Below are 113320 nucleotides of genomic sequence, written 5' to 3' on the forward strand. Positions count from 1 at the left end.
GTGGGGAAAGGTAAGCAGGAAACTCCACCAGCCCCCATTGCCACCACAAATACCTAAAGTCCCTACTGCAGTAGAATCCTATTGTCCTCACAAGCCCTGAGCCCCGTTTGAAGAGATGGTAGGAATTCACACTGCTGCACTTCCCTGCATTAGAAGCATAAAGTGTGTACGCCCCACTCCTCACCCACCCACTGTGAGGCAGGCTGTGCAGCATGGCACCATCTTGAGACCAGAGCCACCTCTGGAGGCCAGTAGCCACTGCCCTTCTCCAGCACTAGGGTTCCATATTCATTCCACTAGCCCACACAGGTGGCTGAATGCCACAACTCCAGCTGCATGGAGCCTGGGCCCAGGATCAGCTGTCACTCTGGTCTTGTTTAGCAGGGAAACAAATTCCCACTGCCAGTTGGAGGAACAGTCTTCCAGTTGGAGGAATAGTCTAGGAGTCCTGCCCAGGGAAAACCTGCCCTTGAGCTAGCCAAACTGTTGCACACTCTCTCCCTGAGCAGGAAAGGCTCTCAAGCCTCCAAGCAACTGACATGCTCTTGGGCTGATGGAGTGGCTACATGCCTCTGCCCAGAGCCTGGGAAACGTTCCCACAGTGCCCAATCCCCTGCAGAGAAGCCCCTGGCCTGCCCATTGCCCCATGGCCACAATGGTAATCCAAGAAACAGCTCCATGGGCTGCCCCTGGAAGACACACCCCCAGGCCAACTAAGCAGCCCAGGACCCACATCCCAGGCCTTAGAAACAGCCCCATAAGCCACCTATGGTGGGCACACCTCCAGGCCAACCAAGCAGCTGTGTGCCTGTGTCTCAGACCTGAGAAGCAGCCCCACAAGCCACCACCATGAGACATGCCCTCAGGCCAATAAGCAGCCATGCACCTGCATCTTGAGCTTGGGAAGCAGCCGTGTGGGCCATCACCAGCAGACATGTCTCCAGGCTAGACAAGAAGCCATGCGAACACATCCTGCACCTAAGAAATAGCCACATGGTCCGTCCCTGGCAAACAAGTCCTTAAGCCACCTGAGCAGCTATGTGCCCATGCCCCAGGACTGAGAAATTTCCCTGTTGGCTGCTCCTGCCAGGCACACCTCTATGCTGGCTGAGCAATGGCGTGCACCTGCTCCTGGCTAAAGTAACAGCTCTATAACCCCTAACCCCAGCCCCAAGTTGGCTGACCCACTGTATGCATGCACACACCTCTGACATAAGAAATAGCCCAACAAGCCGCCCCCTCACCCCCGGCAAAGCCACACCACCCTCACCACAAACTGTCTCATCCTAGGCTACTGGGATACTTGAAAAACTTAACTAGTATGGATTACAGCTAAGAAAACTACATGGAGACTACACTAGTGCATCCAGCTAGAACTAAAGCCAATGCATCCAACCAAACCAACACCCTAAGGCCCATTTATATGCCTAAATCTTTCCCTACAAAATCAACTCCATAAAATTGGAAGAGGTGACTCTTTCACCAGATGCGTAGAAACCAACGTAGGGAAACATCAAACATGAAAAAGCAAGGAATCATGGCATCTCCAAAGGAACACAATAGTTCTCCAGTATTATTCAGGGTTATTATAGACAGGAGAGGACATACTCTCCTCACATACTCACTGAATTTCCTTAAGGTTATTAGTTTTGCATTATTTTTCTGGCTTTTCATATAACTCTTTATGATTAGGTAACAAGAACCACCATCATGAAAGCATGCAAAACTATAAAACTCATTGATTGAACCAAAGGAGAAAGAGTTAAGGAATCAAACCTTATCGCTACAGAAAACTACTCAACCACAAAAATAATCAGAAGGAAAGAGAGGAACAAAGGATATACAAAACAACCATAAAACAATCAGTAAAATGACAGGTGTATGTTCTCCCCTGACAACAATAACCCTAAATGAGCATGGATCAAATTCCCCCTTTAAAAGATATAGACTGGCTGAATGGACTCAAAAAAAAAAAAAAAAAAGCAAGGGCCAACTACATGCTGCTGGCAAGAAACTCACCTCACCTGTGGCTGAAAGTGAAGGGATGGAAAAAGGTATTCCATGCAAACAGAAACCAAAAGTAAGCATGAATAGCTATACTGATGTCAGATAAAACAGACTTCAGGTCAAAAACTGTAAATAGAAACAAGGAAGGAAATTATACAATAATAAGGGGATTAATTCAGCAAGAGAATATAACTATTCTCTTAATATATATGTACCCAACACTGGAGCATCCAGATATATAAAGCAAATAATTAGATCTAAAGGGAGAGATAGAGCCAATACAATAATAGTTGGGTACTTCAATACCTCACTCTCAACATTGGATAGATCATCTAGACCAAAAATCAACAAAGAAGTATTAGATTTAAGCTGCACCATAGACCAAATGGACCTAACAGACATTTACAGAACATTTCACCCAACAGTGGCAGAATATACATTCTTTTGGTTAGCAAATGTAACACTCTCCAGTATTGACCATATATTAGGACAGAGAACAAGTCTCAAACATTTTTAAAAATCAAAATCATACTGAGTATCTTAGCTGATTACAATGAAATAAAACTAGAAATCAATAACAAGATTAACCTTGAAACTATACACACACATGGAAATTAACGTTCTCCTGAATGACCAATATGTAAAGGAAGAAATTAAGAATGAAATTTAAAAAATTTTTGAAACAAATGAAAATAGAAACACAATATACATGTAGGACACAGCAAAAGCAATATTAAGAGACAAGTTCACAGCAACAAATGCCTGTGTCAAAAAACTAGAAAGACACAACCTAACAAACAGCCTAATGATGCACCTCAAGGAACTAGAAAATACAAGCCAAACCTAAAATTAGTAGAAGAAAAGAAATAATAAAGGTCAGAGTAGAAATAAATAAAATTGAGACTAAAAAAATTACAAAATATCAATGAAATTAAAAATTGTCCTTTGAAAAGAGAAAATTGACAACCCAATAGCTAGACTAATTAAGAAAAAAAGAGTGAATACCCAAATAAATAAAATCAGAAGTCAGAAGTGAGGTATCACAATAGATACCACAGAAATACAAAGGATTATTATTGATCACTATGAACAATTACACATCAATAAATTTGAAATTCTAGAAGAAAGGAACAAAATTCTGGACACATACAATTTACCAAGATTGAACTAAGAAGAAACAGACAGCCTGAACAGATCAATGACAAGTAATGAGACTGAATCAGTAATAAAAAAAAATCTCTAAACAGTGAAAAGTCCAGTACCCAGATTCACTGCTGAATTCTACCAAACCTTTAAAGAAGAATTAATAACAATTCTTCTCACTTATTTTAAAAACTGAAGTGGAGAAATTCTTCCTAACTCATTTTACAAGGTCTACATGACCTGATACCAAAACCAGACAAGGAAGGACACAACAAAAAACTACAGGTCAATATCTGTGATAAACATAGATGTAAAAATTCTCAACAAAATACTAGCAAATCAAATGCAACAACACATCAGAAAGATAATATGCAATGATCAAGTGAGATTTATCTCAGGAATGCAAGGACAGTTCAACATATGTAAATTAATAAATATCATACATCACATCAACTGTATGAAGTACAAAAACCATATGATAATCAATAGATTCAGAAAAAGCATTTGATAAAATGCAACATCCCTTCCTGATAAAAACTCTCAATAAATTAGGTATAGAAGGAAAGTAATTCAACACAATAAAAACTATATATGACAAACCCACAACTAACATCATACTAAATGAGGGGAAGCTAAAAGCTTTTCCTCTAAGAACTGAAATGGGACTAATATGCCCACTTTCACCCGTCTTATTCAACACAGTACTGGAAATCCTGGCCAGAGCAATCAAGCAAGAGAAAAAAAATAAAAGGCATTCAAACTGGTAAAGAAGAAAGTCAAATTTTCCCTGTTTGTAGATGATATGATCTCATACACAGAAAGAAATCTAAAGACTCACCAAAAAACACTTAGAACTAATCAACAAATCCAGCAAATTCGCAGGATTAAAAATCAATGTACAAAATTAGTGTTTCTACACACAAAGAACAAGCTGAAAAAGAAATTGAGAAGGCAATCTCACTTACAATAGCTACAAACAAACACACAAACAAAACCCTGGGAATAAATGTAACCAAGGAGGTGAAAGCCCTCTATAAGGAAAACTACAACACTGATGAAAGAAATTGAAGAGGATACAAACAAATAGAAAAAAATCCCATGCTCATGGATCAAAAAATTTATTATTGTTAAAATCATCATATGATCTAAAATAATCTACAGATTCAATGCAATGCTTATCAAAGTACCATACCAATGATATTATTCACAGAAATAGAAAAAAATCCTAAAATTCACAGGGAACCACAAGAGATCCTGAATAGCCAAAACAATGCTGAGCAAAAAGAATGAAGCTGAAGCATTACTCTACCAGACTTCAAAAAATATTACAAAGCTGTAGTAATCAAAACAGCATGACATTGGCATAAAAATCCACATAGACCAGTGGAACAGAATGAAGAACTCAGAAACTAATCCATATACCTACAGCCAATTGATTTTTTTTAAATAAAGATACCAGGAACTTGCACTGGGGAAAGGACAATCTCTTCAATAAATGGGTGCTGGGAAAACTTGATATCCATATGCAGAAGAATGAAACTATATCCCCACCTGTCACCCTATACAAAAATCAGTTCAAAATGAACCAAAGACCTAAATACAAGAAACAATAACTACTAGAAGAAAACATAGGGGAAAGGACATTGGCCTGGGAGAAGATATTCTGAAAAAGACCTCAAAAGCACAGGCAACAAAAGCCAAAATAAACAAATGCGATTATATAAAACTAAAAAGCTTCTGGGCAGCAAAGAAAAGAATCAACAGAGTGAAAAGAAAACCTACAGAATGGGAGAAAATATTTGCAAACTATTCTCCCACTGGGGATTAATATCAAAAATATTCAAGGAACTTGAACATCTCAATGGCAAAAAAATAAGCAATCTGATTTAAAACTGGGCAAATGATCTGAACAGACATTTCTCAAAAGAAGACATACAGATGTCCAACAAATAAATTTTTAAATGCTCAACATCACTAATCATAAGGGAAATGCAAATCAAAACTACAATGACTTCATCTCACCCCAATTAGAATAGCTATTATCAAAAAGACAAAAAAAATGCTGGTGAGGATATGGAGAAAAGGGAACTCTTATACACTGTTGATGGGAAAGTAAAATAGCACAGCCACTCTGGAGAACAGTATGGAGGCTCCTCAAAAACTACAAATAGAACTACCATGTGATCCAGCAATCCCTCTACTGGGCATTTATCCAAAGGAAAGGAAATCAGTATATTGAAGAGACATCTGCACATTCATGTTTATTACAGCACTATTCACAATAGACAAGATATAGAATCAACCTAAGTGTCCAACAACGGATGAATGGATAAAGGAAATGTGACATATATACACAGTGAAATACTATTCAGCCATAAAAAAGAATGAGATCCTGTCATTTGTGGCAACATGGATGTAAGTAGAGAACATTATGTTAAGTGAAATAATCCAGGAACAGAAAGTTAAACACCACATGTTTTCAGTCATATGTGGAAGCTAAAAAAAGGTTGATCTCATAGAAGTAAAAAGTAGAACACTGGATACAAGAGGATGGAAAGGGTTGGGGGAGGGAAGGGATAGGAAGAGATTTGTCACAGGACATGAAATTACAGCTACATAGGAGGAATAAGTTTTAATATTCTTTACTTATAAGTTCACTGTAGGATGACTGTAGTTAACAATAATACATAGTTTCAAATAGCTAGAAGGAGACTTTTATAATGTTCCCATCTCAAAGAAATGATTAATATTTGAGATGATGGATACGCTAATTACCCTGATCTGATCACTATAGATGATACGTATTGCAATAACAGTATGTACCCCATAAATACGTACAATTACTAGGTATCAGCTTTAAAAATTAAAAATATAAAACAACTTTATGTTTAAAAAAATTAACCATCGCAATTGCTAGATCCTAGAGCAGACCCAACACACCAACATTAACCCAAATGTTTTCAACTCCAGCACTCTTTCAAAATTCCCTGAGTCAAAATGGTATGTTGTAGCACATTTTAAAATTTTAGGGGTGGGCGCGGTGGCTCACGCCTTTAATCCCAGCATCTGGGGAGGCCAAGGCAGGCAGATCACCTGAGGTCAGGAGTTCAAGACCAGCCCGACCAACATGGCGAAACCCTGTCTCTACTGAAAATACAAAAAATTAGCTGGGCACAGTGGCATGGGCCTGTAATCCCAGCTGCTTGGGAGGCTGAGGCAGGAGAATCGCTTAAACCCAGAAGGCAGAGGTTGCAGTGAGCCAAGATTGTGCCACTGCCCTCCAGCCTGGGCTTGACAGAGGAACACTCCATCTCAAAAAAAAAAATACTTAAAAGATTTTAAAGATTGCTTATGGTTGTAATTCCTTCTTATTTGACACACAGAAGCATCATAATATATTGGGGTTGGGGGACAGGAAGTTTTCAAACAGTTGTTCTCAATTTTTTTTGGTTTCAGGACTCTTTTGCATTCTTTTTTTTTTTTTTTTTTTGAGATGGAGTCTGTTGCCCAGGCTGGAGTGCAGTGGCGCGATCTCAGCTCACTGCAAGCTCCACCTCCCAGGTTCACGCCATTCTCTTGCCTCAGCCTCCCGAGTAGCTGGGACTACAGGTGCATGCCACCACGCCTGGCTAATTTTGTGTATTTTTAGTAGAGAAGAGGTTTCTCCATGTTGGCCAGGATGGTCTCGATCTCCTGACCTCGTGATCTGCCTGCTTCGGCCTCCCAAAGTGCTGGGATTACAGGCGTGAGCCACTGTGCCTGGCCTCTTTTGCATTCTTAAAAATTAAAAATGCAAAAAAGTTTTTGTTTATATGGGTTATATCTCTAGATACTATGCTTTAGATAAATATATATAATATTAGAAATGAAAAATGAGATATTTTAAAAATATTTATTTAATAATTTATTTTATTTTATTTTACTTTATTTTAAGACAGTCTCACTCTGTCAACCAGGCTGGAGTGCAGTGGCGTGATTCTGGCTCACTGCAACCTCCGCCTCCTCGTGCCTCAGCCTCCTGGGTAGCTGGGATTACAGACCTGCACCACCAAGCTCAGCTAATTTTTGTATTTTTAGTAGAGAAGGGGTTTTGCCATGTTGGTTAGGCTGGTTTTGAACTCCTGACATCAAGTGATCCTCCCGCCCCGGTCTCCCAAAATGCTGGGATTACAAGCACAAGCCACCGCGCCCAGCCTAAGAATTTATTTTAAAATAAGAATGAGAACAAATGGTAGCACAAATAATATATGCAAAATAAACGTTTTCCAAAACAAAAATAATTGGTTATGTGTATCATTTTTCTGTAAATCTTTTTAATGCTACCTTAATAGAATATGGTAGGATTCTCATATCTGCTTCTGCATTTAATAGGTTATGCTCTGTTGTTTTGGTTAAAGTATATAAAGAAATCCAGTGTTACATATATCAAGTTGGAAAAGAGAAGATTTGTCCTGGACTCTTTGGACCACATTTTGAGAATCACTGGTTTCATAGAAATACCTCCTTCTGTGAGTCACGGCCCTAGGTTTTGGTCTCTGCTGTCAGTAACCATTTGTGCCACTTTGGGCAAGTCACTAAAGTATTCTGGATTGCAGATTCCTCATTGAAACAAACAAAATAATTAACATTGTTGGATACCTACTAAGTGCCAGGCACAAGTGCATAAATTATTTAATTGAATCTTCATAACAAGCAGTTGTGTAGTGGGTAAATATTAACCTGGGAGGAACTGGTTCAAGATGCTAACATGGATGCGACTGATATTGCAGAATGGGACATGGAGCCCCGGAATGACACTCACCAGTTTAATAGCCACACTCTGATTACTTCTTTCTTTTTCTTTTCTTTTTTTTTTTTTTTTTGAGATGAAGTCTCACTCTGTTGCCCAGGTTGGAGTGCAGTGGTGTGATCTCAGCTCACTGCAACCTCTGCCTCCCGGTTTCAAGTGATTCTTCTGCCTCAGCCTCTCGAGTAGCTGGGATTACTGGCACGCGCCACCATGCTGGGCTAATTTTTGTATTTTTAGTAGAGACGGGGTTTCACCATGTTGGCCAGGCAGGTCTCAAACTCCTGACCTCAGGTAATCTGCCCGCCTTGGCCTCTCAAAGTGCTGGGATTACAGGCGTGAGCCCCTGCCCCCGGCCTGATTACTTCTTTCTGATGAAGGGTAGCAGTTTGGTGTGGGATACAAACCCAGTGCCCACTTTCCACATAAGCCTTTCTACTGCATTAATAGAATTCTTTGCTAATGTGTGCTGTGAAATATATACAATAAAGTGTGATTGGCATTAAATCACTGGTTTCTATTTCCACCTCTCCTATTCCTCCACTCCAGGACACATGGGAGGGATGAGGGAAAGAGCTGGTATCTGGGAGATAAAGGTAGGTAAAGAGGGGAAGTGATGCACCAGAAGATGAGGAACCCAGGCTGAATTGGAATATTGGTGGATGGAAGTGATGTTGGATACATGGAAGTGAAATGGGACTGCACTGTGAAGGGCGGCACATCATGAGGAGCCTCCCAGCCGCCTGGAACCCACCTGACTATTAGGGCTGGTCATGCCCATGAAGATTAGGGTTTTGGGTTAGGGTTAGCTTGCTGGCCCAAGGAAACCTTGATTTGTAGCCTTTGCCAATTTCCAGGATACAAATACCTCCACCATGGCTATCTTTAAGTTACCAACATCTGAACAAGCTGGGAAGAGATGCACACGAGTGGCTTTCAAGAGCCAGTGCCAGAGTAAGCCTCTTCTTTACACAGCAGAAGGAAGAAATTAAGGCCTAAAGAGATGAAAAAACTTGTCTGAGAACATACATGCTTTCTAAAGGATGGAGTTCCCATTGTTTGGGAGGATTAAATGAAATAATCAGGTAAAAGGGCAATGCCTCTCACAAACCAGGTGCTCCATAAATGCTAGCTTTATTATCATTGTTATTATTGCCTTTTGCCACTATACCTAGGGTGCCTTTCAGCTCTAACTTTATACAAGGTGAATTTCTAGGAAGTGGCTTATTTAGAAGTGCATGGGTGTATAGTGTGCTATAAAAATATATAATCTGTTTCTAAAGCCGTTATTTTACATCAGTATCCCAGAGTTGGAGAGATTATGCCCTTCTGCATTTATGTCTTAATTGATCTAATCATTCCCGTGAGACTTTCTGAATGAAGCTGACTAAAAAATAATGTAATTGTTCAAAGAAACTTAGGAGGCCTTTGACTAGCAATTCTTCTTCTAGGAATCTATTCCATTAAGATATTCTGTTTAGTCAGTAATACCAGTGATAGCAAAAATTTGGAAACACCCAAAAGTACACCAATTAAAAATTGTTATATAGATTTTGTACATCTATAAAATAGAATATTATGTAGCTATTTAAAAGAACAAGGCACTTGTCTATACATACTGACATTGAACTATCAAAGTAAATCTGATTATTTTTAGGATAAACTCAGTCACATTAAAAAAAAAAAACAAGAAAAAATCCATGTATAAATTCACTGTATATAAACAATAGAAAAAGGTCCAGACAGCTTATGACTGTGTACAAACTATGAATGGTAGTTTATCTGGAGGGAAGAAATAAAATGGGAATGAAGGTGATAAGCAATTTTTATTTTTAACTGTATATCTATTTTATTTTTTTACAGTGAGCCTGTAATTGTGCATTCCTTGTCTAATTTTAAATAAAACACTTTTTAAAGAGATTCCAGGATGTGATTAGATATATAGTTATATAGCCTTAACATACATGATTCAAGGTTTTCAATAGCAGACTTTGGAAGGGGTTAGAAAGTCTCAGAAAAAGAAAGAGATTGAAAGAAGAAAAGACCATATATTGACGTAGTGTCTCCTCTGCCAGGTCTCTTAGCAGTTCTCTTTTCAAATAATTTTTCTCCAATGGCTAAACTTGAGTTATTGAGCAGAAATTGTCCTTTATTCTATGGCTAATTGGAAGGACCAGTAGCTCTTTGAGTGGACTATATTAAAATTAACCTTGAATCCCATATATAAGCCAAGGCTCAGGTCTTAGTTTGTCAATACTTACTGAGCCACTTAGCTCAACTGGTGAAATCTGGGGTCAGCACGAAGCAAATTTCAAATTGTTAACCTCTTATTTTTCAGGGTTGTATTTGTATGTGTATGCATGTGTGTGTATACGTATGAGCTTGTGCATTATATGTATGAGCTTGTGCATATGTTGGAATAAGGGAGCTTCTGGTGACTTGGGCCAAGTAAGAAAGAACAAAAAAGGCACCGCTCTAAGATTGTTTTTTCACATCTTCTACAAAGTAATGATTAACTTGAGCTGACAAATTATTATTTTAAGGCTAAGAGTCATCAATACCTTAGCATAGATTAATTTAGTTAGGCAATTGTTTTTCTTTTTTCCTGACAACTAAGATGTAGGGGATAAGAAAACTAATCAGGGAGAAAGGGGAATAATTTGTAGTATGGGGCACCAAATTTTATGTGGGGAGGGATCTCTAGAGAAGCATGTGAGAAAAAGGCAAGCCTTTGAATCTGGGCTTGTCATTTGCCAAATTTTGCTTCCTAGGACAAATTTTTTAACCTCTCAGATGCTAAATTTTCTCAACCATAAAATAGGGATTGCATAAATTGCAGGACTGTTGTAAAGACATATATGTAAAGGCACCCAGCATAGAGACTAGTACATAGTGACTGTGCAATAGATTGTGGTTATAATTTGGATAGCAAGAAAGGGTAGCCAAGAAGACTTGAAAGAAACTCTGTGAATTGAAATCCATTTAAATAAGTGTCAATAAATACATAACCTTTACTTTAAACACTTACGGTTTGGATGATCTCCTGGGTGTCAAAAGTTTGAGCCAGCCACTTTCTGGAAATGGGTTGCTTACTAATAGGCATATCAGGAGCTGAGGGATACAGGAAAGGATGTAGAAAGAAACCAAAGGGAAACATTATTCCACAGTGACAGAGGGGAGCTATGATACCTGTTTCTCAAATGTATTCCTGTGGGCAAGACGACAGAAGAGAATATGTGTGATGGCTCATCCCCATTCTCTTTAAACTCAGCAGACAACCCCGGTGGGCATGTTAGGAGAGTCAGTCCCCCATGCCATCTTTCTCGAGCAAGAACCTGGTATGTTAATGCCAACTGTGCCTCACCCATAAATAGCAATGATGCTACAAATAATGAATTAGATGAGGGAGGCCAGTCCTCTGATGGAACTCTCAATTTAAATAGAGGGCATTTGCACTGAGAATGGAACTTGTGAAAGGCAGAGCCAACTGAAAGCAGGCAGGGAGATTAGTTTCTGTCATCAGTCATCGCTGACACTGGGCATTTCTGAGATTGTTGTGATGGTCAAGGAAAAAGCCTTAGAGGAGAAAATGAATCTTTTAGAAAGATGTGAGGTTGCTTAATCTGGAAGACAGAGGAGGGGTTTGAAGAAGGAGGAGAATAAGACTGGAGTGAAGGGAGAGAAAGGTTACTCGAAGAGGATTTTGAACTGACTGAAGCAAGGTGAGGAAGAAAAATGAGTTTGCAAAAGTTGAGATACAGCTTGACACTGGTAAGTGTGGTGGTGGTGATGCTGAGGACAATAATTACAAAGATTATAAAGATTATAACATTAAGCTACCCTTACAGTTTATATATTACTTCCACATTTATTCTTTCACATAATTCTCCCTGTGATACCTTGGGAGGACAAAAGATGGTAAACAAATCATCAGAATTCACTTGAAAAGCTGTCAATATCGTAAATGCAGAGTCAGATGCTATGTTTCTAAATTATTTCAGACTCATCACAACTTCAAATATGTTCTTAAGTGTCTGGCAAATCAAAGATTTTGCTATTAAACAAATTAACTATACTGCTTTTCTAGGACTATGGATTAACCATCACAAAAAGTGTCTTATCATCAGTCAGGTAGAACCTTCACATTCCACAGAGCAATGGTGAAAAATCCAACCCACTCAAAAATGGTCATTCAACGTCGGTAAACTTTCTGTACACACTGAAAAATGTCCCCCTCTACTAAACATTATTGTAAAATACTTGAAAATCTAAATTGAAATAGTTTCTATAAGAGCAGATATAAAGGATTAAAATAAAAATGGCAAGGACAACTGCAAGCAAAAGCATTGCAGAGTCAGCAAATATTACATTTAACTCCACATTAATTCTCAGAAGGAATTTAACGCAATTTCCTTCATTCTAACTCAAAAATTAATTTCTGTATACTGTCCTTGAGATTTGGATTGGGAATGAAAAAGAGAAAACTATTGAAAGTATGAAAATTTGACATGAATTAATCAGCCAAGAGTTCAGACACTGGGGACTGAAGATTAAACTTTATAGTTTAGAAACCCAAGGGCAGTACTTTTTCTTATAAGTGTACCTCACATAAAAAAAAAAAAAAAAAACCTCTACTAATATGTATATTTCATTTACAACATTCAAGTGAGGAGGTAATTTTTATGGCATTCCAAAAAGAAGGTACAAAGAGATTAAACAATTTATAGAAAAGTCAAGGAGGAGTCAACGCTAGAACAAGATGGCCCTAATCCCAGCATTATCAGTATTTTAGACACAAAGATAATCTCATTCCTCTACCCATTCATGTTAAAGCCTATGGAGGATGAGACATTTGAGCCTTAAAGACTCAGAGAAAGAAAGTTGTCATTGTCCATGGGGTTTTGGCACTCAGAAAGAAACCTTGAAGGTCTTAGTCGTTGCTGTGTTATTCCAGGAGTGATGGTGGTTGCACAGCCCTATGATCATCTCCGTCCACTGCTGACAGCCTGTTGAAGCTATCAGTCACTGCCTGAAAGAATTCAGTCCAGAAGATTAAAGTGTGAGGTTTGCATATAGGGTCATCTGCCCTGGTCTTCCCCAGGGAAGATGAACACAAGTACTCTATGGGGCTAACATTCAGTTTAGCCTACATGCCTCTGTGCAGTAAAGAGCTTAGTTTGTAAAAGTTGCCTAATCCAGATATATAGAGTATCTGTTCCTTTTCCAGAGAATAATCTAAAAAAAAGGGTGAGCAAATGAACCTATAGAATCTGCCAGCCTTCATCACGTTCAAGCCTAGTCAACTTATGAAACAGCCTAAAACACCACATGCTATGTTTAGGGACTGGATTCCATATCTCATAGAGTGAGTGAACTTTTCATTTTTGTCATACAAAATCAAGTTGGTGCACTTGATGTAAAGGGGAAGCCAGGGATAATTCACTCTGTGCTAGACTTTAAGGCCCTTGAGGACATAGTGATTTTGTTTCCCTCCACATCCCTCTAAGACTCTCATATTGCTTGATCTGTGGAAGATAGTCTTTTTACGTGTTCAATCAACAATTATTAGCCACCTCCTGTGTGGGTAACCAGACTGGAAAATAAAGTATAAGATACAGTCTTTGCCAAAGAATTGGAAAAACTGAACTTACAGAAAACAGCTGAAAGCATGGGCAATGTATAACATGATACCAGGAAACTAAGTATGCACCTAAATTTTAAGGGAGGGTCAGCATTACTCTGAGACTGGAAACCTAAGACACAAATTGCTTGCTCTGCTCTTTGGAGCTTTCCAAATATTCCATTCCCTCATTCTTCCTATTAGTGGAAAACCCCAAATAAAACAGAATTCGTTCACACTTAAAGATGTGATTTCCCACTTCCAGGAAGATAGAGTAGTGTACTTTCCCTATTCCTTTCACTAAGTACAACCAAAAACTCCAGACATTATGTATATAACAAACCTAAGAAACCTCTGAAAAGTGGCGAGAAGACTTTGGATTAAGTAGGGACCTCATGACCCAAGGAACAATACGGTGGTGAGTGCCCTGATTTTCTTTTTATTCATTTTTCCCAGACTTGGAACTAAAGAAACCAGCAACCCAGAAACACCAATGGGCACAGACAAAAAATGTTCCAACGAAAGCCTGCTCTCTAGCCAAAGGACCAAGAAAAGGGCAATCAAGCACAGAGAACTTTTAGACAATAACTGCTCTACTCCAGCCAAACACCAAAGAAAACACTGTGGCTCTGTCCACACCCACCAGCAAAGGCCAATAGGGACCCTACATTTCCAGCCTGATGAAGCTGTAATGAGGCACCCCCATACTTTTGTTGAGGTGGTGTCAGAAAAGGCAATGTGGGGAGCCAGGACTTTGATCCCCACTAACTGGTAACAAAACCTCGTGATAGAGCCCTGTCTTGTAAGATGTAACCTCATGTACCCTAGGTAAAAAGTACACGGGGCCAGGCACGGTGGCTCACACCAGTAATCCCAGCACTCTGGGAGGCTGAGGTGGGAGGATCACTTGAGGTCAGGAGTTCGAGACCAGCCTGGACAACATGGTGAAACCCTGTCTCTATTAAAAATACAAAAATTAGCTGGGCATGGTGGCAGGTGCCTGTAATCACAGCTACATGGGAGGTGGAGGCAGGAGAATCATTGAACCTGGGAGGTGAAGGCTGTAGTGAGCCAAGATCACGCCACTGCACTCCAGCCTGGGCAACAAGAGTAAAACTCCGTCTCAAAAAACAAAGTACATGGGATCTCTCTGCATTATTTGTTACCATTGTGTATGAATCTATAACTATCTTAAAATCAAAAGTTTAATTTAAAAAAGTAAAGGAATTGAGGCATTTGTGACCATTGAAGTGCCTCTACTGAGAGAGAACATTTCATCCTAGGGTAATCCACAATAGTAACCTAAAAGTTAGGAGTGCATATTCATTTCCTGTGGCTGCTCTAACAAACGACCACAAATTTGGTAACTTGAAACAACAAATTTTTTTTTCTAGAACAGTTCTGGAGGCCGGAAGTCTGAAAGCAGTATCAGTAGGTGGAAATCAGGGTGCCCAGCTTCTGGTGGCTGTGACATTCCTTGGCTTAAGGTAACATCACTCCAATTGTCAAACCTCTTTCTGCTTCATCTGTCTATTACCTTCTCGTCTGCACGTATGTGAATTCTCCCTCGGCCCCTCTCTTATAAAAATACTGATAGCATTTAGGACCCACATGGTAATCCAGAATAGTTTTCCTTTCTCAAATTCCTTAATTGAATCACAGCTGTAACAGCTGTATTTCCAAATAGGGTAACATTTACAGGTTCTAGAAATTAGAACCTGACATCTTTGGGCAGTCATTATTCTGCTTACCACAGTGTGCTAAGCAGTCCACTGTGCAAATGTGGTGTAATTTATTTAATAAATCTACACTTGGGGTGTTTTGTTTTCTTTACTATAAACATGAACAAGGATACTTTTGCATTAACAAATAGTTTTGGAATATCTATGCTGTGTCAGCTTCTCTTTTAGGCACTAGGGATAAAGCAGTGAAGAAAACAGACAAAAATCCCTCCCTTATGGAGATCATCTTCTAGTAGGAGAAGGCAGATATCGACAATAAATGAATGAGTAAAATATACAGAATATTAGTTAGTGATCATTGTCATGCAGGAAAATGAAGCAAGGAAGGGGGATATGAAATACAAGGGAGTTGCATGTTGCAATTTTATTTTTTGAAATGGGGTGGCACTCTGTTGTCCAGGCTCAAGTGCAGTGGTATGATCATGGCTCACTGCAGCCTCTAACTCCTGGGCTCAAGGGTCCTCCCACATCAGCTTCCCAAGTAGCTGGCACTACAGGTTCATGCCACCACACCCAGCTAATTTGTTTGTTTGTTTTTGTAGAGACAGGGTCTCCCTATGTTGCCTAGTCTGGTCTCAAACTCTTAGGCTCAAGAAATCCTCCCACCTTGGCCTCCCAAAGTGTTGGGATTACAGGTGTCAGCCACCCAGCCTGTGCTGCAGTTTTAAATGCGGGATCAGGAAGACCACAGTGAAAGGGTGAAAAATGAGCAAAGGCCTCAGTGGGATGGGAGATCAAGCCCTCTTTATTTACCTGGAGGCAGAGCAGTGTGGACAGAGCAGTTTCAAGTGCCAAGCTCAGAAGAACAGCACAGAGTCTGGGCGCCTGGAACAGAGTGAGAGGAAGAGTAGTAGGGACTGAGATATATCTCTTAGAACCCTTCTCTACTTATTTTTAGATAGGATTAATACAACGATTACTAATTTGTGAGTGTTTCCTTTCTGTACCTCCGCAATAGTTTTGGTCTCTCCTCCACCTCCTCTACCTTTTAGGAAGATGCATTCTTGGTCCAAGGCGGGAGAGCCTGGGTCGGAAAGGAGGAATACTTTGACAAAGAATGTTTGAGGATCACAGCTACCACGTATAGGGATAGTGACTTGTGGGAGAGGGTGAAAAGGGGCCTAACATGGTATGTAATTCTGTGAGCCCATCAGATAGGGTTTGGACTTGCGTCCCCACCCAAATCTCCTGTTGAGTTGGAGGAGGGGCCAAGTAGGAGGTGATTGGATCATGGGGGCAGGCTTCTGCCTGGCTGTTCTTGTGATAGTGAGTTTTCACAAGATCTGATGGTTTAAAAGTGTGTGACACTCCCCTCCTTGTCTCTTTCTCTCTCTCCTGCCACCATGTGAAGAAGGTGCTTGCGTCCCCCACGCCTTCTGCCATAAGTTTCCTGAGGCCTTCAGTCATACTTCCTGTTAAGCCTGCAGTACTGTTAAACCTCTTTCCTTCATAAATTACCCAGTCTCAGGTAGTTCTTTATAGCAGTGTGAGAACAAACGAATACACCATCCTTTCCATGGGAAAGTGCTTGAGTTATTCTGAAATTATTTTGAACTATGAATTTGCTTCAAGTTACATGAACTGTATATTCCAAGACACCATTTGGGGACTGAGCTTCATGAGTCATGGTGTTTGTTCAGGATAAATTCTGACAAGCAAAATTGCTGAGCCAAAAGGAATACTTTCCATTTTGATACACAGTATCAGATTTCCCAGAAAGGTGATATCATATTACATGCCCAGCAACAACTTGCTCCCCACAAGCTCACCCCACTGAGCATTAACTCTCTTTTTGTCTTTGTATGTTATGGGAAAAATGATTTCTCAACAATATATGATAAATCTGCATCTTGGCAACATGAGGGCAAAGGTCTTTTTCTATGCTTGTTTGCTATTTGTATTTCCTCTTTGGTGAACTGTTTGTTCATATCCTTTGCCTTTTTTCTATTGGACTATGCATCTTTCCTTATTGGATTTGCTAGAGACTTTTATATTTTCAGGATATTTCACTTTTGTCTGTAAAATACTGCAAGTAGACTTCCCAGTATAACAGGGGTTCTTGAATGTATGCAACAGAAAATAACTGGCTCCTTCCAGCAGAAAATGAATGTATTGAAATGATATTTGGTAGATCACAGAATCACTGGAAAAGCTAGAATTCTAGACTTTGAAAATAGAGCAGCACCAAAGGAAGCAGGGCCAACCACAAGCCCAAACAACACTGTAGGAACTGTCTGATGAGGACCCCACCAATACTGACACTGGATGCTGAAAGCCACTCCTGGCACCTCTGCCCACCTGGTCTTGGAGATTCGATGCTGATGCCACAAAAGTGGACTCTCTTCTGTCTTGATTCAAAGTCCTGGGCCAGAGTGTCTGATTGGTTGAGCCTCCATCACAGCCTGCATCCCCATTGCAAAGAGCGGGAACAGAGAGAGTGACTTTCAGAACTGTTCATCTCCAGTGTTGGAGAGTGGACCTTGCTCTTCATCCAGAGTCACACAGTGGAGAACTCCCCATATGTAAAAGGGGAAGCAGAGGCGAGGCAGAAACTGACAGAGACTGAGAGCCCTATACTCAGCTTGTTTAAATTTAAATTTTGTTTACAGTGCTTTTAGCTTCACAGAGAATTAAATTTTCTGGGTGAGTATATGAAAATATTTCCTTTATGATCTCAGATCTTAACAGCTCTGCTGTCTGCATACCCTCTCCCACCTTCCTGAATTCTCCCAGCTGAACCAAGTAGGCCTGCATTTTTTCTTTTTAAGGATAGTCTGAGCTTGTATCAAGGGCTTTGCAGACTATCCTTTGAGTTTTAAGGCAGCTCTGGTACCCCAGACCTTCCTCTCATGTCAGAAATGTCCTTGACCCTCAGACATGGGCTCTGGAGGCTAATTATCTCAGGTGGTGGCCTGTCACCTTCTAGGCTGGAAATCTACCACCTCTGAAAATGTTTAATTTTCAGTCTTTTAGACAGGGGACTTTTTCTGACCTGTTCATCAAAGTGTGTTTTCATGACTAAGGAGTCCCCTAACTCTCCTACTGCTATAGGTATATTTTATTACTCAGTTAATTTCGACTGGCCTCGTATCATGGGATACTTGACATTTCAATACCTTAGGCATTAAATTGAAAAACACCTAATTGATCATTTTCATACAGTAAGTTTAAGTTTCCCTTTCCTACTCAAAAGAATGCAGCGTAGTCTTAGGGACACTTGAATATTTTCTACTGGTCTTTGAGGGGCTCAGTCACCTTTGCTCTCTTTGTCTACATGGTTAGAAACCTGTCTGTACATGTTGAGCAGACTGGTATGCTTATCACATGCTAGAGAAGTTTCTGGAGGGTTCTCTGCCTGTTCTGTATATTTCAAGAAAGCCCCAATGCTGGTTCCCCATCCATGGCCCTCCTCCAGACTCAGTTGTGGAAGGGGGATGGGGAATGAAGCAGGTATGAAAACAATGGGGCCACACTCTTCTACAGCCAGGATACTCCTTGCAGAGAGAAGGCCCAGCATGGCATCATCAGGAATGGAGCCTAGGCCCTGGCACTCACAGGTGTCCTGGAGGAGTTGGAGCCCAGATATGGGACATCCAGTGTAGGCAAGCAAGAAGCTTGGAGACCAAAGTCCCTGTGGGTGATGGAGGGAAACTTACCAGAGAGATAGCATCTGGAATGTTTGGAGACTGGCATTAGGTGGCAGCCCAAGGAGGAGTCCAGGGCAGAGAGGCTGAAAATTGGAGGAAGGGGGAAGGCTCCTGGTCTAGGGCTCAGGGGCAGGGCTCCTGCCCCTGGGAGGTCTGCAGTGAGGACCTGTGGCCCCAAGCATCACCATAAGCAATCAGGCAGACAAAATGAGTCAAAGATGTGATCTTTAGAATGGGAGAACAAGCTGGGGCTGAGACAGAATTGCCTACGTTCAAATCCCCATTCTATCACTTATCACCTATGTAACTTTGGTCAAGTAACAGACTTTCTGTGCTGCAGTTTCCTCATCTGTAAAATGAGAATAAATTCCTGTAATCCCAGCACTTTGGAAGGCTGAGGCAGGCAGATCACTTGACTCCAGGAGTTCGAGACCAGCCTGGGCAACATGGCAAAATCCCGTCTCTACAAAAAATACAAAAACTAGCCAGGCATGGTGGCACGTGCCTGTAATCCCAGCCACTGTGTCCGGAATTGGTGGGTTCTTGGTCTCACTGACTTCAAGAATGAAGCCGCGGACCCTCGCAGTGAGTGTTACAGCTCTTAAGGTGGCGCGTCTGGAGTTTGGTCCTTCTGATGTTCGAATGTGTTCGGAGTTTCTCCCTTCTGGTGGGTTCGTGGTCTCGCTGGCTCAGGAGTGAAGCTACAGACCTTCCCGGTGAGTGTTACAGCTCTTAAGGTGGCGCGTCTGGAGTTGTTCCTTCCTCCTGGTGGGCTCGTGGTCTCACTGGCTTCAGGAGTGAAGCTGCAGACCTTCGCGGTGAGTGTTACAGCTCATAAAAGCAGCGTGGACCCAAAGAGTGAGCAGTAGCAAGATTTATCGCAAAGAGCGAAAGAACAAAGCCTCCACAGTGTGGAAGCCCACGCCCACCCGGAACTCCAGCTGGCCCGCAAGCAACGCGCGCAGCCCCGGTTCCCGCTCGCGCCTCTCCCTCCACACCTCCCTGCAAGCTGAGGCAGCCGGCTATGGCCTTGGCCAGCCCAGAAAGGGGCTCCCACAGTGCAGCAGTGGGCTGAAGGGCTCCCACTTTGGCGGCGCTACTCGGGAGGCTGAGGTGGGAGGATTGCTTGAGCCTGAGAGGTCAAGGCTGCAGTGAACCATGATTATGCCATTGCACTCTAGCCTGGGTGACAGAGTGAGACTCTGTCTCAAAAAAAAAAAAAAAAAGAGAGAGAGAGAATAATAACAAAGCCTACCTCATAGGAATTTTTTTTTTTCTTTGTGACAGAGTCTTGCCTTGTTGCCAGGCTGGAGTGTAGTGGCGCAATCTCGGCTCACTGCAACTTCCACCTCCTGGTGAGAGGGGACAGCGTACTGGCAGTCCTCACAGCCCTCGCTTGCTCTCGGTGCCTCCTCTGCCTGGGCTCCCACTTTGGTGGCACTTGAGGAGCCCTTCAGCCCACCGCTGCACTGTGGGAGCCCCTTTCTGGGCTGGCCAAGGCCGGAGCCCACTCCCTCAGCTTGCAGGGAGGTGTGGAGGGAGAGGCGCGAGCGGGAACCGGGGCTGCCTACGGCGCTTGTGGGCCAGCTGGAGTTCCGGGTGGGCGTGGGCTTGGCGGGCCCTGCACTCGGAGCAGCGGGGCGGCTCTGCCTGCCCCGGGCAGTGAGAGACTTAGCACCCGGGCCAGCGGCTGCGGAGGGTGTACTGGGTCCCCCAGCAGTGCCAGCCCACCGACGCTGCGCTCGATTTCTCACCGGGCCTTAGCTGCCTTCCTGCTGGGCAGGGCTGGGGACCTGCAGCCTGCCATGCCTGAGCCTCCCACCCCCTCCATGGGCTCCTGTGCGGCCGGAGCCTCCCCAACGAGTGCCACCCCACGGTGCCCAGTCCCATCGACCACCCAAGGGCTGAGGAGTGCAAGCCTGGCATGGGACTGGCAGGCAGCTCCACCTGCAGCCCTGGTGCGGGATCCACTGGGTGAAGCCAGCTGGGCTCCTGAGTCTGGTGGGGAGGTGGAGAACCTTTATGTCTAGCTCAGGGATTGTAAATACACCAATTGGCACTCTGTATCTAGCTCAAGGTTTGTAAACACACCAATCAGCACCCTGTGTCTAGCTCAGGGTTTGTGAATGCACCAATGGACACTCTGTATGTAGCTGCTCTGATGGGGACGTGGAGAACCTTTATGTCTAGCTCAGGGATTGTAAATGCACCAATCAGTGCCCTGTCAAAACAGACCACTGGGCTCTACCAATCAGCAGGAAGTGGGTGGGGCCAGATAAGAGAATAAAAGCAGGCTGCCCGAGCCAGCAGTGGCAACCTGCTGGGGTTCCCTTCCATAGTGTGGTAGCTTTGTTCTTTCATTCTTTGCAATAAATCTTGCTGCTGCTCACTCTTTGGGTCCACACTGCTTTTATGAGCTGTAACACTCACCGGGAAGGTCTGCAGCTTCACTCCTGAGCCAGCAAGACCACGAACCCACCATAATGAAGAAACTCCCAACACATTCAAACATCAGAAGGACCAAACTCCAGACGCGCCACCTTAAGAGCTGTAACACTCACTGCGAGGGTCCGCGGCTTCATTCTTGAAGTCGGTGAGACCAAGAACCCACCAATTCCGGACACACTGGGTTCAAGCGATTCTCATGCCTCAGCCTCCCGAGTAGCTGAGATTACAGGCATGAGTCACAACCCCCAGCTGTTTTTTTTTTTTTTTTTTTTTTTTTTTGGTAGAGACTGGGTTTCACCATGTTGGCCAGAATGGTCTTGATCTCCTGACCTCGTGATCGGCTTGCCTCAGCCTCCCAAAGTGCTGGGATTACAGGCGTGAGCCACCACTCCCGGCCAGGATTGTTATGAGAAGCAAATTAAATAATATATGTAAAGCGCTTAGAAAAGAGTAGGTGTTAAAAAAGTTATTATTAGTCAATATTATTATTAGCACAACTGAGATAATCAAAGCAGAAGAAGCCTTAAGGCGGTCTTGATGTGGAATCACCAAAGTGGTTTAGTTATTCTTCAGTTCCCTCTAAATAAGGACAAGATTGGTCACAGATCTGGGGTAAGGATAAACTACAGACAGGGCTCAAGTGGTAGAAGAGAGCTGCAGAGGCAAGGAGCCAGGAAAATTCTTGCAAATGTAGTTGGGAGAATCACATTTTATTTTCTGGCAACTCTGACACATAGTCATTGTGCCCTATGGCCTATCCAGAATCTTTGGGCTCCCTGGGGCTAGTGCTAGAGATGTGAGTCATGAGAGAGAAGAGTCTGGAAGGCCCTCTGCCACCCTGGGGCCTCTGCCGTAGGCTGGCTCCTCTAAATCTCCAGGGTGAGCAGTGGCCACGAGAGAGAGCACGCACCTCTGGCCTCATGCCAGCCCTCTTCATGGACCTGCTGATCACAAGTGCAGCTGGAGTGTGAGGCATCAAAATACATACCCTATTTCACAAGTCATGCCCTCATCAATCCCTCTTGCACACATTAAGACAAAAACATGGCATTAAAAATAGTTATTTACTGATAAGAACTTATGAACATAAAGAAGGAAACAGCAGACACTCAGATCTACCTGAGGGTGGAGGCTGGGAGGAGAGAGAGGAGCAGAAAAGATAGCTATTAGGTACTAAGCTGAATACCTAGGTGATGAAATAATCTGTACAACAAACTCCCGTGACATGAGATTATCTATGTAACAAACCTTCACGTGTACCCTCGAGCCTAAAATAAAAGTTAAAAAAAAAATTTACCATCATAATAATGGCTACCATCATTGGCAGTTTAATCATGTGCCAAGGTACCATGTACTATGTACGTAGCTAAGCGCTAAATATCGATTGCTTTTATTGCTCAGTTAATTTCAATTACTTCAGTTGGTCTTCACAACCTTAAGAGGTAAGTTACTGTTTCAGCTTTGCAGATGAGGACACAGGCTCAGGAGGGTTGAATAACTTGACCACGGTCAAATGGCCAGTAAATGGTAGAGCCAGAATCCAACTCAGGTAGTTCAGTATGGAGCCTGAGCTTTTAAGAGGAGGGGAGGAAAATGCTTTGGAGTAACGTTTCTAAATGAAATACTGCATTTTTGACAGCAGACAGTACTGTCTGCTGCCTTCCTTGGTGAGCTAACACCAACTTGAAACAATTGCTCCCTCCCCAGGCAGCATCTGCTTTGGTTCTCCAAGGAAATTGATTCACTCTGTGGAGACTCTCTTTGGGAGAGGCCAAAGTTCCTTACAGCTTCTGGGATCACAAAACCCTTTTCAACAAGATCCCTTAGGCCCAGGCTCCTAAAAACTGTGTAATAAATTTACCATCAAAACAATCTCACTTGATCCCTCTGAGACCATCATGCTACAAACAAAGGTAAGATGATATTCCTATAAATATTTCTCCTGTGAAATCATTAGAGTTTTTTCCCCTCCTATGCTAAACTGTATTCTTCAAATTTAATATAATTTCATAGTTCCCCTAAATCATTCATGGGTATATATACAACATTCAACTGTTCTACATCCTGTCATTTGAATAAGAATGATTATTAAAGTTTAGGCTGATTCTAAAATGCAAAAGCATTTTACTGTTTTTCATATTAAAAATGCCATAATGAAATATTTTTAAATGTTATAGCAATTATCTTTTCACCGCACAAACCTGCATTGTCAACTATGCCACATTAAAATGTTAAATCACTACTTTAATATCAATTTATAGAAGGAGAGAGAGAAAAACCGCTAAAATTCATCTTCTGTGTGGTGGGTTTCTCCACATCTTAGTACATGTGGTCTGTCATGGTTGAGACGTGCTGTCTTACACAGGAAACACCACAGATTTTAGAGGTCTTAGACTTGAAATAACAGGGAAGTCCAGGGATTGTGTATTTCTTCCTCATGTAAAAAAAAAAAAAAAAAAAAAATTAGGGGCCGGGCGCAGTGGCTCACACCTGTAATCCTAGCACTTTGGGAGGTTGAGGCGGGCGGATTGCCTGAGCTCAGGAGTTCGAGACCAGCCTGGGCAACATGGTGAAACCCCATCTCTGCTAAAATACAAAAGAAAAAGCGTGCGCCTGTAGTCCCAGGTACTTGGGAGGCTGAGGCAGGAGAAGTGCTTGAACTCAGGAGGCGGAGGTTGCAGTGAGGGGAGATCGTGCCACTGCACTCCAGCACTCCAGCCTGGGCAACAGAGCGAGACTCTGTCTCTCTAAAAAAAAAAAAAAAAATTAGGTTAATCAGCTATTTTTCTGGGTTCCCAGACCCAAACCTGCAGGACATTAATGGGATGCAAGCAAACCTGAGCAGCTGGGCTTGCAAAAATAAAATTACTTTCAGAAGCCATAATGCAGGTTGTATGCTTTGGGCATCAGTAGTGTGGTCTCCTCTATTCCTGCTAGGCCAGCTGCATTGAGCTCTCAGTGACGGAGGTAATGGTAGAACATTAGGGCAGTTCTTGTTGCCCTGGACAAGTGTTAATGAGGAAGAGGCATGGATATGAGAGATACCACATTCAGGCTCTTATCTCTCAATGAATCATGCACAGTTCTCACAATATTATCTATTAAACTCAGCTGAATGTCTTAGTCACACTGAATATAATCATTACACAGAGGACTTTGACCTGTCCCATTAGGTGATTAAAAAACAAAAAGTACATTTTTAATAGATTTCATAAAGACCCAATTGTATATGACTCTCTGGCTGCTTAAGAGAAGCTATTAAATGAAGTCCACATTGGGTCAGTACCTCACTTTTAAGCCCTTGAAATCACATGGTCTTATTATCTATGAAGTTTTCAAAAATGAGCTTGTTAACATCAAAACTGAAAATCCGCTAAATAGTACTCCTATAGTTTGGATATTTGTCTCCCCAAACCTCATGTCAAAATTTGATCCCCAGTGTTGGAGGTGGAGCTGCATGGGAGGTGCGTTTGGGTCATGGGGTGGATCCTGCTTGAATGGCTTGGTGCCATCTTCACAGCAATGAGTTCTCATTCAATTCATTCCCACAAGAGCTGGTTGTTAAAAAGAGCCTGGCACCTCCCCTCCCCTGCTTCCTCTCTCACCGCTTGATCTCTGCACATACCAGCTCTGCTGTGCCTTCTGCCATGAGTGGAAGCAGCCTGAGGCCCTCACCAGATGCCCAGTCTTCCAGCCAGCAGAACCGTAACCAAATAAACCTCTTTTCTTTATAAATTACACAGTCTCAGACATTCCTTTATAGTAATACAAATGGACTAAGACCAGTACCAACAGGTTATGTTATAAACAAATTGCATTGCTTCTCAGCCTTTTGGCTAAGATCAAGTGTGTAAACAAATTTCACTATTCATGAGGATTTTCAGTCAGAAACGAGTTACCGAATGGGTGCTTAGTAAATATTTGACTAACTGATTTTTGCTGGTGTTATCTCTATTAATACATCAAATCAGCCTTAAGGGATGCTACAGATTGAAGACCTGTAACCTACGATAAATTTACTTTGTGTTAAGGTGGACTTAAAGTAAAAAAGTAATGCTGTGAAATTGGAACCCTTGCACACTGTTGGTGGGAATGCAAAATGGTGCAACCACTATGGAGTATAGTATGGAAGCTCCTCAAAAAATTCAAAATAGGACTACCATATAATATAATTCAATAGTCCCACTTCTGGGTGTATACTCAAAAGAATTGGAATCAGGATCTTGAGGAGATATTAGCAGTTCCATGTTCACTGCAGCACTATTCACAATAGCTAAGAAACAACTTAAATGTCCATCGACAGATTAATGCATAAAGAAAATGTGGTATATGTATATATACAGTTGAATCCTATTCAGCCTTTAAAAAGAAGGAAATTCTGCAATATATGACAACATGGATAGACCTTGTGATGGTTAATATTAAGTGTCAGCTTGATTGGATTGAAGGATGCAAAGTATTGTTCCTGGGTGTGCCTGTGAGGGTGTTGCCAGAGGAGATTAACATTCAAGTAAGTGGACTGGGAAAGGAAGACCCACACTCAATGTAGGTGGGCACCATCCAATTGGCTGCCCATGCGGCTAGAAAAAGCAGGTGGATGAAGGTGGAATAAGCTGGCTTGCTGAGTCTTCTGGCCTTCATCTTTCTCTCGTGCTGGATGCTTCCTTGAATATCAGATTCCAGGACCTTTGGCTTTTGGACTCTTGGACTTACACCAGTGGTTTGGCAGGGGCTCTCGGGCCTTCCGCCACAGACTGCAGGCTGCCCTGTCGGCTTCCCTGCTTTTGAGGCTTCGGGGCTTGGACTGAGCCACTACTGGCTTCTTCCTGTCTTCTCAGCTTGCAGATGGTCTATTGTGGGACTTCATCTTGTGGTCATGTGAGTCAGTTCTCCTTAACAAACTCCCCTTCATATATACATACATACTACTAGCTCTGTCCCTCTGAAAAACCCTGACTAATATAGACCTTGAGGACACTATGCTAAGTGAAATAAGGCACTCTGAGAAAGACAAGTACTACATGATTCCATTTATCTGAGGTATCTCAAATAGTCAAATTCATGAAGTTAAAGACTAGAATGATGGTTACCTGGGACTAGGCGGAGAGGGAAATTAAGAGTTGGTAACCAATAGGCATAAAGTTTTAGTTAAATAAATTTAGTTAAATAAAACAAATACATTTTAGAAATCTGCTGTTCAACATTGTATCTATGATCAACAATAACATATTTTATACTTAAAATTTATTAGGAGGGTAGATGTCATACTAAGTGTTCTTACCACAATAAAATAAAAACTAAAATAGAAAAAGAAGTAACTCCTTTTACCTCTTCACCTCCCTCATCATATTAACATCTTTGTTTAGTTTGGGATATCCTAGGTTTAACTCCTCCGGAAACAGATTGAGATAAAGGTATGCATGCAGGGATTTTATTAGGATGTGCTTGGGAAAACAACACTTGTTAGTGGGTGAAGAAAGCAGGATTGGGCAGAGGGAGATGTTGAGCTGTGATGCAGTTGCAACAAGGCCTCAGCCAATCCCAATGGGAGTCTGAAAGGTAGATAGCCCCTCAGAAAATCCCTGAATTTGAGGCAAGGGAGCTAGGACTTGGTATCCCTCATCAACCAGTCATTGGTTGTGACCTACCCCTAGGGAAAGAGAAATAACACTGGGCAAGACACTTCCTTTTGTCTAAGGGCAATTCCTGGAGAGGGACTCAGCTATGAGCCTCAACAGGTAACACCCTAATAGTTGGGGGAATAAGTGCCTTGGTCCTGAATATGGAATTTGGATGGCATATGACAGAGCCCACTACACTGGATCACACCACAAATTCACCATGCGGGAACTAAAACTCAGCCTCCCCTCTGCAAGTTAAATTTTCCTTCTTACTTTCCTTTCTTTGTTATCAGCATCACCATTTTTCCTTACCCAAGGTAGTAGATGAGAAATCTAAAGATTTCTAAAAATTGCTTTGGGCGATTTTTAACAGTCTGTCACATTTAATTTCCAGCATATTTATCCTTTTAAACAATTTTAAATAATTCACTACAAAGTGAAATCTGGCATAAGTCCTATCTGTCTTTTACTCCCTGAATTACTGAAGAAGCCAAGACAACAGATTTCTAGGCAGTTTTTAGGGCCTGGGATGGGGACTAGTGATATAACCAAGAAATGAGGAAGTGGCTGGTCTCTGCTGTTTTTTCTTTCTATTTTAGAGAAGAAAGCTTGAATCATTGGTCGGGCAAATAAATACTCAACTATTCTCTGGAAAGTCCTCCTCTGTTTATAAGAATGCAAATGAATAACCTTGAAAAAAAAGTCTTGTTATTTTATATACAAAAAAATTTAACATGAGCTAAATGTTTTCGGAGATTGAGATTTAAAAAAAAAACCTATCCAGTACTTGTGGGTGCAACCTCGTCTTCCACTAGTGTAAGTATTCTGTCAAAGACCTAGTTGCCACTCTCAAACACTGTACTCAAAGCACTCGCAGGGAAACACAGGAGATATTAAATTATAGTGTAATTAAATTAAATTATCACTTTGCTATCCCACCAATAAGGCTGAGACGGCACTTCTGTTATGAATCTTTGCTTGCAAATCCTTTTACTTTGGGATAAGAACTCCTTCCTGGCAGAAGCACTTTGGGCTTAAAGGTGAAGTTGTGGATTAGAGGATTGTACAAGGGTTCTTGCACCCAGAAGATTCTAAGGACAAAAATTAAAACTCACTTGTTTTGAAGATTTTTGATCTTGGGCTTTTGAATAATTTTACTTATCTGAAACATGAATCTATATAGTGCATATTGGATGATTTTTGCATTCTAAATATAAAGCTTCTTGAAATCTAAAAACAGCCTTTTTTTGTTGAGTAGTAAAAGGAATATTTTAATGTTAGGAAATTTTGGATATGCAGAGAAAATCACTACTTCTGAATGAATGGGCCAGAAACCAGTACTGAGGATCTGAAGCAAGAGCTGTAGGGTCCACCAGAGTTTATCTTCTCTACACCTACTATATACACAGCACTTATGAGATACCATAATGATGTTCACAGTGTGAAGAAAACAAAATCTCAGATTTTTAACAATATAAAAAAGAAAACAAGGCAGGAAGGCACTTGGGACTCAATGTTCCTCTTTTTAAGCCTTTAAGCTTCTTAAGCAAGTCCCATTGGATACATGGGGAAGATGAGTTTCCCCTAAGTACCACTCCTAAAACCTCTGAGGCCACAAGGAGCCTGTGAAGCTGACACAAAGAAGTGCCCCTGGTGTACTTTAGATGCATGTGTTTCTACCTGCACATGAAAGTGCACATTCTGATTGTATTAGGGTCCTTCAGAAAAACAGAACTTGTAGGAGAGATAGTTAGATAGATACATAGATAGATAGAGATATAGGTGTATAAGTATAGATAGAGAGAGAGATCTATTATGAGGAACTGCTGCACACAATTATGGAGGCTAAGTCCCACAATCTGCCATCTGCAAGCTGGAAACCCAGGAAAGCTGGTAGAATAAATCCCGGTCCAAGGGCAAGAGAAGACTGATGTCTCAACTCAAGGAGGCTGGTAGGAAGCAAAAGGCATGGTATCAATTCCTCCTTGCTCCATCTTTTTGTTCTATTCAGGCCCTCAGCAGATTGCATGATGTCCATACACACTGGGGAAGGCACCCTGCTTTACTGAGTCACTGATTCAAATGCTAGCTTCATCTGAAACACCCTCATAGACATAGTCAGAAATAATGTTTAATCTGGGTATCCTGTGCTGCAGTCAAGTTGACGCTATCACACTCATTGCAGGAGTACATTGACATGAATGAACCATATGTGAAGGCCCTACGGAATGGTTTCATCCACCCTCCCCTTACCCTTCAAACTCTCTCTGGAGTCTACCTGGGGAACCCACATGGCATCCAAGTGGCAGTGGATGAATGGATAGTGGCAACCACAGGAAGCCTGTTGAGACACATGTGACGATAGGCCAGCATCCTTGGCCAAGAGTCTTTATGCAGACCTGTTTTGTAGAAAACATGTAAGCAAGGGACTATTGAAGGAATGGCTTAAAGCAGAAATTCTCAAACTTCACCCTGCATCAGAATTCCCTGAAGAGTTTATTAAAACATGGATCCTTGGGTCCCATCCCATAGTTTCTGATTCAGCACATCATGGGGAAGGCCCTCAAATTTGAATTTCTAACAAGGTAATGCTGATGCAGCGGGTCCAGGGATTCTGCACTGAGAACCCGTAGTATAAAGAAAAGAGAACTTCTACTGTCTTCTTTTGAGGTTTTCAAATTCATTCAAATTGTTGGGCTCAGTGGTGAGGATGACTGTCAGGTGGAGGTGAGTGACTGTCCTCAGGTAAATGATTCTAATATCCTGAGATGAGCCAATGATCTGATGTTGGGAGCAGGGACTGTGGAATAGCTCTCCACCAGGGCCCTTGGAAATGAAACACAGAGAATTGATTTGCTCCCCTGCTTCTTTGTAAACAATACAACAAAGTTATATAGCTACACCTCTGGTCATACATGCGCCTGTTGTCGTCTGCTTGTTCCTGTTCCCTTGGGGAACTGCTCTTCCCCCACTCCAATCATATACTTCTGGTGAGCTTAGAATCATAGCATTACGCTCCTGGGCTACAGTGGTAAGTATTGACCTTAGTCTCTTGGCAAATATTCCTTTGGCATTTGACTAAAGCCTAGCCAATCAAAGTTTTTCCCCAGGAAATTTCTAAGTTTTATTGGTAGGGAAAGTTCTCATTCATTTCTGATCACAAAGCTTTAAGAATGTGTTCAACAGCTGCTGTCAGTCATGCCCTTTACCAGGTAGGTTGTGTGAGAGAATGAAAAAGACAGAAGGCAAAACAACAAGTGGAATCAAATCTTTTCAGCAATAAGTCTTTTCTTCTAGTCACTGAGAGCTTGGAGCTACTTGGGTTCTGCAATGATTTCTTCAGTTCTGTTTTTTGTTTTTTTGTCAGTATCTTTCAACTTCTATTCCTCTCCCATTTCCCCATCCTGTTCCTCACCCTCCCTTTTTACTTTTTGCTTAAAATATTTTAGTTGGATTTCTGTCACTTGCAAAGGAAAGAATCCTGACTAGTATGGATTAGTCCTCTAGTAATCAAACCCATCAAGGACAAGGCAGGTGGGAGGGTGGGGTGAAGCAAAGCCATGAAAGTACGTATGTGATGGGATTTCATACGTACCCATATGGCAGGCTTTTACAGCTGCAAGGAACAGAGCTTCCCTCAGGTTTCCTGAAAGAAAATGGTGGGACTAAAAGTGGAAACCACCAAAAAACAGATGGGCCTTAGGGCCAGCTCCTGTCTGGGTCATGCTCACCGCCTCTCCTCCATGTCATCTCTGCTTCTCAAGAGTGTATCTGTTCCATTCTCCCTTTACTCCTGTGCGGCCGATACTGTCCCCGTTTTCTAGTCCAAATCCCAGGAGGTCAGCTAATTACACTGCTGTCCCCATTGTGCAGAGTTCTTTGTTCTTGACCATTGTGGGTTGCCAGATAACCTCTTTGGATGACGCACCATCTTGGCCTATCAGGGCTTCCCCCAAAGAACAATGGCAAAGGCTGGGGAATGTAGGACGAGGTAGACACTCCATTGTGTCATGGAACATGTGTGTCCCAGAATACCAGAAAGAAGAGTCAGAGTATGACATGTCAAACAAATACTAAATAAAAACATTCACCAGAAAGTCTAAAATGCATCAGAAAGGGGTGGGTGCAGAGAAGTTATAGGACTTTCTGAAGTGGTCTGGGCTAGAGCCAAGTACTTCAGGTCCTGGAGAAAACAGTGTTACACAGATGGGTGCTTTGCAGCTCGCTCAGAAGCGCGAGGCCCCTCAGCCACAGCAAGCCTACCGGCCTTTGTTTGGCTTGACTTCTACGACCTGACTACGGGAAATTTGGGAGAGTCCTCCCATGTTCTACACTTTCCACCATGATTCCAGAAGGACTGATGGAATCAGTAAATGACTAGGGTGGAATCCCAGTCAGACCTATGGTGGAATCCCAGTAAATGACTTTGAGCAAGTTTCTTTGCCTTTGAAGCCTCAGTTTCCTCACATCAAGATGAAATTACCTGCTTTCACAGAATTGTTATGAAGAGCAAATAAGACAAGACCTGTGGGTCACTTAGCCTAGCTCCAGGCACAGATAAAGTGCTCTTTAAATGCTAGTTATCATTGCTCTGTCATCACCATCATCATCATCATTCTCATCATTTTCATTAGGATATTTTCAAGGTGAGTGAGTGCAATATGCCTCCAGGGATACATTTGTGAACAAAGCTTATCTCCCTACCTGTTCGCTGATACTAGTCATTTTTCTAACAAACATCCCCACTTACAAATGAAATTAAAATCTAAATGTATTTAAACTGTAAAGCTATATGTCCAAAGTGAGCACTGTGTTATACAACTTAGAAGGTTTTTATTTTAAAAATAAAGAGATGAAGGAAGGAAGGACGAATGGACGGAAGGAAGGGAGGGAAGGAAAAAAGGAGGGAAGGAGAGAAAGAAAATCCTCTTGTAAAAGTTCTCTTCACATATAAGATTTTATACTTTATTTTAAAGGAGATTCTTTTTGTTAATTAAGGTATCAGTACAACAATAAAACCAACAGAAAAAGATATCTAAAAATCTTTTCATTTTGTACAGCAAATATCCGGGTATATTTACCTTATGTAAAATCATTCATTTGGTCTAACATGCCAGTAGAATTATCAAAAGTTTACTTTAACAAGATATGAAAAGGTTGGGAGGGTGTGGCTTAAATATAATCTACAATTTTAAAATTTAATTTCACATATTGCCATGCTGTTCTATTACATATGCAGGAACGGGAAAGGCAATGTTCTTCAGACTTGAAAAAAATTAATCCACAGTTCTTGGCATGGACAACCAATGTTATATTTAAAATATACATATCTAATGTGAGACCCATTATCTAATAAAAGTCATGAAATCTAGCTTATTCACTTTGTAACTTATAATAACTGAAAGTTGATCAAAGAAAAGTAATTCCATTTTTATTACATTGTTACTATTTTTATGGGCAAAATTTAAAATGTATGATAAAAATTCAATATACAATAATTGAAACATACAGTCTGACCTCACATTGCTCTGATAAATCTGTTCATTTCTGGCCATTTTCAGTGTTGCTATAGTGAACAGTGTTGACAAGTGGATGAAAAAAGCTTATAAATGGAATTCAGATCATAGATAAAACTGAACATAAACTATCTCCCAACATTTCTGCATGTTGGGAGGCCCGGTTTGTGCCACAGATGGCCATCTCCCAATAATACATAAAACATTTCTTGCTGGAGCTCAGCACACATTGTTGAATGCACAGGTCATTTGAACAGAACAATAATTCAATTCACTTAATAATGACCTCACTGGGAACAAACACAGACACAGGATGATGCTGTTAGGAGAACAAAATTGTACTAGAGTTTTAAAAATGAAATTCTTAAATAGCCGCCATGCTCTCTTGTCAAAATAGCACTTAAATGTATTCAGTGTTTAGCGACCAGGCAGGCTCACTGAGTTTATTTTAGTCTCTTGAATTTTACTGCTGTGTGTCTGTGCCATGTTCCTTCAGTTTTCACGCTGGTAGCTTTCCTGGGAAGGTCAGTGGTGCTCACTGAACCTTTTATTATCTTACAGGCTGAGCTCATTGATGAAGAAGTCTTGAGTTCATCATTTTTTCTTCTCTAATAGCTGAGATGGCAGTCAATGAGAGTGACTGCAGAAAGTTTCAGAAGGACACATGGGAATCATTTAACCAGGCCAATAAAATCAGCTATTTATGTAAGTAACAGTTATTATAACCTCAACCATCAAGACTGTATTTCTCTAGAATAATTTTTATTTGGGGGCTAATTTTATTCCTAGCTTATAAGGCTTAAAATCCAGGATTTCCTACTTTGGCAGTAATGAATGAACTGAGCCAGGAGAAATCAGGATCTAGATGCTCTCTTTTCAGCATTTAGATGCTTACACCACTGATACACATGGGTTCAGGTACCACCTACCTAGAATTTTTAGTCAGAGGTTCATTTCTATATTCTAAAACTAAACCCAAGTGCTATTGAAATTAGGCACCTTACTGCCATAGGCTTAACTATTAATATCACGTTCTCTTTTGTCACTCACATTTACTGTAAAAGCACACTTAATCAACAGCAGGGACTTTAAATATGTTTTGCTTAATATATTTTATTAAAAAGACCTTTAACTTTTAGGATCAAATCATAAACCTAAAGAACAGAGGGGATTAAAAAAACCCAAAAAACAGAAAATTGAGATATAACCTATTCAAATCAAGATTAATTTAATAATGGAGAGCAAAAAATCATATAGGAGTCTTATCAACAATTGTTTCATAGTTTAATTATTTTATTCTTTATTCTTTTGTCCCCTTCCATCTGTCTTAGTAGGCTTGAAAAAACTCAGTCTACTTTCCCACAAAATCGTGCTTTTATGCTTGGGAAACACATTTCTCTATAGGAGCTAACCCATTAGCTTATTTCTGTACCTGCTTCATCAATATCAGCTGGAATACCCTGTAATAGTGGCAATTTATTAACCTCTGCTGTAAAAGGCAACAGAAAGAACACTCATGCTATTTTTCCACAAAAATGGTGGTCAGGAGAAAGGGTGTTTTAGAGAGGTAGTGATACAGGGAGGGGAGAGGGGAAGCCATTAATAAGAAGCAGAGTACATTTTCCACTGACATATATACAATTCTCAAGACTAAAGAGGCGTCTATAATCTAAACAGGACACCCCCTGTTCCTTCTTCATCTTCCCCTCCCTTCTTTTACAGACACTTCCCCCGGAAGACATAGCCCTTGCTTCACTGTCTGAAGGAGAGAAAATGCAAAAGGTAAATAGATAAATACAAAAGACAGCACGTAACTTAAGGACCATACTGATATTATAAGAGTTCAGAGAAATTGAGATTGGGAAAGGTCCTTGAAGAAATTGCAAGGCGTGAGTGCAGCCCCCTGCTCCTGTGAGGCTGAGGGGGAATTTTCCTTCCTCTCATTGCCCCCTGGGGTGCTATGTTTTTGTCCATCTCCCAGTATGAAGGAGATCCTTCTGCAGCGAAGCCCACCATTAGCTGAGCCCAGCAGCTCAGCTTCTCAGTTTTCCTGGCACTTGCCTGAGGGCTTGCAGACTGAGCTTGCAGACTGAGCAGGATGCTGGGCATCCACTGTGCCTTCTCAAGGGAAAGGGAGGGAGCTGGGGCACAGAAAGCCAAACTCCTCTCCAGGCAGAGGCACTAGGGAAGCGGGAGCAGGAGGGAGGAAAAGTCCATTGTATGCTGCTAATAATCACAATAATAACATTGAAACAGCACTTACTACGCCCAGGACAGTTCCCAGCAATTTACATGGGGTATTAACCCAGGTAATCCTCACAACAACCCTATGAGGAAGTACTATTCATATGCCCATTGTACAGATGAGGCACAGAAAAACTAATGAACTTGCCTAAGAACACACAGCTACTTAATTGGCATAACAGAGACTTGAGCCCAGACACAGCCCGACTCTAGCACCTCTGTTGTTACATGGTTCACAACTCAGGCAGCACATTAGAATCACTTGGAGAGCTGTTAATCAATACTGATACCTGTCCTCAACCCCAGAACTACAGATTTAATTGATCTGCAGTGGGGCCCAGGGCATGAGGACTTTTTAAGTGTCCCCAGGTGATTCAAATGTACAGCCAGGAGAGAGCCACACTATTTAGGCTCTCTCTACACGGTTATCTCAGGACCTCAGCACCTCTGCTTTCCTCCCTGTTACTCAGACTATTACATTACACCCTGATCTTACACTCTGCCACTCTCCATTTTTCTTCCCTTGCAGTGGTTTTAAAATATGTCCACAAATTCTTGAACACTCATCTCTTCGAAAGGTAGAGATGACTCCCCTCCCCTTGAGTAGTGACTCTCTTCTAATAAATGTAATTTAGCAGCAGTGAGGGTCTGTGACTTCCAAGACCAGGTCATTAAAGACCTTTGCAGCTTCTTCCTTCCTGGTAAGTTGTGGATTGCTCCCTCTGGGGGAAGCCAGCTGCTATGTCATAAGATCACTCAGCCCTATGAAGAGGACCTCCTGGTGAGGAACTGTGGACTCCTGCCCACAGCCAAGGAAGAATGGAGGTCTTCCAGCAAGTAATCACTGAATGAGCCAAATTGGGAGTAAATCTTCCAGCCCCAGGCAATCCCTAAAATGACTAGAACCCTGGTGGACATCTTGAATGCTACCTCATGAAAGACCTGAGCTGGAACCATCCTGCTAAGCTGCTCCCAGATTCCTGACCGTCAGACACTGTGCAAGATCATAAATGTCCATTACTTTACACTGATAAACTGTGGGTTCATTTGTTATGTAGCAATAGATAACGAATACAGCCATCTTCAACCCCCACCTCCAACTCGCAAGTCCTCCCATATTGACTTGGAGCTGGGAAGTTGCCAGTGCTACAATAGAAAAGTGTCTGACATCCTAAGGTGGAATTCTGAATGCATTTACCATAGAAACATAGCTGCATGAATATTTATATATGTACATAAATGTATGTAGATGCATAGAAGAAGTCTGGAAGAAACAAGTCACACTGTTAATAGTTGTAGAGCCTGAGATAGGAAGGGGAGTGGGAGCAGGGGTTGGGGAGAAAGCCAAAGGGAATTTTTCTTGCTGCTCTGCAGGCTACTGTGTCATTTGGACGTTTCACACCAAGAATATATCCATGCACCACTTAGGTAATGAAACATATTTTTCCTGCATAAAAGTGAGGGAGGTTTAAAAAAATAAAAGTGGCATAATCATACCCAAGGCTGGGTTCTGTTGGAAGTAGAATACTAGAAAGTTCTGCAAGTACATTGTGGATACAGTAGTAATTTTGTAGCCTGTCCTGAGGGCCTTAATACCAGGTAGAACACTGTGAGAACAACAGGCCTTGAATCCTGATCTCCACATGTGCTTAATTCTTGACTCTAACACTTAACCAGCTCGGCAAGTTATGAAACTGTTCTGAGCCTGTTTCCTCATCTGTAAATTTGGGATAATGATTTGAGAATTATAGAAGCTAAATATATACATCACCTCATACAGTGAATGGTCTGGAGTTTGCAGTCACCAAGTGATAGCTGTCATACTGTGGGAAATATGATGCTAGTTCCAAACACGTACATTTTGGGATCATTACCTGTAAATAAGTTAAGGGTTCCATGAATTATATATTTTTGTCAATTCCTCTTTTTTTGGGGATGCAAACAAATTCATGAAACAAAGTAGACTTTCAAGACTCATTTACCGCATGAATTTTGCAAACATTCCAGAGGTCAAATATTTGTTTTCTATTTAAAGTGATAAAGGCATGAAAAAGTCATATTCCTGAGCTACAAGAGAGAAACTGAGGACAGTGGAGATGAGAATAAAATCCCTAAAGCTTAAAGGATGCTGGATCTGGATTCTACTGGATGTTGGTGCTGAAGAGTGGGACTGTCCTATCCTTTTCACATATGTTAGAGGTCACACACAGGGAGCCCACAGACCCCAGCATGCCAATAAACGTGTTTCTTGTGACCCATACAATGTTTCTGAAAAGCATTTGAATTAGTTACCCACATTTAAATTGGGAAGATTTCACATAGAAATAAAGGTTTCATATTGCTCTTAAAAAAACTGACATAACTGGCTATCACGGGCCAACTGGCTAGAACTGAATCGTGGATTCCTCCTTAGTTAGGGTGAGGGTTCTTCAAGAGGCCATAAACCCTACTTGGACTGGCCCGAATCCCTCATTAGGGTTATCTACTTGTCCTTTAGGCATTCAGTTTGCTCCACTGAAACTTTGGATGTTTATTCCAATCTAGTAAGAGTGTTGCTGGGATGGGATGACCACATGCTTCTATAGTTATAAAAACTGCCCAACCATGCCTGCAATGAAGAGATCCCAGAAATAGAGGCCATCTTTCTCTGTTTACTTTTTATTGAACCAAAGAAGAGGAATGTGGAGCTCTCCAAAATGTTTCCGTGAGGAAATGAAGAGCTGTTATTTATAATCTACTATACTTCTACAGTGAGCTAATATTTATCAGGAAGACCTCCAGTCTCTCAAATGGTCTAAAGTTGCGTGTCATTTCAGCCAACCTATCTGCATCATCTTTTCCATTTGAGTAGTCTGGGATTCTTTGCCTCTGCACATGCTCAAATCCTACAACTGGAAGAAAAAGCTGAACTATGACCCTTGCCTTTGATATATATAGAGAGATACTTATCGAGTTTGGTGATATTGAGTTCATTTTTAATATCACGGAGTCACTTGTGAATCAATACCTGTCCAATATTTGTCTAATAAATGTTCCTCTCTGACAGTTATTAAAAACAAACAAAAATAGGTTCTATTTCCTTAACTCTGCTTGAGGATCTTTCAATAGCAAAATTATCCCCCATAATTAACAAAAGCAAATATGAGTTTGCTTTTAAAAGACTCATTTGCTAGTCGTTTTTTTAGTCTAGGTCATTTCTGGCCTAGGTTATTTTTTGATATTTTATTTAAAAAATTTTCAAACATACAGAAAAGTTGAAAGAATGGCACAGTGAACACCCACGTATTCACCTCAAGATTCAATAATGAACATTTGCTATATTAACTTTACCACATATTCATTTATTCTTCTTTTAACCTATAAATTTTGATACATTTCAAAGTAAGTTGCAGACATCAGTGCATTTTACTCCTAAACACTTCAGCATTCATAGCACCAGAGTTCAATATTTATGTTTTTAAAAGTTTTAACTGTGGTAAAATATACACAACATAAAATTTACCTTTTTAACAATTTTTAAGTGTACACTTCTGTGGCATTAAGTACAGTCACATTGTAGTAAAACCATCACCACCACCTATCTTCAAAATTTTTCCTTTTCCCCAACTGAAATTCTTCACCCATTAGACACTAACTATCCATTCTTCCCTCCTCTCTGCCTTTGAAAACTACCATACTACTCCCTGTCTCTATGAATTTGACTACTCTAGATACTTCATATAAGTGGAATCATACAAGATTTGTCCTTTTGTGACTTTCTTATTCCACTTAGCATAATGTCTTCAAGGGTCATCCATGTTGTCACATGTTAGAATTTCCTTCCTTTTTAAGACTGAATAATATTCCATTGTATATACATATCACATTTTGTTTAACCATTCATCTATCAGACACCTGGGCTGCCTCCACCTTTTCTTTCCAAGACTGTTTTTTTCAGAGCAGATTTAGATTTCTTCCACTTTTTGGCTATTGGGAATAACGCTGCTGTGAATATGGGTGTACAAATATCTGTCTGAGTACCTACTGTCACTTATTTGGAGTATGTACCCAGAAGTGGAATTGCTGGAGCATATGCTAATTCTATGTTTAATTTTTTTGAGGAATCCACGGTTTCTTTTTCATATAACATTTATACCTAGTGAAATGCACATATCTGAAGTGTATAGATTTTGTTACATTGTAACAAATGTATACTCTAGTGGATTATTTTTCTTTTCTTTTTTAGGTCCATCGATATATACATATAAGAATTTTTCCATTAGAATGCTACACAGTCAGTGGCCAAAAGCCTGTTGGAAAGAGTGTGGGCTTAGATGACATCAAGACATACAGTTTTAGAACCTACTGGCCTTATCTCTTCACATATTTTGAAGTCTAAAAAAGGATCTCACTGTCCTGAAATCAGAAATTTGCAAAAATCATCATCTCCATCTTCTACTACTGACTATAAACATTTTACCTTGTGTAAGCAATGACCACAATAGTTCCAAAGAAGGAGTTTTAAACAAAAGAATGCATGTGGGGCTCAATTTTTAGCTCCCACCCATTACCAGAAAGAGATGATCTCTCCCTACATCCATCATGCAGATTTTTCCAGAGTCTAAAAATTCTAAGCAGGTAGTAGCAAATTTATCATACAGATCAGTAGTTTATAATATTGAAAGTGAAAACAACAATGAATATAGCATATTTTTTGCTATCAGATTGACAAAAAGTGACAGTTTCACTGGGAAAAGTGTGGAGAAACAGGCATTGGCAGATGCTGTAGGTGACATAAAATAGTAGGGCAATTTGCTAATAATCTGTTAACATTTTTAATATACATTATTCCTAACCCAGAAGTTTCACCTCTAGGAATTTTTCTTACAGAAATACTCATACGAGCGCACCAAGGTATATTTGTACATGGTTGCTCATTGCCACGTGGCTTGTAGGAGCAAAAAATTGGAAACGACCCAAATATCAGTCAGAAGGTAGCTGCTAAAAATAAATCCTGATATACACACATTTAACTGGTATAACTTGCTTTACCAGCTTGGACACAAATGAGGTTACATCTTTTTTATTTTTTCAAATTACATTAGGCCCAAACATCTATGTGCCAGATTAGTGCCAGAGGAAGTCCACTGCCTGTCTCCTCTCTTAAGGCCTCTTCTCTCTCCCTGAATTGTCCAAACACCCTGGGGCTTTTACTCCTTGCAAAGCAGCGAGTCTTGCTTCTAAATGCCTCCTGGAGAGAAAACTAGAGAATCTGATTAGTCTATTAGGAGCCTTATTTTCAACGTCTGTTGCTTCTGTTTGCCATACTGTGACTGTTGAAAGCTGCAAAAGTAATAAATAGGGAGTAGTGTTGTAAAATAAAGATGGGGGAAAAAAAAAGGCTTGATTGAGTCTGTTTTGAAAAATAAAAGTAAAGATCTTACTTGTATTTAAACATGAGCTATCTTTGACTATATATGTGTGTGTGTGTGTATATATATATAAATTTAGCATATACTGTAGTTGCAACAATGATTTAATTTTTCGAGTAAACAAAGAATGAATCAAGTGTTGATTTGGTGCTTGGGGGGATACATTTTCTAACAAAATTATTTGAAAGCAAATTTTGACACCCTTCACTTCACACTGACTTTTATATATAGCAGAATGACAAGGGTCACCTTGAGGAAAAGTGTGAGGGCTTAATCAATTTTGCTGAGACCCTCTCTTAATTCTTTGATATTCAAGTAATTCTTCTTTTGAAAAATGTATCCTGTTATCATTCTTGTTTTTCTCATCTTTAATTGTTAACTGGTCTAACACTGTTAGATATTCATTTGCTTATGGAACAGTTCTCCAAAATCATTTTCAATGGCTTTATAAAATCATGCATCTTTTGCAAGAGTAGCAGTTTTACATTGCAACTGAAATGCATTTTATTTACATTATATTGTGGGATGTTTATAACATCTGCAATCAGGAAAATTGACTGGCTGAGTGGGGATAGAGGCTGATATTAAGTTGGGAGGGCTATTTAAGTGAGGACTAATTTAGTAAGTGGTCAGTTCATTAGTGGATATTTTCCTGTTATGACCAATTTCTGCTTTCCTACACAACTTAGCAACTACTTGGATTGAGATAATAATGAATAGCTGGATAATAAGAAACTTCCGTACTACGCAGTACTAGAGAGGAATTAGGTGTGTATTGACATGGAAAAACATTCACAATGCATTGCTAACTATAAAAAACAAGTTCCACATGAATAGTATAACCATGTTTCTATGAAATAATAACAAATGTTAGTATATGCATAAGAAATATAAACAAATAAAACAACCTGGAAGATACTCCAAACTATTAGCAGTCATTTCTGATGAATGTGTGGGGAGTGGGGAAAATGACTTCATCATTTTTGAATATGATAAAATCTAATTTAAAATATTTTTAACTAGTGGACCAGGTATAGTGGCTCACACCTATAAACCCAATGCTTTGGGAAGCTGAGGCAGGAGGAACGCTTGAAGCAACATAGCGAGACATTGTCTCTACAAAAGAATTTTTAAAGAAATTAGCTGGATGTGGTGGCACATGCTGGTAGACTGAGCTACTCTGGAGGCTGAGGTGAGAGAATTACTTGAGCCCACAAGTTCAAGATTACAGTGAGCTGCTATGATCATACCACTGTACTACAGTCTGGGTGACAGAGTGAGACCAATATATATAACATACATATATTTAAACTAGTGTAGCTGAAATAGAACCAAAGTTGAAGAAGAAGAAGAAGGAAGAGGAGGTTGAGGAAGGGAAGGAGAGGAAGGAAGAAAAGGAGGGAGGGAGGGAGACAGACAGGAAGGAAAAAGGAAGATGGGCTGTCATTTGATTAGTGTCCAAACAGGGTATTCCTAGAGTTTTTATTAGCCCATTTTGAAGGGATGTGAAAGGTTTTTTCAATTGCAACCTATTGTGTTATAAATACCCCAGAGCTCATTTTCAAAATAACCAAATCACAAACATTTGTTGAGAATCTGTTATTTTCAAGGTACTATGCTGCACTTAGTGCTCAGAGGAATACAAGAATCTATAAGACTTCTAGCTTCTCTCAAAAAGCTAACAATTTAGTTAAGAATTCAGGAAAATCTTCACTTGAGATAGGGAAACTGCATCCAGCCTTCAGTGACCAAGATGGCACAGCTGTGTGATGGTGGAGAAACTGACTAGCTGACGCTTAGTCTTTGCTGCTGCCTAGTATTCTATGGGTTTAAGCATTAGATGAGAGTCAGGACTGAGTGCAAGATATTTACCTTCAGAGAAAAATGTAATTCTTTATTTTTCATAGGAAGGGAAACCCACAGATTGGTTCAAAGGCCAGTTAGAGCTCCATTCAGATTTGATGAGAGTATCAGGGGGCTTTTGACATGGATACTCATGAAGTGTGATGGTGAATAGTAGGGTATGTATTATTATTATCGCTGCCTCATTTTATAAACAAAGAACTAAGATTAACTCAGGTACACTCTGCTGCTAAGAGCAGAATCAGGATTTAAACCCAGTACCTCTGATTCCAGAGCCTGCATTCTTAATTTTTCAGATCCACTCCTTTATCCAAATGTACTGTCTAACTGCTAGGGTCTGAGATCAAAGGATGACCAGATCGCTCTTGTGCAAGGAAGAGATGTTCAGCATGGTACTAATCAATGTGTATATTTACTGTGTAGTTTACCCCAGAAGAAAAGAGGAAACCGGCTGCGTAAATGGAATTTGGAGGAAGGTAATACCTCCTGCCAAACAACATCGCTATCCGTGAAATCTCTACAGTCTTTCTGGATAAGAGGTTGCCAAGATTTCTGTAGACATGGTCTTCCTTTCCACTCCTGGAAATAATCCCTTTAGGGCAGAATTGAAACACATTAGCAGGTAACACTTTCTGCCTTTGTTCTTGTAGAGTGAAAAGAAACTGGGCCTTATATCCACTGTTGGGATGGTACGTGAAATGCAAACTACTCCTCTTTCATAGAAAATTTCTGGAAGTCATTGCCTTGAAAAGTTTTTAAAAAGTATTCTCAGCATCCTAAAATAATGGAAAATAACTTGTGAATAATCAGTGCTACGGTTTAAATGTGTCCCCCAAAAAGCACGTGTTGGAAACTTAACCCCCAATGCAGTAGTGTTGGGAGATGGGCCTAATGGGAAGTATTTAGGTCATGAGGGTGAACCCTCATAAATGGATTAATGCTGATTATAAAAGGGCTTGAGGCAGTGAGTTTGATCTCTTACTCTCTCTTGCCAATGTGATGCCTTCTACCATGAATGATGCAACAAGAAGGCCTTCACCAGATGCAGCTCCTCGAGCCAAATAAACTTCTATTGTTTATAAAAATTACCCAGTCTGTGGTATTCTGTTATAGCAGCACAAAAGGAACTAAGACAATGAGCTATAAATTATTTTTCCCTTCTTTGCTCTCTTTATCTCTGAGAATGTGAGGACTTAGCATTGAACATTGCAATGATTTATGGACAATGTCAAAGGTCTCTGAAAAATAATAATTTGCCATTTTGCTGAGGCAAGCATCAGAATCCTAAACATTATTGTCTGAGAACAAATCACTTGATTAGTGAGTGGGCCCAGCCATCCACCTGGTATTCACATCACAAGCAAGATCTTACAGCTTTCTTTAATTGTCATGTCTGCAATAAATCCTGTGAAGAGATAATAACTTTGTTTCTTTGTGAAAAATGGCCCTGTAAAGAAAGTCAACTGTTAGTGCTTGTGTTGAAAAGTGATGGCATTTATTAATTTGCATGATTATATTTAGATAATTACATGATTAGATTAATATTTAGAGTACAATTAGGTGCACAATGTTGACGGCTGCTTGATATACTTAGAAATTTGGAGGGTCTCTGTGTACAGAGACATTTCTCTATAGCCTGGCACATGTCTTCTTGGAAAATGGATGGCAAGAAAACTTCCGGCTTTACCTGTTGGTTACGGAAAAAAAGAATATTTTATATTACTGTGATCTTTTGGGAGGCAGGCATCTTTAGTAAACCAAATGTTCTGTGTCACTGCTAGGGTCTGAAATTGCTGTTTGGCAACAAAAGCTCTCTCGGGTCAGGGAAGCAGTTGCTTTCCCCTAAATTTTTCTTTTAAAAAATCCTCTGCAGTTGACCTCATTGTTCACCATTCTGCAGATGAGAAAGGACTCAATTGTTTTCAGCTGAGAGTTCCACATAGCAATCACAATAATGCCAGAATCATACAAACCACTGAATTAAGGTGGCTCCCCAACCCGCTATCACCAGGCTGTTGACAGGCGAAGAGCTGAAGCCATCTTTGATATATATTTCCCATCCTCTCTTCCCTGGAATGTTATTAGGCACATTAGGTTCTAACTGGAGCACTAATCATTGAATCATTTATTATTCTGCACATGCCCCTTACTGGTAGTCAGTGAAACTCAGATGAGAATACCCCACCCAGGATTTGATTGTGATGACACATGGCAAGATGTCAAGCATCTCCAGAGGCCTTAGATGTTTGGCCTATTGCCATTTGAGAAATGGCCTCTGATTTTCATTTAGACTTCATGAGGATGTTGCAAAAAATTGTTCTTATAACTGGTGCTATCTGTAATTCTTAATGGTAGTCTTGGAAATGTGGTAGCATTGTACAGTTGGGCTTATAGTCTCTGAAGAATCTTTGCTGTCTCAGAAGAACTCAAGGAAACTGAATTTCCAGACCTGGCAAAGATCCATTTTTTAAAACTGCTTGTTTAGCCTTGTTGCCTTGAGTCAAATAAAGCAAGTTACTTTATGAAGCATGAACAATGGCAGAAACATATCATTAAAATGTTAATTTAATTTGACTTGTTGAGGTAAGAATTCAGACAGTTTGGTTTACCGAAAAGAGACTGGGATTAGTGGTACTGTTGTTGATCTGGAATGAATCTGGTCATGTGAATGAGAGTTCTAAGGCAAAGAGAATGGGTGTAGTTATGAAGACTTTCTACCTTTGCTGTAGGTTCAGGACTAAAGTATAAAATGTGCTTTCTTCAGTTGTTCATTTTGTACTTTTGACACACATTAAATCCACTTTTAAGAGGTAGGTAAATTTAATATGTATTTGGCTGATAAGTTTAAATTTGTGATCATATGTTTTTCATTTATTCCTCCCTTTTCCTCACTTCTCTGAACCAAAATGGGATGAAGGTCTCATTCTCAAATGCTGTGATCTTGTTTTGCAAATCACCAACGGGTCCATCGTATAAGTTAAAACTTTGCAGGCCCAGGTGTCACAAGAGTATTCTTTTCTATTTGCCAAGATAAAATCCCGACTTATGGCTTGGGACCATATTGTAAAATGTAAATAACATTTTAATGAGTACTATAGAGGAAGACTTTGCTGGGCCAGTTGCCCACCACTGAAGGGCTGGATTTAAGTGTACCTTGGGTTATAATGAAACTAGTTTGGTGGTCTTAGCCTCCCTAGTAGACATTTTCCCACATTAGAAAACCAGCACAGGATTTCATGCAATTCCGTACAAAGGACAATTGCAGTTCTGCTCAAAACCAGAACTGGAGTGTGGATGGGGTAACTAGAGGAGAAGCTAGAGGAGGAAGAACAACAGGGAGCCTTTCAATCCAAAGTTAAACTCCTGCCTAGATTTAGGAGGAAAAGGGAAGGGGAAAAATAATTGCATATGTATTTTTATTTCTGTCCACATTCTGTAATCTCAAATACCATCTGAAGATATCTTCTCCTTTCCATTTCCTGCACTGTCCATGTTCTTGACTCTGTGAGAATATGTATTTCAAAAACTTTGACTAAAAGCATTGTGTTAACCTCTCTATACTAGTAACTCCAGCTCCTGGAGCTGTAGGACTCAACACCCACATCTCAACTAGATTCCATAGAAATTGTATTCATGTGTTTCTTACCTCTCCTGATTCCAAATTCATCTTTTCTAACTAGCTGCATCTCACTTGTCCCTTAACCAAGGTGCCGTCCCAGTTCCCATAGGGGGCCCTTTGTAATGACAGGTACACACCTTCATCTCTTAGTTTTTGCACTAGTCTATATGGAAGTTAATGCCTAATCATATACATTTGATACTCTATTACTGTTCTAATTGACTGACTGAAAGTATAAGCCAACCTTTTAAAGCTAGAGGAAGAAAACCCCAAGCGTAAGATGCTACACTCCTGACCTCACTATACTTCAACGAAAGAGAATTATTCAGTCCTTTTTCTCTTTGGAAAAAGACTCTGGCTCTAAATCCCTTAATGATTCTACCTGATTTAAATCTGACTATAATCCTGCATGGTAAATTAAGATTCTGCACCTTTTCACCCTTGCTTTTGGAATAATGTGTCTAACCCAACACCTGCCTAAAGAGATCAGATCCTCTAAATGATCCAAAGCCATTCTGCTTGGGAATGGAAACCGTAGCATCAGCTCCAAGAGAAGCAAATGGTGCTAACTCCCTCTGACTCGGACAGTGCTTCCACTCATGGGGGCTTCATAAGTGGTTGCATTTAGAGACCCGCTCCCTGAAAAAAAGGATATCTGTTTCTTCCAATTGCATGTGGAGTTCCCTGAACAGTCATTACAGGTCTCTTCCAGCATCCCCTTCCCTTCAATGTCCCCCACCCCCATTCCCACTCCCAGTAAAATTAGACAAGCCTATATTCTACTTAGAGGAAGAAGGTATTGTCCCTGGGAGGTTCCCAGGTCCCCAGCCATTAGAAGAAATCTCCAGGTCTGTCTCAGCACAGTACTTCCCTGTAGCAGGATAATGTGCCCTTCCTGGAGCTGGGCCGACTTTGCCCTAAGGTTACATTTCTACACAAAGAAGCCTTTAAGGGTGCTGTTGCAGGCCTCCACACTGGAGGTTTATATCTGTCAATCTTAGAAAAAAAGGAGGCTGTAATAAAACTGCAGGAGCCAGCAGTGGGGGATTACAACTCCAGGATCAGAGGAGGTCTGCCTCACAGCCCCGCTAGATGCTGAGATTGGCCTCTCTGAGGATGGAGAACAATAAAGCGGAAGGAATTTAAGTCAATTGGCTGCTGGATTGCATTAGCAGGACTCAGAGAAGGGGCACTTGCTGAGGGTGGTGCCTGGATTCTTGGCCGCTGCCCTTGTGCCAACCAAGCTGGGAGATCCAGAGTCTGAGGGAATGAGAAAAGTTCACCCAAGTCCAACAAGTTGGGGAGGCCTGTGGCATGCAGACACCCAAATTGGAGACTGTGTGTGCTGCAGCCATTGCAGCTCCAAGTGTAATTTAGTTGATTTACAGTTAATATGAGCAAATATTAATTAAGGTTTCAGTGAGTGACCATGATAGGCAGAAAAACAGGAAATACATCAGAAGGTGTGCTGGAACACTTTGCAAAGAAAACAGGAGGAAAAGCAAAAGTAGTGGCCTCTGGGAGCTGGGCAAAGAGAGTATTGGGGGAGTCTGAAAGTGGACCTGCCTGGTGGAAGGCATGCAGGTGGGGGAGGTGGAGTAGAGAATAGAGAAGAGAATAGCTGAGACTAGAGAGGACATCACTGACACCTGCCCAGCAGCTCTGCAGCCTTGAATTTGGCAGTGTGGTCCTGATGCCTGCATGGAAGGCTTGTTGGACCCAGCTTGAGAGCTTCCTAAAATATCCTTGGGCCTGATGCAATATCACTTTGTGATGGCACTGCATTGCGATGTGGTGACAGGATAACCTGGTGGTGGAGAGGGAAGGCCTTTTATGTCTTCATATGATTTCATCTGAGAGAGGCCAAATGAGCCCGGCACTCCCAAAGGAGAATGGGTGGGTTGGAAGAGTGGTTAAGCTCTCTGATGTGGAAGGAATAGAGTTCCCGTCCACCCACCCCCACGACAGAGGGCTAGATGCCTGGGAGATGCTCAGTTAGGAGAGGGAAACTCTGGAGGACAATCCCAAGGGGCCTCTCAGCAGTTCACAGGGGCTCTAAAACGCTAAGGGGAGGAAGAGCAGTGTTAACATCAGCCTTCACCTGGAGAAGGCAGCACAAAGAACAGGGCAGCTTCCCCCTAGAATATGCCCTCTGAGTAAGGGAAAAGGAGTTGGATTGGGAAAGGAGAGACGACACAGGCCTAGTGTGGAGAAAGCCACCAGGAGCTCCAGCACTCTCCAAGGTTTGGCCTAGGTCATCTCCAAATAAAAACAGTTTGCCTAGCTCTAGGCAAGCCCTTGTTCTGCATAATGATTTGAATTTTGAAATGTGACTTAAACCTTGCAAAGGAATGCAACTCTTTTCTCCCTCCCCCAGGCCATTCTATCTTTCTTAGAGGGCCAGAGGTGGATCAGAGGGAGGAAGGTTTAAAATTTTAGCCCCTTTACCAAAACATGGAAAGTGTCAACCACTAAGTCTCCCGCCATCCCCGCCCCCAATGCTCAAAGTGTTCAAAACTAAAAGCTACAGCATCTTTTCAGCAAGTAATCAGCACAAGTTGAAAGGCACATGCTGTTGCATTTCTGATCAGATTGTATGTTAAGCAGGAAAATATACCCCCACCCCAACCCTTTTTGGCTAAATGCATGTCTGTTTAAAGAAGCCACCAGGCAGTGCCTCTCACTTTGTCTTGGCAGGGCACAACCATCAGACGAAGTGGGAGGAAGAAACATTAACTTCAACAGCTGTTTCTTGACCCCGGCTGTCAGTCTTCCCAAGAATAAATTTTGGAGAGTCCTATTTGAAACAAAGAGGGAGTTTTGGGGGAGAGAAAAGTTGGTTGGTTCCAGGGCGACCGCCCAAAGAAGCAGGGAACAAGATGTTTGCAGTTACCACGCAGCCTGCAAGCCTCTGCCGGGTGCAGGGATGGAGCAAAGTAACTTGAAAGCTCCCCTCTCGGCGCCCTGTGCCTGCAGCTTCCCCCCCTAACGCGCGCCCAGATCCAGCGCCGGTGGTAGGAGCCGTAGCTCGACTACAGTAATTCCCCAGCTCGGGCGGCTTGAAACTGCTCGGGCTGAATAGCATTTGCTGTTCCGTCCTGCGGCCGCCTCCCGCCGCGGCTGCCGCGCTCCCTGCAAAGCAGCTCTCATTATCCCGGAAGTTGTGCTGACACAGTCTCGCTGCCACCAGAAGTTTGTCAACATCAAACTTCTCCTGTGTGGGGTACGTTCACCTTCCACGAGTATTTAATCGAGCCAACAAGCAAACAAACAAACCCAAATAAACCTGCCCGTGATGTTGTGGTCTTTTTTTTTTTTTTTTTTTTTTTTTTTTTTGCTTTCCTGGAAAGCTGGAGCTGTTAGGAATGTGCTGGTGGGGTCTGAGAGTGCCTGTGGGGTGGGCGGGGGGGTGGGCGGATGGAGATAAGGGAGACGGCCCCCCGGGTGGGGAGTGAGGAAGGGGCAGCGGAGGCGGCAGGCGGGCAGCTAGAGCTGGGGGCGGGAAGGCGGCTGGGGCTGGGGGCCGGCGAGTGGGTCCTGCAGCCTCTTGGCTGCTGCTTGTTTGGAGGATGTACGGACAGGGGCGAAGGTGGCTTTGGGTCCCCCGACCCCGCAACAAAGGTTATATGGAAGTGATGGCGAGGCAAAGCTGGGAGGGCCGGGACGCCCACTGTGCTCTCCACACTCCTGCAGGACATTTCTGCAGACATCTCACGGCATCTTTCGGAATAAAGGGCATTGGGGTCATAAAATGTATTCTGAGACTTAAATTGCAACATTAAAAAAAATTCCATAGGATTGGAGGGCAGGGATGCACCATCATTTCTGTCTTTGAGAGGTCTCTTCTGGTATCCTTGATTAAGACCATTTGGTCTAAACTTAACTGACTTCCTCAGCCAGGTCTCGGCGTTTAGTTCAAGTTGCAGCAACACAGTTTGATGTTTGTGGTTTCCAGTTGCTCCCCTGCTGAGACGCTCCAGGTGCTCCACCAGCGCCTGGGGACTCTGATTAACACTTTCCATTCCATAGTTTTACCCGGACAGGGTCAATCCTGCTCAGATGATGGAGAGGACAAGGTCGGCCTTGCAGAGTTGAGACACAGGCATTCATGAAGGGGTGCTACTTGGGGGCCACAGGCTTTTGTGGAGGGGCTGGAACTTCAGACACTGATAATAACTTTGTATCTGCTTCGGAAAGCCACTAGTACTGCACTCAAACAGGGGAGAACAGAAAGGGGGTTGCGGTAATACCCCACGTGGTGTCCAGGCAGATGGGGCGGCTGAGAGAGTTCAGTATCTGTCCACCTGTGGGTGCAGCCACATTCTTCTCTACTCTTCAAAAATAAGTCGGAGTGAGTAAATATCTCTGAAGAGATTAATATTACTCATTATCCCACTATGATATTGTGGGAGTGGGGAGGCAGGTTTCATCCATTTAGGAAGCGAAGAGCTGAATTTTCTCTTCTTGTTGGTCATCTGTTAGTGAGTATGTTTTTAGGAAAATTAGGTCTACAGTCATGTATCTTCAATAGCAAGAAGCAAGATGCTTTCTCCTCTTTTTCAAACTGCCCTAAACTGGAAAATTGTATCAGTCTTAAGGGGCCAGCTTACCTTAAACAAAAAAACAAAATCTGAAGAAAATATAACCGGGGCGTTTCTTGAAACTGGAAGGTACTTTGGACAAACAGAAATCAAATGCATTAAAATACAGTTATAGAGCAGGCAGTCCTTAAATGCGCGCGCGCCCACACATACACACACACACACACACACACACACACACACACACACGGTGGGGGGATGGTGGCAGGGCAGAGAGAAATGTGTTTTTTGAAAAGTTTGGCTATTCACTACGGTAAAATTTTCCCCTTGGCCATGCCTCAAAAATTTCCCTTAATTATTTATTCAGACTCCTGTTCTTCGGGTGGTATTTCTATTTACTTATTTTCTTATAGTCCACAAAGTACTACTCAACATATTGGACCTCAGTGTGGACAGGTGAATGAAGGACATGTGGAGAATTCCATTTCCAACTCCATGTGCATGAATTATTTGCCCTGGTTGTTCATCTGTCATAGTGTAAAAAGCCTGATTTACAAAGACTGGAGGCCTTTCGCAGAACAAGGTATTGTATGCTTCCTATGGTTGGGCTTATTTACAAATAAAACTATTTTGCATTTCTGTCTGAAATTCCCTACTTGCACAAGGATAATTTTCAGAGTTTTCAGTTTCTAGTTCCGGAATGGGAGTGGGAAGCACGAGGAAACAATTTCTTTTTACAGTGATGTGAGCTCTATGCTCATCTGGATTTAGTTACTTCATAAGGTAAATATCACTAAATGTGCATTGGGGTCTTTAGAGATCTAAGGCGCTGGATGGGTGAAAATAGTCTACTGTGAAATGCTGAAGAATGTCAAACAACTGAATTCATTTGCAGAACTAATTGGGTCAACTATGGTGTTCTTTAAAGTGGAGATTGATTTGAAAAATTTGTAAAGTATTTTCAGTTTAATTTCAGTTACATTTAGGTTATATTAGTCAGCATGACTTTTAGAATTTTATCCTAGAAATTCAATTAAAACAGATCTTTCTGAAAAATATATACTTTCCAGTGAATAGTGTCCACTAATGAAAACATAGGTTTTGAATTTCATGCTAATTACATTTTTAAATAATGAAGTTCTTGTCATTATTTTTATTTAAAGGCAAAATATCTGCATAGATAATAGCCAAAGCTAACCAAACTGCTTTAAAAATTAATGAATATTAATGAAGTTCAGGAATAGCACAATACTGCCCCTGCCTGCCTCAGGGAAACAAATGTATTGACTTCATTCTCCTAAAATAACAACCCTTAGTTATTGATGGTTAAAATAATTTTATTGCTAAAAAGATGGTAGATAATGCATTTTTTGCAATTCTTAAAGACTTGGCCCTGTTGAATACACTAAGATCTTTTATCATTTTACATATCTGAATGCTATTTCTTTTCATTAATTTGCTGTCTTAACATATATCTTTCTCATTTTTCTAAGTTCTCCTCCCCCCTCGTTTTAGTAGTTCACATGAGCAACTCAGAGTTTTCAGGCCTTCTTCTATATTTGGTATATAGATAATAGCATCATTAGTCAGCGCTTTCATTCATCTAAATTTGTCTAAGCATATTGGAAGCTGCCCATGAAATTTTCCAATGAAAGTGACAAATGGACGTCAATCAAGTGGCCCCACCCATTTCAACCTTGTTTTGTATGATGTGTGAATGTTTGTGTATATTTCTTCCATAAAGATAGGCTAGGCTATTTTTTGATCTGGACATCTGCCTGCTAAGGCAAGTTTCCCAGGCAGATCACTGGTTGGCATTAGACTAAATTTGCAAAATTTAACACCAAAAAATGACAAAAGAAAAGAAATAGTATATGAAATTAAATAATGGCAGAATTCATTCCCTTAAGATAAATAATTTTTGATGCTCTAAATTTCAAGATTCTACAGTTTTACTTTAAATGAATTTGTAATGAGAAAGGTAAAATCATTTCAAGTAAGCCAGCAAATTTGGGTCAAAATGAAAGCAGTTCTGTGAGAGAGAGATACCTGCTTCCTATAGGGCTGTTTGGGATTTTCTGTCTGCTAAAATATATATGTATTTTAATACCTATGCATACTATATTCTCTCTCTCTGTCTCGCTGTGTTTGTGTGTGTGTGTGTGTATTTGTATTATGCTACATTCATGTCCTATTTCTATTTTCCTTCTTTGTTTTTAATAACCAGTCCAATCTCTAATGCTATTTTTTGGGTGAATGTGCTTATTAGGACTTGCTGCCAGTTTTAATCTGAGATTACTTTGACTGCACTTGAAATCTGTTGCTGTTTTATAACCTGTAACATGTTTTTACATGTTTGGGAGTGCTACTGCTGCTGCTGTAAAAAATTCTGTGTTGAAATTATAATGAGTTTATGTATTTAGCCAAAAAGTACCGTATGCTGAAATGAGACAGGAAAGATTCTAAAATCCTAAATGGGTTAGTAAACCCTTGATAATAATTGTAGTTTTATAGATAAAAATATCTTTAACGTTTTCACACAACATAGAATAGGTTTTTTTCCTCAAGTTGTTATAGAATCTCTTTGTCCATAAGGAATATTAAAGAAAAGTTTAGCATTTGAAGTTATTCTATTTGGGAATGCTTTGGAGTGAAGCTAATCTTTACACCCAGGACCACAGATTGCAATTTCACTTACCATTATCCATGGCAGGATGTTTAATTTTACTCCTGCGACCCAAAGAATTTTTAGTGAATTTTTAAAAGTGGAATGTGGAAAGTATCTCCAGCTCATTGCAAATGTGGGAATTAGATAAATAATGCTCTAAATGACCATTTATTCTATGACTTGTTATTATAATGAGGAGACATGAAAAAAAGTTAACTAAACTGTGGGTTTAAAAGTTTAGAATATCTTTTGACTGTGGCTGTAATCAGAGTCATCACGGCAATTACATTTTAGCATGTCATGATTTCTTTGGTCCACAATTGTTTTTCTTTCCAAATGTGCTGTATATAAAGGTAAAATTGAGATTTTTTCTAATGGCTTATTCTGCAAGCTAAACTTGTTTTCTAAAAACCTAATCAGACATTTCTTTCTGTTTATATGGAAATAAAGAATCTTGAATTAGGAAAAGAACCTGGTTCTCTTGCTTATGATTTTGGAAACATAGCAAAAATTTTTAATATATAGATTTATGTTATAGGGATAACTGCCTTTTTATGGTGGGCGGTGGGGGGTGCGGGAAGAAGCCTCGGTTTTGTTAATAAGCAATACCAACCTGGCTTGGAACTACTACTAAGAATTAGATATGAAAAGGATCAAGCTGCTCTAACTTAAATTTCCAGATATGTAACATGTGCGATGGCCACTTACCTAGTGGAAAAATAATATGTTTACTTTCCTACAATTTTCTGAATGCATCCTACTTTGGAGATTTACATATGATGGAAATCTCTGTGTTTAGGAGCCTGGTGTGGGAAATCTGACCTGCCAGGATTCTCCAGCCTTGCCATCCTTCCTCCTAGCTGGTGGTTCCTTCTTTATGCCACACGCCTGATTCTTCTCCTCTAGTCTGTATCCTGTAGTGTGCCCCCATCAGGCCTCCTCTGGCAGAGCACAGATTAACAGGTTCAGCCTCACTTAAAAGCTCTTTAAAGATAAAATTAGCCAGGTTTATTTCCGCCCCCACCCCCAAAAAACTATTTTTAGTCAAAGGATCTTAAGGATGAAGAAGTTCTAGAAGAGGCCTGTAAGCAGAGGCTGCTTTCAGGTTGTGGTTCCTGGAGAACCCACAGCCCAGGGCCCAGAAGCCCTTTAAAGTATTTTATGACCACTGGAGGGCTCAGAAGGAATCCCTAAATGCCTTTAAAAGTCCCAGAACCCTCCCCATTTAGCCCATGCTTGTAACCATACTGCGCCATTCCCATAACAAGGGCATGAAGAAGCTTTTGGGTAGGCTTGGAAAAATGACAGGGATGGATGTGTCCCATCTCACTGTTCCAAGGAGAAGATTGGAGGACAGGCAGCTGAAGGGACAGATACCCTGTCCAGACACTTGACAACTCCTGGGCAGTGAGCCAAGCAGTGGGCCAAGCACTGGGCACAGCTCCAGAGGCCGGGCCTATGCCCAGGGCACTCAGTGATTTAAAGCTGGCAAAAGAGAACGCTCCTGTCGGCAGGAAACTGAATTGAACAGATTGGGAAAAAGCAAAAACAGGCTGCCCAGGACGCTGTCTCCCTGGACTCAGTTTTCAGTTGTCAGCGGCAACCTGGGGTAGAGCAGATTCTGCATTTCCTCCTGCCTAGGAGGCTGGTGGAGGTGGGACCGAGTCCAGGGAGTATGCAGCACGCGAGGACCCAGCACAGGGAGGCACAGAGGAGACGCCTGGCACATACCCCACCGGGGAGAAACCTTGGCGTGGCAAAGTCATCAATTCAGTATTTTCCAGGCTAGCTTTGCCTGGGCTCTGGAGTGCCCTCTCAAAGTGAGTGCTGGGATAAGAACAGGGTTTTTCCTGTGAGTCTTGATGCTTCATAATTTCTGTAAAATGTTAGCACTTCCTTGCCCAGGGATTTATCTCAAAAAGTATCTTAAGAGAGTAAGAGAAAGAACAAGATTTTCTCAGCCTTTTATTTCATTTCTACTTTTTAGTGCTTACCCTGATTTTATAAGAAAAAGAAAAATTGAAGGCTAGGAGAAATCCCCCCTCCTGTTGCTATAGCATACTCATGCTTTTGATGTGCTGAACCACTGCAGCTATTTCTCAAGGGTTAAACGTTGGAAAGTCAGTCCTACTTCCCTACTCCTAGAGGAAGGCAAAATAGTTAGTTTCAGAGAATTCTGGACCTGGGGGAACCTAGGCATTGGGTTAGAGCCAAGAGAACATGAAAGAGAATGAAGCTTTGGATTTGCAGAAATCCAAATGGGCTTCAGGTTAATAGTGGGGGATTTGAGCTGATGGCTCACATAATTAACAGGGGGAAAAAACCTCCAGATTTTTTTTCCCTTTCTCTTTAAGTAAGAAATGACAATGAAACTCAGTAGTCATCTCAGACCTCCTGAACCAGCATCTTGGGTGGGGTGGGAGTGTGCTCAAGAATCTGCAGTTTCAACGGTTTCCTAAGTGATTTTTATATATGCTGAATTTTGAGAGCTACAGCCACACAGCTTAAGAATAATGTCATCCTTCTATGGTCCCAAATCATGAAGGGAAATAAAGACTTCATCTGAAGTCATTTCTGTATTATTTTTGGAAGCTGTAATCATTTTATAGGACATTTACCTTTCTAGTTGCCTTCATGTAGGGCAGATTTTATATTGGTAATGCTTGGCAGCAAAGGGTTACTGAGTAATTTAGTCTGGCTCTTAATAATTATAACAGCAAAAAAAAAATTGTGCTCCTCAATTTTCTGAGTGCTCACATAGAGTATCCCCATTGTACAGATGCGGACATTTGGGCATAGAGAAGTCAGGCAACTTTTCCGAAGTCAAGGTGAATGGTACAGCCAGGTTTCCAACTAAAGCATGTGGGGGTTAGAGATTGTTACATAGGTAAAGCTCCTGACACATAATAGTCGCTCAGTGAATAGTTGGTCTTACTATTACTAGGCAATGGAGTACAGCAAATGGTGGCTCATCCACACAGAAATAACCAGGAATTGACTGGACTTTCCAATCAGCAGCATGGTTGCTTTTTTTTTTTTTTTTTTTGAGACAGAGTCTTGCTCTGTTGCCCAGGCTGGAGTGCAGTGGTGTAATCTCAGCTCACTGCAACCTCCACCTCCTGGGTTCAAGTGATTCTCCTGTCTTAGTGTCTCGAGTAGCTGGGACTACAGGCAGGTGCCACCACGCCCGGCTAATTTTTGTATTTTTAGTAGGGATGGAGTTTCGCCATGTTGGCCAGGCTGGTCTCAAACTCCTGACCTCAAGTGATCCACCCGCCTTGGCCTCCCAAAGTGCTGGGATTACAGGCGTGAGCCACCACGTCTGGCCTCCATGGTTGCATTTTGTTGGACTTGCCCACCTAATTCATCCTTACTTTGTATTCAGATGTCATTTTGTGGTCTCTATACAGTGCTCTGATTTGGGACCACAATGATTAGGTGCTGAGTAAACCACAAGGCTAGAAACCTATTACTGGGTTTATCTAGTGCCTATCTGGATGAAATTTTAAAATTGTGTCTAAATACCCAAGACAACTGGCTGAATTTTTCTTGACTAACGTACACAACATCTAAGGAAAATTTCTTTAAAAGGGTAAGTAGCGATGATGCTGCATGGCATCTCCAGAGCTTTGAAGTCAGTTTTAAGAAATTGATTTGGTTACATCATTGCTTTATGAAGGCCGTAAAGTCTGTCAGCGCCTCCTGGTTCATCTCTCTAGACAGACATTCCAACATGCCTCTCACATGTTGTTCCCTGTGCTCGGAATAGACCTTCTTTTCTCTCTTCCTGGAATGCTCCAATTCATTCTTCAAGGCCACATCTCAAATGTTACGTTCTGTGTGAGGTCCCCTCATCCCAATTCCCCAGAGAAAATTACTCTCCTCTGTGCTCCCACAAAACACAGTCACACTGGGTTACAGCACTGTTACAAAGCACTGAATTGAAATGATCTGTCTTTTGAGTTCTTTCTGGCCAAGAACTTTGATTTACTCATCTTCCTGTGTGTCACGAACTAGCACAGTCTATGGCACAATTTTCAGTGCTATATAAATGCTAGTTAAATGAATGAAAAGTTTTAAGTCGTGTAGGTTTTTAATTTATTAATATTAGCCCACTTATGCCTAGTGTTCCATTATTGGAACACTAAGCATGTGGGAGTTATTTATATCCTGCTGCTCAAGGTCATTGCCAAGGTCTGATTGGAAAAATTCAAAAAATTGCAGCCTCAGGCATAAATGGGTTAATAGGAGTTTGATTATACAAAGTCATCTCACTGGTTTTCAGTGGGCTGACCTAGAAGTTCTTGGTCATTCACTGTGATAGAAGAAATGAACTCAAAGAAACGAGCCTGCCTTCATGCACTTACATACTTTGTGCTGTCATCTGTAGTGGTGGAAGTCATACTTAACAATACGATCTGGGTTAGGTTAAAGACAACAAACATCAGAAGGAACAATGCTGCAACTGTGTTGCTAGGGATAGAAACCCAGTGTAGATGGCCTTGGTTTAGCATCCTAAGTTTGGAGTTAAAGATGGACTGGGAACATTTTAAAACCAATAATGTCTGAAAACTGAAAAATTTTCAGTTCTTCCTTGTTCCAAACTATGCTATATTTTCCCCTCCATTATTCTCTACCTTTATGTAAAAATTCTGCTCTTCATGGCAGTCTTGAGCTAGTGGTATATAGGGAATTAAGAGGAAAGTAAAGTGAAGTAAGGTCTTTCCATCATTTCTCTTTGGCTAAGACCAACACCTAGTCAAGAAAGCTGGTATCTTATAGTTCCAGTGGTGACCAGTGGTAGAATGCCTGAAGATTCTGGGCCCCGTATGCTGTGGCCACCACCTTTCTTTCTGGCATTATCTAACAAAACAGGGTTTCTGTATCTTTCTCTTCCAACCACACATGTCTGATGCTTGATGTGCTTCTTCTTAGAGACAATTTGCATATACTGTTCCCTTTGTCTAGGGAGCTCTTCCATTCCCTTTATGTCAAATTAATTTTTTCTTATCCTCAGCTTAATCATCATTTATACAGGGAAACCTCCCCTACCCTCCCTGACTAGGTAATCTCCTTTCGGTAGCCTCTCCTTAATGGCAAGCATCACAGTTACAGCTTAGCATTTATTTGTAAGATTATCTCATAAATGTCTGCTTCCCCTATAGTTTTTGTTCTGTTTTGGATATGGAGTCTCACTCTATCGCCAGGCTGGAGTGCAGTGGTGCAATCTCGGCTCACTGCAACCTCCGCCTCCTGGGTTCAAGCGATTCCCCTGCCTCAGCCTCCCGAGTAGCTGGGACTACAGGCATGCACCACCACGACTGGCTAATTTTTTGTATTTTAGTAGAGACGGGTTTCACCATCTTGGCCAGGATGATCTCGATCTCCTGACCTTGTGATCTACCTGCCTTGGCCTCCCAAAGTGCTGGGATTACAGGTGTGAGCCACTGCGTCCCAGCCACCCCTATAGTTTTAATGAGGACAAAGACCTCATCCACTTCTGCACCGTTATATCCTGCTTCATAGCAAAGTGCCTGATGCAAAGTGGGCCTCAAATAATATTAGTTGAGTGAAGTCAGACAAAGAAGCAGGCTTTGGTGTGAACTGAACCAGAAGCAGATACGAGAAAAAAAAAAGGTTTCCCCAGATACACTAGAGGTGGGAGACTCGTGAAACGGAAAGCAGCAAAGGCTTGGGTTGCATATCCATTCATTAAGTACCTCTGATGTGCCAGGCTCTGAGCTAAGTCATAAGGATACATAATGAATGAGACACTGAGCCTTGCCCTCATACTGTCTTTAAAGTGTCTCTCAACCATGTACAGGCTAATGATAATGATGTTGATGTAATAATAATGTAAGAGTGACAATGTGTATTGTATATTGAGCTTCTACTATATACTATATACAGCATAATGTAGGTGCCTTATATTTATCAATTCATTTGATTTTCACACAACAACCTGAGGTAGGCATTTTACAATCACTAGATTATAGTGGAAGAAATAGAAGCCTCAGAGGATTTCTTCCTCAATATTACTCATCTAGAGCTGAAACTTAATGAGAGACTCTGGTCTGGATGACTTAGAAGCTGTATTTTTGAATATTAGAGAGGGGAATAAAAGTTGGGCAGAAGTGAATCTGAAATCCCCCTAAATTCTCAAACTCTAATGTCTTATCCTCTGACAACAGCCTCCTGTCCTTCTAGGTCTGACTTTCTCTCACCCCAACCTCAATCAACCCAGCAGAGATCCTTAGAGCCTCAATGTTTTCCTTCTCCTGTCCACTGGCCTCCTTCCAGCCCCACTTCTGTCCTTACTTTCACCAAGTCTTGATCCCATCACAGCCCTCTACTTCCACTGCATCCATCAGTGAAACCTCAATGCTTTGATCAACTTTCTTTGCTCCTGCACAATTTGATCTTCTCATCACCCTCATGGAGTTGTTAGGAGGATTCAGTGAGTCAGTACATGCACTCTCTAAGAACAAGGCCTAGCATTATTACATGGTATACATGGCAGTATTGTTATTTACCCATGAGTAGCTAATCACAGTTGGATGGAATCTTGGCTGTGCTCTTAGTAGACCTCAGCTGGATCCTAAATGGTTCTGCCTGTCGATATTGTTACTTGGCAAAGTTAAGCTCCCAGATATTTTTGAGGATGATTCCAAATCTCTACTGTTCACATAGTTTCTACTCAGCTCCCAATACCCTTGGTGTCAGCAAATGATCTTGGCGTCAGACATCTCTTGTGGCTTGTTCTGCATCCATTCTCCTTTTATTCTGTTAATAAAACCGCTCATGCACCATTCTCATGCCTGTGGTTTGGGTGAACGATCATATCCTCTTGTCCATAGTGACTGGTTCAGAGATAGGCATTTGACCCAATGTGAGCCAATGAAAATTTTTCCTAGGACCTTGAAAGTATGACTGCAAAAGAGACACTCTTGGCCGGGCGCGGTGGCTCATGCCTGTAATCCCAGCACTTTGGGAGGCCTAGGCAGGCGGATCACCTGAGGTCAGGAGTTCGAGAGCAGCCTGGCTAATATGACGAAACCCTGTCTCTACTAAAAATACAAAAATTAGCTGGGTGTGGTGGCGGGTGCCTGTAATCCCAGCTACTCAGGAGGCTGAGGAAGGAGAATCTCTTGAATCTGGGAGGCGGAGGTTGCAGTGAGCAGAGATCATGTCACTGCACTCCAGCCTGGGCAACAAGAGTGAAACTCCATCTCAAAAAAATAAAAATAAATAAAAAGAGAGAGAGAGACAGTCTTTCCTGTTGAGATCATTGCTGCTAAGTAGTATAAAAGAATGGAGATGTAGTCATGGGGATAGAGCAGGCCTGGAAATAAAATAAAATAAAAGCAGAAGAAAACAGCCGAGAAAACGACAGATTCTTTTATGCCATCACTTGAATCTCTGGCTCTAGCTACACCTCATGACAATACACCCCTTTTCAGTTTTGTGAACTAATACACTTCCTTTTTTGACTAATATACTTGCCTCATAGTCACTGATAAAATGGGGGTATTGCCATTGCTATTCTTGATGCCTGCTTCATCAGTACGTTTCTCTTCCTGGCTCACAGAATGAGTGCTGCCCCCCTTATTCAAGGCTCACCCCTGTTCCTTTGTACACATTTCACATTCATTGGTGCCTTCCAGATTTTATCTCATAATTCATATCTCTCTTCTATCTTCAACTGTTCCCTTTCTACTGGTCCTTTACTTTTAGTCTAAAATGTGCTCATTTTCCTTTTTACCCAAACTACTCAGCATTAGCTTACATCATTCTCTTCACTTCCTTACCTTCTATTCTTCTCTGTGTTTACTGCTTTCACCTTCCCCCGCTTGTGGGTCACCAGTGATTTCATACTGGCAGATGTGATGGCATTTTTAGACTGGAGCTAATGGGACCTCTCTTTTACATTGGACAATGTCAGTCACTTTACTTCTTAGAGCTCTCTATCTTGTTCCTAGGTTCCAAGACACTGCTCTCTCCTAGCCCCCTGAAAACCTTCCTAGTCTCTCTCTCTGTCTCCCTTAAAGGTTTCCCTGCTGTCCACTGCTCTTCTCATGCTACATATTCTCTTTGGGCGATCTAACTACTCCACAGTTTTATTTTTTCCCTTATACTGATGACAGTCAGATCTATATGTATCCACTCCCATGCTCTACTTGGAATTTCAAATATTTTCTGTATGTTTACACCTTGATGTTCCAAAGGTATCTCAAATTCAACATAATAAAAACATGACTTATTATCTTAATAAAAACATAACTCCCAAGTCTGCTTTCTCTGCTATATTCTCTATCTCAGTTTACAGTATCACAATTTCAGCCATGCAAGCCAAGTTCCTAAGTGTCATTTTTGTCTTCTGATCTTCACTCTCAAAGCATTGTTGACCTTCCAAAATATTTAGTGAGTTGATTTCTCTTCTTGTAGCAGATGCTGATGGCCATCTACCCAACTAACATTCTCCTTGCCTTCTCGCTCTAATATCCGCATGACTAGTAAAGCTATGTGCTTGAGGGAAAGCTGGCATTAGTCTCAGTCCCAGCTCCAAAGAACGAGTCTTGATTTGTCTACTGTAAGTCAATTGTGACCATTCTTGTCAAATTTTTAGTTACTTAGTTATCTATAAAAAATATTTGACTCAGATATGAGGAAAAGAGTCATCAGATTTTAATTAACAAAGGCAAAAGAACAGGAATTATAAGGTTGGGAGGAAGAAGGAAAAAAATTCACATTCTGGGAACAGTAAATCTTACTTTATATTTTGGGTAAACTGATTAGCCAGCAGCTGCTTTTGTTCATTCTGCTGCCACATTTTGCAAAGTCTTTTACCCTCTCCACCTTCTGCTAACTCAGGTATTACATTCTTTAGGAAAACTTCCTAGCAAACTCCCAACCCCTGCTACACACCCCAGATGAATTAGAAACCCTTTCTTTGTTTAGGACACACACACACACACACACACACACACACACACACACACACACAAAGAGTTTGCATGCTAGATACTAGATTACTCTTTTTCTAGTTGGGGGCTTAGGGGCTAACGTTTAGGGAAGCCAAGAAATGTGCTACCACTAAATGCAGACCTAGTTGGGTATGGTGAGATTTTTTAAAAAGGGAAGAAAAGGCCATATTAGTTGCCTCTGATTAGTTCTGACTAGGAACTTTGGTATTCTGTCATTCTAGAAGTTAGATTATCTCATATACCTCATTTGTGAGATGTGTGATTACTAAAGTTGAACTCCTAAATAACTGGAAAGAAACTCTCCTAGGAAACATATACAACTGGATCTGTCATTTATTTAGCATTTTATTCAAATGTTATAAGTGCTTCATAATAGCCTTGTTAATTAGTATTTGCCCAAAGGCAACTAATAATTTACTGGACAAAGTGTAAAAGTTCCCATTTTATTTATTTCCTCTACGTATTTTGTATGGAGGACAACAACCCACAGACCTTCCATTTTTTTTTCCTTTTCCTTTTGCAAGTTTTCAAGTATAATGAACGCTCATCATACCTTTCACCTAGAGTCACCAATTATTAACATTTTGCCATATATGCTTTGTCTCTCTCTTCTTCCCTCTCCCTTTCCCCACATGAACACATACCCCCTGCTTGCTTTTTTTGGCTGAACAAGCTGAAAATAAGTTGCAGACATCATCACTTCACCCCTTCATCCTTAAGCATGTGTCTTCTAAGAATAAGGACTTTCTCCTACACAGCTGCAATATCATTGTCACACTCAAAAAATTTAGCATTAATACAATAAAATGATCTAATATACAGCCTATATTCAAATGTCCCCCACTGTCCCAATTCTGATCTTTTAGCTGGTTTTTCCCTCCTGGATGTTATCAAATATTGCATTTAGCTGTTATGCTTCTTTAGCCTCCTTTTGTCTAAAACAATCCCTCCCCTTTAAAGAAAAAAAATTTCATGACATTGACGTTTTTAAAGAATCCAGATCTGTCATTTTGTAGAATGTTCAACAATATATATCTGAGTGGTGCTTTATGGTTGGATTCAGGTTAGGCATTTTTGCCAATACTGCAAAAGTTGTATTATTTTCTTCTCGGTGCGTAGCATGAGAAGGTTGTTTCATTGTTGGTGATATTGAGTTTGAACATTTTTCTTTTTTGTACATTTACCAACTGAATTATTTATTATGGGAACCTCATAGAGATGAGACCAATATCTTCATTTACTGATCACTTAGTAAAGCAAAATGGAGAATAAGATAACTATATTTTTAAAAAACCTAAAATAAAATGGTCGGGTTTCAATTGTTGGGGTATTTTCATTAAAACATTTTTAGAATCTTACGAAACAGAATTATCTTCACAGTTGTCTCAAATCTGCAGTTCTCTTTGTTCACACAGATCTAGCCAGCTAATGGCATCTATTATCTCTAATTCACAGATCAGCACAAAAATCAAATGGCTTAAAGGCAACACAGTATAATGGTAAGAAGAGATTAATCCAGAGTCCAGAATCATCAAACTTTTCTCATGACCTTAAGCAAATCATGTGCTTTTCCTGGGCCTCAGTTATCTCTTCTGTGTAATGGAGAGACAGGGCTTCAGGATCTTAAAAATTTTTTATCATTTTAAAGGTTCATTCATATGTGTAGTTAACTGCTGTATATTCTGAATTGTATTGACTCCTAATTATAAGTGCTTATGCCTTGTGCAAGATCAAATTAATTATTTTTACCTGGAGAAAATAGTAGAATTTTGGAAATAACTAGGAGGTATAGAAATTATGCCACCAGCCTCCCACTTGATGTAGGAATCCATCTGATTGGTGGCCATTTAGTCTGTGCTTGAACACTTTAGGTGATACGTTGTATGTGCCTGAAGCAAAGTGTGCAAGTGTGGATTCTGAAGTTCTGCCTTAGACATATTAGGTCCTCCCTGATGCTCTGTGAAGTCCCTGGTCTCACCTTCTCTTGACCCCCCAAATCCCTTCCTTCATTCTTCTTCAACAATACACCTGCATATCTATCCCTGGAATTCACAGCTCAGTTCTTCTCTGCCTCTGTTATCTGGGCTCTTGGTCTCCCCTTTGACACCCCTTCTATCCTTCTTATTGTTCTTGAATAACACGAGGAGATAACATCCCTGGACAATTCCCTTACCTCCTGTCTAGTCCACCAGTTTCTTCTGACTGTATTTATCTCTTGCCCAGCATGGGCAATCACTTCAGCGTTGCCCTTACAATTTCCTCAACGCCCACAGCATTTCTAATTATACCAGGTATACTTGAACATTTATTTATACGCCAAATACTGCATAACATAGTTGCATAATATAGAACAGCTGTGCAGGGACACAAAAAAATCAACTTGTGAAAAATTCTGTAAGGTAAGTGTACACTTTTGAGAATGAAAATGTGTATTTTACTATATTGTAACCTGACCAAGTACATACCACTGACCAAATCATATACCTTACTCATACAGAATAATACTAGCAACTTTTCCAGGTGAAAATGAGATAGTTTGCCAATTTGCTAATGTGAGATCGAAGATACTACATACATAATCTTAAATGCCTTAAAATATCAAGGGCTGCAGACATATGAGGTAACAAATATTCCCTCTGATGTGTAGAGATGTGTTATGATTTAAGGTGAAGATGGAATATAATGATTATAGATCATGAAATGTGACCCTGAGGTATTGGAATTTTGCAAGAATAAATAAATATATCATATTTCAAATCAACATACGTTTAATGCTAATGTAAATCATGGGCATCTTTCTTCATGTTTTACTGTTTACATGTTTTACAAAGACTTTTTTCCAGCTGGGCGTGGTGGCTCATGCCTGTAATCCCAGCACTTTGGGAGGCCGAGGTGGGCAGATCACGAGATCAAGAGATTGAGACCATCCTGGCCTACATGGTGAAACCCTGTATCTACTAAAAATACAAAAATTAGCTGGGTGTGGTGGTGTGTGCCTGTAGTCCCAGCTACTTGGGAGGCTGAGGCAGGAGAATCGCTTGAACCCGGGAAGTGGAGGTTGCAGTGAGCCAAGATCGCACCACTGCACTCCAGCCTGGCGACAGAGCCAGACTCAAGTCTCAAAAAAAAAAAAAAAATTAATTAAAAAAAAAAAAGACTTCTTTGCAAGGTCTTAATGTGAGTGGTTATATCTGGAAATCAGAGTAAAATATTAGTTCTAAGAGGTGAATGATCTCTGTTAGAGATCATTCATTCCATAAGTGAGGAAATTGAGACCCGAAGGGGCAAAAATCACTTTTCCAAAGTGACACAGCTCTGGTGGAGCCATGTCAAGAGCCTGATTTCAAGGTCAAGGTACTTTTCCCAGTGATTTTCGAACTGTCTTTCTGGGAGCCTTAGAGGTCTCTGGAGGTGCCTTCAGGCCACTTTAGGGAAGATAGTTGATTGTTTCTCACTTTCTTCAACTAGAACCACACTACTTTTGAGTGTTTTATATATTGTGATTTCATTTAAAGATTTGAATTACAGAAAAGCATCCTAGTGTTAAAATATATACATTTAAAAAAATTGGTAACCATGCCTAACTCATCCAAATGTTGATTAGAAGTTTTTTCCCTGTAGTCATTACTCAATATTAGTATGAAGTTCTAAATTATTTGCACTTCTTATATTTTTGTTTAAATTGGTTCTTTAAGTAAATGCATCATAAGTGGTTTTCACAGATTAAGATGCAGCAAAGAAAATTGAATAAAACTCTCTCTTTGCTATCTTCATAATCAGCCAGCAGGCTACTTATTGATTTCACAATAAAAAGAAATAAAATATGGTAGAGGCCATGAGATGAAATAAAAACCAAGCAGGTTTAGGTTTCTATAAACTCACCCAGCACTCACTTGGTGGGAGCATGATGTATTGTGTATAAATGGCTAGAAGACTATCAGATTCATACTCCTGTGTAGCAGGAACATTGATTTCCACAGCTCTATTCCTTCTCAAGAATTTTTTCCCCCAGGAACACAAATGTTGATGGATATCAGGTTAATAACAGCATACATTTCCCTAAGTTTTCTTGCATGTTACTATAAATAGCAAGACTCCCCTTTCAAACATTATGATGATAGTAGCTATCCATGTCTTCCTTGGGTCATTTTAGTCCCCATGAGCTTTCTGATTTTCTAGTTAGCTGATGTTTGTGAAGTTAGACTATTTAGTGACTAAAATTTTTTATTGATGATGTGTTTTCCTTAAATTCTAAAAAGGATTTGATCACCAAATAAATTTGAATAGACTGCTAAAATAACATCCAAGCATGCACATTTTTCGAAGAGGTTGTTTTCTCCTTTGGGATAAACCTAGTTTGCACAATGCTAATTCACAAACATTTTGGATTTCAGTTACGGACCTCTTTCCTGTGTAAGAGAAGTTAAGTTTAATGAAAATGCAAGCATATCTCAAAAATACCAGAAACATGGATTTCTCTTAAAAAAAAAAAAAACCATACCTTTTTCAAACTTTCACAGAAAGTTAAGATTATCTGAGCTATAATTTCACTCTTTTGGCACTTTAATAGGCATATAGCTTTCCTTAATCCAGTTGTTTCCCTTCACTACCTGTGGTGATGTGGTTGCACTATTACATGCCAAAGATGTGCACTAAACTGGCAATAATGTCTCTAAACTAATCCAGCAAGAGGAGAAAAGTGATTAGAAAGGAGACAGTTCCCAATGGAAGATGGATAAGCTATTTCTAGAAACTACTATTACTACTGAAAAAACTAATTGCTTTCGTCTCGTTTGGGAATATTTCCTCCAGTTCAAGAAGGAGAAAGTGTGAAGAAACCTCACCTTGCTTCCGCTAATAATGCTTCTTCCTTGAAATTGCAGAGAGCCTTGGTCTCCAAAGCAACTTTTTGAGACAATAGACTATCTGTGCTTAAGAGAAGAAAGATTAGAGTGTTTCTGTGTTTTTGAGTGATTAGATCAGTAACTCATTTGTTCATTTAATAAGTATTTATACTGTGCCTGCTATGTGGCAGGCACTGTGCTATACAAAAATAGCTAAGATAAAGTCTCTTTACTGGATGAGTTTACATATTAATTCTACTATGACTCCAGTAATAATAGATAATAAGAAAAATGACTATGGAAGTCCCAGGAGAAGGAGCACCTTTATATATCACTCTGGTGTCTTTTAGGGCTTTGCAAAATTTGTTTTCAGCCAGGTCTACCATAACTTACATTGTTTTTGCTTTTTAGGCTAATAATTTATTATGGATATGGCAAATACATTATATATTTTAAGTTCTCTAAAGTTCAATGTAATATACTAAAAATGCATCATGAGATCTGGGGATTTTGGGCCTGAAGATGGAAAACAAGAGCCTCACAGTTCTCTAAGTTACTGTTCTTCTTGGCATGGTATTATGGAAAGAACATAGGATTTGATCTAAATCCAAGTTCTTCCAGTCATTAATTGAATTAGTAAGAGCAATCACTTAGTTTTCCCCAGTGTTGGTGTCCTTATCTGTAAAGCAGAGCTAAAAATAATATCTGCCTTGTGAGGTTGTGAGAAGCAATCGAACTAATATGTGTGAAAGCACTCTGCAGAATTTAAGGTTCAATAAAAAATTGCTTTCTTAGAGCAAACATACAACGATGTCCATTCATCAACATGGCAACAATATCGTTGTATTCATAGTATCAACCTTTCCAATAGAGCACTTGTCAGAATCCCTAATTGCAAATGACTGCAGTGCTGTGAGTATTCTTGGTAATGGCCACAGGGCTAGTTAACACTTTTAAGTAATAATTATTAGATTTCACAGAAAGAAATTTCTATTTCTTTTCATGAGGAGGTTACCAACTATTTAAAATGTACATAAAACTGGATTAATATACTACAAATGCAAGCTGAAGGAGAATCATCTCCAGGATGACGTGACACGGTAATAAAAACTTTTGTCCTGAAAGGAAAGGAATTGTACTGGTTGAGATGTTTTGGGTTGCAAATATCCAAAGACGCAATCAACATTGGTTTAATTCTAAAATATATTTATTTTTTATTTAGCAGGAGTCTAGGGCTTGTTAAGTAGCTTAACAATATCAGGGCTCTAGGTCGGCATCTTTGTCATTATCTTCATCTTCTGTCATGCTTGTCACCTCATGGGTAACAATACAATATACGCATTTCAGCTCCAGGCCCTGACATCAATGTCTCAGACAGAAGAGGAATGAAAGGGGCACCCTACAAAAAAACCTCCTTAAATATGTACCTATTCCTTTTGTCAGAAACCAAAATATTACCCAGAAAGACCCTTGAGAGTTGCTGTAAACTGGTTGGTCAAAACTGAGTCATGTGGCCACCACTAACTGCATGGGAAGCTGGGAAAACAAATATCCAGCAAGAGGGATTATGGCTATACCGTTAGGGTCTTAAACATCATGATTTATTTCCAGGGCCTAGGCACATTGTAACCAAACAAAATCAAGGTTTTAATAATTAGGATAAAGAAGGGTGAAGGAAAACTATTGGATAACTGCCTAATGGTGTCCTTCTGAGATATTTTGTATGTGTGTAAATATAGATAATAAGCCAGACCGTATAAAAAAGAAATATTGTCCTTGCTCTTTAGAAGAGAGATTCTAAAAGCTATAGCCTTAATTGTAAGGTTCTCATAAAGAAAGCCTAGTAGGGCAGCAAATACAGTATTATATATGATAGCTAAATGTACCTGAGTAAAAGCCAGTTGCCTCATATCTCCTCTGAAGCACAATTACCCTATGACACGGTGGTTGCTTTCTTTCTGGAGAAGTACTGATCCTTTGAAATGGTTATTTTCATGTTTTGGCCAACAAGTTCTTATCCATCCAAGTATGAGTTCTGTGATTAATTACAGAGTATATAGCTCTTGTCAACCCATCAGCCTTTTCTCTGAAGCCACTTAAAAATTTGGTTTTTAACCTAGACTGAGCTTTTATAATACAAGCAGAAACAGTTAAGAACCAACTCATACCTGCTAACTCCAGTGAGGGCTGTTGTAATTTGTCCCCATTCATGTTATATTTCATTGATAGCTGACATTATACTGCCCTCTCTTCCATTAAAATTAGATGTAAGTTGTGATAAACTGCATTTTTATAAATGCCATCTCTTCAGCCCCTGCCGGATCTAGCTAGAGACACAGCATCTCATGATTCCACCGAATAGCTTCTGAGATGGAATGTTAGTTTCAGACAGAACACTAGCTGAGGAACAGTCTAGGAAGATGACGATGTGTGTTAGTTCAGACTTTGGATTCCTAATAAATGTTAGAGAGTCATCAGTCCTAAGGATGACCTCTCTCAGCGGTTAAAATAAAAAACTTTGCATTTTACTCCCTCACAATTTTAATAAATTACAGTAATATTTTTGTTACACAAAATGGATGAAATGAGCCCATTGACAAAACAAACAAGACATATATTCAAAAGAATAAGTTCATACAATTACAACTTTTCCCCTGTCCTCCTCCTATTTAGCTTATGCCATCTCTCAGTCTGGTTTCAGATATTAGTAAGTAACGAGATAATACACAGGAAACGAATAGCCCCTCCTCTGTCCTGTAAATCATAAAAGTCATTTACAGGAGCTGAGTGAATGGAGAGAGAGGTCTATGGCAAAAGAATTGAGCCTTAATGGCCCCTCAAGAGCTATAACTGTCTAGTCTCTCTACTAGTCTCTCTCTCTCCCCCCAATCTCTTCTTTCTCAGTATCTTCCCACCCTCCTTCTCTTTCCCTCTCTCTATCTTTCTCTTTAGCTCCTTGTCTCAGCTTACAAATCTCTCAAGCCGGGGAGCCTGCTGCCATACTAAGAAGTGGTTGGTCAGTGTGTTTTAAACATTGAATGAAAATTCTCCAAAGTATTTAGTCACTGCTTAGGGTAAACTTTACTTTTTATGCAATGGGGCACTTGGTGACTGATCCTTCTTGGTGGCCCCTGTGTTTTTTTTGTTTTTTGGGTTTTTCTTTTTTTGTTGTTGTTTGTTTTTTTGAGACAGAGTCTCACTCTGTCACCCAGGCTGGAGTTCAGTGGCGTGATCTCAGCTCACTGCAGACTTGACCTTCTGGTCTCAAGCGATCCTCCCACATCAATCTCTTCAGTTGCTGGGACCGCAGGTGCCACCACCACGCCCAGCTAACTTTTTGTATTTTTTTGTAGAGACAGGGTGTCACTATGTTGTCCAGGCTGGTCTTGAACTCCTGGGCTCAAGTGATCCGCCCACCTTGGCCTTCCACGCTGTTGGGATTACAGGTACGAGCCACCATGCCTGTCTTCTGTTTTTCACCTGTGCAGCGTTCTGGAAGATGTTAATTGTGTGGTTCAACTCCATATTACCCATGAAAGAGGTCAGAGTCATGGAAAAACATGATAAGTAAGTTAAAAGGTCATCAAAACATTACTTTAAAGTGCATTTTCTACTTATATTTAAATAAGACCACTGGGGTAAACTGGGATTTTTCAAAACTTCAAGATGGGTAATGGATCGCTCTATCAGCTTCTAAAGCAAGAGACACCAGGAGTTATTCTTCTTGATTAACTTTACTACTTTCTACTACCTGCTTTTCTTCTTTCAACTTTAGGCTAGGAATGAACTCTATCACTTTTGAAAGACACCAGCAGATCATCGCCATCTAAACCTTGTTTAGACATTAGAATCACCTGGGGAACCTCAAAAAAAATTGATGTTTGAGTCTCTCACAGAAATTATGATGTTATTGGTCTGAAGTAAGCTCTGGGCATCCAGATTTTAAAAAACATCCCAGGTGATTATAATATGCAACAAAAATTGAGAACCATTGATCTAGTCTTAACATTTTACAGTCTCTATTAGCCTGAAGCCATGAAATATGTAACTTATTGGTGCCATTTATTCCAGGGACAGAGAACTAATTTTTGTCTTTAACACCTCCTTTTAGAGCTTCTGCTGTCCCAGAACAAACAAGGCCTATAGTAACCAACCATGTCAGTCAGGGTTCTCCACAGAAATAGAACCAATAGGAGATATGTTATATATTTAATATTTGTATAATACTTATATATTTATATATATGTAATTTATTTATTATAAGAAATGGGTTCATTGATTATGGAGGCTAAGAAGACCCAAGATTGCCGGGCACAGTGGCTCACACCTGTAATCTCAGCACTTTGGGAGGCCGAGGTGGATGGATCACGAGGTCAGGAGATTGAGACCATCCTGGTCAACATGGTGAAACCCTGTCTCTACTAAAAATACAAAAATTAGCCTGGCATGGTGGCACGTGCCTGTAATCCTGTAATCCCAACTACTCGGGAGGCTGAGGCAGGAGAATCACTTGAACCAGGGAGTTGGAGGTTGCAGTGAGCCAAGATGGCACCACTGCACTCCAGCCTCGTGACAGAGCGAGATTCTGTCTCAAAAGAAAAAAAAAGAAGTCCCAAGATCTGCAGTCGACAAGCTAGAGACTCATAAGAGCTGATGGTGTGCTTCCAGTTCAAGTATGAATGCCTGAGAACCAGGAAAGCTGAAGGCATAAGTCTTAGTCTGAAGGCCTTCAGGCTTGAGAGCTAAGAAAAGCCCATTTTTCAGTTCAAGTCCCAAAGCAGGAAAGGATTAATGCCCCACCTCAGCAGGCAGGCAGGTGGAGTTCCCTCTTATTCACAGGAGGGTGAGCCTTTTTGTTTGGTTCAGGCCTTCGACTGATTGAATGAGAGCTACTCATATTAGGAAAAACAATCTGCTTTACTGAGTTTACGGAGTCGAATATCAACCTCATCCAAAAATACCCTCACAGACACACCTAGAATAATATTTGACCAAATATCTGGGCACCTGATGGCTCAGTCAAGTTGACATATAAAATTAACCATCACACCAACATAGTACTTAAATAAAGAGGGTGGATGGCAACTTTAATGGGAAATTAAAAGCAAGTTAAGCCAGAGATAACTCTTATGTGTTTATAATCTGCAGCAGATAACAGAGATAATTGTCAAATTTTCAGCTTGTTCTAGTTCCAATTGTGCACATTCTGTTGAAGAATTCTACTGAGGCACAGGAAGACAGCATATTCCTCTTCCCAATCAGTTAACTAATTGTCTGCTATTGGTGCCTTCAGCTGCCCCTTAGAAGAAGCTGGAAGGAAAGAATGGAGAAAATAGAAGAGCTTAGATTGTAATTATAAGTCTTATGAAATTTCCATCCAAGGGCTTGAATTATCAGTGTGTAAAAGTACTCAATAAATATTTTGGAATGAATGAATAAATAAAATTTAAAAATGGGACTCAACTGTGACTTTTTCAGATAACTTCCAATTTAAGGAGATATAGGACAAGGCAAGAAGGGTGGAAGAAGGCATAAGAGATCCTCACGTGGCATTATCAGGATAAAATTTGTTAATGTGTAAGTGTTCTCTTCTTCCTCACTGTAAGGTGAATACTTTGCTACCTTGGTTTCTGGATCTTTTGAGCTGCAGAATTGGGAGAGTGCATATGAAGAAAGAAGACTCAGTAGATAGGAAGGAATAAAGGAGAAGGCTATAGCCAAGGAAGTTAGGTTGATCTTAATAGAATGAAAATGGGCAGGCCATTTTGTGGGCTCTCATAGAGTGGTGTTTTAGGATTTGGTGACTAGAAGATTTTAGAATAGCTGTGGGATGGGAGAGAATTGGAAACGAAAGGGAAGCTGATCTGGAGACATGGTTCCATAAACTGAGAATTAATTCTCCTTTGGAAGATTGAGATTAATAACAGATTTAAACAAATTCATTTTGGCATCAGGATTATGCTTCTTTAAATACAGCTCAGTTCAAAGGTAAACCGCATGCAGCTCTAGGATTTATTCAGTTTTCATGTTGAAGTCTAGAATCCTCTCTATAGCACTTTTCTCCCTTTAAATTATGTAATCTCTTAACGACTCCACACAATCCAAGTTTATTTCCCTTCTTAGAGAATGGGTTATTCTTAGGGTTTATTTTTAATTTAGAGATGGGGGTTAAGAATCACCATAAGATAAATGAAGCATCTTTTCTCATTGGTGGTTCACATAGTATGAATATGAGAATGCAAATTAAGCAAGAATCATTTATTCTTATAAATAAAGGTGGAAGGTAGGAGGCTAAACTTAGGTGTGCACTGGGGTTCCAGGCCCTTTATATCAATTATTTTTATTTTATTCTCATAGCAGTCATGGAAGACAGGTATTGTTTCTCTTATTTTACTTAAGGTTACATAACTATGAAGTAGTGGAATTTGAATCCACACTGTAAAATTTGCTGTTCTACTATACCCTGCATAATGGGATCTTTATTATCTGGCCAGGTATTTATTTATTTATTTATTTATTTATTTATTTGAGACGAGTCTCACTCTGTTGCCCAGGCTGGAGTGCAGTGGTGCCATCTCGGCTCACTGCAACCTCTGCCTCCCAGGTTCAAGCGATTCTCCTGCCTCAGGCTCCCGAGTAGCTGGGATTACAGGTGCCCACCATGATGACCAGCTAATTTTTGTATTTTTAGTAGAGATGGGGTTTCACCATGTTGGCCAGGCTGGTCTTGATCTCCTGACCTGAAATGATCCACCCACCTCGGCTTCCCAAAGTGCTGGGATTACAGGCGTGAGCCACCACACCCGGCCCTCTGGCCAGGTTTTTAAAATTCCATATAAGAAGTCATTGGTCTTGCAGGGCATGGTGGCTCACGCCTATAATCCCAGCACTTTAGGAGGCCAAGGTGGGCCGATCACCTGAGTCAGGAGTTCAAGACCAGCCTGGCCAACATGGCGAAACCCCATCTCTACTAAAAATACAAAAATTAGCTGGACGTGGTAGCGCATGCCTGTAATCCCAGCTACTAGGGAGGCTGGAGCAGGAGAATTGCTTGAACCCAGGGGGTGGAGGTTGCGGTGAGCCGAGATTGCACCACTGCACTCCAGCCTGGGTGACAGAGCAAGACTCCATCTGAAAAAAAAAAAAAAAGTCATTGTAGATTTACTGAGAGTTACATCCTTAGGTGTCCCCTGCTTTCTCTAATAAAACTATAAGTGAATGAAAGTAATATTTGTGAAAGCCTTATGAGGAATATAGCTACTTTTCCCTCCAACAAAACATCAAGTAAACAACTATTTTTTTTTTTTCAACAAACCATTTTCCAACTCTTTCATTCTGACCATTTTGGAGGCAATGCCAGTTACTTGGTAGATCCAGAGATGATGCAAGCCATTCAGATTGTAGAGGAAGAGACTATCTCTATTAGCAGATGACATGATCTTGAATATAAAAAATTCTAAGGAATACACATACACAGACACACACACGGATGAGAACTAATACGTGTTCAGCAAAGTTGCAGGATATAAGATTGATATAAAAAATCAGTCATTTCTACGAACTAGCAATGAACAATTCTAAAATTAAATTAAGAAAACAATCCATTCAAAATAGTATCAAAGCAATGGAACAAAAGTACTGAAAGTGTTGATTCATACGTTAATGTCAGCCAGAAGAGAGTCTTCAGTGGTACTCCACAGATCTCAGTTCCTGACTCTTGGCTAAATATTTTTGGTCAAAAATTTAAATGAAGATATAGCTAACTAGAAGATATTAATATAAGATATCAGATAAGCAAATGAAACAAGCTGGAAGAAATAAATGGAGTGAATATTTGGAGTGAAATTTAGCTTATACATGAGTGCGTAAGTAAGAAAAGAGAAAGGCTGGGTGTGGTGGTTCACGTGTGTAATTCCAGCACTTTGGGAAGCCAAGGTGGGCAGATCACTTGAGCTCAGGAGTTTGAGACCAGCCTGGGCAACATGGCAAAACACTGTCTCTACAGAAGTTACAAAAAATTAGCCATGTGTAGTGCCACATCCCTGTAGTTCCAGCTACTCGGGAGGCTGAGGTGGGAGGATTATCTGAGCCTGGGAGGTTGAGGCTTCAGTGAGCTGTGATTGTGCCCCTGCACTCCAGCCTGGGCAATGGCTGAATGAGACCCTGTCTCAAAAAAATAAAATAAAAAGGAAAAGAGGAAAAGAAAAGAGAAAAGAATTTTACATTCATTTGAAATTAAGGTGAGAGTTTCAATTCACAATGTAGATTTATGTAAATTAAACTGTATGCCAAAAGTCAACAGTCCTCTTCTTTGGGACATTATGTAAGAATCTTGAATGGACAGAAATAGTTTTTACTCTACAAAGAGTTATTACGCAAAAACTATGAGCTAGGTGCTGAACTTGACAGTGGGATGGAAAACATCTTAGTCCTGGTCTTTAACCTCAAGTTTGTCATAGTCTAGTGACAGTCTAATGAGGCATAGTATGGGTCAGGGTCCCAGAAGGAAATAGATGGCACACTCAAAAAGGTAATTTGAAGAGTACTTAATTGTGGAAACATTTATAAATGAATGGCTAAGATTAAGAAAACCACAGATGTGATGAAACACCCAGAGACCAGCAATATCAAGAAGTTGGTACTGGGCCAGCCTGGTGAGACCTACAGCCATGGGCCAGGGCTGCTGGAGAGGAGCTGTGGCCTTATCCAGGTTCCAGAAATCCAGAACCTACCAAACTGTGGCCTGGCTGAGAGGAAGGTGGGAAAATAAATACCTTAACATCTTTTTCTCCCCACCTCCCCATCTCCCAACTTCCATTGGCCAAATCCACCTGGAAGCCAGAGGGCAAGGGACTGTGGTTTGGGCTGTAAGGTCCGTAGACATCAGCCCCACAGGGCACACAGCGGGATGGAGAAGGGGAGAGAGTGAACTTAGAGGGTCAAGGAGAGAATACACTACATAGACAGGTAAAACAAATAATTACAATTATCTGTAATTGTAAAAAGACCAACAGTCCTATATTTAAGATGGGCCTTGGAAGTTGAATGAGGGCTTGACACATTGAGATATTGATCCAGAAGGAATAGCATGTACAGACAGGGGCATAAAAGAGAGTGCCTTGCTTGGGAAAAGGTAAGAAGTTCCATGTGCACAGAGAGTTGAGTATGAAGGGTGGAGACTGCGGAAGAAGTTGTAAAACAAGGATGGAAAAAGATGTTTGGTGGGCAGGTCACCTTGTGAAGGACTGTCTAAGTTAGGCTATAGGTTTAGCTGCTGTGCCAGAGATCCAAAATAACAGTGGCTTAAACACAATCAAAGTCCTCTGTCTCTCATATTTCAGGCTGAGCTCGTGGGCATCTGTGCTCTGAGAAGTCAGCAGCAGCCCAAGCTCCTTTTATCTTGCTGCTTTGCTCTCATCCCCATGGTTCAGGACAATGTCACTATGCCCACATTCTGGTCAGCAAAATGGCATACTCTTTCCTTTTATAGAAACAACCTAGAAATTGTATATGCCATTTCTGCTCCCATCTTACTGGTCAGAACTTCGTCACAAAGCCACATCTTACTGCAAGGGAAGCAAGAAAATGTAGCCTTTGATCTGAGCAAGTTACGTGCCCCGATAAAACTTGGGCTTTCTATTATTATGAGGAAGAAGACAAGGTAGTGAAGAAAACTGGCATTCTTTGCCATAAATATCTTATTGTTTTTTCAAGGTGAGATCCAGCAAGTCATAAAGAGGATGGGTTCAGCGGGAGCTCGGGAATGGTAGATGAGAAGGGAGTAGTTTCTGTGTTCCAAGTGTTGGATTAGGAGTCTGCTTGAGTAAGTCGAGTGGTAGGAGATGAGATACTTAGAGAGAAGGACCTTCAAGGGCCACAGACTCCATGTCTCATATGTGGAAACCACTGGAACATCCAGAAGGCTGCTGTCACTTGATCCTGCACTGTGGCTGCTGTTGCTTTTCCCATCCCATGTATGTAATAACCAGAATAAAATGGGGACTATTCACTATGGTCATATTCTGATCCCTGCATGGGCTTAGAAAGGAACTTTTTTACTGCATAGGATTGCAAAACTTGGTGCTGGATGAGGGATTTACACCTTCCTTTCAAACACGGGCCACTGCTGGTAGGCATAGAACACTGGATGTGTTGATTGCTAACATGATTTATGGCAGTCTCTGTATATTCAGCTACATTCAATGACCTTTCTTCCACAGTGTCCTCTACCTTGATAAAATCACTTCATTCTATGTCAAGTCCTTTTAATCCTTTTTCAGAATCAAGTACGAAACAATTTCCAGTGCATTCAACTCTAACTTTCTTTGCTCATTGTTTATTCCCTGAAGACCGAATAATACATTTAGAAGTTAAAAAATTGCAGGCTGCTGCTTTGTACACAGTATCTTTAACTTTTTTGTCCAGGTTTTCAGTCTGGCCTCAAATGAACCTTTCTTTTTTTCATTTTTTATACGTAACATTTAGCTCTCCAGAGTTAATCACTTGTGTCTTCAATTAATCATTTACGTCCCCCAAATCATGTGGAATCGTCTAATTGGGCACATGAGGGTACGACTGTACATGCAAGAAAGAATGGTAATGAAGCAGTTATGCATAAAAGTAGTATTTCCAAAAAGGGAGGTAACATAAGAAAGTACCTAGAACTTTGGCCTCTGGTGGATGCATCCATGCATCCATCCATCCATCCATTATTCATTCAAAATTGTGTTCAAAAACCTTGCAGTCAATCTCTAGAGAACCTACCAGGGTTCAAAGATTATTATCAGATGTTTCCAGTTCTTGAAGAGTTTCTATGTCATAACTGGAGCAGACTCAGTTTTGAGGCATGGCTGAGAATAAATGAAGGAAGGGGGATTACGCACCAACTGTGTCTTAACTACTATGCAAAATATCACAGATTTGTAGTAGAAGAAAGATGCATAGATAACTGTATCCCTGTGTCATCCATGCTATTAGATTGGTGTAAAAGGCATTGTGGTTTAATACTACATAATAAATATAATAAAACTAGGAGCCCAGAGAGGGGACAAGTTGACTCTGCCTGGGATGGAGGAGGAAAGCTTTTCAGAGGAGCCCAAGTTTCACCTGGGTGCTGATGGCTAATCATGAGTTGCTCAGATAGAATGGTAGAGAAGACACTGTAGGTGAAAAGAGCAGTGTGCACAGAAGCATAGAGATGGAAGATGCAGGGCAGTTTTGGTCAATGTCAAGGGTTCCGTGTGTCTGGCTTGTAGGTCGCGGGAGATGAATGCTAAGAGGAAAGAGTAGAGAGGTGGGTTGGGATTTTGTATGCCAACCTGAGGCATTTTAATTGTATTCTGTAGGTAAGGGGGAGCTATTGAATGTTCATAAGCATGAGAGTAACATGATCAGATTTATGTTTTGGAAAGATGGCTGGAGAAAATAAAGGGGGAAAGAAACTGAATTCATTATTTTTGTCTAGCAAATACTTATTGAGTACCTACTATGAGCCAGGAATCTTCTAGGGGCTAGGCATACAGCATTGAATAAAACTGGCAAAAACTTTTGCCTTCACGCAGCTTCAAGTGGTGGAGGGAGACAGTTTATAAACAAAAATATATAATCATTCAGGTGGTCATAAGTGCTATGGAGAAAATGAAGCAGGGAGGGAAGATAGAAATAGGCTTTGCCCCTATGTAACCTCCCACTGAGAAGGAAGGGAACATTTGGGCAAAGACCTGAAGGAGATGAAAGGGCAAGCCACGTACACATCTGTGGGAAGAACATTTTAGGCAGAAGGAATTGCAAACATAAAGTCCTCAGTGTATTATGAGAGCTCTGCAAACCCCAAGGTGACAAAAGAGACGGATTAAAGACTTGAATTCCTATGTTTATACAAAGGGGCATTGAGCCAAAGAAATACTGATCACCTTTTATATATCATTCAGAACTTCCAGTCATTTGTTTAAAAGTATTTGAGTATGACAGGCTAGAACAAGATTTTCTTTCATAGGTCATTGTTGGGCCAGAATTTTGGAGAGAGGTAACTGTGTTTTCTCCTATCACCATAGACCAGCAGTTTTTCATTTAAGCAGTAAAGTCCAGTTATTATTCTGAAGCCAACAAAATGTATTTCTTTGTCTCATTGTAGTTTTAAGCCATTTGTTTCATTTTTAGATGCTCAAAATCTTACTTGATGGCCACATTTAAGGGAAATTGCCTCCAAACATAAGAAATACACTGGCTTGGATGGCACACGTGGAAATTAGCAAGATGAGTGGAATTGGGAATGTGTCTGCTGATCATGATCTAGCTGAGTGTACTGCACACACAAGAGATAAAAATGAAGCCAGAATCTGGAATGAGATCATTAGTGTATACCATCCTGGCACTGTAGTCAGACCACACACATATTTAATGCACTGAACCCACCTTGAAATGCCCTCAGCCTTAAGGGAACAAAGTACTAGAAAAAATAAGGGGGAGGGAAGGATGCTGAGTGATCCATAATGCTGTCAGTGTCACAATCCATCCTGAACAGCAGAATAAAGTTAATAGGGAAAGTTCTTTAGTGCTTGTTCAGCTGCCTGCCACCCAACTCTGTGGCAGAAAAGCAAGGAGGAAATATATACATCATTATAGAATGTATCAATAATAAATTATAGAAAAGCCTTTCATATAAGGAGTAGTTCCCTGTATTTATTTGAAGTCTCAAGCATTAGGATTGTGTATTTGACCACTAACTGCCAAAAATGTAGACACAATCTTAAATAATTTTAAAAGACTATTGATATTTTAGTAATAAATTAGATTAACAATGTGAGTCAAAACTGTTGAAGACAGAAATTGTAAAATGTCAAGAGAAAGAAATAATATTTTTCCTTGTGTCCAATAAATAAAAATTGCCTTGGAATAAACACTAACCCTATTTATAGCATACATAAGAAGCATCTCTGGAAGTCAAATAGTCTATCTGAATTATGTTTCGGCTCAGAGAATTTCATGGTTAGAGTAGAACATTTTCATTCCAAATCTATGTATCTTTTAGTTCCTAAAAATATTTCCTAAACTCTTCCAGCATTACACTACTTGGTTCTAGAGTCAAAAACTCGTATAATTCAACTAACAGCTATCAAACATTTATTTAAAGGTCAAACACCTTCTATGTGCAAGGTGCTGACTAGGCAAGGTACTGGAGGAAATTCAAATTGAGTAAAACTTAGTACCTGCCCCCAAGGAGGGTAAGGAGGTCGGCAAAAAGTCAGCACAAAGGGTCAGAATATGCTCAGCGGGGTTCAAAGGAGGGAGATGACCATGGGTTAAAGAAGTCAAAGAAGGCTTCAAGGAAAAGTGATGTCAGATTTTAATAGGCAAAAATGGGGTTGTTTTGAGTGGGATTGGGCAGGCAATTCGGGTAAAAACAAGGGCGTATCTGAGAAGAGCGGTTCCCATTTTGCTGGAGTATGATGTATCCGTATGAGAGTCGTAAGACAGAGCTAGGAAGGTGGACTGCAGGCATGGAGTCTCTGGGCTCAGATGTCAGCCTGAGGAGTCAGGACTAGATTCAGCCAACAGTGGGACTCCACCAAAGTCGATGTGACATGATGTGACATGACGCTGCTCTATTTATGCTCTGATGCCCATGCTTTTGTACTCAGTTGCATTTGCCAGCTGAAAGGGTGAGGCTGGTTGTCCAGCCCTTGCGGGGAGAGACTGATTCTGTACCACAGATTTACTTGGAGGACAGAGCACAGTAGGGGTCATTTGGGTCTACCTCCCCCTTCCCTCTTGGGCCCCCCTTGCACACACAGGGGCAGTCTAGCTGCTGAGTGTGGTCTTTGTGTCCTGGATATTAGATGTCATCTGAGCTCCTTAATATTTTTCCGAAGTGAAGAAAAAAAAGGTCACCCACAAATATTTATTTAGTGCCTACGAGATGAACAGCGGCAGTTTGCCCTGCTCTAGATCGGTGGTAAAGTAGCAGTTCCAGCCAGAAGCCAAATAAAAGCTGGAGCTCATGTCAGAAGAGGAAAGGGCTACAGATGTACACCGCTAGACAGGCTGTGGACTCTCTGCCTCTGCAGTACTGAACTATTATATATTGTCTTCTCAGCTAATTTTTTTAAGGTCTAATTTAGGAAAAGCAGGGAACAGTATTAGGTATTTAGAGAGATTCAAAAGAAATGGTAGCCATTCCTGAAATACAGAAATTCAATAGAAACTTTAACCTATAAATAATATGCACCATATAACATATGATATAAAAGTTGCATATAAAGTCCCAGAATGTTTTCTGCCATTCCTAAGGGATGTTCAGCACATATAAACCTTGTTTAGGTGTCATCTTACTGGTAGGGGGCTGTTGTGCTCCATTTGTCTGTTCGGAGAACCAGAAGCTTGGCTGCAGTGGTCAGTTGGGTCTACAGATTTTTTGTCTGTTTGTTTGTTTTTTACAGAATCTAAAATGGTTGTTTAACTTGAGACTTTTTAAAGATACAGAAACCTTAATTAGGAATGATTGTAGAATGAGATCTTTACAGTAGAAGCTCATATTTGATAAGACCAAAACCAGTAATGAGCCAATTAATAAAAATATTTGGTTAAAGTCCCAAATTCTAAAAACTATAATAACATGGCACATGCAAATTCATTTGACAATATTTAAATGTAGAGTCAAGACCTCCCCTCTATTCTAGTATAAATCTGTATTTTGAAGTCTTTTTTGCATAAATCACATCCATAACACATCTCTCTCCAGTTTCAATTTATCTAAAGTGAATCAGACATTTCTCAGACATTCTTAATCTAGACCATGTTGGGGTTTTTATGATTCCTGTTCCAGTCTTTTAAACTTTTCTTACTAACACCTATTGTAATAGTCATTTTTTTTTAAATCGAGACTTTCCAGAGCATTCAACTCTGTTTCAGAACAACAACTATACTCTTTTCTGCTCATCTAGTTTGACAATTTTCATAATATTTAATTAAAATATGCTTAATTTAATTAATTAAAATACTACAATCACAAGTCTAATTAACCCAAACAGGCCTGGGAACAAACACAACAGACTCTTGGTTAGTAAATAACAGCAGAAGTGGGAGCAGAAGTCCTTGGATACATTGGAGAGTAGTTACTGCCCTCAAGTGCCCAGCATGCTGTGCATATCAGAAAATTCGGTTCACAGAGGGAACGGAGAGCGTCTGTGAATCTGGCAAGTTGGTTAAGTTGAAGTCAGCTGAGAACTTTGGTATAAAGTTATCTAAGCAGTTAATGTGTATTTAACTACCTAATATATGCTGTGTGCTTCTGGATTAACATCATTAAAGGACTGGTTAAATTCACACGGACATACACATACCTAAAAGCAGAAATATTTTTATCAGGTGTACATAAAGGAAATGTTAATTCTGGCCCTGTTGGAAGCTTCCTTCTCTCTGTGAATATTCTTGAGTGTTCTATCCTGAATGTCTATTTGTGGTGTAATATCTATATATCAGTACTTTCGTATTAATCACAGAAGTTTAAAATATCTCAATAAAATATAGATAGTATTTACTTTACAGGCTTTTATAAGAATTAGCGAAACAATGCATGCAGAGTGTTTAGCTTTAGCCCTCTCTGTCCATTTTGCTTTTGAGTACAATTATCCAATGTTCCGGCTTTTAGTACAGAGTCTACAACTAATAAATGTAGAAGGAATAATAGAAACAGGAAATTATTATTTTACAACCACCATAATACTTATTTCATCAAAAATTATTAATGGATGCTAAAATCATTGGATGAAAGAACATTGGGAAATAAAATGTTCAAACAATTTTACCTCATAGATTCTTATTTATTACTAAGGGAAAATGTACATTTAACAATGGAGAAATCTGGTGGCTACTGCCTTCACCAAGAGACATACTTAGCACCACCAATGAGGTACAAACTCACATTGAGAGGTCCCTAATTTGATGCACACAATGTCATCTGCCCCTCCTGAAAAAACCCAAGTTTAACCTAAATCTAAGTACGAGAAAATAGTCAAACAAATCAAATTGAGAAACACTTTGCAAAACAAAACATCGGTAACAAAATACGTGTATCAATGTTGCAAACTAGAGAGAAAGACTGGGAACTGATGTAGGTTAAAAGAGACTGAAGAGGCCAAACACGGTGGCTCACGCCTGTAATCCCAGCATTTTGGGAGGCCGAGGTAGGCAGATCACCTGAGGTCAGGAGTCGAGACCAGCCTGGCCAACATGGAGAAACCCCCTCTCTACCAAAAATACAAAAATTAGCCAGGCACAGTGGCGGGCGCCTGTAATTACAGCTACTCGGGAGGCTGAACAGGAGAATTGCTTGAACCCAGGAGGTGGAGGTTGAAGAGACAATTGAAGAAATTTGAATATGGCCTGTAATATGTAATGTTATCATATCAATGTTAAATTTCCAGTCTTACGGTTATGTAAGAGAATGTCTTTATTATTAGGAGAAAAGTGTCAGCAAAATAATGTGTATGCATATAAAAGCATATATATATATATATATATATATACACACATAAACAAATACACCTATACATATGTACAGAGAGAGAAAGCAAATGTAACAAAATGTTTAGTAATTGGGAAATCTAGATAAAGGTTATATGGAGGTTCATCTCACTATTCTTGGAACTTTTCTGTAGCTTTGTAATCTTTCAAAATAAAAGCTGGGGGAAATAAAGGCATATCTGTAGCTTTAGTACTGCTTTTCTTTTTTTTTTTTTTTTTTTTTTTTTTTTTTTTTTTTTTTTTTTTTTGAGACGGAGTCTCGCTCTGTCGCCCAGGTCGGACTGCGGACTGCAGTGGCGCAATCTCGGCTCACTGCAAGCTCCGCTTCCCGGGTTCACGCCATTCTCCTGCCTCAGCCTCCCGAGTAGCTGGGACTACAGGCGCCCGCCACCGCGCCCGGCTAATTTTTTGTATTTTTAGTAGAGACGGGGTTTCACCTTGTTAGCCAGGATGGTCTCGATCTCCTGACCTCATGATCCACCCGCCTCGGCCTCCCAAAGTGCTGGGATTACAGGCGTGAGCCACCGCGCCCGGCCTGCTTTTCTTAATTTACAGTTACACAGAGCTGTGCAATGTTAGACCAGCCAGTATGGAATCTGCAAAATTTTCCTCTGCTATTATCCAGAAATAGGTTTGCTTTGTGATGTGCAGTCTCTCCCATAGCCACCACCCACCCATACTAGAACTTGCAAAACCAAAAATTGTCTCTTGCAGAATAAAGCAGAAACAGCCTTGACATCTTTAAGTAGATTATATGCAGATTTTAAGAAAACTTGCTAATGGCAGAAGATATAGTAAAATGCTGGACTTCTCTTAGGGCCTCAGAGCTGCTTGCGGGGATCCCCGCTAACTGCACGGAATAGTAAGCTAGTCACCGGGGTTCCCTATGCAATATATCTATACATCACTGAGAAGATCAGGAACAATAAACTGACCAAAAAGCCAACATAAGAAAAGAAAGGTTGATGGCAATCCTGTGAGACATGTCACTACCGAACCAATGACGACTCCTTCAGGAGAAGGTACCTGACCACACAGGCCAGAAAAAGCTTGCTCAGCTGGAGGCATCTCAGTGGAGATTCCAGCGCCCAAGAGCGAAGGGTCAGCCCTGCCACCCGCCAACAGAGTAACGACGTGTGCACAGTGGCGCATCGCCACCATGGAAATGTGGCGTTTCCTCACCTCACAAGCAGTCTTGTCGGCAGGATCCAAATATAAGAAAGGGAGTCCTAATATCTTTCAGGTCAGGAAAACTACCAAGGTAAACTCCAGATCACAAGATGAGAAAATTCAGACAGGCAAGAGGTACGAGGGAGTGGTGGAAGGCTAACTTTCTGCCTGGAGGGTTGACTGTGACAAGCCCAGTTCTTAAGAAGAATACTTGAGAGTTACTGTCTTAGAGCTTGACAAGTTTGTGTTTAGTAATTCCCTTCTTTTTCAACCTAAGGTCATACTTTTCTTTTGGTGGTAGAGAAAAAGAGAAGCTGAAGACAACAAATGATAGTGAAGAGACTGCTCCCCACCTGCACAGGCTATGTCCTGTAGTCTCAGGATCAGAGCAATGAGAACGGTATAGGAAGGTTATAGAGCCTCTTGCTTTTGGTGTGAGAGAATGGTCATGTTTGTTTGAGCCAGACTTTAGTAGTCTAGAATGGGAAGACATTTTGAACGACAATAACAAAAAAGTCAGTCTTAAGGAGAAATGTAAAAACCAAAAAGCCAACATGAACAAGCCATGGGAAGTACTAAACATAGGCACAATTGTTGCTGCTCCTACTTTATTATATGTGGATTTTCTGCTTCTAGAATCATGTCCTTCAGGAATCACAAACATTCTCAAGAATAGAAAACATCAAAAAATAAAGGAATGCTTTAAATATGGTAACGCACAGGGGATAATAATTTCTAAACTTTCTGAGTACTTACTCTGTCCCAGGCACTGTTCTAAGTACATTATCTCATTTACTCTTGAATTCTGTGTGTTAGGTGCTATAGGTCCCATATTACTGATGGAGAAACAGAGGCATAGAGCAGTTAAATAGTCTACCCATGGCAGAGCCAGGGTTTGAAGACAGGTGGCCCACATGCTCTTAACTCACCATTTTTGCTTAGCCTTCTAAGCAATATCTATGAAATCATGCTTTTGCTAGTCTATAGGGTTTTAAAAATTTAAATTAAAACAAACGCATAACTATTAAAATCTCTTGGGTTGCAGCAGTATGAATGGCCCACTTTGGGAAAGAATATGAGGCTCCTATTTCTGGCCTCAGAATCACTTGGGTGTAGTAGTGAGAAAGGCAGATTCCTCAGTCACACCATAGATCTACTGAATCAGAACTGTAGGCAATGGGCTGCCTTTTAAACAGGCTCTCCAGGACATTCTTGTGCAGCCTAAAGTTTAAGAACAATCCCATTATGGGTCCCCCTAAAGGACGTATAATGGTCAAGGGTTCGCTATTGAATCTGAGATAATTAAAGAATTTAAGCAAGATAATGGGGATAAAATCCAGGACCGTACCAGACCACCCTAGGAGAAAGCTGTGGAGACCATTAGAGATAACCTGGATGATGGTGGAGGAGAAAAGCTAATGGCTGCAAAATAAATGAAATCCCTAGTTTCTTTTGTACCAAGAATGATTCCCCAGGAGAGTTGCTTTGCGGTCTTGTTTGAGTGACAGTTTTGACTGCTGATAAATCTTATCAGAGAATGTATTAAGGTAGCAGTGTGTGATGGTCAAGGTTAAGGTGCCTAGAAAGGGAGAGATGGAAGGCTTCCAGAAAATCAGAAGTCCACAAAGAAGAGGCATGACTGCAGCCCAGGGCCCAGTAGAACCTGATGGAGGGAGCCATTTAAGAATTGGAGCTGTGGGCAAAGCAGAAGTTGGCTGACCCATGGAAATCAGAGGTACAACTGGAGCTGCATGAAGAAAGCTTTCAATTTTGTGTATCTGCTAGGAGAGAATTTCTGTGTAGGGAGAGACCCAGCCTTTGCTGAGAAGATGTTTTGGTAAGCCAGCATGTAAGGAAGCCTTAGGGCTTGGTTTCAAGGTAGAGAAGAAAGCTCTTCTGCATACTAAGCAGGTGGAGTTGGAAAAAGCCTCGGGGAGGGGTAGCTGTCAGAGGAGGGGTTTCTGCAGTCTCCTGAGGATAGAGAAGAGGTGTCTATATGGATGTCTCCAGTGAGGTGCTGACATTGTGTGATTTGACCTTTTTGCACAAATTACCAGTAAAACACACATATCAACAATATATGGATGACTAGATTCCTGCAAGCTGGGGTGTGGGGTGATATAGTTTGGCTCTGTGTCCCCACCTAAATCTCATCTCAAATTGTAATCCCCATATGTCGAGGAAGGACCTGATGGGAGGTGACTGGATCATGGGGGCAGTTTCCCCTTGCTGTTCTCATGATAGTGAGGGAGTTCTCACGAGTTCTGATGGTTTAAAAGTGGCAGTTTCCCCTGCACTCTCTCTCCTACTGCCATGTAAGACATGCCTTGCTTCCCCTTCACCTTCTGCCATGATTGTAAGTTTCCTGAGGCCTCTCCAGCCATGCAGAACTAGGAGTCAATTGAACCTCTTTTGTTTACAAATTGTCTGGTCCCAGGTAGTATCTTTATAACAGTATGAAAACGGACTGATACAGAGAATTGGTACTGGCAGAGTGGGGCACTGCTATAAAGATAACCTGAAAATGTGGAAGCAACTTTGGAACGGGGTAACGAGCAGAGGTTGGAACAGTTTGGTGGGCTCAGAGGAAGACAGGAAGATGTTGGAAAGTTTGGAACTTCCTAGAGACTAGTTGAATAGTTTTGACCAAAATGCTGGTAGTGATATGGAAAATGAATTCCAGGCTGAGGTGGTCTCAGATGGAGATGAAGAGGTTATTGGGAACTTATTGGGAACTGGAGCAAAGGTCACTCTTGCTATGCTTTAATAAAGAGATTGGTGGCATTTTGCCACTGCCCTAGAGATCTGTGGAATTTTGAACTTGAGAGAGATGATTTAGGGTAGCATTTGAAAGCTACAAAGCATTCAAGACGTGACCTGGCAGATTCTGGAAGTGTTCACAAAGAGATGGTCTGATATTGGAACTTATGTTTAAAAAGGAAGCAGAGTGTCAAGGTTTGAAAATTTTGCAGCCTGACCATGTGGTAGAAAAGAAAAACCCATTTTTCTGGGGACGAATTCAAGCCAGCTGCAGAAATTTGCATAAGTAACAAGGAGCCGAATGTTAATAGCCAAGACAATGGGAAAAATGTCTCCAGGGCATTTCAGAGATCTTTGCAGCAGCCCCTCTCATCACAGGCCTGGAGGTCTAGGAGGAAAAAAATGGTTTCCTGGGCTGGTCCAGGGCCCCCTGCTATGTGCAGTCTTAGGACTTGGTGCCTTGCATCCCAGCCACTCCAGCTCCAGCCATGGCTAAAAGGGGCCAAGGTACAGTTTGGACTGTGGCTTCAGAGGGCGCAAGCCCCAAGCATTCGTGGCTTCCACAAGGCTGGGCCTGCAGGTGTGCAGAAGACAAGAGTTGAGCTTTGGGAGCCTCTGCCTAGATTTCAGAGGATGTATGGAAACACCTGGATGTCCAGGAAGAGGTCTGCTGCAGGGGTGGAGCCCTCATGGAGAACTTCTGCTAGAGCAGTGCATAAGGGAAATGTGGGGTTGGAGCCCCACTGGAGCACTGCCTAGTGGAGCTGTGAGAACAGGGCCAGCATCCCCCAGACCCTAGAATGGTAGATCCGCTAACAGCTTGCACTGTGCACCTGGAAATATCACAGGCACTCAGCGCCAGCTGGTGAAAGCAGCCATGGGGGCTATACCCTGCAAAGCCACAGAGGCGGAGCTGCCCAAGGCCTTGGAAGCCCAGCTCTTGCATCAGTATGCCCTAGATGTGAGACATGGAGTGAAAAGAGATTATTTTGGAGTTTTAAGATTTAATGACTGACCCATTGGGTTTCAGACTTGCATGGGGCCTGTGGCCCTTTTGTTTTGGCCAGTTTCTCCCATTTGGAACAGGAACATTTCCCGAATGCCTGTACTCCTATTGTATCTAGGAAGTAACTAACTTGCTTTTGATTTTACAGGTTCATAGGCAGAAAGGACTTGCCTTGTCTCAGATGAGACTTTGGACTTGGACTTTTGGGTTAATGCTGGAATGAGTTAAGACTTTGAGGGACTGTTGGGAAGGAATGACTGGTTTTGAAATGTGAAAAGGACATGAGATTTGGGAGAGGCCAGGGGCAGAATTGTATGGTTTGGCTCTGTGTCCCCACCCAAATCTCGAGTCAAATTGTAATCCCCACATGTGGAGGGAGGGACATGTTGAGAGGTGATTAGGTCATGGGGGTGGTTTCCCCATGCTATTCTCTGATAATGAGGGAGTTCTCATGAGATCTGATGGCTTAAAAGTGGGAGTTCCCCTGCAGTCTCTCTCTCTCTCTCCTGCCACCATGTAAGACATGCCTTGCTTCCCCTTCACCCTCCATCATGACTGTAACTTTCCTGAGGCCTCTCCAGCCATGTAGAACTGTGAGCCAATTAAACCTCTTTTGTTAATAAATTACCCAGTCTCAGGTAGTATCTTTAGAGCAGTGTGAAAACAGACTAACACAGGGGACTGAGAGTTGCCTTGGTATAGTCAGTGCTTAATCAATTAACCCATGCAGACAAAGGGACAGCTGCTAGGTGGCTTATACAATCAATGGAGAATTTGCAGGTGTGTAGACCCAGCTAGAGAATGGAGATGGCTTTGTTTGAACACATTGCTGGGGTATGTGTGACAATGCAGGTTTATGAGGGTCCTGAAAGACACCAAATGAGGCCCAAGAAATTGAGTCCAACTGGAGGTGGGCTGGAAGAGAAGTATCTTGTGAGGAAACATTTTTGGAGGAATTTCACTGAGAAACAAAAGTAGAAACTTCACGGGGCTACTGCCAGGAACAACCAGGCTACAGAGTTTGTAGTTCATAAGTACCAAGATGGTTTTCTGCTGATCTGGGAGGTGTTGGGCGCAGACAGTCGAGATGTCAGAGAAAAAGCAGCCGGTAGACTTAGGTTTCTTAGAGGAAGATGACGAGTTTGAAAAGTTCCCTGCCGAAGACTGGGCTGACTTAGATGCAGATGAACATGCACATGTCTGGGAGGATAATTGGGATGATGACAATGTAGAGGATGACTTCTCTAATCAGTTACGTGATGTTCTTTCTGTTTTATCATAGAGCTGAACTAGAGAAACATGGTTATAAGATGGAGACTTCATAGCGTCCAGAAGAAGTGTTGAAGTAACCTAAACTTGACCTGCTTAATACATTCTAGGACAGAGAACCCAGGATGGGACACTAAAAAAATAAGTTTATTTCATTATCTGCTTGGATTTATTTGTGTTTTTGTAACACAAAAAATAAATGTTTTGATATAAAAAAAATAAATAAGTACCAAGATGATGCAAAGGAAGAAATTTTCCCCTCAAGATGGACAAATATCTAAGCAATTGGGAGGTGCATTCTCTGGTAACATGAGAGGTTTGTACAAGCATGAAGCCAATCAATGTAAAGTGATACCTGTCATGAGACAATGTAGAAACCTTGCTTTCATTTGAAGAGGGTTTGATAAAGAAGGCAAAGGGAAAACATGGAAAGAGGATCTGGCACCCTAAAATGAGCACAACCCTAACATGTGACCTGGAAGCGGTTCTCTTTCTGTTACGGTGCTGTAGCACAAGGCCCTCTGGACCCATCGACTCAGTTACTTCCTGCCCAGCAGCCCCTGGTCTTTCAGTTTAACTATTTCACACAGATTTTCCAAGTGCCTTTATTTTCTCAAAGTCTGTTATTCCTCCTCTAAAATTCAGAAATGTGTAACTTCTATTTATTTTTAGCCCCTTTTCTACTATATATGCATCATTTTGAATTTTTATTCCATTCTTAATACTAGGGGTTCTCAAGAATTTTCCAACCCAACTTGAACTTTGGATTCCCATTTCCCTTAGTTTTTACATGAAATCTTTCAAAAACTGTATACCTCCCACCACCCCCCCAAAATTCAGTGTAGCTAAAAAGGAAGGGAAAGGAGGCTGGTATTCTATGGAACTGACTAAGGCGAACACCAGGTTTTAGGATGGGTGAGGCTGTATACTCTGGTAGATAACACCATGGAATTTGACTTTACTCTTCCAATTTAAATGATACAGGTGTCAATGAAGATATGAGATGATATCAAGTTTGTCAAGATTCAATGAATATGCCTCTGAGGGCTTCCCTAGATTTCCCCATGTAAATGCATTAGGGAGATGATGAAGGTCAGCTCTCTAAGATGTGAAGTTGGCTAGGCTGAGGGAGCATCCAAAGGGGACTTTTGCTGTATTTTGTACCTCCTACTATGTCATCCTGAGACTCCAACAAAATTACTTTATATGGTGGCAAAAATGGCTCTGGGCTAGCATTGTCATCTGGATCTAGCATTCAGGGGTCAGGAACGGTTTCTTATGTTACAGAACTATGTTGCCAAACCAGCCACGGATTATAGAATCATCCCTGGGCACGGTAAAGTGAACAGTCACACCACAACATTGTGATGAGGACCAGTCTGTGGGCCCATGCTATCACACAGCTGGTGGGCCAAGAAGCCTAGGAGGCACTGAGCAGGGCAGGTCTGGCTTGGCCACCACCAGTAGCTCAGCTGTTTGAGGAAGGAGGGCTTGCAACTAAATGTTCAACGGTGAGGAAGAGGAAGGGAGGCAGTGCAGATCTGGTGTTGCAGAGCAGTTCCAACTGGCCCTGACACATTGCTGAGATATGCTGCATATTGCAGGGAAACATTGTGATTGATACTGCACTCTGAGCACCACAGCTAGAAGGCCACTCTCTAGACCCTCCGTGTATTTCTGCTACCATAGTTGAGTTCTATACTTATCCAGACTCAAGACTATTTGTTCCCCAGACTGTTGCATATCAGCTAAACTTATCATTATTCATAAGTAAATTAAGTTAAATATTATATAAATATATGAAATATGAATGCAAAAATCAAGGCTGTCCTTTTGAAAACCTGGTCGAATATTTTGACAAGATTCAATAAAAGTAAGTTGCTGGGCAATGATTAAAATAGAAAGGCTATTATAAAATTCTAGAAGGATTCTGCATTCAGTTTGTCCAATAGTATCTTTAAGTTTTTGGTTCCCTTTAAATGAGTTATCATTGGAAACAGCAGAGGTTGTATAATGAGTGCACTTTATGCAAGAAAGACGAAGCAGAACTCCAGTCAACTCACTGACATTCGAGTATAATAAAAAGCCTGGGCCTTATATCAAAAGCTGGACACAGTTACTTTAATTTAAAACAAGCATTCATATGTCTGTCTATGTTTTTTTCTTATGATTCACCTCTTTAACCATTATCTTTCATTAACCAGCCAACTCCCAGTCCTGATTGCATTGGAGAAGAAGCCCTCTGTGGAGCCTCCACTCTCATTATTCTATTGAGATCCATGGAATTAGGAATTCCCATCCTCAGTTTCTTCTTGGAGGTACAGAGCAGTAGCATTCCATGAAGGAGGAACTTCAAAAGAGATTGTGTAATTCAAAGGTTTGTTAATTTCAGCCTAATCATGACCAAAAGAAAAAGGACAAGTATTTATATTTATCAGCTGAAAATGGCACTACTATAGCAATAGCATAAACCCAATTACAAATCCCTTATATAAAAGCTTGGAAATTAAGATTTTTTAATACATTTAGATGTTGTTTCAGAATTTGCATTCTTTACATTTTGTCCATGAACGCTTTGTTAATTATTTTATATGACATAATTTCAAAAAGCCTTAATTCTAATTTGCAAAAATTAGGATTGCCCTACATTGGAAGCAACCCACTCCTGAGGTAGCATAAGTCTCTTGAAGAAAACTCTGTTCTGGGCAATGCCTCTCTTCTTGATGGCATGGTCCTCTCCCCTGAGCTTGGTTTTGGCATAGAAGCTTATGCTCATTGTAAGTGGTGATCTTTCTGAGTTTTTTCCCCAGAATGAGTCACTTCTTTGAGCTTTTCTCTTTCCTCATATGCTATAGGTCTCTAGTAATATCACTGGGCTTCAGTTTGTTCAAGTTCCTCAATATGAATCTTGTGAATGACTTTGCAGGTTACCTTATTTTTAAAGTACAGAACCAAGATATTTATCTACAAAAGCATTTAACACCTCTAGGCAATTAGATTTCTTCAACATGTCTCTCTTCATCACTAGGTTTCTAATGAGAGTGTCAAACAACTCTAGACCCTTTCCAATACTTTCAGATGACCTGTTATAGTCCTTTAGATTAAATATGAGGCACTGATACATGTTATCTTGGCTCTACCAAGTGTCTTTGGCCAGTGTTTCTCAAATTGAATTCTAGGACTTAGGAAGGCCAACAGAGAGTTCTAAGGGCATTACAGAAATGAGAGAAGCAGAGACAAAGACTGCAACAAAAGGAACTGTTCCCCTCTCCCCTGGACCCTTCTGTTTGAATTTCTTGCTTTTATTCAGAAATAGCTCATTTATCTGAAGGTCCCTTATGCGGTGAAGTCAATCAACTGGTATATTTGTAGCACCCAGAAATTGAGCAAAAAAGGCCTCCAAACTCCAAAACTTTTCAAAATGTCATGCATGGTATTTGGACCTTTTACTCTTTTGTATAACAGCTTTTACTGAATTATAATTCACATACCTAAAATTCAATCTTTTTTTTTTTTTTAATTGAGATAGAGTCTTGCTCTGTCACCGAGGCTGTAGTGCAGTGGCGTGATCTTGGCTCACGGCAACCACTGCCTCCTGGGTTCAAGTGATTCTCCTGTCTCAGTCTTCTGAGCAGCTGGGACTACAGGCACATGCCACCACGCCTGGCTAATTTTTTTTTTTTTTTTTTGTATTTTTAGTAAGGATGGGGTTTCACCATGTTGGCCAGACTGGTCTCGAACTCCTGACCTCAGGTGATCCGCCTGCCTCAGCCTCCCAAAGTGCTGGATTACAGAAGTGAGCCACCATACCCAGCCTAAAATTCAATCGTTTAAAGTGTACAATTCAGTGGTTTTATACACACACACACACACACACACGGTAGTGCAAACATCTCGACCATGTAATTCCAGAACATTTTTATCACCCCTCAAAAAACTCAAACTCCTTAGCAGTCACTCCCTAGTCTCCTCTTCCTCCAACCCTAGGCAACCACGCATCTCCTTTCTGTCTCCATGGATTTTCCTATTCTGGAAATTTCATATAAATAGAACTGTGCAATATGTGGCCTTTTGTGATCGGCTTTCTTTCAGTTAGCATAATATTCTCAAGTTTCATCAATGTTGTATGTTTACATCTGTGAAGTACTGTATGATATGTCAGTACTTCATTCCTTTTTTGAAATTGTGGTAAAATAGACATAACAAATTTATCATAAGTATACCATTCAGTGTCATTAAGTACATTTACAACATTGCACATTTACAACATTGCACAATCAGTATCATTATCTAGTTCCAGAACTTTTTCATCATCTCAAACAGACACTCTATACCTATTAAGCTGTCACTCCCTATTTCCCAATCTTCCCAGGCCCCTGGAAACCACTAATATACTTTCTGTCTCTATAGATTTGCCTTTTCTGGACATTTCATGTAACTGAAATGATATAATATGTGGCCTTGTGTCTCTGGCTTATTTCACTCGGTATGTTTTCAAGACTCACTCGTGTAGCACATATCAGTATTTCTTTTTATAGCTGAATAATATTCCATTGTTTGGATATATAACATTTTGTTTGTCCATTCATCTGTTGATGGACATTTGGGTTGTTTTTACCTTTCAGCTATTGTAAACAGAACTGCTATGAACATTGTAAATAAGTTTCTATTTAAACATCTGTTTTCCACTCTGTTAGGTTTATACAGTGATGCCCCATGCCACATAACCACATAATGTTTCAGTTAATGGTGATAGGCCTGCATATACCATGTTGGTCCCCTAGGATTATGTTAAAATAATAGTATACTTTTACTATACCTTTCCTATGTTTAGATAATTTAGATACACAAATACTCAACATTGTGTTACAATTGTACAGTATTCAGTACAGGTTATACCATATAGCCTAGGTGTGTAGTAACCTGTACCATCTAGCTTTGTGTTAGTACACTGTATGATCTTTGCACAATGATGAAATCTTCTAACAAAGCATTTCTCAGAACTTTTCCCCTTGGTTAAATGATGTTCTGGATACTAGACCCTTATCAAGTATATAAAAATAAAACCTGTGTTTGATTAAGCCACTCCAACTGAGTTTGTTATATGCAGCCATGAAATCCTAAATGAAACTCACCAGCTTTTCTGAGGATCTGATGGGAAAACACATGTAAAGCCTGACATATAATTCAATTAGTGTTGTTTTTATTTTTACCACATTTGAATTCACTTAAAGAAATGAGCCCTACAGCACTCACTAGGTCTTAAAGATATTATTTAGTAAGTGCTTATGAATTCCTATTATGTGCAAGACACTATGTGGACATGATACAGGGTCAACGGCATAGTATGTGGCCTGTGCAATCACAAAGGACCCTGTGCCTGTTTTAATTCTCTGCTGTCGTCATCTTGAAATTCTTAATAAGTTTTCAACAAGAGGCTGCACATTTTCATTTTGCATTAGGCCCTGCACATTATGTAGCCAATTCTGTTATGATGAATAGGAAATTCTTTTTGTTCAGAATAATAACTGATGTTTCTAAAAATTACCATGTATTATTCAGAAAACATTAAATTCTGTTAAATAAACTGTTTAAGAAGACTGAGAAATATAGAGTACATTTTAGAAACATCTTACCGAACATGATGTAAATAAAAAAGTTTTGACATTTACAGGTAAGCTTTAGTTATCTGAAAAAATCACTTATTTAGAACAGTCAAGTGTCTGATAAATAAAATGTCAATATATTTTTCAATAACTAGAAAGAGAGAAACTGCAGGCTTTGTTATGGTAGCAGTTCTTAGGGTTTGGAGATTTGTATTGCTAAGGTTTTGGGGATTACGAAGTAAAACTTTTGAAGTAGATTTTTCCCAGTTTAGTATTGGTATAACATACAGGAAGGAACTAGTTGTGACACCCTCAATAAGTTACTTAACCTCTCCTAATCTTAGTTCCCCTTTCTGTAAAATGAGGATGACATGTAGCTGACAAGTCTATGTGGAAGATTAGACTTTTAGCACTGTGTCATATGAGGTACTCAATAAATGTCCCTTTCTTGGTGAAAATGTAAATTAGTATAACCATTGGAAAACTGTATGGCGGTTCTTCAAAAAAACTAAAAATAGAATTACCATATGATCCAGCAATCCAACTTCGGGGTATTTACCAAAAATATTTGAAATTTGTTTGTCAAAGAGAAATCGGCACTTTCATGTTCATTGCAGCACTATTCACAATGGCCAAGTTACAGAATCAACCTAAGTGTCCATGAACGAACAGATGAATGGATAAAGAAAATGCATATATACACTATGGAATACTACGTAGCCTTAAAAAGGAAGGAAATATGGTCATTTGTGACAACATGGGTGGAATTAGAGAATATTATGCTAAATGAAATAAGCCAAACACAGAAAGACAAATGCTGCATGTTCTCACTTACTTGTGGAATCAACAACAATTGAATTCATAGAAGCAGAGTAGAATGGTGGTTACAGAAGCTGGGGATGTTGGGAGAATGGGGAGATGATGGTCAAAGGATACCAAGTCTCAGGTAGGAGAAATAAACCGAATAATGGTTTTATTTTTTTGAGATCTATTTCACAGCATGGTGAATATAGTAAATAATAGTGTGTCATACATTTCAAAATTGCTAACAGAGCAAATTTCAAATGTTCCCACCCCAAAACATGGTAAGTATTTAAAGTGATGAATATGTTTATTAGTTTAATTATTTCACATTAATTCACAAATCATAACATCACTTTGTACCCCATAAATACATACAATTATGAATCGTCAATTTACATTACATTTTATAAAGAAGTTTTAAAAATTAAATAAATAAATGTCCCTTTCCCCAATCCCTTTTCAAATATCTTTTAAGCACCTACTGTGTGCTATGATTCATTCTAAGCACTGTGGACACAGCTGAGTAAAAATCCTCATTATCAAGGAGATCATATTCTAGTAAAGAAAGGTGATCGGTAGCCTGAGAGTTAATTATGATCATTTTCGGCGGCAATATGCGTTCATGGAGATTAAATGGACGGGGGCTGCTTTAGTTAAATCGGTGGTCAAGGAGCAGCTGTCTGGGTAGGTGGCAAGTACATTGAGATCTGAACAATGAAATTGAGGCAGTTAGTGGGGATTAATGAAGTGCTACAGCGAATTCTAAAAAGATCTAAGAGATTTGTTTTCACTTTAATCGCTGTTATCATGGGCCTAATTACAGTCACTGCAATGGCCACCACTGCCGGAATGGCATTACACCAATCCATTCAAACGGCTCATTTTGTTAATGATTGGCAAGCCAATTCCACCCAAATGTGGAATTCTCAACAAGGCATCGATCAAAAATTGGCAAATCAAATTAATGATTTAAGACAGTCTGTTATTTGGCTTGGAGATCGGGTAGTGAGTCTCGAGCATCGCATGCAAATGCAGTGCGATTGGAATACTTCAGATTTCTGCATCACCCCGTATTTCTATAATGAGAATGATCATTCATGGGAAATGGTCAAAAGACACCTTCTGGGTAGGGAAGATAATTTATCACTGGACGTAACTAAATTAAAGAAACAAATTTTTGAAGCCTCTCAAGCTCACTTATCCATTGTGCCTGGAGCTGAGGCGTTAGATCAGGTGGCAGAAAATCTTTATGGATTAAACCCCACGACTTGGATTAAGTCTATTGGGGGCTCCACCGTAGTAAATTTTAGAATTATATTTCTCTGTTTAATCGGCTTGCTTTTAGTGTGCCGGACCAGTCAAAGAATCCTGCGTCAAAATCAAGAGAATGAACAAGCCTTCATCGCCATGGCACATTTATATAAAAAGAAAGGGAGAGAAGTTGGGGGAAGTCAGGGACCCCAAACAGAGGGACTGGCTGAAGCCATGGCAGAAGAACGTGGATTGTGAAGATTTCATGGACATTTATTAGTTCCCCAAATTAATACTTTTATAATTTCTTATGCCTGTCTTTACTGCAATCTCTAAACAAAAATTGTGAAGATTTCATGGACACTTATCACCTCCCCAATCAATACCCTTGTGATTTCCTAGGCCTGTCTTTACTTTAATCTCTTAATCCTGTCATCTTATAAGCTAAGGAGGATGTATGTTGTCTCAGGACCATGTGATAATTGCGTTAACTGCACAAATTGTAGAGCATGTGTGTTTGAACAAATATGAAATCTGGGCACCTTGAAAAAAGAACAGGATAACAGCAATTGTTCAGGGAATAAGAGAGATAACCTTAAACTCTGACCGCCAGTGAGCCGGGCGGAACAGAGCCATATTTCTCTTCTTTCAAAAGCAAATGGGAGAAATATCGCTGAATTCTTTTTCTCAGCAAGGAACATCCCTGGGAAAGAGAAAACACACCTGGGGGTATAGGTCTATAGATGGCCCCCCCGGGTGTGGTCGTCTTTTATGGTCTGTAGACTGTAGGGGTGAAATAGATCCCAGTCTCCCATAGCACTCCCAGGCTTATTAGGAAGAGGAAATTCCCGCCTAATAAATTTTGGTCAGACCGGTTGCTCTCAAAACTCTGTCTCCTGATAAGATGTTATCAATGACAATGGGGCCCGAAACTTCATTAGCAATTTTAATTTCGCCCCGGTCCTGTGGTCCTGTGATCTTGCCCTGCCTCCATTTGCCTTGTGATAGTCTATTACCTTGTAAAGTACGTGATCTTTGTGACTGACACCTTATTCGTACACTCCCTCCCCTTTTGAAAATCCCTAATAAAAACTTGCTGGTTTTGTGGCTTGTGGGGCATCACAGAACCTACGGACATGTGATGTCTCCCCTGGATGACCAGCTTTAAAATTTCTCTCCTTTGTACTCTGTCCCTTTATTTCTCAAATGGGCTGATGCTTAGGGAAAACAGAAAAGAACCTACGTGACTATCGGGGTAGGTTCCCTGATAAGTATTCTTAGCAGAAGGCACAGCAAGAGCAAAGGCCCCCAGAGTGGAATGAACTCGGTTTGTGCGGAGACCTGAGAAGCCCTGGTGGCCAGCACACTTGGAACAAGGGGTGGGGCGGCTATGAGTAGATACGCCGCGGGGTCCTGGAGGGCTCCCAGGAGCACAGGCACGTCCTGGTGCAGAAGAGGCCTGCAGAGGGCTGCAGGCAGGGCAGATATATGTGATTTACACGTCAGGAAGATTCTTTCAGCTGGCTGCTCTGGGAAGGATAAATCAGACGGACAGGAGGGAGGCAGGAAGGCTGGCCAAGTGACCATTTATAGGGGGGACGTTGCATCTAGAGGTGTGGTCTTGGGAGCCAGTAAGCAGGAGTTGGATTCAGAATGGACTTTGGAGGGAGAGCTCACAGGATATACTATTGGATTACATGTAAGGGTGAGAAAAGGAGAGGGTTTTTTGTTATTCCTGATGAAAAATGTATTTCATACTCATTACAGAAAACCTATAAATCTTAGGACAGTGTCATCAGGCTACCTATTTTAATGTGTAAACTTAGCTTTTCCTTGAACAAGAATTCTACCATTACTGTTATTCTTTTGAAGATTTCAATGTGCCTTATGAGAGGTTTGGAGGATTATTGAAGTTTAAAACAACAAAAATTGGAGAGAAAAACCCATTTCACCCTGTTTAATATAGAATTTCCTAATTGCGTTGGATCTTAAAATCTTATTTGCTTATTTATTTTTTTGGATGGCTGTTTTGTATAACATCTATTACCATCCCTATCAATTACTACCAGAAAACATGATCTAATGCTGCATCGGATCTTTCCCCCTTGTTTCTCAATATTTTTCTTACAGGTCAAATTAGATCCGGAAGTTCCAAGCTCAGACTCATTTATGTGGTGCACCAACACAGTTCTCCATGAAAACTTTATGGGGATTTAACCTTGTGTTGGCTTTTATCCCTTTTCTTAACATTCTAAAAGGCAAATGTTGTCTGGTTCTTTGTTTCATAGGTTTTGTTTGTTTGTTTTTACTGTGTTCCTAATCTAGAGCTGTTCTATCTACCAACTATTCTGAAAAAAAGAGGCAGGGAACTTGTATAAAATTATGTTTAAAATTGGTATTGTCTCACAAATGTCTTTCTCTTCATGTAGAAAGTGATAGCCAGAGGATTATGACCTAAGCTGATAGCATTCCACTAGTACAGATAAGGAAAACTGAGTTTTAAAGCCAATAATGCACATCTAAGTGTACAGACAAACTCCTTAATTTAAATCTAAGCTTGTTTACTTAATTTGTAATTTGGGAGCAACAGAAGTGGGTATTTAGTGAGGGCCCAAATATCCCGGAGGGGTAGTAGGACAAATATATATTTTCTTTGTCCTTGTATGACTTGGAATCGTCTAAACTGTCAAGAAAAGAAAAAACAAAAACATATTGTTTTCAATATTTTGGTCAAATGTTGGTAATAATAATAATGAATTCTTTTATGCCCTGGCAGCAATTGGTGCTGTTTATATCATTAAGGTAGACAAAGTGTGCCTTACACTCAGCTTTAAGATTTTAATAAAGGAAAAAATCTGTTGGAAGTGTGGAGTATTATCACACTTAAAGAAGCCAATTAAATTAGTCTCCTGATACAGCCTACTTTATAAACTCATTTATCACACAAGTTAGCTGGGTCTGACCTTTCCACCCCTTCTTGGATAAGGATGGTACCAATTTCTCAGTGGCAAAATTATTGATTTTTTTGACACGGCTTCTTTTCCAGTTTGATTTTCCTTTTCCACATTTCTATTCTTGTGTCATCTCAAGCAGAGACTAGGGTCCCATTTACACATTGGCAAGAAAAATGATGTTTGGGAGGGTATGGGAAGCTATACCTTAATGTCCAAGCTAATTATCCACACCCACACCTCATAAATTAACCAGTTTCAACCCCGTGAGCTCTAATACCATTTTCCTGAATTTTAATACTGATTCCTACATGTTAAATGACAATACATTTGTTGCGTGCAATGTTGACTTAACACGTTTGCTAAGCTATTTGAGATTGTTTCCCTTTATCAACAATTTTTCCTGGTTTGGGAAAGGCATCTCTTTCCAAGGAATAATTAGAAAGTAACTACAGCCTTTTACCAGAGTTGAGAGATTTAAAGAAATTAACTATCTTATTGCAGAAACTTTATCTGAAGTCAGTATTTGTAAAAGATAAAGATTTTCCCAGAAAAATAAGAGGGAAAGGGGTCATAGACGGAAAGGAACTTACATTTATTGTGTACTCATTATAAGCCAGAAACTATGCTGGGAGTTCTATATACACTATCCCCTTTAACACCATGAGATGGTCTTTTATCTGCATTCCGTAGGTAGTGAACTGAAGCTCAGAGAGGCGAGAAACTCATGCAATTAGCTGATGGATGTTTGGCCTGGGCTCTAACACCAAGTCTATTGGACTAAATTCCATTCTCCTTCCTCTCCACTATGCGTTGCTGCTTCTGTTGGCATGATCAATACAGTCTCAACACTCTGAGGGTCGCAGCAACCCAGTGACCACAACTGCTTCAGATCTTCAGAGTTCCCTTGACTTCTTTCTCAGTACTGTTGATGGAATGGCAGGAGACTATTATCTGATGTAACTTGAATCTCTCACTCATGGTCAAAAGTAGGCAGTCTCCTAGTGTGAAGCTGGAACACCAAAAAACTCTGGGTGTTCTCACAAGGACAAGCAAGACTATCACCACTTCCTAACAATGGCGGGCTTTGTTTTTTCTTAGTAGCTGGGCTTTTGTTCTAAGGAAGGACATTATACATTTTCCTCTGTGCTATTCACGCTATTATTGGTAGCCACGTAGGCCAACTGCATGAATCACTGATAGGTTCAATACACTAGTATTCTAGACTATTATTCTTAGTTTTTACAAGACTGTTGGGATGTCTGGTTATCAGAAGCTAAGAAAGAACACTAGGGGTGGCATTCCTCTGCGTATATACACTTTTATAAACATCAATGCTAAGATGACATTCCTCATTTCTCTGGATTATGTTAAAGTTCCCTAAACATAGTCCATTTTTTCTCAGACCAAATTTCAAAGGACTATCAAGTTCTAAAACAAATTTGAAATATGTGTATATTAGGATTGAGAAGTAACAATTAGTCTCAGGGCCAGGCAAAGTGGCTCATATCTGTAATGCCAGCACTTTGGGAGGCCAAGGCGGGTGGATCACCTGAGGTCAGGAGTTTGAACCAGCCTGGCCTACATGGTGAAACCCCATCTCTACTAAAAATACAAAAAATAGCCAGGTTTGGTGGCACATGCACATGCCTGTAATTCCAGCTACTCAGGAGGCTAAGGCAGGAGAATTGCTTGAGCCCAGGAAGCAAAGGTTGCAGTGAGTGGAGATGCACCACTGCATTCCAGCCTGGGCGACAGAGCAGGAAAGAATCCATCTCAAAAAAAAAAAAAAAAAGAAAAAAGAAAGCAGGCAAAAGAATTAGTCTCAGGGTTTTTTGTTTGTTTGTTTTGATAAAATATAATGGCATTTCTCTTACTCCAATTCCTATGATTCACCCAGGTCAGAGTTAAAGTTGTCGGATAGCTTCTTCTAATAGAAGCAAAAAGGGATTCTATTTGAGTAATCAAGTTTATTATTTTCCAACAATTAAGGACATAGGGATGTAAAGAAATCTCAAATTTTAAAACTCACTTTTTTTTCTGACTACTAAGGTAATATCATTTTACTAAAATTTTTAGAAGATACACATAAGAAAAAAGAAAATTAAAATGATCTACTGACTTAATATACCAATAAAATCTTTCCACACCTAAATATAATAATTATTTTTATTTATTTATTTATTTTTTTGAGACAGAGTCTCACTCTGCCACCCAGGCTGGAGTATAGTGGTGCGATCTCGGGTCACTGTAACCTCCACTTTCCGACTCAAGCGATCCTCCTGCCTCAGCCTCCCAAGTAGCTAGGATCACAGGCACGTCTGGCTAACTTTTGTATTTTTAGTAGAGATGGAGTTTCACCACGTTGGCCTGGCTGGTCTCAAAACTGCTGACCTTAGGCGATCTGCCCGCCTCAGCCTCCCAAAGTGCTGGGATTACAGGTGTGAGTCACTGCACCTGGCCAAGATAATCATTATTAACATTTATGTAGACTAGGTGCAGTGGCTCATACCCGTAATCTCAGTGCTTTGGGAGGCCAAGGCGGGAGGATTGCTTGAGGCCAGGAGTTCAAGACCAGCCTGGGCAACATAGAGAGACCCTGTCTCTACAAAAATATTTTAAAATTAGCTGGGCATGGTGGCACGTGCGTGTAGTCCCAGCTATTTGGAAGGCTGAGGCGGAAAGGTAGCTTGAGCCCAGGAGTTTGAGGCTGCAGTGAGTTATGATTGTGCCACTACACTCCAGCCTGAGTGACAGAGCAAAAATCTGTCTCTTAAAAAAAAAAGTTCTTTTCTCTTAGCATTTTAAATAACATTGGTATATTAAGTCAGGAATCTTAATTGCAAGCAACATAATGAGCTGTCACTCCTTTAAGTAGAAAGGAATTTATTGAAGGTATTTGGTAGCTCAGAAATTCACAGGAAAGCCTGGGGAACCGGTGCTGAAAAAGAGTGGCTGTAGGAGTGACAAATGGGAGGTTGATAAGCCATGGCTAGAGGCTGGAGCGTGTGCCGTGGAATGATTCTGGCGTGGCTCCCATGCTGCTGTGATAAAGACCTTTGAAGCCTGCACCTTTGCCACTGCTGGCCTAGACACTGATACTGGCTCTGCCATCCCTCCTGCTTTGGAGACATCATTGCTTTCCCTGATGGGATGTGGTTTCCACTACCCTTTCGTCTGTGGGTCACTGATTCTTAATTCCAAGTCCAGGTGAGTCTGGGCATCTGATCAAGTCCAGGCTCCATGCCTGCCCCAGCTGTAAAGGAGCAGTGAGAGAAAGACTCCTAATTTCTTGCCTCTCTAAAGGTGAGGGGCCTTCACTGTGCATGAAGAAATCACGTGGTGGAAATTCTTCAAACCTGGGAAGGGAGTTCAGATGCTGAGCAGCCAAATCCCACATGATGTTTGCCACAGTGAGCTCATCCAGCTTTATATAGCTCTGCATCCTGCTTTCCCCTCAAACGTTAAATCATGACTATTTTCCTAAAACATAAAGTATTTTTCAAAATTAAGATTTTTGATAACTGTGTAATAAGAGTCTCAACTTGATCAGTAAATAGCATATGTCATATCAATTGTCCTAAATAAGGCTTGAAAATCGTAGGAGTTACAATGGTAGAAGCAGCAACCTCAGCATAGGCATTTGTGAATTCTTTTTCCAGCTTCAGTTAGTGCTCAACAGGGAGGAGGCCACCACCTCTTGAGCTCAAGCCGTCATGTCTTGGGGCACTGCCTAAGATGGCCTAGTTAATCTGAGTGAGGCAGGACAGCCTAGAAGGGCAGGCTCAGGTGCTATCTCTGCCTACTTGGCTGGGGCAGGCAGTGGGGGCACGAACCCAGCTGCAGGAGCTGAAAGGGAGTTCAGTCCAACAGCAAAGGAACTCAATATCTGACCAGGTTGCAGTGCAGTAGAGGCTGTCAGCCTTGGTGCATGATGACTCAGGAAGAATCCAGCACTGTGGACATTCAGGATTGAGAGTTCCAGCTTTTGGCCTGAGGTTTAAGAGCAGCCTAGGGACTAAAATATAAGAACAAGTTGGGCATTAGTTTTAGATGAACTCATATAATAAATGAATTACCAAGACAAGGACAAGAGATACAGCAGGGCTGCAGTTAAAAGATTGGTGAAAGCAGGTTTTGCAAGTCTGGGTATTGGAATTAAGGGACACGCTCTGCTAGCTGCCCAGGAGTGTGATATTGGATTTCAGGCTCAGTTTTTAAAAAGTTGTTCCTGACTGAGGTTTGGCCTGGGAAATTCAATTGTGGGAAGGGTTTGACAGTACAGCTTCAGAAGGAAGGATCCTTCTGAAGGATACCCCCGTGCGGACAGCTTCTGGGGCTGGAGGAAACAAGGCCATGGGAGAAAAGCTATGTTCACCAAGGTAATGCATCTGTGTGTCAGGAAGGCAGGCTGGAAACAATGCGTGCAGGTGCAGAGTGGGCTCGAGGAGCTCTACCTGACGGTGCTGCAGAAAGCTGTCCTCCTCCCTGTCTTGGCTTCTCTGAGGCAGTGGAAAGCTACCTCTTTTGTTCTCTCTGGGATGCCATGAAAAGGTCCGCTTCTCTTGTTCGGTTTGTATATGGTGTTCTGGCCCCTGTGGATTTCTTCAACATAAGAGTTTTCCAATATCCCAGCAACCATTTATAAAAACCACGGCTCAACTCCTTTGCCCTGGAGACTCATCTTTTAGATCATCTGCAACTTGTTGAATGCAGAAGGATCCAGCGAACCCACATAGAGCAAACACCACACATTGAGTTATAGCCCTCAGGTACAATGGAATTAACTGGAATAGAAATTGTCATTCTACTTCATGTAACTTTACGTTTTAATGCCATGGAATTTTAGCCACAGAACGTGTCAGCAGCATGTTTTGCACTGACGAAAAAGAGAGACTACTACGTCGGCCACAGTGTCATTACTCTTCCTTCTGCATAACTACGTCCATGCCAGACGTGTGGCGTCTGCAGAGGACTGGCTGTGAACCCAGCAGACCCACGTTACCATAAATGATCGTCATCATCCCTCAGGAGGCTGCACCACATTTGCCCACAACCATTGGATGGACCTACCTTTTAAAAATAGATGTGTTTTTGCACTCTTGAAACTACTTATTTTCTTACTCTTTGTCACAGCCAGCCTAGTTTAAGCTGATGGTAAAAAGAGGTTTTGGAGGTTTTCCACCACAAGGTTATTTAAAGTTCTTTGAGCTGCCGCCAGACCTTCATTTAGCATTTTAATAAACTTCCTGGGCCAAGGAGTAATTTTCCTGTATTCTCTTTGTCCTCAGCATGAAGTAATAGTACAAAAGAGGGTCATCATTTTTAGGCCAGTCATCTGCATCAATTATAAAATTATCCTCATGAATAACCAGATATAAGGTCTAGGATATAGAAAAAGGGGAGCAGGTTTCTTTCTGTGATTAACATTAAGGGGGGGTCATAGACACATCAAGGATTTAAGAAAGTGCCAACAGAAACATTTTTTACACAGACAGTTAGAAAGGACCTTTTAAAAATTGCACATACAGTCGAGTTATAGCAAGATAACTAGAATTAAATTGCCTAAACATTTGCTTACTTGAGGTGTCCTTATCTGAGCCTCTCTAAAAGCAGAAGTACCAATAGACTCACATGTTTACACAATGATATGGAAATCGACCTCCAAGACTGTTGTACGGATCCCCAGAGAATTTTTTGGAACCCGCATCTCTGGGTGCAGTGTGATGTCACTTTTCACTGTTTCTAGGCATTGGGCCAAAACTCAATTTCAGGAAAATAATTGCAAAAATGTTTAAATAATTTGCATGAGGTTTGTGAAAGCAAAGGAAAGGCTGCCTACTCCATTCCCAAAGGAGATTTCAAGACACAATCAATGTTAGGCCGCAAAACACTGTTTAGACAGAATAATTATCAGCCCTTTCCTTTCTCTTTCATTATTAAACTGAGGCCTATTCCCTCTGAGGGTTTCACCTGGCATATGGAAATACTGTTGTTGCTAAGTCTCCTTTATGGAGGTTCAAATAAGCTAAGTAAATTCAGTTTGCTGAATTGGCTCATTCATGGGCATTATTTGACATGAAGTTGTCTCTATGTCATGATTAACTTTTTTGTTTCTCTTCATGTTATAATCAAGTATGATGGAATTATATAGGATGGCTTCCAACTATGTGGAGAATTATTTGAAAATATATTCCAATGCTGCGTTAATTTCATTAAGTGTTGACTTCTTAAAACTGAACTCAAAGAACCCTAAACAACAAGATCTTTAAAACAATATAGAGAAGGATGCTATGGATTGAGATGGTATTAAGACAGAAGTGAAGCCATGCTTAAATTGCATTAAAGTTATCAATGTTCAAATTACAGTACAGTCGTTTCTTTAGGGGACTACTTAAAGTATTACTAGAATTGAATCAAAGTTATTTTTACAAAGATTCTTGAAGTGGCATTATCTAATTTAAAGAGACCTGGCTCCCTTTCATACTGTATTTTATTGATTTTGATAGCTCAGGAATGGAAACATTGAATAAGTGGCACTGTGAAAGTGCAAACAAATACAATTTCACTTCCCCATCACCACCACTTACCATACTCCCCCTTCATACCACATACCCCACACACACTGCCTGTTCAAACGCATTCTGTGAAACTAGTTTTTCCACTGTCTTTGGGCATAGGCTATCATATATGTGTATATATGTGTATATATATGTACACACACACACACACACACAGCTGACCCTTGAACAACATAGGTTTAAGCCATGTGGGTCCACATGTATGTGGATTTTCTTTTTCCTCTGGCACCCCTGACACAGCCAATCCAACCCCTCCTCTTCCTCTTGCCCCTCAGCCTACTCAACATGAAGACAATAAGAATGAAGACCTTTATGATGATCCACTTTCACTTAATGAATAATAAGCATATTTTCTCTGCCTTGTGATTTTCTGAATATCATTTTCTTTTTTCTAGCTTACTTTGTTGTAAGAATACACAATATATTACCTATACAAAATATATATTAATGGACTGTTTATGTCATCCGTAAGGCTTTTGGTCAACAGTAGGCTATTAGTAGTTAAGTTTTCAGGGAGTCAAAAGTTATATGGACTTTTGACTGCGTTGTTCAAGGGTCAACTGTATATACACACATACACACACAGGTAGATATAGATCTAGATATAGATTCTTAGCTAACAAAATATACTGTGGACACTTAATTATAAAAAGAGACTTATGCCAGTAAGTGTTTAGGTCTATGTAATAGTTAAAACTTGAGACATAGATTTTAAGTTAAAGTGTCTCTTCCTGCTTGGGCATGCAGTGGGAAGTGGAGAGAAGTTGGCTGCTTCTCTCTTTACCCTGCCTTCTCTTCCCTGCCACTCTCTGCAGGGAAGTGACTTCTAACCCATGTAGAGTCAGAAGGTGGGTGAGACTGGTGCTGGCATTCTTCAGATGAGGTGGAGTTTAAGTCTGATTTTTTCTGTCATGAGCATGTCTACATGGGCATGTTTATATATTTCTTTCTTTCTTTCTTTTTCCCTTTCTCTTCTTTCTTTCTTCTTCTTCCTTTTTTTTTTTTTTTTTTTTTTTTTTTAGATTCCCACATCATTGGAGATCTCTCACACAAAAGGTCCTTTGGAAAATAGAAATGTATCTTCTCCAGCTGGTCTTTTCTGATTCCTTTGGTAGCACCTGAGTATCTAGCGGAAAACTTTTACCTCTCTGTGCTGAGGTCTCCTCACCCTTTCAGATGAGGCAGCATCTTGGACAGCTCCAGCCTGACTTGCTCCTTCATGGCTCAGTCTGGTCCACAGAACACTGACCTGATGTCCCCTCTACTCTGTGACTATAAGTGGTTTGAACCATTATATATTTTTTCAGGTCTGTGTCAGACTCTAGCCCCCTTATCATATTATAAAGAACATGTAAGATACTTACTGGAAATGGTTCCCAAAGAGACCTTCTCACATTTGAGGTAGAGAAGAAGTGTCCCCCACCCTACCTCCTTTAAGGCAGTTAGGCTCTCAGCACAACTCTCTCCAAGGATATCCTCTATCTTGCCTCTCCAACCTTTTCTTAGAGTAGAGTTGTGTAGTTTTTACCAACTCTTTTGTAAGTCCTGCTTAGATGGCCTCATAACTCACTATGGAATGTCACTGAAGATGGAAACCAGGACCACCACAAATGATTATGCAGTGTGTACCCTATATAAAGATGCCAGGGTAAGGCGATGAAGGAATGCTGAATTCCAGCCCTTGCTCCCCTAGCAGCACATGGGGCCAGAAGAGGCACTTTATTGTAACTCATCTGCCCAGCAGAGGTACTTGTTTGCTAATTTATACAAAGGCACCTATTGCCCTGGAGCCCCCATTGAAACTGAGACAGAGTCTCATTTAAAATCTCATTTCAGTTAGATGAGTTGTAAGATTGGCAGTTTCTCTATAGGAAAGCCATCTACAACTATCAATGACACCTGTGACAACTGTTCAACATCATGTCAGAAAATTGCCAAGAGGCCAAAGCATGTCTATTGTCATCGTACCTCTTCTTATTAGAGCAAAGTATCAGATTTTTCAAAGGAGAGGTATCTTTTCAACAAAGGTGCGAAGACACTTCAGTGGTGAACGGATAGTCTTTTCAACAGAAGGTGTTTGTAGAACTGGATATTCACATGCAAAAGAATGGCCCCTATCTTATACCATGTACAAAAATTAACTCAAAATGGATTATAGACCCAAATGTAAGAGCTAAAACTATAAAAGTCTTAGAAGAAAAACTAGGAGCAAATTTCTGTGGCCTTGGATTAGGCAGTGGCTTCTTAGATATGTCAAGAAGCACAAGTGACCAAAGAAAAGGTAGATAAATTAAACTTAATAAAAATAAAAATTCTTGTCCTTCAAAAGACATCATCAAGAAAGTGAAAAGATGACTCACAGAATGGGAGAAAACATTAACAAATCAACTCTCTGATAAAAATATATATTCGATCCCAGGTTTTAGCACCAAAAAAAAAAAAAAAAAAAAAAAAAAAGAATATATAAAGAACTCTTAAAACAACAAAAAGATAACCTAACAAAAAGACAAAAAGACAACTGGCAAATAATCTGAATAGATATTTCTCCAAAGAAGGTATGCAAATGACCAACAAACACCTAAAAAGATGTTCAACATCATTGACCATCAGGAAATGCAATCAAAACCACAGTAAGACACCACTTCACACACTAACTAGGATGGTTGTAATTTTAAAAATTTATAGATATTAAATATTGATAAGGGTGTGGAGAAATTGGAATCTTCATACACTGCTGGTGGAAATGTAAAATGGTGTGTCCACTTTGGAAGACAGTTCAGCAGTTCTTCACAAAGTTAGGCATAGAATTACCATATGACCCAGAAATTTCATTCCTAGGTATAAACACAAAAGAATTGAAAATATGTGTCCACACAAAAATTTATACATGAATGTTCATAGCAGCAATATTCATAATGGTGAAAAAGTGGAAGCAACCCAAATGTCTATCAGCTGATGAATAGGTAGATACAATTCATGCAATGAATAAATATTACATTCATACAAGGTAGTATTATTCAGCAAAAAATGGAATGAAGAACTGATTCATGCTATGTCTTGGAAAAATCTTGAAAACACCAAGTCAAAGTCACAAAAGACCACATATATAATAGCTTCATTTATATGAAATGTCTGGAATAGGCAAATCCATAGAGGCAGAAAGTAGATATTGGTTGCCTAGGGCAATTTTATTTTATTTATTTTAAAATAAATAAATATATATATATAATTTTACATCCAAAATTAAATATTTTTTATGAATTAAATATTTATTTAAATATTTTTAAATGAAATATTTATTTTGAGACAGAGCTTCACTCCGACACCCAGGCTGGAGTGCAGCGGCGTGATCTTGGCTCACGGCAATTTCCGCCTCCCGAGTTCAAGCGATTCTTCTGCCTCAGCCTCCTGAGTAGCTGGGACTACAGACGCAGGCCACCACACCCAGCTAATTGTTTTGTATTTTTAGTAGAGACAGGGTTTCACCATGTTGGCCAGGGTGCTCTCGAATTCCTGACCTCAAATGATCCACTTGCCTCAACCTCCCACAGTGCTGGGATTACAGGTGTGAGCCACCGCACCCAGCTGTCAATTTTATTTTTGGATTGTTCATTGCTAATGTATAGACATGAAATTGATTTTTGTATAATTTATCTTGTATTCTGCAACCTTGCTGAACTTATTTATTAGTCTTTTAGTGTATTCCTTGGGATTTTCTGTATCTCATTTCATCTGCAAATAGAGATAATTTTACTTCTTCCTTTTCAATTGGAATGCCTTTTATTTTTATTTTTTCACTTTCCTTCACTGGCTAAAACTTCCAATCTTATGTTGAATAGAAGAGATGAGAGCAGACGTTCTTGCTTTATTCCCAGTTAGGGGAAAGGTGTTTAGTATTTCACCATACAGTATGTTCTTTGCTGTGGGTTTTTTGTAGATGGCCTTTGTCGGACTGAGGAAATTTTCTTCTATTCCAAGTTTGTTAAGTTTTTTTTAAGTCGTGAATGGATTTGGAAATTTTGTCAAATGCTTTTTCTGTGTCTATTGAGTTGATGTAGTTTTTGTCATTTATTCTCTATTCATATGGTGTATTTTGTTGAATGATTTTCATATGTTAAACTCACCTTTTATTCTTAGGTAAATTTCACTTGGTCGTGATGTAAATCATTTTTATATGTTGCTGGATTTGCTTTACTGATATGTTGCTGAGGATTTTTGCACCTACATTTATAAGCCCTTTTATTTTTTAGATACTTTATTTTGGTCTGTCTGTCCATTTAACTTTGTTCACTGTATCTTTAGCTGTACAAATGTTTCCAGTTTTTAGGTAAGCAAAGTGGTTAGCATTTTTCCCTATGTCTTCAAAGTATTTTTTCTTGTGGAGAAGGAACTTTCCTTCTGCCAAACCATGAAACTATTTGCCCATATTTTTATTTAATATGATCATTGCTTTTCTTTTATGTTTAGAGAGTTAATTGACAATTTACCTTTATCTAAGCTATATGGTGGAGATCCAATTACCTGCATTTCTGAATTCATTCAATAACTCGCCAATTTATTAAAATTCATTCAGTAAAATAATGAAACACCTGCTGAGTGCTCAGTATCTTTTTAAGTACTGTAAATACAACACTGTATTTAAAAAAATTAGACAAGGTCCTCGTTTTCCTATAGCTTACACAGAGGAGACATTCAACAAAAAATTAAACAAACAACGTAATTTTAGAGAGCTAGAAGTGTTATGAAGAAAATAAAATAGGATGATATTATGGCGAATAAGAAAAGTTTTGTTGGATATGATAACCAGTGAAAGCCCCTCTAAAGTGGCACATTGAGGTTGAGTCCATGATAATGAGGATTCAGCCATATGAAGAGCCAAGAAAAGAGTGTTCTAGGCAGAGGGGTGAGCATAAGCAAAGGCTCTGAGCTGGAGCAAGGTTGGTATATTCAAGCAACAGAATAAAGCCACTATGGGAGGAGTGAAGTTAGTTAGCAGGAGAATATTACCAGATGAGGTCAGAGAGTTGGGTAGGGCCAGTTCATGCAGGGACTTCCAGCCCATGCTAAAGAGGACAGAGGAAGTTATTAAGCAGGAGAGCATCTGTCTTAGTCTGTTCGTGTTGCTATAAAGGAATACTTGAGGCTGGGTAATTTATAAAGAAGAGAGGTTTATTTGGCTCACAGTTCTACAGGCTACACAAGAAGCATGGCACAGGCATCTGCATCTGGTATAGGCCTGAAACTCCTTCCACTCATGGTGGAAGGCAAAGGGGAGCTGGCTTGGGTAGATATCATAAGACAAGAGAGGAGGCAGGAGAGAGAGGGAAGGTGCCAGGCTCTTTTTAACAACCAGCTTTCAGAGGAACTTCTGTGGGAATGAATACAGCAAGAACTCACTTAGCCCCACTCCCTGGGGAGGGCACTAATCTATTCATGAAGGATCCACCCCCATGACCCAAACACCTCCCATTAAGCCTCTCCTCTAACATTAGAGATCACATTTCAACATGAGGTTTGAAAGGCTAAATATCCAAACTATAGTAGTATCCAATCCAAGTTACACTTTTAAAGAATCCCTTTGACTACTGTCTGAAGAATGAATAGTAGTGCAACAATAGAGAAAGTGGAGAGATCAGTTAGAAAGGAAGATGGTGAGTTGAACTATGGAGGTACATATGAATATGGAGAGAATTGGACAGATTTGAGATATATATTGGAAACAAAAATAATATCTGACATTTATTGAACACATAATATGTATCAACTATTGTTCCCATCTCTTAACAACACACTAATTCTCCCTGTTACCCTATGAATTAGAAAATAGCATTGCCTTTGTTTTACAGATGAGACAACTTGATCAAATGTAAGTAACTTGCCTGAGGTTACAGAGTTGGTAAATGGTAGAGCCAGTATCTGAACCCAGATAGTTTGATTCGAGGGCTCATGTTCTTAACCACTCACTTATTCTCTTTTCCATGGGCATACTGGTAGAGTGAATGTTGGAGGTTGAAGGAAATAGAGAAATTACTAAGAGATGACTTAGGTTTTTGGATAGAGGACCTTGGTAGACAGTTATTTACTAAGATAGAAAATTTTAAAGAGGCTACTAATCTCAGATGAGTGTATGGGTTTGGTGGTGAGGGGTGGTAGTGGAAGAAGAATTACTTGCTATATTCTAGAAATGTTAAATTTTAGATATCCCAAATGGAATGTCAAGTAGGCAGTTGAATGTATGAAGCTAGACTTTAGGAGTTAGATAAGGACTGGAGAGAGAAATTTAAGACCCACTAGTAAAGTTGGTATTAAAGCCAGAGTCCTAGATGAAGTCGATGTAGAAAAGAATAAGGCCCATGTTCAAGTTCTGGTGCACTTAGTTGGAGAAAGAGAAGCAAATAAATGAGGCAGAAAAAGAGCAGCCAGCAAGGTCAGGTTGCAGCTAGCAGAGTGTGCAGCTTGTGAATCATGAGGCAATGATTCCAAAACACAAATTATTGAACAACGATTCTTTTCCCCACCAATCTGAAATACCACCATTATCATATTTTCGCCATATTTATTCAGGTTTGTCTTCAGACACTTCCACTCTACTTGTCTAATCTCAGCAAATACAAGGTTCTGTACCAATCATTGCTTTACATTAGGTTGTACTTTTCAGTTTCTGGCTGTTCTTACATATTTTTTTTTATAGATC

General features: G+C 40.4%; 2 long non-coding RNA genes and 1 pseudogene across 3 annotated transcripts, besides 6 other annotated features; all 3 read left to right on the plus strand.

Annotated features, from left to right (window-relative positions):
- Positions 1 to 33095: 33095 nt before the first annotated feature.
- Positions 33096 to 36888, plus strand: LOC107986385 (uncharacterized). The gene is made up of 3 exons (XR_001742519.2): positions 33096 to 33235; positions 34253 to 34312; positions 36810 to 36888. It is a non-coding gene; the product is annotated as an uncharacterized LOC107986385 (long non-coding RNA).
- Positions 35224 to 35303: an enhancer, noted in NCBI's record as "active region_22733". NCBI's record gives its function as "activates an Ori minimal core promoter by ATAC-STARR-seq in GM12878 lymphoblastoid cells {active_cell/tissue: GM12878}" and the evidence as "EXISTENCE:reporter gene assay evidence [ECO:0000049][PMID:35858748]".
- Positions 48652 to 49502: an enhancer, noted in NCBI's record as "NANOG-H3K27ac hESC enhancer chr5:81147710-81148560 (GRCh37/hg19 assembly coordinates)". NCBI's record gives its function as "activates a minimal SCP1, AML or CMV promoter by ChIP-STARR-seq in naive H9 embryonic stem cells {active_cell/tissue: H9 hESC(naive)}" and the evidence as "EXISTENCE:reporter gene assay evidence [ECO:0000049][PMID:30033119]".
- Positions 48727 to 48786: a silencer, noted in NCBI's record as "silent region_16147". NCBI's record gives its function as "represses an Ori minimal core promoter by ATAC-STARR-seq in GM12878 lymphoblastoid cells {active_cell/tissue: GM12878}" and the evidence as "EXISTENCE:reporter gene assay evidence [ECO:0000049][PMID:35858748]".
- Positions 49959 to 98255, plus strand: LOC124901018 (uncharacterized). Of its 2 annotated transcripts, XR_007058843.1 has the most exons (6): positions 49959 to 50018; positions 50622 to 50791; positions 72183 to 72281; positions 89447 to 89749; positions 91638 to 91810; positions 97189 to 98255. It is a non-coding gene; the product is annotated as an uncharacterized LOC124901018 (long non-coding RNA). The 2 variants fall into 2 exon arrangements; XR_007058844.1 differs by lacking the exon at positions 72183 to 72281 and having other exon boundaries at positions 97189 to 98203.
- Positions 53844 to 53893: an enhancer, noted in NCBI's record as "active region_22734". NCBI's record gives its function as "activates an Ori minimal core promoter by ATAC-STARR-seq in GM12878 lymphoblastoid cells {active_cell/tissue: GM12878}" and the evidence as "EXISTENCE:reporter gene assay evidence [ECO:0000049][PMID:35858748]".
- Positions 89199 to 89652, plus strand: SEM1P1 (SEM1 pseudogene 1; annotated as a pseudogene).
- Positions 97760 to 98358: an enhancer, noted in NCBI's record as "OCT4-NANOG-H3K27ac hESC enhancer chr5:81196818-81197416 (GRCh37/hg19 assembly coordinates)". NCBI's record gives its function as "activates a minimal SCP1, AML or CMV promoter by ChIP-STARR-seq in naive H9 embryonic stem cells {active_cell/tissue: H9 hESC(naive)}" and the evidence as "EXISTENCE:reporter gene assay evidence [ECO:0000049][PMID:30033119]".
- Positions 98359 to 98956: an enhancer, noted in NCBI's record as "H3K27ac hESC enhancer chr5:81197417-81198014 (GRCh37/hg19 assembly coordinates)". NCBI's record gives its function as "activates a minimal SCP1, AML or CMV promoter by ChIP-STARR-seq in primed H9 embryonic stem cells {active_cell/tissue: H9 hESC(primed)}" and the evidence as "EXISTENCE:reporter gene assay evidence [ECO:0000049][PMID:30033119]".

This window comes from Homo sapiens, chromosome 5 (assembly GCF_000001405.40).
Source record: "Homo sapiens chromosome 5, GRCh38.p14 Primary Assembly".
Lineage (NCBI taxonomy): Eukaryota > Metazoa > Chordata > Mammalia > Primates > Hominidae > Homo > Homo sapiens.